Genomic DNA, 144,179 nt, shown 5'->3' on the forward strand with positions numbered 1-144,179 from the left:
CAACTGTCCTTGCCTGGAGCCAGTGTGCCCACGCCCTAGGAAGATCTGGCTGGACCCAGCCTGGGTCTGCAATATTATGATCAAGGGAATCCAGCTTCAAATCATTGCTTCTTGACTTTCCATCCGTTGTCTGCTATCTCTGTTTTCCTGAGGGCTAAGCTTTAGTTTTGCTTATAGGTGGCATTAGCAATATAAGGCACAGCAAGGCAGGGAAAAAGGATGGAAAAGAGTGGTTAAAGAGGGACTTCCCTGGTGGCACAGTGGTTAAGAATCTGCCTGCCAATGCAGGGGACATGGTTTGGAGCCCTGGTCCAGGAATATCCCACATGTCGCGGAGCAACTAAGCCCGTGCGCCACAACTACTGGGCCTGCGCTCTACAGCCCTCAGGCCACAACGACTGAGCCCACGTGCTGCAACTACTGAAGCCCGCGTGCCTAGAGCCTGTGCTCCGCAACAAGAGAAGCCACCATAATGAGAAGCCCGCACACCGGGACAAAGAGCAACCCCCGTTTGACGCAATTAGAGAAAGCCCGCATGTACCAACGAAGACCCAATGCAGCCAAAAATAAATTTTTTTAAAAAAGAGTGGTTAAAGAGAGGACTGTTTAGAAGCTGACTGGAGGATGAGAGAGACGTGCGTATGGCTATGAGGGTGGCCAAGCTGCTCACGTTGCCTCTGGGGAATATCGAGAGCTCTGCCTTGGGAAGAGGGTATCAGAGAGAATGGGACTGGCCCTCAGCACATCAGGAAATGCTCCCTCTAAGGTGGTATTATCTTTCTGACCCAAACTCTAGTGTTCTGCCATACCAGGCTGCCTGTGTCTCCTGTCAAGCCTCCAGAATGATGCTTAAGCGATCACCTTGGAGACACTGCGCTCCAGGAGAGAGGTTTCCATTTTGAATCTCTGCTGACAGCCCAGGCAGCCTCCGCTTCCCTACAACACGTGTTCTTCAAGATGCTGGGACAACTGTATGCATGAAGTTGAACACTGGACCCACAAAGTTATAAAAGGCTGTTCCATTCTCAGAAAGCTAAAAATACCATAAAATCCTCAATCACAATTGTCCTTTTTAACACTCCTTGATGATATTCTGTTGCCTTTTGAATTTCATTTTATTCTTTTATTTTGCAATTAAACACGTAACTGGCTGAGGTCCAGTGACTGACCAGCAGAGATTAGACTTCCTGCAGTACTCCTGATCGTTTCCATCTATGTCTAAACAGGATTAACTTTACAGCTTTCTAAAAATCACTAGTATCAGTTCATCCAGTTTTCTATTTTTCACTCATTTTTACAAAACAATACAGCAAAAACATGCAATTCTCATAAATATATCTGTTGATAACATAAACATTATCTGTTGACCAGATAATGAAAGGGAGCTGCCCAAACTGACCAGTTGGCTGACAGGAGGCACAACTGTGCCAAACCTGGAAATGTTTGGGTTTAGAATATGAAAGGCAATTGGGGGTATAATGTATGAAAGTGCCAATTGTGTGCAAAACAGATGGAGTTGAGGCCCACTTATGTCTGTCCCTTCTTAAACATGACAAATGGATGTCAGCTGCTACCACATGATCAGTATGGCCTTTAAAAGGCTCTGGGCCCTGCCCAGGGCTAATCCATTGAGTACTGGCCCCAAGATCATGACGCATCTTGGTCCAACCACCTGGAATGCTGATGAGAATTGCTTGGATTGATTGGCCATGAAGAACCAGGTGTTTTGTGCTCCCCACTGCCAACCATGTTTATGCCCATGGCACCTGCTGGTGCTGGCTGATGGCGGAGGGCCAGTCCTGAATTTCAATCCCAGGAAGGCCCTTACTTCCAGGCCACAGCTGAACTATGTTAGGACCAGATGTTCCCTTCCCCTAAGGCTCCATCGGGATTGGATGCACTGGACCTTTCAATGCCATTTTATCACTCTATGTGCGAGCGATAACTTTTAATAAACTTCTAATTCTCATCTCCAAACTTCTCTGTAATCTTCTCCCCTGACACAATCCTTCACCCCTTTCCTCCTTCATAATCCCTTTCACTGTGCCTTCTAGAATACTTGTTCCATATCAGCATATTCTTTCATGTATTTTTCCTTCAAATATTCCCTCCACGTCATTGCCTTAACCCAGACTTAGCTCTCCCCTGAGCTCAGCTTCCCTGTGACCTCCCAAAGGGACACATTTCTTGTTGCCTGTGTTCCTCTGATGGGGACGTGGCGTTGGTGTCCTCCTTTTTCCATTCCATTCCTTCCCTTGCCCCTCGTGAGCTCCACTGAGGCTCACACCATTGGAGTTTTCTACCCCACCCCCTCATAGTGACCACCTCCTGGTCATTAGCACTCCCATCACTTTCGGTTCCAGATTTCCGTTATCTCCACATCAGCCTCTGCCATCAGTCCCATGAGGGAAACACCAGCACCTGTGCGAATGGCCCTTCCAGCCCTGTAGCTTTGTATGTCGCTGGCCTCCTCACCAGGCCCATTTCTAATATTTGCTGCAAGAGTACAGATGAAGGCTCATCTCTGTGTCCAAATATTGACATGTTATCCATCCAGCTAACAGAATGTTAAATAACACATATACTATCCCCTTTCCTTGACAAATATACCTTTATATGATGACAAGATTAAAAAATGTATAAAGTGATGGTAAAATTTCAAAGATGACCGAATTGAACTATTTGTGTATGCTGAGTGTTCTTTCTATGAGCTTGTTATTTGGATAAGTAATAAAATGAACTCATACAAAATTCATAAATTATATTTACTCCATGAAAGTTAATCTTCTTGCTTTCATTTAAGTAAATTATTAATTATGCTGTTATAATCAAGACTTCCACATAATTTGTGTTCTATTGACAGTAATGATGACTTAGACAAACTTCTGGGGGCATTGTGGTTCTTAGGGTGTTTTTCATTAATTTCAAAATGAAGAAACTATGTTTGGCTGAGGTTGGAACAACTGGAATTGTCAATTAAATTCTTAAAGCAATACTTAGATTGGAAATGAACTGTGAGTCTAACATATCATGTTCATATGATCATGATTTATCATGAGTTTAATTCATCATGTTTAATTTATAACATTTTGATAGGGTTACGTTGTATATCATTAATTATTTTACAGTAAATAGCACAAAATATTTGAATTTCATTATGAAAGTTTCTTTCACCAATATCATGAGCTTCACTCTCTCTTAAAAGCAAGATCAAGATTCATACATTATCTTTTTTTTTTTACCAGAACATCATGTAAGTTTATTTCAGATATAACAGCCATGTTAAAATCAACAAGTTTAAATCTTAACTGCACCAAGTAAACTCAGCTATTTAAGTATTTTTAAAGTTATTGCCTCCAAAAAACTGAGGGAGCTTTTTCTTTTCCACCCCATATGTCATGGTTTCCCAATAGTTCTTTCTTTGGAGGACTTTCAGTTGATGAGTAAACTACTTTGGGGATATTTCAGAATTCTTTCTGCAAATGAAAACTAATCTGGACAACTTATATATTGCATAGATTTCTCTGCAGATTCTTTTCTTTAGAACCTAAATGCAATTACCATACAATATAATTTTTACCTATTTGCCCCACAGAAAAAACCATCTGCCCTGAAAAATATGGTGGATATATCCTGTGATCTTACAGTTAATAGAATTGTTTTACCTCAATGATAATTTTTATCATATTTCAAAATAACCGACTCAACATGGGACATTATTTCAATCTTTACTGACTCACAGGCACATGAACTAGTGCCCAGCTTGTACGTCTTCTACATCCTCCTCCTCCATAAGTGGATGGAATTATTTCATGTAAGTTTGATATAGGACAATTCACCCTTTACAAACACTTACACGTTAGGTTAAAGTCAGTGACTAATGTGGAAAAAGAAACACTAAAATGACAGGGAGCCTACACACTCAATTCAAAATTTAATATTTTTTCCTCCATAAATAATATGTACTTAATTGTCATGAGGCAGCTATTCGGTTTTCATTTACCACATTTAGGGATATATTCATAGGACTGATTAGATAGTCCAGGTGAAATGGTTATAGAAATAGAGGCAGTACCATCTCACAAAAGTCATTTATATATCAAAATCTATTTTGATATGTGAAGTTTACAAAAAGGCTGAATTTTCAAACGAATTATGCCTTCTGTAACTCAAGCACTCTTCTCTTGGCAGGAGCAAGCTGAAGCTTACGCATGAAGGTAAAGGTGCTTAATGCTAAACTTTTCTTCTAAGCTTAGATTTGGACTGCTTAAGAAACTGATACCCAAGAAACCAGCATGGTCTTTCTACATTTTTACTATCTTAAGATTACAACCCTATAAACTCATTTATCAGCTATCTTCCTTTTCTATATTATTCTTGGCACTCAATTAAGACTGTTGAAGTCTATCGTACCTTGTATTTTTACATTCTCAAATAAGAACTTAAGATTATAAAATGAGCATAAACATTGTGTAAAGTAATTTTGCCATTCCACATATTTGAAGAGATGAAACTTTTATGCCAGAATTTACATAAGAGGATAAATATTATGAAGCAACCTTCCTTTTAAAGTCAAATGACAGAAAATTCAAACCCTGTGCATTGTTTTAAAGTCTAATAAAAACATTTCTTGGGGGCTTCCCTGGTGGCGCAGTGGTTGAGAGTCCGCCTGCTGATGCAGGGGACACAGATTCATGCCCCGGTCCGGAAGGATCCCACATGCCGTGGAGCAGCTGGGCCCGTGAGCCATGGCCGCTGAGCCTGCGCGTCTGGAGCCTGTGCTCCGCGACGGGAGAGGCCACAACAGTGAGAGGCCCGCGTACCGCAAAAAAACAAAAAAACAAACAAACAAAAAAACATTTCTCGGTCCACCAGTATTGGCAATGTAGAAAAATTTAAATATTGGAGATGGGATTATGGAGGAAAATATGAAAATTTCAGATGTCTTCTATCTTACAAAAAGTTATCGACCCGTCAAAGCCACTCCCTATGTGCCAGAAAACAATCTGGCATAAACCAGTCCTGTCACTAGAGGAGGTCACAGTGCCATTTGCATTATTAACACTCTAGACTTTTACTTTTTCCAAGAATAGAAGAAATATGTTTAATAATTCCCCCACCCCCAAATCCTTAAACTCAATATCACAAGCACAGAGTGTAAGCAAATCTGGGGTGTTCTTCAACAGATAAGCGATAGCACAGCTATGTTATTCTCAAAAATACTGTCTAGATATTCTTTCCTCTAACATCAAATGCTCAGTGGCCACACTTCTAACAGTCTGCATTAGCTGACATTAAATGCATTTGTTGTGCCACAAGTCCGTCTAAGCTTCCTTTTAGGTATTTTTTAATATATCCAAGAGACAGCACCTGCTTCAGGTTTATTTAGGGGCATTGACCTATTAGGACATCAACTCCATTTTTAAGGTTTGACTAACTGTTGTGGGTTTACTGAAGAAAAACGACAGGAGAAAAAATAGCAAATCACAACAAACCTCTTTAGGTCAGTTAAAGGCCTTATCTCTAGGTAGGATATTAAAAAAAATGAATCTCACCAGCCCACACTCTAAAAGTTAATGCCACTTCTAACAATCAACAGCAGGAAAAATAAGCCTGCTAACAACCACACCACTCATTAGCAAAAAGCAGCTCCACTCAAGTGCTGAGACCAAAGTATAATACTACCTACTCAAACTGTCCCACCTACCGTCAGCCACCAGCGAGGAGGGAAGAAATAACTGCTTAACAGAACAAAATAAGCTTAGTATTTCTTACGAGGATAACAATGGTCCAACTCCTGAGCTAAGACTCAGAGGACAATAGGTGGCATGAAGGCAATGTATAGGGATTAGTATCCCACAAAATCTTGAAAAACCCAAAGTACCGCAAACACACTAAACTTGTCTATGAGTTAGAGAACAGGATATTGCTGCTGCTTCTTCTTGTCCTTTGAAATATACAATATCTTGTAGGCTCTGCCCTTCAATGTGAAAGCAGGACATTAAAAAAAAATTGAAATTGATTCTCAAGTTTTGGGGACCATATATCTTAACTGTGAAACTAAACAGATCTATACCTTCTGCTTCCTACAATCAAACCACCTCACAAAAATAAGAAAACTAAAACAATCCAAACCCGATTAATAAGTCCTTAAAAGTTTAAAACTTTTAGAGGAAAGGGAAGGAAGTTTTGAAAGGAAGAAACACAAGACCAAGGAAGGGGGAAAGCTTTAAAAGAAAAAAAGCGGATGGGGGGGGAATCAGTGGGCCTCTCTTTTATTTGGTGACCAGCAAGTGCAAGCAAGTTCCTCTGTAATTTGTTCAGTTGTCTGTCTGTTGCACGTCTGCATTCTGGCCAGAAGGGACTTTGAGGTTTTCCTGCAGTACATGAGCATCAGCGAGCTCTATCGTCTTATAGTAGTTCTTCTTTGTCTCAATAATCTCAAAGCCAAGCTTTCTGTAGAAGTCAGCTGCAGACTCACCGCTGATCTGGACATGCAGATAGTTGTTGTCAAAAGTGCCACCTTGGGCTTCCCTGGTGGAGCAGTGGTTGAGAGTCCGCCTGCCGATGCAGAGGACACGGGTTCGTGCCCCGGTCCGGGAGGATCCCACGTGGCGCGGAGCGGCTGGGCCCATGAGCCATGGCCACTGAGTCTGCGCGTCCTGAGCCTGTGCTCCGTAATGGGAGAGGCCACAACAGTGAGAGGCCCGCGTACCGCAAAAGCAACAAAAAGAAGTGCCAGATGTTTAAGACATGATTTAACATTTTAGTTGCTACTCCTAGCCTTCCGTATGGTGCCAGACATCCTAGTGTCATGATGTAAAGTCTCTTCTGATTCTGTGAACGATCCACCCTACAGCACACTGCGCCTGCTGCAATATCATTGAAATAGGCAAGTTTTGCTAGCTCGCCAACCTCCAGCACATCCTTATAGAACTTGTCATTGTAGCTGGCTGCAAAGATGACCTGGTTTAATCTCTTCAGCTGTTGAATATTGTGTGGTGTCACATCTCCCAGCTCGATCCGGCCTTTCATCTTCCCCGCCAGCTGAGGCCGTTGTTACGCCCGATATCAACGCCGTTGTCGTCGCCGCTCTGAGCTCTCCGCGTCCTCAGCTCGGGCCACTCAACCCGGCAAGCCGGCCTCCTCGCCTAGGGCAGGGAGCTGAGCGGGTGACCGAGGCCGCGACAGTGGAGCGCGGCTCTGCGTCTCCGGAGGGGGCGGGGGTACCTCCCGCCGCCGCGCTGGTGCAGCCTCTGCGCCACACGTGCACACGGGGCACTCGCCTCCCTCCGGCCACGCCGCCGCGCTGTCCATACATTATCTCAAAGTATCTTCCTTTCAAATTCCCCAATGCTGAGATAGAATGAGAAAACTGACGATGGCAGCGTGTTATTTAATTTGTTAAAATCTTTCTTCAGATTGCATTTTGATCTATAATGGCCAAAAATAGTCTCCAAAAAACTAGTTTGGGGAAATTTCGTCCAAGGCTTTCTGCAGTCGTGCAAACATTTTTGTTTCCCTTAAATTTTTCTTTAAAAATAAAAATATTAATGCTTTAAAAAGTGAAATACACAAACAACTGTGTACGGTTTTCTTTCGTTAAGCAGCAGTTCACACCAAACACCTGCAGACAGTGCAAATGCAAATACACAAAAAAGTAATTTTATTTTCCACTAAAAACTACAGTTCACTCATACTTGAGGACCTTCTGTTGTTTCACTTAACTTTTCAAGTGTATGTCATCTATCTTGTCTCAACTAAATCAAATTGCTTTAACATAGGGAGTAGCTCCAAGACTATGAATTAGAACACGAAAATGGTCACTTGGCACAGCTGGGAGATGATACTTTGTTATGCAAGAATCTATCACATTAATGCCAAGCAGAAAGGATTTCAGGAGTTATAATTTGTCTTCTCTTTCAGTTAAGTGCTTCTGTTGCTCAGATCCTCCTTGCACTCTGATATGTCACTGTCTTGTGTGTAGGTGGTAGACACCACTCAGAAAACTTCATGGCGTCCAGAAGCTGTTGCTTGTTGTTTTGAGGATGTGGGATGGGGAGAAGCAATACTGACTTGCTAATTCAAACATTCTACCTTTTGGTTATCATCTATCCTGCTGGTTTCTTAAGGACAGACATCCTTGCAGTAGCTCTTCAACATCATGGAGACCTCTCATCCATAAACAACTCTCCCTTCTCTCTCTAGCCATCTGCCCCATCTGTCTTTATTTTCTTATCCAGCTTGAAGCCCATGGCTGATTCATCTTTTTCATAACTAATCCAACTCCCCTTCCATTGCACGCATCTGACAAAACCCCAGCTTTAGAGAAACATGATCATCTATATCAGAGCAGCTGCGTCATCCTTGAAACCTTTCTTTCTCTCACCTTCAAACTTTAACGCATCAAGTCCTGTCCATTCAAATGCCTAAAGAAGGACTTCCCTGGTGGTCCAGTGGTTAAGAATCTGCCTTCCAATGCAGGGGACATGGGTTTGATCCCTTCTCGGGGAACTGAGATCCCACATGTCACGGGGCAGGTAAGCCTGCTTACCACAACAAGAGAGAAGCCTGCGCACCGCAACGAAAGGTCCTGCCGCAACGAAAGGTCCCACATGCCTCAACTAAGACCCGATGCAGCCGAAAACAAATAAATAAATATTTTTTTAAATGCCCAAAGAAACCTGCAGTCCACCACATCTTTCTATGACCATTACCGTCCCCATAGTCCAAGCCACCATCATCTCTTTCCTGAAGTATTGCTTTAACTCCCTAATTGGTCTCTCTTTCCACTTTTTCCTTCCCTATAGGCCACTCCCCTCAGGGCAGTGAGATGCTCCTATAAAATGTAAGTTACATCTTACAGCACTTCCTTACCTCTTTTCCATTCAAACAGAAACACAGAATCCTCAACAGGACTTACAAGAGTACCCATAACGTGGCTATTTCCTACCTTTCCTCCATATGCCTTATCCTTTTCTCTCTCCTTCACGCCACGAGTCTCATTACCTTTCTTTCAGTTCCTAGATGATGTCAAACGCTTTCTGCCTGGAAAGTTCTCTCCCTAACTTGTTGACTAACTTCTACCCATCCTTTTATCTTGGCAGAAGTACACTTTTTTCAGGACGATTCTCCTTGATCACCCAAAGTAAAATAACTTTCTCTGTTATGCCATCTCATAGCACCTGGTATCAATATTTTCCTTTATTGTGCTTGTCAGGCTTTGGTTCCTGTGGTTAACTGTTAAATCTGGACACTTCAGAGCACTGGAAACTCCATGAGGGGCAGAAACCCTTTTTGTCTGTTTACTCTTGTAGCCCCAGCACAATGCCTGGACACAGAAATATCTGTGAATGACTGAGTGAAAGGAATAGGCCAGCAACAGGGTGCTGGTAGGGAAAGCTTTTATCCTACAGCCTCCTTCAGCCTGACATCCTTTCCTTCAGCTCCTAGATTCATCAGGTTTACAGAAAGAATCTGCATCATTATTTTTGTTCCCCTGCTAGGATGGAATTTGGATTCAGATGCTAAGATATAAAAGGAAGGAACAAAATCCAACATGGAAAGAAATATTGAATAAAGAATACTCCCCCGAGTGGCTACACATCTTCACTGTAAGCAGTAATCTCAGTGTGCAGCTATTGAGGCTTGAGTTATTTACATATCTCTAATCCTCTTACTTTCTAACTGAGATCATTCCAATAGCTTTGCCTTTAGACTTCCAATTGCCTTATGCATTCACAAGTCATTTCTTTGTCAAATGCTGTATTGTAATCTCCTAGGGAGATTATAAAAAAAGTATTCATTCTTCTTTATCCTAATATAGTTTATCTGTCTCCATCGAAGTTGTGTTTTAAATTTTTCTGTGCTAATGCCTTCATGAAATTAATAGTAAATTTAAAATGAAATAGAAATTAAAATAATTAAAATTAAAACATCATCTATAGGTCTGTATGTTGTCTACCACAGCTTGTCTGATTCAATGAGTTCAGACTTGACCACTTAGAGGAAGCATGTACGGTCTGTGGATTTTTTCATATAATTTCTCATCTCTTCTTTCCTCTTCCTGCTCACCTCTGAGCAATTTCATTTCTTTCTAACAATGCAAGAATTAGGATGAAAAGATGTTAAAATGGCAATAATAAGTTTGCTTTCTCTTAGGAAAAATGTATCTCTCATCATACAGATGATGTTTTAAGAGTTGACTAAAGAAAAAAGGACTATTGATATAAAATAAGATTTCAAGTAGATTTAAGGTACTCATGAATTTATTCATTCAAAAATGTTGAACAACTGTAATGAAATATTCTGTGGGAAAGGCGACATAAAGGTATTTAAAGCCATAATAAACAAAGACTAATTCTTAGTGACAAAATCTCTGTGCCACGACCTCCACCCCCATTTTAACTATTTTAGATAATTAGCTACATATTTATTTTGTAATTGTCTTTCTTGATTCTGATCAGAACATACACAATTTTGCATACATATATTTATTAGGGAGATATTTATGAGGGGGAGGGAGTCGAGTGGTTGGGATGAGGTAATGTAATGTATAGGCTTTGGGGCTTAGGTACTTGGGCCTATAATGGGCATTGCACCCATTTCAACCTCCCTACTTGACCCCAGATTTTATTCTTGCATCCCACTCTGAGTGGGCCTCATTTTCCAGGAATAAATCCATATCCTTTCCAGTAAATGGCTCTGGAATTCAGGCATAAATGCCATGTAGATTGGTTCAGGAATGAGTCAATGAGACATTGGAAAAGAAGTATGCTGAGGACTTCTGTGAAAGAACTTGCTTGCTCACAATAGATGTCTACCAGAAGTCATGGGTCCTCTTCTTCTGGACATTGTTGTCCAAATATGTTGGCAGCCTAAGGATGAAGCTGGCAAAAGAGGAGATCAGGTCAAATAACAAAGCAGAGAACAGAGCTGGAGACCTGACTGAACCACGCCTCACCGTTGCCCTTCTTAGACCTTATCAGTATGTTAGCCAAGGAACAGCCTTGACTTTTAAGCAATTTTTTACTTGAGACTTCTGTTTCTGGAAGCCAAAATAAATATTTTAATGTACAGAATCCCAATTTATACATTCTTAATATTGTTTTTATTTTTTAAACTTTAAGGTTAAGAATGTTCTTCTGATTATAAAAATAACACGGGCTCACTGTAGAGAACACAGAAAAGATCGAAAGATACAAAGAGGATAAAAACCATCTATAAGCCTATTAGCCCTAGATAATTGCTATTGATGTTTTGAATTAGTCTTCTCTTTACATAAACAAACTTACATATGTATTTTACATATATATGTATTCTGCTAAATATAGATTTTTTTACAATGGTGTGTTTAACCAATTACAGTTTAAATAAATGTCTTATATTGATTATTTCAGCAGTGCACATGTAGAGGGCTCCGTGTTCACCAGTATGCTGGGTAAAACCCCCTGGAGTAGGGCCTTACTAGATGGAAGTTATATTGCTGTGTTAGTACCAATCCCTTCAATTCTAAATGTCTTCTAGTTTCCATCATGATTTTCTGACCCATATGTTGACTGGAAGACTAGAAATATGGCGGCTTACTAGCTGTCTGTTGGTTATTGATTTCTAACTGAACTACACAGTGGGCAGAGAATGTGGTTGCTATGATACCAGTCCTTAGACATGTTGAGAAACTTGCTTTATGACCCAGTATGTTCAATTTTTGTAATGTTTCACATATTCTTGAAAGGAAAGTATATTCTGCAGTTGTTGAGTGGGATATTCTATATGTATTCATTAAATCAAGCTTGGTAATTGTGTTGCTCGAATCCTCTAGTCCCTTAAGGATTTTCTGGTCCCTTTGATCTGTGTGTTAGTTTCCTGTGGCTGCTGTTAACAAATTAGCACAAATGGGTGGCTTTAAACAACAGAAAGGTATTCTCTCCCAGTTCCAGAAACTAGAAGTCTGAAATCAAGGCACTGGCAGGGCTGCCTTCCCTCTGAAGGCTCCAGGGGAGAATTCATTCTTTGCCTCCTCTGGCTTCGGGTGGCTGTAGGCATGTGGTGTGGGAGTGTGGCTCCATCACTCCAACCTCTGCCTCCGTGGTCACACTGCCTTCTCCTCTTCTGTTTCTGTCTCAGATCTCCTCCTCCTTTCTCTAAAGAGGACACTTGCCACTGGTTTTATGTTCCACCTGGATAATCCAGGAAGCTCTCCTCATTGCAAGATCTTTAATTACATCTACAAAGACCTTATTTTCAAATAAAGTAACACATAGGTTCCAGGGATTAAGACACTGGAGATATCTTTTTGGCGAGCTACTATTCAACCCACTGCAACCCACTGTATCTCTGATACAGAGATATGTAAAAATCACCTACTCTGATGACAGAGTTCTCTTTCTTCATCTACTTCTGTCAACTTTTGCTTCATATATTTTGTGACCATATTATTAGAGACACATTTATGACTCTCATATCTTGTGTATTGAGTGTTATCTAGTCACACCCATGCACCCACCTCAGAAGTCTATTGATCACAAACTATCAGCGGTTGTTTGTCTGAAAAAGACTATAATTTGTCTTTCCTCTTACATTCTTTACTTGCAGGGCATAGACTTCTAAGGTTACCTTTTTTCCTCCTCAGCATTTCACTCAGGTGTCTTTTACTTGAAAAAAATTTATTTTCATATTCCCAAAATGTCCCAGGGCCAGAAAATTAATACGGTTTCAGGCCCAGAGAATCAAAACCGTGTGCTGATTCAAAAAATATATGCCATTAATTAATACGAGGGAGCATTGTCTGAAATTAAATCATTCTAAGTGATTGGTCAAAACATTTCAGGGGGCTTCCCTGGTGGCGCAGTGGTTGAGAATCCGCCTGCTGATGCAGGAAACACGGGTTCATGCCCCGGTCCAGGAAAATCCCACATGCCGCGGAGCGGCTGGGCCCGTGAGCCATGGCCGCTGAGCCTGTGCATCCGGAGCCTGTGCTCCGCAACGGGAGAGGCCACAGCAGTGAGAGGCCCACGTATCGCAAAACAAAAACAAAAACAAACAAAAAAAACATTTCATTTAGTGCAGAATATATTGGGAAAATATGTGTAGAGAAGATGAAAGAAATGTGGACACTGAAGTATATTAGAGACAATTTCTCAGTGACTGAAGTGATTCTTCACTTCACACTAATTGCGTATCTGTAGAAATAAAGATTCATTATTCTCGTATAATATACTGCTATTGCAGGGCTCCCCTGGTGGCGCAGTGGTTGAGAGTCCGCCTGCCGATGCAGGAGACACGGGTTCGTGCCCCGGTCCGGGAAGATCCCACATGCCGCGGAGTGGCTAGGCCCGTGAGCCATGGCCGCTGAGCCTGCGCGTCCTGAGCCTGTGCTCCGCAGCGGGAGAGGCCACAACAGTGAGAGGCCCGCGTACCGCCAAAAAAAAAAAAAAAAAAAAAAATATATATATATATATATATATATATATATATGTGTGTGTGTATATATATATATATATATATATACTGCTATTGCAGAGGAATCAAATAAATTATAATAGAGTTACATAATCTTTCTTCCTTGTCCCTCAAGACTCTCATACATAATCCCAAATTTGTGGTTAGACTTGTGAAACAGCATACGGAGAGTGGCATTTTTAAGTTTAAAATTTCTGGCCTGTGTACGGAGGAGTTAAGGAACTTTTAAAAAGTTATTGAATAGCTCAAACACATTTATTTTTTAAGCCACTCTGCTGTCTCGGTTGTCTTCCTCGATTTTGAGGGTTTGGGTCGTGTGGGCTGAGGCTCACGAGCAATCCTGCCAAGGGCCGCCCTGGGCACTCCCACCCGTTTATAATGGCGAAGCGGAGCTTCTACTGGCCCCCTAGCTCCGTGGTCAAGCAAAAGCTGGGGCTGCAAGGCCCGCTGCAGTGCGAAACCCTGTAAATCGGGCGAGCGGAAGAAAAACACCGGTGAGACGGGGAGCCTGGGGCACACCAACCCAGGACCAGGCTTTAAGCGCGTCTTAGTCTCCCGCTCATCTCCCCGTAGTCCTGGTAACCAAACTCTGAACGCGCGTGCGCAGCCAAACTCCTTTATCATGTGAGGCCGGGCCGGGGGCGGAGCCGACGAATGCTCCTCCGGACTGGTCGCCCAGTTCCTCTCCGCATGGGACCAGTCGAGGCGGGGCGAACCTCTGCTGTACTGCGTTGGGGTGGCTCACAGCTCCCGCCCCCTTTCGCTTAGCTTTCTCGCGGCTGGTTCCTCGCACCACGTGCCCTCCTGGACGCTCCCGCAGCTGCCCTTTCCAACTGCCTGTTGGAGGCTGCTGTAAAATGTCGTGAGGGGCGCTGCTGCTTTACGGCTGCCTCTCCCTGACTGGAGCCCGGGAGCGCCCACCGCCGTCAGCCCTGTCTCTACGAGTCGGCCGGGGGAGATTGAGAGGCCCGGTGCGCCGCTGCCCTCCCCGCCGCGCCCGTTCCGGCCCTCGGCGATGTGAGCTCGAGGAGGCTGCGGTGCCCCCCGGCCCGGGGTTGAGACGGGCGGCAGGTGCCTGTGAGGCGGGCGGGTGCTGGGGGCCTGCAGGATGGAGGAAAGCATGGAAGAGGAGGAGGGGGGCAGCTACGAGGCGATGATGGACGACCAGAACCACAACAACTGGGAGGCCGCCGTGGACGGCTTCCGGCAGCCCCCCCCACCCCCTCCGCCCCCCTCTTCGATCCCAGCCCCTGCCCGAGAGCCTCCGGGGGGTCAGCTGCTGGCGATGCCTGCGGTCTCCGTGGACAGGAAAGGCCCCAAGGAGGGGCTCCCGTTGGGGCCACCGCCGGAGCCGAATGGGGTGATCATGATGTTGAAGAGCTGCGACGCGGCTGCCGCCGTGGCCAAGGCGGCCCCCGCCGCCACCCCCAGCTCCAGCATCAACATCAACACCTCCACCTCCAAGTTCTGTGAGTCCAGCCTTTCGTCTGCAGCCTTGGCTTTTCTCCTCCCCACCCGGACGCCGAATCCTTCCCTCTCGGCCATCCCGCTTCCTTTGTTTCAGGCCTGGGTCTCTCCTCCCCTCCCCGCCTCCCCCCCCCCCCCCCCCGCCGCATCGTTTGGTGTCCGCGGCCGGCGCCGGAGCGGCCCTGGCTTCTTGTATTACCTGGCCTAAAAGAGCAGCCTGGTTACGCACACAGCCCCAAGTTCTCCTACAAACGCGAGCCGTATCACGACTGGCTATCTCTCAGCCATCAGGAAGCTCTTTTCTTCTCCGTTCCCCCTTAAGTTTCACCCTCAAACGTGAAGGGAAAATAAGGCTGTCCGAGTTTCGTTAGGGAGAGGCCTTCAGTTTTTTTTTTTTTTTTTTGCAACCAGGGGAAAGAGAAATCTGGCTCCTTGTGTTTCTGTGCTTTTAGCCAGTCTGCGTTAAACAAGTCAGGAATTAGAAAGTTGACCTATATCTACGCTTCGTTCTTTCCCTTCTCCAGTGCACGCCTTCTGCATCCCGATAGGGAAATGTATGAGTTTCTTCTTGAGTAACAGCGCAGTGGGAGCTGCGACATCCGTTTTGAAGCTAATAATGTACAAAATTACTTTTTCAAAGTCTGCACTCATAAGAATAAGCCATTCGGTATGTGTCCAAATCTAAGATTCTGTTCAATGTTGAACTTTTATGTTAGTGATCTGCCCTAACGCTCAACTGCAGGCAGAAAGATTTAAGACCCAAATCTGTTTTGTAACCGAAACTATCTCTAACCAGGGATGTATGCTTCCACAGCTAGGAAGAAAAGTGCGTTTGCTTTAAGTGGTGTTTTTGGGGGCTGTTGATGGTGGAAATTGACCATCACAGCGAGATTTTTCTCTCCTATTAATAACTGCAAGTTTTGAATGGCATCTGGTAAAGCAACTGGAGATTTCATTTCTAGTTGCTAATTTTATCAAGCTGTACCAGTAATTGTCCAATTAGCTGTGCAGAGAAAATATCTGCCTTGGTTCAGATGTATAGTCATAGCTTTACACATTTTTTTTTTTTTTTTTTGGAACAAGCACATAACCTTATTTATTTGCCTTCAAGATACTGCTTTAGTCAGAGACGTTCATATGTAGGTATGGTTGGTAAGATATGTCTACGATTTTTTCCGTATTATGTGTACATGAAAATAATGTTTATATTGTATAATTTGTGTGTTGAAGTCTATGCAGTGAAACCAGAGCTGGGACACAGTGGCAGGGTGACTTATCTAAATGCTGAAGGAAGCTTGCTTTAGTGTTTCAACCAAGTTCATTTTAAGAGTTCAGAAAAACAGCATACAGCTAAGAGCAAAAATTAGTGAAATTAGGAACAAAAGAAAGATTTGCCAATCCAAAAGATTGTTTTTTGAAATTAATAAGCTAAACGGACCTCCGATTTTTTAAACGCAAATACAATAAGTGATAAATGGGAAATAGGCACAAACATGAGGTGTTTAGAAGAAGAGTTTTATGAATTGCTATGGGTTTATAAATTTGAAAGCCTAGAGGAAATGTGTAAATTCTTAGAAAACTACAAACTATGAAAGTTGGTAACAGAAGAAGTAGATAGCTTGAGCTAATAAATATTTTTTTAAAATTTATTTTATTTATTTTTAGTTTTGGCTGCGTTGGGTCTTTGTTGCTGTGTGTGGGCTTTTCTCTATTTGCGGCGAGCGGGGGCTACTCTTCGTCGCGGTGTGCGGGCTTCTCATTGCGGTGGGTTCTCTTGTTAAAGAGCACAGGCTCTTGGCGCGCGGGCTTCAGTACTTGTGGCACACGGGCTCAGTAGTTGTGGCTTGCGGGCTCTAGAGCTCAGGCTCAGTTGTTGTGGCGCATGGGCTTAGTTGCTCCATGGCATGTGGGATCTTCCTGGACCAGGGTTCGAACCCGTGCCCCCTGCATTGGCAGGCGGATTCTTAGCCACTGCGCCACCAGGGAAGCCCGAGCTGACTAATAAATATCTAAAAACTGAAATAGTAAAACGTCCCCTTTCAAAAACTCTGGATGAAGATAATCTTATAATTGAGGTGCAGTGAGCTTTTAAATAACAATTCCTTTTTCAAAGTTGTTCTGGGAAGTAGGGAAAAGAGAGAGAGAGAGAGATGCCAAGCTCATTTTATGAAGTTAGTGAAATCTTGATTCTAAAACTAGGTAAAGTTAATATGAGAAAGTTATACATCTGTTTTCAGTTATTAGCATAAATGTAAAAATCTACACAAAATACTAGTTCTTCAAACCCAACAATGTGTTAAAAGAATCTTGATCCGTAGAGTTTGTTTTAGTAATGTAAGTGTGGTTCAACATCTATTTATCTGTTAATGTAATTTATCTTATTAATAGACTAAAGGAGAGTATGTGGGTTCATCATTCTCTCTACTTTTGTATATGTACTTGAAAATTCCCATATTAAAAAGTTTAAAAAAAAATAGACCAAAGGAGAGAAGTCATCATTATTTCGATACCATAAAATTATTTGATAAGATCCAGCACCCATATATGATAAAAACTCTTGGCAAGCTTGGAACGCAGGATAACTAAATGATGGTCATTACCAAAAACCTACAGCAAATAATAATACTTAACAGAGAAATTTCAGATACATTTACTTTAAGGTCAGTAACAAGGGACTTCCATGGTGGTCCAGTGGTTAAGACTAAGCGCTTCCACTGCAGTGGGCACGGGTTCAAACCCTGGTTGGGGAACTAATCCTGCATGTGGCATGGCAAAAAAAAAATAAAAAGATCAGTAACAAGATAAGGATGCTCTCTGTCATTGTTACTGTTTAACATGATAAGAAAGGTCCTGACGAACACTACAGGGGGAAAAAATTAAAAGTATAAGGATAAGAAGGGAAGCAATAAAACTCATTATTTGCAGTTAATATCACTTATCTAGAAGAACCATTAGAATCAAGAGAAGATATTAGAACTAGTAAGAGTTTAGCAGGGTTACTGGACTTAAGATCACCCTACAAAAGTTAGTAGCATTTACTACACTAGCAATAACCAATTAGTAAAGGTAATCAAAAGTAAATATTTATTGTAGGGCTTCCCTGATGGCACAGTGGTTAAGAATCCGCCTGCCAGTGCAGGGGACACGGGTCCGAGCCCTGGTCTGGGAAGATCCCACATGCTGTGGAGCAACTAAGCCCGTGCACCACAACTACTGAGCCTGCGCTCTAGAGCCCACAAGCCACAACTACTGAGCCCACGTGCTGCAACTACGAAGCCCGCACGCCTAGAGCCCGTGCTCCACAACAAAAGAACCCACCGCAATGAGAAGCCCGTGCACCGCAAGGAAGAGTAGCCCCCGCTCGCCACAGCTAGAGAAAGCCCCCGCACAACAACAAAGACCCAACACAGCCAAAAATAAATAAATAAAATAAATAAAAATTTTTAAAAGTAAATATTGTATACAATAATAGCAAGAAAACTATAGTCTCTAGGAATTACCCTAAGTACATAAGATCTTTAAGGAGAGAACTTTAATAAAGAGCTAGAAGAGGACCTAAATAAATGGGAAAACTTTCCATGCTCTTGGGATTAGATTACTTATTGTTGTAAGGAAGTCAGTTTTCTCCATTTTAATCTATAAATTTATAGATTTAATCTACTTATAAATTTAATCTATAATCTATTTATAATCTATATTTGTTATATTCTATTATATTCTATATTATAATCTATAATCTATTTATAAATTTAATCTATAATCTATAAATTTAATCAAAAATCTATAAATTTAATCTGTAATCTATAAATTTGATTAAATTGCCATCAAAATTCCAGTTGGTTTGTCTGACAAACTCAATAACCTGATCTAAAATTTATATGGCAGGTGGGATAAAGTCTGTGAATAGCTAAATCAGTCTTAAAGATTTGCTTTCGTGGGGGCTTGCCTTACCAGAGGTTAAGATACTGTTTCAAAACTATAGTAATAAAAACTAGTGTAAGTGCAAGAACCTAAAAAGTACACTGGGGGAACAAATTGGAGAGCAGAGACTTACCTATATGTTCAGGAACTTAAGATAAAGGTGGTATCATAAATCATCAGAGAAGGGAGTCATGTTGCTAGAAGAGTGGCTCACTTTATGGAGAAAAACCTAACACCACAGATGGGATGAATTAATTAAAGGGATGGATAATTAAAGGTCTAAATGTGAAAGGAAAAGTTATAAAATTAATGGAAGACAATGTTGAAGAAGCTCTTTCCCTAGGGAAAGCTTTATCTCCTAAAACTTATAAAGGTGAAAAAGTAATGATTTTGGGCTCCCCTGGTGGCGCAGTGGTTGAGAGTCCGCCTGCCGATGCAGGGGACACGGGTTCGTGCCCTGGTCCGGGAGGATCCCACGTGCCGCGGAGCGGCTGGGCCCATGAGCCATGGCCGCTGAGCCTGCGTGTCCGGAGCCTGTGCTCCGCAACGGGAGAGGCCACAACAGTGAGAGGCCCGCGTACCGCAAAAAAAAAAAAAAAAAGTAATGACTTTGATTATATAAAAATTAAAGGTTTTCATTCAGTGACAGACAGATGAAAGAATTAGGGAAGATATTTGCAGTGCCCAAAATTGCCAAGGGATTTAGCCTTGAATTTATTCAGCTTTTGTTTGTCCCCAAAAGCATTTTACCTTCATTTTCTAAGGATATTTTTGCTGGATATAGAATTCTAGATTGATAATCTTGTTTTGTTTTTGTTTTTCCTTTCAATACTTTAAAGATGTCTTTCCACTGTCTTCTGGCCTGCATTATTTCTTTTAATGAATGTCTGAATATTCTTATCTTTGTTCCTCTCTAGTAATGTGTCCTTTTTTTCTGGCTGCTTTTAAGATTTTCACTTTATCTTTCACTAAATCAAATTTAATTTGATTGTGATATTCCTTGTGGTAGAGTTTTCTTTAGGTTTATTCTTGTTAGTGTTCTTTGAGCTTCTTGGATTTGTGGGGTTCTAGAATTTGTCAAATCTGGAACATTATCATTCATTTTATATTTTTTCAGAATTACTGCCCCATGCCCCTCAGTTGCATATATGTTACGCCACTTGTTATTGTACACTAAATCACTGAGGCTCTGTTCATTATCTTTTTCAGCTTTTTCACCCCCCTCTGCTTCAGTTCAGATAGTTTCTATTGCTGTGTTGTCTCTGGTGTCTAATCTGTTGTTAATTCACTCTTTTTTTTTTTTTTTTTTTTTTCTTTTTGCGGTATGCGGGCCTCTCACTGTTGTGGCCTCTCCCGTTGCGGAGCACAGGCTCCGGACGCGCAGGCCCAGCAGCCATGGCTCACGGGCCCAGCCGCTCCGCGGCATATGGGATCCTCCCACACCGGGGCACGAACCCGTATCCCCTGCATCGGCAGGCGGACTCTCAACCACTGCGCCACCAGGGAGGCCCTGTTAATTCACTCTTAATCAACAAGAGTTCCAACTGTTTTTAACATAGACTGTCACTGAGTCCAGGTTTCAGTCAGTTAACTGAGCAAATTGTTATAACCATATCTAGTTTCTTGAGATACTGCAGTGAATAAAGAATCTTCAGTAAGTGTATTCCTTTAGATAACTTAAGTCTTACCTAAAGTTATGTTTCAGTCTTTAGAATTCTTAAAGTCTTCCAAAAGTCCACAGTGGTGTACCTCAGAGATATTATGGGTTCTGTTCTAGACCACCACAGTAAAGTGAATATCACAATAAAGTGAATCACACAAATTTTTTCATTTCCCAGTGCGTATAAAAGTTATGTTTACAGTATAGTGTAGTCTGTTAAGTGTGCAATAGAATTATGCCTAAAAAAAATTGAACATATCTTAATTGAAAAATACTTTATTGCTAAAAAATGCTAAATATCATCTGAGCCTTTAGCAAATCATAATCTTTTCGCTGGTAGAGGGTTTGAAATATTGCGAGAATTACCAAAATGTGACAGAGATGCAAAGTGAGCAAATGCTGTTGGAAAAATGGCACCGATAGACTTGCTAGACTCAGAGTTGCCACAAAACTTCAATTTGTAAAAAGCGCAGTATCTGCAAAGTACAACAAAATGAGGTATGCCTGTAGTTCTTTTGGAATGAAGGCTAGCTCCTGTTTGTTTAGATCTGGTGCTTCTTCCCCTGGGAAATTTGATTTATAATAGTTGGAGGGTTAGAGGCGGTGAGAGCTGCTTGGAGGTAAGGCATGAGGAGAATCTGCATTCCCTTGCAAGGCTCCAGGTAGTATTACAGCAGGGGAGCGGGGGCTTCAGTCAAGTAAAGATTAGCCTCATATTGGGTGGGAGGGATGCTTCTCAGGTAGGGAAGGCTCAGTGAGTTTTGTGAGGTCAGGGTTCTCAGATTGATCAAACTCCACCAAACTGACCCCATTTCAGGCCTCAGGGTCTTATCATTTCACAATCAGTGCCCTAACTTTTACTTAAGAGATCTGTCTAGGCTTTGAATTATTTTTATTTGGTAATTCTGTAACTTGCAGAATCACTCTGTTTGATTTTTGGCTATATCAACCCTGTGCCTGTAAGAATTAAGAGGTTCTTTTATGCATTCATGGATGTTCTTTGGTCCTCTGTTTATTGAGTTAATCATTTTCTTAAAGCTTTCACCTGTCCTCAGAATCAGCCCACTCCACAGTCCTTGTCTTTCTTATTTCCATCATAATGCACTTAGCAGTCTGCCGTGCTGTTTTCTTCAAGAAGAACTTTATTCCAGGTATCTACGGGTGATAAGTAATTCTTTGCTGCTACATGCCATGTACTATTAGTATTATGTTATCTAATGGTGGCAATGTCATCATTGCCTTTACATCCAACTAGATTGGAAAACCAAAGCCAGGTTCCTAGCTTTTAAGAGTCTGTGTCCTGTAACTACTCTGGTACCAAATAATTTATCAGTCAGTTCAGTGCAAGAAAGCACTCTAGGTATGTAAAGCAACAGGAGATTTAACAGCAGAAATTGGGTCCGTTGTAAATTGTTGGAAAGGTCAGAGGTAGGAAGTCAGTGAGGCTGCTCGCCTAAAGCTGCTTTCCAGAGGACAGGCTGCTGCTTCTGCTGCCACGACCGCCATTCTTACATCGTCACACTTGCCTCCCTCATCCTTGAAGCTGGTGACCAGACACTGGAACTTGGAGTTCGGCGGCCACAAATTCTGGCGTCTCCAACCTTACTTGCCAGAACCACCAGCAGCAATAATCTGCCCTTTGCCTCCCTTTGGCCTTCCAAATCTCATTCAGATGTGTCTCACGGATGGAATATAATTTGGGAAGTGTAATTATTTAGTTCAGTTTTTCATTGCACATTAGTCAGCTTGATAATTACCCCCAAATTTCAGGAGCTTATGGACCAACAAAGGCTTATTTCTTGCTCATGTTATGTTAGTGGCTGACAGTTGGTCGTGGCTTTTCACATGTCATCTCATTCTGAAGCGCAGCTCTTTTCTGGGTCCTGTCACTCTTGGCAGAGACAAAGAGAAGAGAGTGGACAAGCACACAATGGCTTTAAAAGCCTCTGCTCCGGTGTAGCATATGTCACTAAACAGGCTAGAATGGTTGCCTGTCGGAACGTGTTGGGGCAGGTGGGACTGGAGCGTGAGGATAAAAGGCACTGAACGGCTAGATGGAAGGAGGGAGGGGGTGGGTGGGGTCTTGCCTTGACTGATGGTACTGTGCCACGATCTCAGGGTAATTATGAATCCACTGCACCAAAAGCTTCTCCAGATGAATGAAAGCTTCACAGTATTTTTTAATTGAACTCAATGAAATTATTCTTTTCTTTAAATTCACGACTCAGAAGTATGTTAAAATTGACTTTTGAATTTAGTGAAAGTGTTAACTGATTTTAGTAAATCCAGAATAAAGTTGCTCTACTTGATCAGGTCCTATCTGCCAGTTTCCAGATTGGTTGATTCTTTTACAAGTGGATCAGTTAATGTATTCAGGCCTTAAAATATGCACTGTTTGCAGCATCCGTGGTGGTTATTTGGTATCTTCTTGCCTTCCAGCTTAGTGGAGTTGTGCCGCAGCAAGCATCACTATGGTATTGATCAATTGTCCAAATTTCAGGATCTCATTGGGGATCTTGTCTTGCCATTTTTTGACATGAATTGCACAAAGTGACGGTGATGAAACTGTAAGAGAAGGCCATTGTAATGCTTATGTAAGGCCCAGTCCCAAATCCCTAAAGAAAATGAATGCTGTTTACTTTCTCTTTTTTTTTTTTTTTTTGCGGTACACGGGCCTCTCACTGCTGTGGCCTCTCCCGTAGCGGAGCACAGGCTCTGGACATGCAGGTTCAGCAGCCATGGCTCACGGGCCCAGCCGCTCCGCGGCACATGGGATCCTCCCGGACCGGGGCACGAACCCGCGTCCTCTGCATCAGCAGACGGACTCCCAACCACTGCGCCACCAGGGAAGCCCTACTTTCTCTTTAAACTGTAAGTCTGTAAGCCGCAGACCATATATAATCACGTTGTGAACTGTTAAATGCTATATAAAAAATGATTGTGGATATTCTCTTATAATATGCCTTGGCAGGGAAAACTGGCCTTCCATTTTTCTTCCTACTTTTGTAGTTGTTTGGCTATTAACCTCTGTAGTTAAGAGTATAGATAGGTCATTTGTAGTTGCAGGTGTGCTGACTAGACTGGCATTTTATCCAAACAGATATTTATTTATCGTCTTCTGTATGCCAAGGTAATATTTTAGCCCCTGGTGATGAATGAGACAGAGTTTAGTGTGGTGGGTGATGGACCGATGATTGTGATACATTATAATTAAATGCTGTGGTAAAGTTATGTATGGACATGGTAGCATAGAGGGAAAAAGAATCTTTGAAAATGAATAAAGGTTTGTTAGGAGGACTGAGGTGCCAGGGTTGGCCTTGAAGAGACTTCCTTTGCAGAGGGAGAAGCCTGCGTGGAAGACCCAGAGTTGAAATTATTGTAGGAACATAGGGTGTGAGGAGGGAGTGGCACAAATTAAACCTAGATCGATAGAAAGGTCTAGATGCGAAGGGCATGCCAGGTTAGAGGTGGGATTCTCTTCTGCAGAAATAGGGGCCACTGAAGTATAGTAAGGGAGTCAACTTGGTAAAATTTGTCTTAGCATGTTAATATAGATGAGAAAGGAGAGAGAATGGAGGCAGAGAGACTGGTTAGGGGGTTTAATTATTGTAGTCTAGGCAAGAGATGACAGCCTGAACAAATAAAGCATTGGAAGAGAGGTGGTGTCCGACTTTGGAAACATCTGGGGACTACAGTCTGTAAAATTTGGGTGGGAAGAAGGGAGGCTAAGGATATGGTAGGCGTATAGGTAGGGGTGTGTGTGTGTCTTTTTTAAGTTGTCTGTGGAACCTTTGGGTGGAGAGATCCAGTAGGCAGTGGGTAAGCTGAGCTTTCTCATTTCATGCACCTTAGAATATTGGAAGTGCTGAAACAAAAATTTAGTTTCACCGGATTTCTTTTTCCCTTTCAGAGGATTTGAGTTTCACCAAACTCTTTGGTCTTAGAACAAAACAACACAGAACTTTGCTTTTATATAGGCTTATACTTTAAAAACTTAAACTGTATGAAAAGATATATAATGAAAATCAGTGATTCCTTCCTTTGTTCCTTCCCATTCCTGGACCTGTGACCCAGAGTCAATTATTTTTAATTCATTTAGTTGTCTCTTCTGGTATTTATCCACACATTTCAATGTGTTAATATTGTTATTGATTACTTAGTCAGTTTTATATTACCTGTTGGCCTGTTATTTCCACGACGTTTTAGTTCTCTTATACCTCGACACACCTTACCTCTTTAATTCTTTAAATACCACAATTTTTGGTTCAAAATAAACCATATTTACAACTAAATATTCACTAAAGAGCCAGGAGTGTACTCAGATTACATTTTCTTTCACATAGAACTCTGCTAGTAAGTTGCCTTGTTTATACTTGCATAGTTTTTGAAAAACTGATTCTTAAAGTTTTTCAACATCTTTATCACATCCACCATATACCTGTCACTGGTGTTTTTGAAATGCTCAGTTAATCAGTATTTTCTTTTTGCCTGCTTGTGGAGCTGTTAATCTTCTTGTTCCTGTTTTTTTCTTAGGGCCCACAGTTGCCACTCATGGACTTCCCAACAGGTGGAATGATTGTTACTTGATATCTTCCTTTTATTTATTTATTAAAAGTTTTGTTAAAAGTTGAAATATAGTTGATGTACAATATTATGTTAGCTTCAGGTGTACTGCATAGTGATTTGATATTTGCATATATCATGAAATGTTCACCACAATAAATCTAGTAACCGTCTCTCCCCATACAAAATTATTACAATATTATTGGCCACGTATCTTAAGCTGTATATATGGTACAACATATATACATATGTGATTGTTTTCAGTTGATGATCTCTTAAGTTTGAATGCCTTCTAACAACGATACATTTTTATTCCCCCCATCATGTTGAATGTTTTTGATGTTGTATTTTCCATCTTTTTGTTTTGTGTATCCCTTAACTATTTATTGTGGTTTTAGATGACTTTACTACTTTTGTCTTTTAACCTTCCTACTGACTTTATAAGTGGCTGATCTACTACCTTTACTATATGTTCGTCTTTACTAGTGAAATTTTTCCTTTCATAATTTTCATATTTTGAGTTGTGGCCTTTTCTGCTTAGAGAACCCCTTTATCATTTCTTGTAAAGCTGATTAGTGGTGCTGAACTCTTAGCTTTTGCTTGTCTGTAAAACTCTTTTTATCTCGCCTTCAAATCTGAATGATAACCTTGTCAGGTAGAGTATTTTTGGTTGTAAGTTTTTTCTTTCATCACTTTGCAAATATCATGCCATTCGCTTTTGGCCTGCAAAGTTTCTGCTGAGAAGTCAGCTGTGAGTCTTTATGGGAGTTCCCTTGTATGTAACTAGTTGCTTTTCTCTTCTGCTTTTAAGATTCTCTCTTTATCTTTAATTTTGCAATTTTAATTATTATGTGTCTTAGCATGGACTTCTTTCAGTTCAACTTGTTTGGGAGTCTCTGTGCTTCTTGGAATTGGATGTCTGTTTCCTTCCCCAGGATAGGGAAGTTTTTAGCTATTGTTTCTTCAAATAAGTTCTTTGCTCCTTTCTTCTCCTTCGGAGACCCCTGTCAAGTTAGTATGCTTGATGTTGTACCAGAGGTCTCTTAAACTATCCTCATTTTAAAAAATTATTTTTTCTCTTTTTCTGTTCAACTTGGGTGATTTCTACTACTGTCTTCCAGATCACAGTCTGTTACTCTGTGTCATCTAACCTACTGTTGATTCCTTCTAGTGTAACTTTAATTTTAGTTAATTGTATTCTTCAGCTCTGTTTGGTTCTCAGTATTTTCCAACTGTTTGTCGAAATTCTCACCATTTTCATCCATTCTTCTGAGCTAGGGAGCATCTTTATGATCATTACCTTGAACTCTTTGTTGAGTAGATTGCCTGTCTCCACTTGTTTAGCTCTTTTTCTGAGGTTTTGTCTTGTTTCTTTGTCGGCTCATTTTGCCCAGTTTCCTGTGTTAGGTTGGTTACATTTCCCAATTTTAGAGAAGTGGCCTTATGTAGGGGACATCCAATGGGTCCCAGTAGCACACTCCCTTCTGGTCACCAGAGCTATATATGCTCAAGGGGTGCCCCCGTGGGGCTGCCTGTGCCCTTCTTTTATGGCAGGACTGCTATGGTGGGTGTGCTGGTAGGCGGGGCTGGCCCCCAGCCTGGCTGTGAGGCCCTGCCTCATGCAGTGGCTGCCGGGCTGCTGGAGGGCAGGGTAGGCTTCCCAGCTGTCTGCCTGGCCCTGGGGCTGGGGCTGGCCTGCTGGTGGGCGGGTAAGCCCCCAGTGCTAATAAGCTAGGGGGAGGATTCCAAAATGTCACTTGCCAGTGCTGTGTTATCTTGGTAGAATGAGCTCCCCAAAATGGCTACTGCCAGCATCTCCATCCCCAGGGGGAGTTCCAGTTGCCTCCTGCCTGCCCAGGAGGCTCTCCAAGATCAGCAAATGGGTCTCACCCAGGCTCCTTTCAATTTACTGCCTCTGTGCTGAGATTTGAAGTGTGTGAGATTTAACGTATGCCCTTTAAGAGCAGAGTCTGTTTCCTACAGCTCTCTGGCTCTCCTGGACATAAGCCTTGCTGGTTTTCAAAGTCAGATGTTCTGGGGGCTCATCTTTCTGATGCAGGAACCCTGGGCAGGGGAGCCTGATGTGGGGCTCAGAAAGAATCCTCACTCCTTGGGGAGAACCTCTTTGATTGTGATATTCCTCCCATTTGTGGATCGCTGACCTGGAATTGTGAATCCTGACAATACCGCGTCTCAGCCTCTCTTACTCAGCTCATTGTGGTTCCTTGTTTAGGTATGCAGTTGTGGAATAGCTTTTCTGCTAGTTTTTAGGCCGTTGTCATAGATAGTTGCTCTGTAAGTAGCTGTAATTTTGGTGTATCCATGGGAGGAGGAGTGAGTTCAGGGTTTTCCTACTCTGCCGTCTTGGCCACCTCACTTCATGTCTTTCTTTTTACTGGTGTGTTCCCATGTATGTGTGTGTATGTACAGAACATATCTGCTGGCTGTCTGTTGGGAAAATGTGTATGGATAATAATATCAGGTCTTGAATATATAAAAATGCTCACTTGATTGACTGTTTGGGTACAGAATTCTTACCTAAATAATTTTTTTTTTTTTTGGCTGCGTTGGGTCTTCGTTGCTGCGCATTGCAGCGAGTGGGGACCACTCTTCACTGCGGTGTGCGGGCCTCTCACTGCATTGGCTTCTCTTGTTGTGGAGCACTGGCTCTAGGCACCCAGGCTTCAGTAGTTGTGGGACATGGGCTCAGTAGTTTTGGCTCCCGGGCTCCAGAGCGCAGGCTCACTAGTTGCAGTGCACGGGCTTAGTTGCTCTGCAGCATGTGGAATCCTCCTGGACCAGGGCTCGAACCCGTGTCCCCTGCATTGGCAGGTGGATTCTCAATTGCTGCGCCACCAGGGAAGCCCCCTAAATAAATTTTAAAGTGTTGCTTCATTGATTTTAAGCTTGCAGTGTTACAGTGGAGAATTCGGGTGCCATTTTAATTCTTGTTATTTTGCATGTGATCTTTTTTTCCCTTTGGAAAATTATTGGGATGTTTTCTTAGGTTAATGAGTCAGTGTTTTTCTCCCTTTACATTTTCTCTCTTCTCCCTTTTCTCTGGAATTATTGGTAGTCAAATGTTGAATTTCCTGTTTTGATCTTCTAAGTCTGTTAACTATTTTTTAGTATATTCTATTTCTCTTAATGTTCTAGGAGAGTTTCTAGGTGTTTACTTTTTTCTTTTGGATTTTTTTATGATAAAGGCATTTATGATGAGATAAATGCTTTTATTTATTTATTCATTCATTCATTCATTCATGGCTGTGTTGGGTCTTCATTGCTGCATACGGGCTTTCTCTAGTTGCAGCGAGCAGGGGCTACTCGTTGTGGTGTGCAGGCTTCTTATTGCGCTGGCTTCTCCCGCTTCAGAGCATGGGCTCTCTGATGCGTGGACTTCAGTTGTAGCGCGCGGGTTTGGCTGCTCTGTGGCATGTGGGATCTTCCTGGACCAGGGCTCGAACCCGTGTCTCCTGCATTGGCAGACGGATTCCCAACCACTGCGCCACCAGGGAAGCCCTTCTTTTGGATTTTTAACAATGGCTATATTTTTAATTTTAAGAGCATTTGGAATTCTCCTTTTTCATTACTGTTACTAATTTTTATCTTCTCAGCATAGTAATTATAGGATTTTTTAAAAAGTTTTCTTTTGTTCTTTTAGTTCTTTGCTTTTATCTTTGCAATTTTTGTTTGTTTTGATCTCTGATGTCTGAGACTTTGCAAATTTTCGTGATCCTTAGCTGTCTATTCGTATTTAAAAGTGAAAAAGGCTAATTGGTAGTTCTGTGTTTACAAGGGACCTTGCCAAGTGTAAGTGTTGGGCTTCACTTCGGGTTAATTGGATGCAAAGCTGCTATTTCTTGGGGAACTGCCAAATAGTATGTGAATGTCTTTTCTCTGGGACTGTTCCGTTTCTCTAGGGAAGGATCTTCTTCCTTTCTGGGAGAATGGTAGGGTTGGGTAGGTGGGGCAGGAAGTAAAGACACTTCTCCTGGCCGATGGCATTCTAGAATTAAAGAAAAGGAGCAGGGTTAGGTGTTTGAACGTTTCTTATTTTGACTTTTGACTTAACTTAAATCTGCCAGCCCTGTGCTTCCCACCCACCCACCCACCAACCCACCAACCATGTATCTGTCCTGGAGTCCCAAGCTTTTACCTTTCAGTTTCTGTGCAGAATAACTCTTCTCTTTTTTACTGTTTAGTCTACAGACTTGCAACCAATCTTCACCCTTCCCACTCCAGCCACCGACTCTCTGCCTCTAAACCTCGCTCATTGTATCCTGTCCTTAGGTCCTGAACTGCTCAGGGTCCTGCAGGGCAAGATTAGCTCACCTATTGGTGTTTCCACCTCAGCACACACTGCCTTATGCTACTACTTCACAGTTACTTTCCTGGTCTTAATGCCATGGAGAGTTTGACTTGTTTAAATCTTGCAGGTAAAACAGAATTTTAAAACTATGGCAGATGTGCAGTTAGCATGGTTTGCACATATGTAATCACAGTTGAGCAGATACTTTCTATTTGAATATTGTGAGATTTTGGATTAGTTGGAGTTGGAGCCATAATGGATGTTTTGATAGCACTTGACCTTTTCATATATGTACTTTCATAACATGTTCATAGTGAGAACTGTGTCACAGGCTCAAATGTGATGTTGTAATTGTAGAATAAGGTTATGCAGTAACTATTCTAAAGTAATGTATTGATAGATTTCCATCTTGCTGGTAGGCCGCTGCAGCTACTTTCTGTTTTTAAGATAGTAGTGATGAAGGAAGTTTCTACTGTTCTGTTTTTTCCTCAATCTGAGAAATGTGTCTATTTCTACGCAGGAAAACAACAATGGAGTGTGTTTTCTCTAGAAGTTTTACAGTGTTTGGGGGAAAGAAACATGTCATTTGAAACAAGGCAAAGCAGGTTATATGGTTTCATATAGTTAGTATGTTGTAAGCCTTATCTGGACCAAAATGTTATCTAGTTATTTGTTTATATAAATGTAACTTACCCTAAACCCCAAACCCTATAACTTAGAAACTTCCCAAACACATGCAATTTAGAACTTAAAACTTAGAAACTCCCCATAGAGCATACAACTTTTAAAAGTTTTTAGCTTACTTCAGAAACAATTGCTTCATTAAGGACTTAACATTAGCTATCATCTTTTACTGGTGAATCAAAATATACCCGAGTAGCTGGCACAGCCTTTGTTTTTTTCCTCCTAATATGGAAAAGGATCTTTAAAGGATTTGGTCACTTCTATTACTATTTTTTTCCCAACTTGGCAGTTCTCTTAGGAGCAGCTAAGTATTAGTCTTTCCTTTGCCAGGATTAAATTATTTTCCTTTTGAGAGAAATAAGTAACTGGGATTTTGTTTTTTTAAAAAATAAAGAGTAAAACTCCATTTATTTGTTAGACTACACAGCCTTGTTCTGATTCTGATTCTCTTCCACTCTGACTGATCTTTTTCTTTATTCCCAAAGGCTTCTCCCCATTCTGCAGGCTTTGTTCTTGGCCTTCAGCTTCTCTCTGTCCATTACTTGAAAGATTTCAGACATCCCCTTGTGCTGGAGGAAGAATAATATTCTACCAGGTGGTAATGTTTTGGACCACACAGATTTACAGGATGGTTATTGATAGATGGGCTTGCTGTGACAACAAGAAGTCGTAATTTTTCTCTGAGATCACATACCCTAGCCAGAGTTAAAAGGAAAGCCCAGAGCTTTTTTCTCCTAGTCCATTTGTCAGATTATCTAATTGTAATTAGTTACAATTAATCTAAAAGGTCACTATGTTTGAGACACAATTTAGCCTGTTTAATTGGGCTTAATCATTTATTTCATAATTGCCAATGCTGTATTCTTCTTAAGGAGCCAGTTCTTAATGAGAGTGGCCTTTTTGGTGGGGAGAAGGGACATGGAAGAGTAGAACTTTAATGCTTTTTTGACATAAAACAGTTCCTAGCTGCCCTTTAAATTTTTTTCTGTGCTACATTTACACCTTTACTTGACTCTCCAGTTCGAGTTGTTTGGAGCCAACAACCATGTGCTAGCAATTGAGAACAGAGGTGCACCTGTGACCCTTGGCTGTCCTGAGCTTGAATAGGAGCATTAGGCAGTGGTTCTCAAAGGAGCAGGCATAAGAATCACCTGGAGGGCTCAAACGGATTTCTGTATCACGTGTTACACGCTCTCCACTTTTCTGACTCTCTAAGTCTGGGTTGGGGCCTGGCAGGTTGCATTTACATTAAGTTAACAAGTTTCCAGGTGATGCTGATGCTGCTCTGGTATCAGATTTTGAGAGCCACTGATAGTAGGTAGTGGCCAGTCTTCGCAGTAGACCAAGAATGAATTAATAATACCTGCTATAGTTTCTGAATATATCCTCCCCTTACAAACAAATAACAAGAAAAAAACTCAAAAGGAATATCTGGTAGGGCTTACCTGGTTTGCTTTAGCCTGTGTGAAACCAAATGCACTTCAATTTTTAATTCCAGAGCTACTAATAAGTAGTATGCCTTGGACTGTTTTTATATTAAACATTTATTTTGACTTCCATTAAATTAATTTACTTCGCATACATTATTGAATACGTATCATATGATAGTTTGGAGTTGGGGCTCTAGCGCTGAATTCCTTCTCCAAGGGGCTTATGTCTAGTTTGAGGAAGATTGATAGTAAACACATAACGTGTCAAGTGTCGATAAGTTACTTGGATAACAAAGTATGAGAGTTGAACATATTTATTCCTGCCTGGTATGAATTACATATCCCTAATACTTTCTCATTTATTAGCAATCTGATAGTATTTCCTGAACCTTAGATTCCAGCTATTCCATGTGTTTTAGATTTTATTTCACTTTATTTTAGTAAAGGTCAGTTGTAGTACTTTCTCAATAGAACTGAGGCTATGTGAGCTTGTTATCTTATGAGTTTCAAGGTTTAAGCCTTGTGGCGAGATGTTATGAGGGCAACCTGAGGGTTTTTACATTTTGTGAACTTGAATGTCTCTAGAGGGCATATGCATTCTCCAGCTCATTGAAATGCTCACTGCTCTTTTTTATTCTTATACCAGGCCTGTTTTACCCATTTATGTTAATGGCCTGGGCCTTGTAGGCATTTGAGTTTAGAATACCTTCTTTAAACAGTTTGAAAAATAGTGCATTTTTTTCAAGCTGGAAAATCTAACCTAGATAAAATTTAGTTATTTAATGGTAATTTCATTTTTGTTTAGGTTCCATGTTTCTTTTTTTTTTTTTTTTTGGTTAGTCTGAACTTTTTTGTGGGCAAAGTTGAAAGTGATTGATTACATTTCTCTAGCTAGAGGCTCTAGTTTTAGAATTCAGGACTGCACGCATGCACACACACACACACATACACACTTTTAGGCTGTGCGTGTCAAATGTTAGATAAACCAAACAGCTAATATATTTTGTTTGTTTTAAGTCAGAGATTGGGTTGAGATTAGCAAGGAATTCGATGTCTTAGCATTTTCTGGATTGTCATTTTAAGTGTTGACCACAGATTGCTATGAAAAACCTTCCTAATCTTTGGCTAAGCGTATGAATACCAACTAGTGCTCATTCTTCAAATTCCCTGTAGCTCTGCAGATGCTTCTCTGTGTTCTGCTTTCCTTTGCTACCGTGGTGAAGATTGGGTGGCTCCTGAGAAGAAAGTCATGTTAGCCAGTGTCTTAGTCTGTTCATGCTGCTGTACCCGACTGTCATAGACTGGGTGGCTTATTTATGTCTTACACTTTTGGAGGATGAGAAGTCTAAGATCAAGGCGCTGGCAGATTCAGAGTCTGGTGAGAGAGGCTGCTTCCTGGTTCATAGAAGGCCATCTTCTCACTGGGTCCTCACATGGCAGAAGCGGTGAGGGAGTTCTCTAGAGACTCTAAATCCATTCATGTGAGGGTTCCGCCCACATGCCTAAAAACCTCCCAAAGGCTCCATCCACCTCCTAATGCCATCACACTGGGGGTTAGGGCTTCAACACATGAGTCTTGGGGGGACGCAAACATTCACTCCGTAATAGCTAGCATGTAAGTGAATTGGTTTTCTGTTGTTTTTCAAGCAAAATATATGTGGAAATATAGCTTCTTTTTAGATGTGGAAATAGGATTTAAGATTTTCTACTGTGACTTGTGCCTTTTTCGTTTTGGTTTGAAAGTCTGTTTTCAAAGGTATTTAAAACCAGAGCAGTTTTTGTTTTTCTTTTTCAATGCCACATGAAAGATACCTGAGAGGCATCAGAGATCATTGCTTCTGTGGAGCTTCGTTCTGTCCTGACAGCTGCGGGACTTCACATCTTAGGTTCTTTTTCCTCTGTCATATCTTTGACTTGGAGATTTGCCAAAGTGTGAACCGTGTGCTTGGGAAGCAGGTGTCTCCCCAGCCGCAGCGCAGGGTGGAGTTAATTGAACCGGGTGGTCCAGGAACCCATGGGGTTGGTGTGTTCATTCTTGGCTTTCAGTACTTGAAGTTTTCTTTCCGAGCTTGTCAGTTACCTTCCTTAATTCCCAGCGTTTGGCGTAGAGCAGGTGTATGATGTGGTTTAGGTGATAAACACTTGATAGGAGGTTCAGTAACCTAGAATCACATAGTGAGAAAGTTCTTTGTTTTTCAGTTACTTAAAAAAAATTTTTTTAATCCTTCTGAAAGCAGAAAGGTGGTATTTTGGAGCTAGCGTGTAACACTTCTCAGCATCTGCCGATCTCCTTTATTCACAGGGAAGGCAAGCTTCACTCAGAACCTTTAAAGGCAGTAGGACCTAGCTAGAATTTAATAACACTGTGTTTATTTCTACATTGCAAATGACACTGCTTTTCTGTTTTTGATCAATTCTTACTTTGTTTTAAGTGCGAGCAGTTTTATGCACAAGGGGGTGATTCTAGGAAGCACCTGCAGGAGTGTGGAGACAGAGACAGGGATGGTAAGGAGGCCGTGAAGAAGGCAGCACTGCGGCGACTGGAGTGGAATCCCAGCGGGGACTTGGGAGTCAGTGCGTACTCACCCAGAGTAAAGGGAGACGCTGGGTATTTACACTGAGTTCTCATTAGTCATTACTTGATCATGGCTTCTGGGGGTGTTAATTCTCTAGAACTTCCAACCGGCCTCTCCTTCAGGCAGAGCGACCCCGGCAGCCAGAGAGAACACTGGCAAATAATGGTAGGTGCTGACAGTGACCTTTGTGGATCACTGTAAATGGGTGGGGTACCAACAGTTTCAGCTTCACTCCCAGACATGCTAAGCTTCTCCTACATCCTCCTCATCTTAGTCAACGGCAGCCCCATCCTTCGGTGCTGAAGGCTAAAAACTTCAGTCATCCTTGACCCTTCTCTCACATCTCACATCCAAACCATCAGCAAATCTTGTTGGCTCTACCTTAAAATATATTGAAAATCTGACCTCTCCTCTTGCCCTCACTGCTACCACCTGCTCCAATCCCCCATCATCTCACAGCCTTCTAACTTAGTTTATTGCTAGTACAGAAGCTGGAATGATCCACAGAAAATCAAAGTCAGATGACATCACTGCTCAAAACCTTCCACGTGTCCTCATCTTAGAGTGAAAGGCAAAGTCTTTGCATTGCCCATAAGGCCCTCCAGCACATCTGGCCTCCTGCTCCCGTTTGTGTGTGTGCCTGTGTGTGCACACGCATGTACAGTTCTTTTTGGTTTTAGCCTTATATGTAGTCAAAACATTCCTTTCCTCTCCATTTTCTTCCCTATTTTTTTTTTTAGTGTGGGTTATGTGATTCATTTGTAAATTAGATTCATTTGCCACAGTTTGCCATTCCATCTTTACCACTACATCCTGGGTGAAATTTTTTTTTTTTTATACAGTGAATGTACTTTTTATAGTGTGTAGTTCTGTTGGTTTTGACAAACACGTGGAATGGTGTATCCACTACCGCGGTTGCATACAAAAGAGTCCATTGTCTTAAAAATTCCTTCCTGCTTCCCCTTTGCAGACAGTCCTTCTTTCCACCTTCCAGTCCCACTGGCAACCACTGATCTGTTTTCCTCCCTATAGTTATGCCTTTATAAATAAGTGAGAGTCTTACCATATGTAGCCTTTTTGGTCTGATTCTTTGATTTAGCAGAATACATTTAAGATTTTTCTGTGTTGTGTAAATCAATAGTTCACTCCTCAAGTGTCCTTTAAGTATATTTAAGCAAAAAAAAAAAAGTGAACTGATTTAAAGAAAATATTGAACAAACATGATACAGGTGGCACGTAGATATGAGAAACGTCTTGAACCTGAATGACTAAAATTTGGAACTCAGTAGTGTGATAGAAAGATGCTAAGTCAAGGCTTTGCTTTACCTGGTACCTCTGCCAGTGATTAGTTGTGTGCACTTGGGGAAGTCAACCTTCTGCTCTTGAGTTTCTGATAAAAATAAACAGTAAAATGGCTGATCTAGTAGTTGTTAGCTCCTACCATGGTTCATAAAGACACAGGGTATCTTAGGTGCTTTGGGTGGCTCTTTTTTACATTAGCATTTCATTGTTGTGAAGCACCCATCACCCCTGGATTTCACCGTTGTTAGGACAACCTGTTACAAATGCTTTGTTAAACCTATCATGGAGGAATAAGAGCCAGCCATTAAGAATGAGGTACGCCTTCAATGTAAGGCTCCCGTTCATCCACGTTTTTTTTTTTTCTGTTGGGCTTTTCTAAAGGGTAGGCTAGGGAGAGCCTGAGTCAGAGCTGTAGTCATGTCCAGGAGGTACTGGTGGTGCAATAAATCTCTGTGAGTTTTTAGCACCGTAACATTTGGAAATTAATTTCCATAGTCCTTTCCCTAGGTAGATTTCCCAGAGCTGTCTGTAAAGATTGGTTGGAGGTCATAGTTTCCCAGAACTTTATCATGGTTCATGATAGGCCATCTTGTCACATCATTGGCAACGTGTATTTGAGGGTCAGTGCATGTTAAGAACTCCACTGATAACGGAAACCGGGAGAGGGAACCAGAGATAATTGCTGTTTTGTTTTTATTTTTAAAGATGAACAGATTCATAGTAATTTTTTTAAAAATCATAATTAATGGCTGCTTCAAACCCCTGTCCAGGTTGGGATTTTTGAAATTGGAAATGGGATAATAATTGAGTTGTATTTAGGTGACAGTGTCAATGTAAAATCAGAAAGTAAGTGGGAGGAATTGGAGAATACAGAATTGATCTGTTTATTTTACATGTGGCACATAGTAATATTAATTTTACTTTTTACTTTTAGTAATGAATGTTATAACTATTGAAGATTATAAGAGCACATACTGGCCAAAATTGGATGGTGCCATAGATCAGCTTTTAACTCAGAGTCCTGGTGACTATATCCCCATATCCTATGAACAGATATACAGGTAAGTCAAGATTTAATTTGCTTGGGTTTTAGAGGGTATAGTGAAGTTCACAGCAACTTGAATTACGACAGTTTGTATGCATATAATATATGATACCTACGTTAAGGCTCTGTAAGTTATTTATATGTTCCATACTTGTGGATTGGGGGTTTGATTTATACTTTTTGCTTCAGAATTGTTTTTCAAATGAAGATAGTGTTAATCCTAACTCAGCCTGCCACGCCCACCATACATAATGCAGAAATTATAGAGGTCAGTGAAAAAGGCAAAAAATATGTAGTTTTAGTATCACAGGGAGATGTTAGCTTAATCTGTTGATGTTTGTGGCACACAGGTTTAACTATCTTTGGTTATTTTGTTTCCCAGCTCCTGGTAAATGGAAGTAGCAAATTAGTGAGGACCGGGGTGCGTTGTGAGATCAGCCCAGTCACAAGAGGGGGAAGTGACAACTGTGCTGTTCTGCACAAGTGATGCACAAAGAGGTTATTTAGCAAACGTTTTTGTTAGTTAGAAACCTTCTGCTGATTGTCACTCTCTCTTCCTTATTTTGACATTCATTAAAACGAGAGAGAAACTGGCTTATTAGTAGTTATCATAGTCAGACTCTCAGATAATCACCCAATATTAGATTATCTAATACGGATAAAAAATTAAATAGAATACTCAAAAAGATTATTTGTAGCTGGTGATAATGTCTCTTCCACATGAACACTGATTGGGGCAGGATAAATTTTTGTTTTAAGAGTTGCAATTGGTCACTTTTTGAGGCCTGAATTAATTATTTGACCAGTGGTTACATATTGAGGGTATGCCTTAACCTTAGGTTGAATTAAGTGCTTCAACCTTAAAATCATTAACTTGGTTTTTGTCTCCCCTCCTCCCCACAGTTGTGTGTATAAATGTGTATGCCAGCAGCACTCGGAACAGATGTATAGTGATCTGATTAAAAAGATAACTAATCACTTAGAAAGAGTCTCAAAGGAGCTGCAGGTAAAGAACTTATGGTATTGATTTTAGCTTCTTTGGGATTTTCTGACTGGTTGGAATTAGCTTTATAGTATACCTTTGGAGGCTTGTTCATTTGATTATGATATAAATTTATAAATATTTTATAGATGAATATGGATCAAATGGTCTTATCTTTGGAACAGATTAATTTGAAAATTTGACATAAACTGTGGACATTTTTGGATTAAATGTATTTCCAACTTTAATTCTGTTTATTACCATGCAATATTTCTTTTATGTAAAACCTTATTTGTTCTGTTAACCTCAGTATTTGGTGACTTTTATATTATAAACGTGTACATTCTAATTTTTTTCTGGAACTTTTTTGAAAATTATTATCTTTGAAGTGTCATTTGCCTACCAGTTTCTAATATTTGCTAATATAAACAACTGAAGTCAGCATTTTGTTGATAAACCCTCTACAGATGAACATCATCCCAGCTGTAAAATCTGGGGCAAGTTGCAGGAAATATTTTATTTAAGGAAGCACTTGGCTTCTCGATCCTACTCTGCCCCTCCCTGCCTCAGTAAAGTTTCCATTGCTTGAAGGTCAGGTAGTATCTTTATTCCAGGACCAGATCACATTTGAGTTGTGGTGTAGAAGTTACAAGATGTGCAGAGAAGTCACTCAGCAGTAGATCACCAGGGTCCACACCACAATTAGGAAGTGCTCCAGCAATCCTGAAATATCCACAGTTTCTAGCAAGTTCTGGGTTGCTATTTGGATATTCTCCTCACTTACCTTGTGTTTTTTTTTTTTTTTTTTTTTTTTTAAGTATAGCCAGACCTGTGTTTATCATAGCCAAATATATCTTTTTCCTGTTGCTAGTGTAAATTGTTTTCGTCATCTTTTTGCCATTAAATACAAAACCTTTATTCATCTAACAGATATATTTAGTGTTAGGCATTGTATGTAAACCATAGATGAAGCCTAAGGTCTGCGCATTGTAGCTTTGAATGATCTGCTTATTAATTCTCGACTCTGCCCTCTCTCTGAATCCCCACGTTCAATTTACTGCTGAATCCTATTTCTGTTCTGTTTCTCTCTTGGCTCCTGTCCGCTTGGCCACCACCCAGTCCAGGCCACATCATCTCAAGTGTTTTACTAAAATGCTCATCTTAGTTGGTGCTCTCTGCCTCTAGTCTTAACACATCTAACTAGAATCTTGCGTTTCAGAGCGACTGTTTCTAAGGTACAGCTCTGATTATCATATTCCTATTAGAATAAAGTCTAAATTTCTTAATATGATTTAGGAAGGCTTTCACTTTTTGACTCCTGCTTATTTCTGCAGCCTGATGTCTTACCTTTCTGCTCCTGCATACTGAACTTACTTCAGTTCCTTGAACATTTTAGGTACTATCTCACATCTTGGCTTTTGCCACGTTAACTTAACTGTCTGAAACATTCTTCCTTTTCTTCTGCCCTCTTATTTTTTTGGTCAGTGTGAACTTAACATTTAGGCTGCCACTTAGACATCATTTGTTTTGGGAAACATTCTCTGATACCTTGTTCCCCAAGTCAGGTTTGGGAGCCCCTCATCTGTGCTTCTGTAACACCCAATACTTCATGGTAGTTCATTGTGTAATTTATGGTTTAGCTGTTCCCCTTCCCCACGTTCCCCACCCCAGTATTGTGTCCTGAGAGGGCGGAGGAGCATGTCTGTTTTCATTATTGTGCTGTTAGTACCTTGCCCAGTATCTCATACATACTAAGCATCACTTGCTGAATGAAATGTATAGCAAATGAATGTTTATAAATATTTACTCTCTGTTGGTTAGTGAAAGCTTTTCTAGTAGAAATCCGAGTTTGATCTCGTTTTTTAACATGAAGTCTTGGTGGTCTTTGGGGTGCAGGGTGTACCAGAGATTTCATTAGATCAACAAAGAACTCATCTCAAAAAGGATTGTTTTATGAATACTGTTTTGCTATTTTTTTTTTTTAAATTTATTTATTTATTTTTGGCTGTGTTGGGTCTTCGTTTCTGTGTGAGGGCTTTCTCTAGTTATGGCGAGCAGGGGCCACTCTTCATCGCAGTGCGCGGGCCTCTCACTGTCGCGGCCTCTCTTGTTGCAGAGCACAGGCTCCAGACGCGCAGGCTCAGTAGCTGTGGCGCACGGGCTTAGTTGCTCCGTGGCATGTGGGATCTTCCCAGACCAGGGCTCGAACCCATGTCCCCTGCATTGGCAGGCAGATTCTCAACCACTGCACCACCAGGGAAGCCCTGTTTTGCTATTTTTGAAATAATATTAAATATTCTAAAACAGAAAGCGAACCATTTCAATTCAAATTATAAGGATAAAATAATTACTTGTCTTGCTTATAAAAGTTATCTATGAAATATGAATTGGAAATTTTATAATATGTTTTACACGTATGCTTTGCCATCCCGTGAGTCATTAATTTGACTGATAGAATTGTGACTTGCTAGTTATTTGTCATATTGCAGTTTCTGCTTGAGTAGAATTTTTCTTGTACTTAATTTTGTAAGCACTATACGACTACATTTCATTCTTACAGTTAGAATATTACTGAAAAATATTTTTTAAAGTTAGAGGGCACTATAGTACTGCGTTATCAAGCTCAGTCTAACTGGCAGTTTTGGAAGGCCACTTGGCTACATTCCCTGGCATAAATTTGCTTGATCAATTATCAGTAATACAAAGGTAACCTGTTACTTGCCCAGGATGGGCTGCACAGGGTACTAATACTTGAGAGTCACTGAGGTTCAGAGAGTAAGTTTCTGAGGTTTTGGAGAGTGATCCCTGTCAGTGTGTGTAGAGCTCCTTTATTCTTTATCAGGAATGCATAATAGTTCATTGTACCTTGCTTTATTGACGTACTTCAATTTGTTTAACCACTTTTTAATCCATGAATATTTAGGTTGCTTCCAGCCTTTTGCTGTTACTAACAGTGCTACAGGGAATAATCAGTCTTGTAAGTTTTATTGTGCTTCGCTTTATTGTACTTCACAGATATTGCATTTTTTACAAATTGAAGGTTTGTGGCAACCATGTGCTGAGCAAGTCTTTCAGCATCATTTTTCCAATGGCATTTGCTTGCTTCTTGTCTCTGTGTCACATTTTGGTAATTCTCGCAATATTTCAAACTTTTTCATTATTTCTATATTTGTTATTGTGATTTGTGATCAGTGATCTTTGATATTACTGCTGTGACTTGCTGAAGGTTCAGATGACGGTTAGCATTTTTTAGCAATAAAGTATTTTAAAATTAAGGTATGTACGTTGTTTTTTTTTAGACATAACGCTATTGCACACTTAATAGACTACGATATAGTGTAAATATAACATCTATATGCACTGGGAAACAAAAAATTCATGTGACTCGATTTATTGATGTTTGCTTTATTGTGGTGGTCTGCAGTTGAACCTGCAGTATCTCCGAGATCTGCCTGTCATGTCATTTACCATGTCCATATTTTGTGGTTCACAAAAGTTGTACCAAGTTGTATGCTCCCACTGGTTCTGTATGTTTCAGAGTGCCTGTTTTCTCTACCATTACTAATATGGCATGTTAGGTAACTAAAGAATTTTTGCTTTATACTAATAATAGGAATAATTCTTATAAAAATAACATAGACAAGGGTGATAGCTCTTTTGATGCTAGTATTTAAAAAACCATATTGATAAATGTGAAGGTAATATATGATGTAAAACCAGGGAATTTAGCTTGTTTTTGGAATCCATACGTGTCCTACTTTGAGTTCAGCAATATGGGACTATAAAAAAATCTTACTTTGAAATGATCTTTTTTGTAAGAGTGTAAACTCGAACCATTATTAAATAGCAGGGTAAAGTGGATAAAAACATGGGGACCTGGGCTCTGGTCTCAACTTTGCCACTCAGCAACTGTGTGCCTCTTGATTAAACATGCTAATATCATCTTGTGAATTTTCTCAACGTTAAAATGAAGTGGCTTTACTGAAACATCTGGTTGCTTTAAGCTCAGTTCTAAGATAGTTTTTCTTTGCTTCCTGCTTGGCAAATGCTTCTTCATTCTTTTCTCAGGCTTAAACTCATTTGTGTCCACCTGTGTAAAATCTTCCTAGAACCCTCACCCTCCCCTCAAACCAACAAACAAAAAGGCCACTGGAACTTCCTCTTCTATGCATGCGTAACGTCTTGGCAGTAACAGCTCTGCACTGTTTCTGCGTCCATGTCTGGCCACCTCACAGCCGTGTCCTCCTTTGAGGGCTTGCATTTTTATCCTTAGTGCCTGGCACAGTTACAGCTCAGCAAATGCTGAGTGAATGCTCAGCATCAAATTTGACCAGTGGGAAGAGTAGCATAATTAGCCTTGTATGACCACTAATCTTTGTGTCTCTAGATGCTTAGGCAGTGAATTCATTCACTGTTCAGTTAATCCAGTACATTAATTTATTCAGTGTTGCAAGTATGTGGCGTAATCTTGGTGTAATCTCTACTTTATAGAGACCTTAAGGGCAGTTTTCACTGGGGACGGAACAAGAGTGTATGCCAGGCCCCATGAGCCAGAAGAGTTTTATTTGGGTGGAGTGTTTTGTTTGCAGTTGCAGCTCTGATTTTAGTAATGATATATTGTTATTATGAGCTAAAACAGGAGTGTGGGATGAGTTGAATTTGACAGATAATCAGAAATTTAGTGTTGGAGTTGATAAAATCAATGAGTTGAACCTTTAGGGCATCAGCCTCTTATCTCTCAAGGGCATCTTAAAATAGCTACTGGTGTGTATAGTTTACATGGCCCAGAGTGACTTACTTATCTCTATCAAAAGCCATATCAGTGTTGGAGGGACTGAAGAGTGTATGAAATAATGTTTCCTATTCCCCAGTTACTGATTTAAAAGCTAGAGAGAATACTGGTTTTTAGAGATTGTAAAAGATTATTTTAATTTGTTGAACCTAAATGCTTTAACATAACAACATAATCTAACTTGCTTCCTCTTTAAAAAAAATATATATTGTTTTCATTTTGGAAACAGTGACTTTTTGACCACTTTGGTAACTTAAAAATTTTTTTTGTTAAATTTATTAAACTACTTATATAGCTAAACCTACTTAGTATTCTGCTTACTCTTGTATTTTATTACGTGTATATCTATACTTTTTACTTACTACTAAATTGTTTGAACTGTGACATACATTTTGCATTAGTTTTTTTTTTTTAAACCGTTCTCTCTGCTTGTGCTTCACTCCTCTGTTCTTTAAATGTGGTAATGAACATCTCTATTTTATTTTCCTTTTTCCGTGCCTCCAGAACCTCAAAATGTGAATTTCCAGTTCTGATTTGTTGATATACCAAAATTGGTTTATTAGTTCAGTAAACAATATTCTGGTTAGTTTTGGCAAATTCTGTTGAAACTTTTAGCAATCACTGTACTTTTGGTGAGGGCTCAAACCAGCTTTTCCAAATGCCTATTTGACATTTCAACTTGGATTTCTTCTTACAGATACTTCATGTCTGAATCTAAATTCCTCTTCTCTCAAGTCAGTTTTACTCTCAGACTTGAGATTTTATATTCACCTTGGACTCCTTTTTTCTCCCTTACCTGTTATTTCCAGGTGATAGTCAAGGTTGATAGAGTACGGTAATTTCATTTGCTTCTGTCGCCTTTCATTCCCATTGCTGTCATCTTTTTCCTTATTATTGGTTCATGCCTGCACTAGAGCAGTACTCCTAACTGGTCTGCCTTTCTGCAGTCTGTTCTTTTGACTGACTAATCCTCTAAAAATGCTAATTTTTGATGGGCATACTTTCTTGTTCCCAAACCTTAAACACTCCCTGTTGCTTTTCTCAATCACAGTTGATTTCTTGGACAGTATAAAAACAACTGAGCTGGTTGACTGGTTACAGGGCTTCCTAGTGGGGAACCTAGTATAGCTAGCTCTTTCCTATATAACTATGCAAGATACTCTGTTAGGTACAGCCGTAGACATATGATTGATAAGGCTAGATAATTTTAGACCAAACCTCCTGCTGAGAACAATTTTTAAAATGGGCCAGGGAGCTAATAAAAAAATGAAGAGGGCCTCCCTGGTGGCGCAGTGGTTGAGAGTCCGCCTGCCGATGCAGGGGATACGGGTTCGTGCCCTGGTCTGGGAGGATCCCACATGCCGCGGAGCGGCTGGGCCCGTGAGCCATGGCCGCTGGGCCTGCGCGTCCAGAGCCTGTGCTCCGCAACGGGAGAGGCCACAGCAGTGAGAGGCCCACATACCGCAAAAAGAAAAAAAAAAAAAAAAAAAAAAAAAAAAAAAAAAAAAAAAAATGAAGAATTGTAGGACCAAGACCTGGGAAGAGAAGGAAATCCAGAGACGGGAGACTAGCACTTGAGCCATTTCTCTACTAGAGGCACCTATTTATTCTGGAAGAGGAGGCTACTAGGCTGAGAAATTTAATAGAGCTTTGATGGGTTTATGGGGATAGAGTAATAAAAATTGGAGGTCAGGTCCCACCAAACCTAAAGGATCACATCCCAGGTGTAGTAAGAATAATAAGTTACAGACTAGCTTGTTGTAGCTGGCACTTGATTCCTGATTGGATTAAGATGGTCTGGATTTGCTAGCTCCTCTAGTTGCTTACCAGAAGCGAAAGTAAATTCTTCCCGGAGAAAGAACATTATCCTAGACATCAAATTGTTTCCATAATTTTTCATAAACAGTGTCTGACATTCACTCAGAAATATGTAGTTATATTAGGAGGTGAGGTGATCATAAAACCAAGAGAAATGGAGAAATACATTTTTTAGACAAGAATTGGGAGAGGGCTTCCCTGGTGGCGCAGTGGTTGAGAGTCCGCCTGCCGATGCAGGGGACGCGGGTTCGTGCCCCGGTCCGGGAGGATCCCAGATGCCGCGTAGCGGCTGGGCCCGTGAGCCATGGCCGCTGAGCCTGCGCGTCCAGGGCCTGTGCTCCGCAACGGGAGAGGCCACAACAGTGAGAGGCCCGTGTACCGCAAAAAAAAAAAAAAAGAATTGGGAGAATTCATCACCAGTAGTCTCTAACTTTAAAGAAATACTGGAATGTTCTTCAGATAGAAAGAAAATGTCCCTAGATGAAAATTTGGAGAATCAGTAGGAATGAAGGAAAACAAAGATAAATATGCAAGTATAGAATAATAATAGTGGTAATGTCTTATGGGGTATAATATAAATAACCCAAACACATGACAGTTGCATGGAAGATGGAAGAAGGTAAAAGGATTTAAAATGTTCTAAGGCCCTTTCATTGTTGAGGAAGAGGTAAAACTACTCATTTATTTCAGACTATGGTAAGACAAGGATGCAGACTGTAACCTTAGGGTAATCACTAGAAAAAATAGTAAAAAGTATAATTAACAAGATAATGGAGAAAATGGAATAATTTGAAAATAAAGGAGTCAAGAAGGATAGAGAAAGGTACAGAGAACAGATGGGACAAATAGAAAAATAGTAAGATAATAAACTTCAGTGTATCAATTACATGAAATGTTAAAGATAAAATGCTGCATTAAAAAAGTAAATAATTATTGGACTGAATGACATTCTGCAGCCTTACTAAATGCTGCTAACATGAGACACATCTAAAATATAAGGAGACAGAAAGATTGCAAGCAAATGATGAAAAAAGATACACCATACAAACATTAGCCGAAAAGAAAAACAATATAGCTACATTGATATCATAAAAAGTAGACTCAGAGCAAGAAGTATTATTGGATACAAAGAGAACCTTTTATTATGACAGAACGTTCAGTTACTAGGAAGGTAATAATTCTAAATTTGTATCGACCCAAAATACCCAGAAAAATCAACAGATCCAAAAGGAGAAACAGACAACTCCACAATCATAGTGAGAAATTAACACATCAGTGGCTTTAGCGTTTATCTCAAGAAATTAGAAAAAGAACAACAAATGAAACCCCAAAAAAAGAATTAAGTCACAATCTCTGCTAGTGTACCTTTGGAACAATAAAAAATATTCAGGGAACTGTGGTGCAAAGCAGAATAAAGAAAGTGCTGTATCAGACTAAAGGTGATATGATCACAGACAGATGGAGGGATGAAGAGGAAGGTGGCGTTAAAAATATGTCATGAAAACTGATATTTGGGGAGGGGGTGTTTTGAGCTGAGAGAACTTCCATAAGTAAAGGCTTATGGGTAAGAGAGGTTTGGGTAACAAGGAGTGGTCCTATGCGGATAGAATGTGAGGTATTTGAGGGAGATTGGGAGGTGATAAGGATGAAAAAGGCAGATTGGGGCCAAATTGTAGAAGCCTTTAAAGGCCAGGAGTTACATTTTAGGAAGGTCGATACAAGATGGATTGGAGTAGGAAAGAATGAGATGTGATTCCAGTAGACCAGGTGAATTACAGGTCCACGGCCCCTTCTCTGTGATTCCAAAATAGAAAAAAAGCTTTGAAAATGGATTTGTTTCCCTCTAAGTTTGGTGCCAAAACTCATTTGGAGTAAACTTTGATTTGAACTCATGTGAGGAAGGAACTTAGTTGGGAACATTCATGTATTTTCTCCCAGAAATATCAATGGGTTGATATTCCCAATCTCTACTGGGTATTTTACATAGTATATGGTATATGTACCATAATACCTTCTAAATCTGAAATCCTCTGAATTATGGCACATCTGGCCCTAGGAATCTTGGATAAGAAATTGTGAACCTGTTGGCAATGAAAAGGGAGATGGAGATGTCTGGGGCACATTGCAGAGACCAAAGAAACAAAATAGATAAGACAATAATTAAGTTGGAAGAGAGGTGGGATGAGAGGATTTAAAGATCATTTTGGTTTCAGTGGAATCGTCGGAAGTTGGTAGTGGGGACTTGAGAGAGGGAAGGAGAATGATAGTGGTTTTAGAATGTTTAGTTCAGCTAACATTTAGTGTCCACGTGCCAGGCATTGTGCTAGATGCAAAGGGTACAGTGATAAATTTGATGGATTTTTCTTTGTACTGTTCAGGGGAAATGTGCAATGGTCATTTTAATATACTGAAATGTGATGAGTAGTAGGATAGAGATATGAAATGAGTCACAAGTCTTGCTGATTTTCTCCCTTGTAAAATGTCTCAAATTTATCCCCTGCTACTTCCCTAGTTTAGGTCCTTATTCGTACTTTCTGGAACAATAGAAAAAGATTTCTAGTTTGTATCTTGACCCTGCACCTTCCCCCAGTCCATTTTGTTTATTTTTTAGACGTGTCATGTCATTCATTTTCCCAACCTTCTGCTTCTCCTTTTACCTAAAGAGCAAAGACCATACTCCTTAACAAGAATTTCAAGGCTCTTTACACCTGAACTCAGCAAGACAGTGTAACAGTATTTTGCTTTTAAAATTTAAATGTGGGAGAGGATGTCTTTTTATCTTTGTGTACTTTCTTAGTTTCTTTTGCCACTATTTCTTTCCTCCCTTCCCTTTTTGCAGAGGAGGTGTTCTAGTTGTCTGTTAGGGTTTTCCCAGTTTTTAACTTCTCTATTCCCGGTAGGCTTAACTAATCACTTTCTCTTCTTTGCTGCTGTAGCACTTTATTTGTGTTGCTGCTAGAGTACTTAGTTTAGCACTTGGCATATATTTAGTTACCAGCAGGATGTCACCTTTGCAACACTGGGAGCTGCTGCTTCTTCTTTTAATAAATGTATGTATTTATTTATTTATTTTTGGCAGCGTTGGGTCTTTGTTGCTGTGCACGGGCTTTCTCTAGTTGCAGTGAGCGGGGGCTACTCATCGTTGCGGTGCGCGGGTCTCACTGCGGTGGCTTCTCTTGTTGCGGAGCAGGGGCTCTAGGCACGTGTTCTTCAGTAGTTGTAGCATGCAGACTCGGTAGTTGTGGCTTTTGGGCTCTAGAGCACAGGCTCAGTAGTTGTGGCTCACGGGCTTAGTTGCTCCATGGCCTGTGGGATCTTCCTTGACCAGGGCTCGAACCCGTGTCCCATGCATTGGCAGGCGGATTCTTAACCACTGCGCCACCAGGGAAGCCCATGGGAGCTTTTTAAGGGCATGAATCCTGACTTACTTGTTTCTCTTGGCCTGTGTGGTATTGAACTAAGTGCTCATTAGGTAAATATGCTGGTCTTAATGCTATTAATCAAATGTTTCCAGTCAGGAGTGTACTTCTCTGTCCCATTGAAGTTAGACCTGGTCAAGTGCTTTGGCCTGTGAATTGTAAGAGAAAGAGAAGTGTGTTTGGTGAGGTGTATACCCAAAGATCTGAAGGCTTTAAGATCGGCAGTGCAATTTTCCATGTTTCCTTTTCTCTGCCAAGTGTTCTAGGTGGTAGAGGCTCCCTTAACCTGCGTCCCTGGGTGATTATAACATGAAGCAGACCCTCAAGATGGGCATGTAACACGGGAGAAAGAAAACTTTGCTATATTTTTTTTTCTTTTTAAACACATTAAAAAACTTAATTTTTTTATTGAGATACAATTCACATATCCTAACATTCACCTTTTTAAAGTGTACAACTCAGTGGTTTTCAGTATAGTCATGAAGTTGTGCAGCCATCATCACTAATTTCAGAACATTTTAGTCACCACAGAAAGAAGCCAGCATTTATTAGCAGCCACTCACTTATCTCCTCTCCTCTCAGCCACTGGCAGTAACTAATCTACTTTGTGGATTTGCCTATTCTGGACACTTCATAGAAATGGAATTAGTCAATATGTGACCTTTTGTATCTGGCTTAATTAACTTATTAGCATGTTTTCAAGGTTCATTCATGTTTATAGCATGATACTTCATCTTTTTGGCTGAAAAACATTCCATTGTTTGGTTATACCACATTTTGTTTATCTAAGCTCTGTTTTGTTAAGTCACTGAGATTTTCGGGGGGCGTTGACTGGTAAAATCAGTATTTGAATTGATAATACTTAGAAGATTCTGTTTTATCCCACTACCATTTGGATAATTGAACTTCATGGATATAACATCCTTTACTCTTAAAACTGTTTTAAATGACACTTAGACAATTTGATTAGTTTTGTGTACATCTGAATCTGGAATCTACTAGAGCAGTTGGGAGGCATTTTCTCCCCACGTAATGTTGATAAATTTATTGTATATGTTAATATACTTTATCAAATTGAGAGTATATTTTCACTTTGGCCAAATAAAAATATTCTGATATCTTGATCTAGTAGCTTTATAGTCAGGAACCCACTAGCAAGTGTGTTTCTTCCAACAGTTTCTTTGTCAGTGGTTTGGAACTTACACTGTACATTACCACCAAGAAACCGTGTTTAAACAGAGATTTTGGCTCCCAGGCCAGGACAATAACATTGAATTGTTAGGAACAGCACTGATAATACTAACCTGAGTGCAGGGTCCTGAGGAGGAGAGACCACAAAGACAGAAGCAGAAAAGGAAAATGGTACAATTTTTATTCTCAAATAAGGCAGAATTTAGAATAGTTTAAATGAGTATTTGTCAACTATTTTAAAGGAAGTTAACTAATTGCATTTAAACCATTCATTTAAATGAATTTAGAGTAATTTTAATGTCTTTTAAGCTAAATATATCAAATATATCTTGGTTGAGTTAAATATAATTTGACTCTCAAACCAATTAATAATGGAAATTAATAGAAACTAAATCATAATCAGTCAACATGACTTAACTTTGATTCAGTCTTCATAGACCCCAGATTACCTGTAAAAGCTTTATTGCCAAACTGCCAACAAATGAAACCAGGTTATCTTCGTGTTTAAAATGAGCCAAGGATTGCCTTGCTATTTGTGTTTTGTCCAGTGGGTGGCAGCATAATTCAACTAGTTGTATGCAGTCATTTGAAAGCTTGTATACCTTCTCAAGGCTATAATTTCTATATCTGTTGAGCTACAAAGTGTGTTTAAAAAAATCTTTCATTCTCCCAAAATAATGCTGTTTACTCCTTGCTATAGTGAGGAAGATTTTTAGATAGTGAGAACATTGTTATCCTTTCTGCATAGATTTCAAGTAAGGTAAATATCACTGGTAACTATTTCTTCACAGAAAGTCTTTTTTTTTTTTAAATAAATTTATTTATTTATTTTTGGCTGCGTTGGGTCTTTGTTGCTGTGTGCGGGCTTTCTCTAGATGTGGCGAGCGGGGGCTACTCTTCATTATGGTGCTCGGGCTTCTCATTGCGGTGGCTTCGCTTGTTGCAGAGCACGGGCTCTAGATGCGCGGGCTTCAGTAGTTGTGGCTCACGGGCTCTAGAGCGCAGGCTCAGTAGTTGTGGCGCATGGGCTTAGTCGCTCTGCGGCATGTGGGATCTTCCCGGACCAGGGCTCGAACCAGTGTCCCCTGCATTGGCAGGCGGATTCTTAACCACTGTACCACCAGTGAAGTCCCCAGAAAGTCCTTCTGAATAAGTTATTTGGAGATCTATTTTTAAGTCCAAACTAGAACTTAAAATAGTTGTTATAGCAAAGTTGTTCTTAGAGAATTTGCCAGTGAGACGCCTTAACCCTCTATCAGTCTACAGGCTTCCATTCAGACCATAATTCTAATAAGTTTACTAACATCCTTTGAAGGCAGGGTCTGTATTTTCTTTTCATGTGTCCTTATAGAACTTAACATAATGCCAGGCCCCAAAGAGATCCAGTAAAAGTACTTCTTAGTTGACAAAAATAAAAACCATATGCTTGCCTTACAGCTGAGATGATTAAAACCGTCTACTTATTCCAGTTAAAACAGCATCCTTAACTCAGGAAATGGAATTTATGATGAGCAGGAGCGTCAAATCACTTAAATAATTACTTGTAGTTGTTTATAATTATTTGTAGTTGTTTATTATCAGAGTGTAAAGAGTCCATTTAGGAGTTGTACTCTTTTTAAAGCAAACTTTTTGTTTTGAGACAGAGTTACGTACTTATATTGGAAGTTTTGCTCAGTGGTAAAAGAGATGAGGCATATAGGAAATTGAGAAGTCATCCTATTTCATCTGACTTTGGATATTTTCTCTTATGAAGTAATCTTGAACCTTTTGTAACTGTTCTTTGTTACCTAGCTAGTCAGTTAAAAAGCTGAGATTAGAACCTAGGTTTATCTCATTGTTATGTGGATAAGCTAAAGGAATCCAGGATCACAGAGGCTTGGCTTTAATTATGTTTAGTGTTCAAGTCCAAATAGTATTTGGAAAAGGAGGAAAGTCTTATCTTAGAAATAAGCAGGGAGGAAATTTCCATATAATTGTAATAGTAATGATAGTAGCAGTAACTTTGAAAGTTAAGAGACCTAAGAGAGAAATGTCTTCTACTGTTTTTTAGACTCACTTTGACTTTTTTATTGTTGCTTTTAATTAGAAAGTCATCCTTACAACTTATATTAGGAGCATCAAATATGTGCATTATAGTTCTTACTAGCTCCCGAGATTCACTTACCTTCTACATAACCTACCGTTTTTTGGATACTTTACTATGGAAACAATATCTACACAGCAGGAATGGGAATGGATGAGAATATAATGCCAGATGTATGTATTTGTCTATTTGGAAAGAAATTCCAGTTTTATGTAGCGTCTCTGTCAGCCTTAGGTGTAATTAGTGTTGCTTCTGGAGCCTTGATAAGTCTGTCTGTTGGCAGAGTGGTATTGCTCTGGAAAGTCATGGAATAAGTTGGTTAGACTAAAAGTATATTACACGCTATTCATTTTTGCTAAAGTTAGTCATGTAGAGGCAAATTTTTTTTTAAAAGTAATTTCCAGTTTGATTCAGAAAATAATATTAAGAGAGCATGCAGGTCCATTTGTATCGTATCCAAAATGCCAAGGTCATACTTGGTAATATAGGAATAAATGTTAAAATGTTAAAAGATTATGAAGGAACTATTTGAAAACTTTTAGCATTTCTGCTTGACTTAAAAAAAAACCTTTTCATTTGTCTGCTGTAATTCCCCATCTTTTTATGCACGTTGCCCACCTCTTCTACTGGGTCATAACATACGTTAATCATAGTTATTTTAAAGCACTTCCCTCAGCAGCAGGATGCTTCTGTTTTGTAGTATGATAGTTCCAACTTGTGGGCATTTCTGTGTCTGGGCTTGTTGACTGTTTAACTCTTGACAGTGGGTGTGTTTTCTTACTTTTTTGGTGTTTCTAATTGAATGCTGGACATTGTATAAAAACATCCGTAGAGACTGACATAAATAATATTTATGCTTAGTAATGGGCCTGCCACTCTTCTTTCAGGCTGTTGGTGCGAGGAGTTGAATCAGTCGTATTAGTAGTTGACTTGGGTTTGCGTTTTATCATGTCAATAAACAGTAAGGCCTCAGATTCTCTAGCGGTGGACAGTGACTGCTCTGTTCTTAGTGTGAATCAGGAGGGGGTTTTTTCAGTGCTCCTGCTCTATCCTCAGCCCTTAGCAGGCCCTGCTTTGTGGCGGGGGCCTTTCTTTGCACTGTTGCCCTCTCCCAGCAGTGAGTGGATGGCTGTTGCTTGTTACTTGGTGCAAGTCTTCGGGGGTGGGGAGCAGGGTTTTTGGTTTGGGTTTTTCCCCTGGTTCTCTTGCTCCTGCCTCAGTCACAGGTAGTTCCCGTGCACCTGAACCCTCGGAAGTGGGGCTTTCTCAGTGTTCTCATCTCCCTCTTCCTCACCCCATTTGCAGATAGCCTTTTCCTTCTCAGTTCAAGGTCTAGAACTGGGGTTGGTGAACTTTTGCTGCCAAGGGCCAGATAGTAGTTATCCTCACGGGCCTTGTGGTCTCTATCGCAGCATCTTTAACTCTGCTGTTGCAGCATGAAAGCAGCTGTGGACAATTCATACGTGAATGGACATGACTCTGTTCCAGTCAAACTTTATTTATAAAAACAGGTGGTGGGCCACATTTGGCCTGCAGGCTCTGGTTTGTTGACCCCTGGTCTAGAGCTCCGGAGGGTTTCTTGCTTTCTCCCTACCCCTGCACCTCTTGTCCCCTACACCCTGTGGCAACCAAATTTCGCCTTGCATCCATGGGGGGCTTTAGGAATGAGCAAGTTTCCTGCACTTCCCTCAGCAGCAGGATGCTTCTGTTTTGTAGTAGTGCAGAAACCTGGGCATGAATGGATTTTCTGCCCCCTCCCCGGTGATTGGTGACCTTTGCCTGTGACAGGAGGGCTAGAGGATTCCCTGTCCATCTCCCCACAGTAGACAGTTTTTGCCTCAGGTAAAAGAAGGGTCACCAGGGTTCAGGTGGATCTCTTAGCCCTTCCCTTCAACAAATGGCTTTTGCTTTTTAGGTGAGTAGGGTTCGGCGCATAGGCAGTTTTCATTCATGTCTTCCATTGGCAGCTAATCAGCAGCTGTTTACTAGTGATGGCCCGCAGTGTGCGTGGGTTTCCTTAGGGACTCCTGCCCCACCCTCAAACCTTGACAGGCCTAGCACATCTGTGCCATAGAAGGTGGCTCTCTGATCTCTTTCACTGCCCTCACTTATTCGTCTCAAAGGCCCAGTGGAAACCCATGGAAAAGAGCTGGGGAGTAGGTATGGACTGCCCTTGTGTTGAGGCTCCCAGGGATTCTATACTGCTAGTTCACACTTGGCCTTTAATGGTTTATTTCAGCTTCTGTTGTTCTTGTACCAGCTTTTATGGCTGCCATCACTAGAGAGAAACAGTTCACGTGTCCTTTCTTTCCTTAGAAGAGCTTGTAACTCTTTGGAATTCAGTTCACCTGGTTGGACATGGCAGTTGTAAAATGTAGTGACCTCAGGTCTCTGATGAGCTCAGAAAATTGATTATGTAGGTTAACTAGCTTTTTCTTATCATCAGGGCAGGACTGATGTTCTCTGGTGGCTTTCTGCATTCTAAGTGGAGTTAGAACTTCACTGTTGCACTTTAATAACTTCATAATCACTGAAGTTGATAATAATCAAGAAGCTGTTAAATTAAAAAGAACAATTCACCTATAGTCTTAACACTAATATTAAAATGTTAGTGTATCATATTTTTATTGATTTCAGTATAGTTTGCAGCTGCAGTGTCACTACTGTCATGCAATAAATGCCTTGTGTAGGGTGGGTGATTACTGCTCTGCCCTCTCTTGGATCCTCTAGACTTCCTTCCCATAGAGCACCTCTCTTTCCTTTGAAGTGGTCTAAGGTACAGGCTTCTAAATGCTTAACAGCTGCTGGGCCAGCTGTTTAAAGAATCCCCTGAAGTTCTCTTTAAAAATATACACTTCTGGAAAGTTTCTGAGTCTGGACTTTGTGGCAAAGGAATCTGCATCATTAACAAGCCCTTCAGGTGACTTGGAGAGCAGCATTCTTTGAAATTCACTGGCCTAGGCAAATGTACCATAGTTCCCGAACCTGGTCTCTCTCAAGCAACTAGTGATGTAATTTTTTGTTTACATGTAAGATTGTATTGTTGCTGAAGACACACAACACATTTGCACCACTGAAGTGCTAATCTGGAGTTGAAGTACCATGCAAACCTGGATGATGCAGACAGCAGAGCTTGGTTTTGAGTATCTAATGAAGAGGGACTGATGAAGTAGACAATGGTGGGGCCAGACAGTCATTATAATCACGTTGTTGAAATACATTTGGTCTGTGAGGTGTCAATGATATATAGCGCTGAGTGATAATAGCAGATTACAAAATAATTCCATATTTGTTATAAAACATACACACAGAAGAACAGAAGAAAATGTTGATGGTAGTTATCTACCGTTCTTGGTAGTGGTCGTTTTCCTATAATTGCATTTTTTTTTTTTTTTTTAGTCTCAAGTTCACTTCTTTTTTTTTTTTTTTTTTTTAGTCTCTGCTTTATAACAAAGTGAATCAGTCATACATACACATCTGTTCCCACATCCCTTCCCTCTTGCGTCTCCCTCCCTCCCACCCTCCCTATCCCACCCCTCCAGGCGGTCACAAAGCACCGATCTGATCTCCCTGTGCTATGCGGCTGCTTCCCACTATCTATCTACCTTACGTTTGGTGCTGTATATATGTCCATGCCCCTCTCTCGCTTTTTCACAGCTTACCCTTCCCCCTCCCCATATCCTCAAGTCCATTCTCAAGTAGGTCTGTGTCTTTATTCCTGTTTTACCCCTAGGTTCTTCATGACATTTTTTTCCCTTAAATTCCATATATATGTGTTAGCATACGGTATTTGTCTTTCTCTTTCTGACTTACTTCACTCTGTATGACCGACTCTAGGTCTATCCACCTCATTACAAATAGCTCAGTTTCATTTCTTTTTATGGCTGAGTAATATTCCATTGTATATATGTGCCACGTCTTCTTAATTGCATTTTTAATTTTAAAAATTTCAGTGAACATGTATTACTTCCACAAAGATATATGTTAGTGGCCTTGTTATGTTTATTAGATCCCTCCTTCCCATCTTTTCTTCCTCCTTATTTCATTATAACATATGAAAGTCATTTCTTTATTTAAAGGCAACTACAACGTTTTTGTGAACATAAAAGCAAATATTCTTAAACTTTTTTCATGTTTCATTTTGGTGGGATAGGGATAGGGCGTAGATAGAAGAGGAGGGATATAATTATGAAACTGTGGAACTTATTTCTATTTTACATCTGCAGTGTCCAGTTTGGTTACCACTAGTCACATGTAACTTTAAAATTAAAATGACATAAAAATTCACTTTCTTAGTTTTATTAAATACATTTCAAGTGCTCAGTAGTCACACATGACTAGCGGCTGCCATATTGGACAGTGCAGATATAGGACATTTCCATCATCACAGGAAGTTCTGTTGGGCAGTACTGACCTAGACCATAGTATATTCGTCTGTTGGCTAGTAAAATTATGTAAACAAGTCATGCTGTTCTAAAAATTAATATATGTCTAATTAGAGTAACTGACCAAGCTTCCTTATCTAGCTTGCAAAATGAAAGATAATTAAGGAATATACTTAGTAAGCAAATATATATATGTGTGAATATGTATATATATATTTTAAGGGATATTTAGCAGATTGGTTCTATAAAACTCTTAAGTACCAAAATTATTTTGTTTTTAAATGATGATACATGATTATCATCTAATTCTACTTTTTTTTTTATTTTTTATTTTTTTTATTTTTTTATTTTTTTGCTGTACGCGGGCCTCTCACTGCTGTGGCCTCTCCCGTTGCGGAGCACAGGCTCCGGACACACAGGCTCCGCGGCCATGGCTCGCGGGCCCAGCCGCTCCGCGGCATGTGGGATCTTCCGGGATAGGGGCACGAACCCGTGTCCCCTGCATCGGCAGGCGGACTCTCAACCACTGCGCCACCAGGGAAGCCCTAATTCTACTTTTTTTAAACTTAATTTTTCTTTAAAATTACTGTCTACAAAATAGCACCTGTATGAAGTAATTCATTACAACATCTTGTGGTAATAAAAGATTAGCAACAAGCTATCAAATGGGGGACCGGTTAAATAAATAGTACATTCAAACATTGTACTTAAAAGAATAGATTTCTTTTAAAAGTGGTTTGAGGACCTCTAAGCGTCCCTGAAATCTTTTCAGGGGGTCTGTAAAATCAAAACTGTTTTTCTAATACTACTGAGATCTTATTTTCCCTTTTCACTATGTGAATATTTGGTCTGATGGAACAAAAGCAATGGTGGGTAAAACTGCTTGGTGCCTTAGCATCTTAACTTCTACAAACTCACAGCAGAAAACAAAAGCATTTCACTTAAGAATGTCCTAGATGAAGCAGTGAAAAATATTAATTTTATTGAATTGTGATTTTGCGTATACTTAGAAAAATATTCTTTGTGAAGAAATGGGAAGCTGTATACTAAAGTAACAATGATTGTTTTGAGAAATAGCACTTCTGTGGTTATATGAGTTTTGAGCTAAACTAGCTATTAAGCTAGTGTTTTCCCCTATAAAACACTCCTTTTATTTGAAAGAATGACTGACAAACTATGGTTATTTAGACTGGTGTTTAATAGACATTTTCTGAAAAATGAAAGAAGTGTGTTACTTCGAGGAAAACAACTGATGGTATTTGTTGCCAATGATAAAATTTGAGCTTTGAAGTGAAAATTAGAATTTTGGAAAACCTGTATCTACAATGATGATCTTGATAACATCCCAATACTTAAAAAGACTTTTCTGATGAGATAGATGGTGATAATTTTTTTTGATGTTGTATAGTGAAATGTGTCAACATTTAGATCTACATAACTCAGTGAGTCAGTATTTTTCAAATGACAGGTTTGTAATGCTATAAAATATATCTGTAAAAGACCCATTCAAAGTAGAAGATAGAACAATGAGTTTTAATGTAATAGAGTATCAAGAATTCATTGTTTCAGATTTCATATCCCAACTAACCTTTAAGAAACTACCACTTGTCAAGTTTCAGAGAAAAATATCTACAATTATTTGAAAAGGCTATTAAAATATGCCTTCCTTTTCTGACTACATATCTGAGTGAAGGTAGATTTTCTTCATTTACTTTAACCAAAACATCACATCACAACTGACTCAGTACAGAAGCAGATATGAGAATGCAGCTGTCTTCTATTAAGCCACTCTCAAGAGACTTACAAAACTGTAAAAACAATACCACTCTTCTTACTAATTTTTTGTGGGGAAAATATAGTTATTTACATATAACTTAGTTTATAGTATAAAATATTCAACTGTATTTTAACGTTAAAATATGACGAGCTTATTGTCATTTTAGAATATATTAATACATAGTTTTAAAACCCAGTTTTAGTTTCTAATATGGTAAATACTAATAGATACAACCTACATTATAAATAAAAGCTTTTTGGAATTTCCAGTTATTTTTAAGAGTATAAAGGGTTCCTGATACCAAAATGTTTGAGAAACACTAGAATAAAACAGTCTCCAAGATACATTGTTAGGAAAAATGCAGATCAGTATGATTGTAAGTTAGCATTTGTGTGAAAAAGGATATGAATGGGATTCTTATTTTTTTGTATATATGTAAAATTCTTCTGGAAGGTTATAAAGGAATTAAGTGTTGGTTTGTTCAATGCAGAAGGAATAAAAGGTAAATTCTTTACTCTAAACCCTTTTAAACTAATTTGAATTTTAAACCAGATGAATGAATTACTGATTTAAAAAAGAAGAAGAAGAAGAAGAAATTAAAACATTCCTACCAGCTATATTACAAATTTCAGGGAATCTAAGTCTGTTATGAGAAGTTGGAGCATGTTTGGAGTAATGGTTATTTTTCTGGCCAATTGCTTTTTCTTATTTTATTTGAGAAGAAAATGAAGCTTGCTTATTTTAGGGGTAAAAAATTTCATTTAATGTCCAATCCAAATACATTCATGGTGAAATTATGTAAATCAAGTAGGTAGCAATTTCCCCAATGGGACCCAAAGTATACTGAACTTAAGTTTTAAGGAGGAACAATTCGATTAGTTTTTTTACTAACAGGTATTTCTAGGTTTCTAGTAAAGAGCATGGATTTATTTTAGAAGACTATTATAATTTGTAGTCTGTCATTTAAGAGGTTTTGAATAAGTGCTGCATGTAATGTGGAAGTAAAAAAGCTAAGTAAATGTTCTGACATTTGATTCAGTACAAAAAGTACTTTTTAATACTCATAACCTTTGCGGCTTTGGGAAGTCTTGAAAAGAATAACTAAGGAATTCAATTTTATTTATTCTGTCTGCTATTAAGTGTGGCTTTTGATCAATGTTCATACTTTTAACTTTTGGATAGGTAAAGTATCCTTTTATGAAAAAGGAAAATTATTTTAATGCAAAAACTCTTCAGATTTTCTTTTTTCATATCATACTTCTAAAATTTATTTCTTTGAATATTTAAATATCATTTCCAGAGTTCTTCGAAGCAGTTTAGAGAAAGATATTACATGTGATTCTGTTCATTAGTTATAGTGAAAAGTTTGCCCATAATGTGGAACTATTTTCCCCAATTTTTTTAGTTAACAAAGAATGCCTTTAATAATGTTAATAGGTTTTTCTGAAGTATTAAACAAATAGGTAGTTAATCCATAAAGGAGTTTACTCTTGCTACTTGCATGTGCATGTGTAATAGTTGACATTTTTCTAAGCACATGTTATTTTCTTTGATTCTCAGCACATCTTGGAAATAGCACAATTAGTGTTTTTCTTATTTTTTATATGTATGGAAATTGAAATTCAGAGGGCTAAATGAATTGTCGTATAACCTTGTTAAGTGATAAAATAGCAATTTAGATTTAAGCAAGGCTAGATTAGATTTAGATTTAAACAACTTTAGATTTAAGCAAGACTGTTCTAAGTACAAAAAAAAAAAAAGCACTTATCTATACCTACTATGCTAGGGTTCTGTGGTCTGCACTAGAGATACAAAGATAAGACACAGATCTTACCCTCTAGGGGCTGAAAGTTTAGTGACAGAGACTACCCAGTGGAGAAGTGAGTAAGTGTGGTGGTGCCCTGTTGAAGGGCCGTATATCTCAGTTTCGAGGAAGTGACACAGATCTTGAAGGATGAGTAGGAGAAGTTAGCCAGGGTGAGTCTGGTTGAGGGTGGTGATAAAAGGCGTCAGGTGGAAGATACAGTGAAGGAGGCCTAAGCAGCACACGGGCATTGTTTGGGAACTGTTAGTAGTTCCATGTGATGACTGTGCTGGGCTACATGGGAGAATGAGCAGGTTGTGAAAGCAGAGAGGTAGATAGTGGCCTGAATTGGAAGTCTGAATTTTTTTCTAAGAGTTTCAGGGTGCTAAAAATTGATTATAAATAGTTGGAAGGACTGAGTTTGAACAAGGTTAGAGTCTTAATTCTTGGGCTTATTAGCTGTAGGACTGTAATCAGTTGACCAAATATTTCTGAGCCCCAGTTGCCTCAGATGTTAAATGGAAATAACATTCAATTTATTGAAGTAGGAGGACTAAGAAAAATAAATGTTAAAAAAAAAGCACCAAGTGTACACCAAACCTGTATGTAAGAACTCAGTAATGAAAGATGAATTAAAAGGACAGCTCACTGCACATATCTAAGCTTCTAAGTAGAACTGAAAAAAATGAATTAAATTTTATTTTAAAATATTATTGGACTATTTGGACATTTCTAAAACAGCTTAGCTGAAATGGTTTTATAATTTCAGTGTTTAAATTTAATATTTAGGAGTCTTTCAACGTGGTGTTTCTTTATATACTTGTTTGAAAGCCAGACTTTGTGTATATGATGTGGTTGTCAGATGATGAGACTGTCATGAGTTAGCCCTTGTGTGGAATCAGTTTTGTTTGTGCGATGTTTTGTGCCATGCCCATTCCCCCCAACTCCCTGGCCCACGAATGAATTCATAGCTGGAAAACCTAGATCTGTCATTCTAATTTTAGGCAAATCCTTGCCCATTAGTGTGTTTCTTCAACATTAAAATGGTACTTAATTAATTTAGCTTTAGGGAATAAAATGAAATAGTACATGGATACGTTTTTGTAAAACACAGTATCTTGGTCTGCTTGGGCTGCCATAACAAAATACTACAGACTGAGTTGTTTAAACAACGGAAATTTATTTCTCACCATTCTGGAGGCTGGGAAGTCCAAGATTAAGGTGCCAGCTGATTTGGTTCCTGATGAGAGCTCTCTTCCTGGCTTGTAGACAGCCATCCTCTTGCAGTGTGCTCGCATGGCCTTTCTTCTGAGTGTGCTTTGGGGGAGGGGAGGGAGAGGAAGGGGAAAAGAATGAGCCCCTTGGTGTCTTTTCTCATAAGGACACTAATCCTGTAGGATAAGGGCTCTACTCTTATGACCTCATTTAGCCTTAATTACTTCCTTACTCTAAATAGAGCTGCACTGGTTAGGGTTTTAACATAGGGGTTCTTGTGTGGGGACACACACATTCACATTCATTCCACAATGTGCAGTTAAATTGGAAGTGTTCTCTTTTGATGGCTTTATGACATGGTATTTGGTAACAATGAGTTAAATGCCAGTCATGTATTATTATATTTATTTTAACTGCTCTCCAGAGCTGCAGATGTATATGGACCAAAATTTGAGTCCTGCTTTTTAATTTCTAGCCAATAGGTTTATAATTGGTTAGCTACAGGAGTGGTACAACCAAGTTAGTATCAACTTAGAATATTACCGTGCCTAAGGTAATTCTAACATATCAACAGCCATTCTCATAGTATATTAAGCCTATATCACTTCCTTGAATTTTCCCCCCTATTGCAAGCCCAAATATAGTTTGATTCCCATAGTCAATGTCTATAGTTTAGTGGTGATTTAAAAAATCATATCGTTTATCTTAAGTGTAAATTCACCTTTTTACTTGTTAACAGAGCAAGCCTTTTAACTGACATGGGAAGGTTACACACATTTTAAAGGCAGCTAAATCAAACCTCAGTTTTGCATAGCAGATATTGGAATAGAGATAGAAATCTTAACTTCAGGGTATAAGCCTCCTCTTTTTCTTTATTGTGAATTTCAGTGTGAACTTTGATTGAGTTCTAAGTCCGTTTGCATTTTAGATTGTGCCGGAAGATCTTTATACCTGGTTTCCTGGAATGATCACATTTATGTTCTTTTTCACAGGCCAGCCCTCCAGATCTCTATATTGAAAGATTTAATATAGCCCTTGGACAGTATATGGGAGCATTGCAGAGCATTGTGCCTCTTTTCATATATATGGTAAGTTAGAGCTGTTTCCCCTTTCCAAATACCTCTGTTTATTGGTCTAAGTGCAGATAGATGCAGAAAGTTAAGCATATTCTATTTTTCTTTTACTATGTATTATGTTAGAAATGGAAATTAATCTATTTCAGCAATGTTGATAGTGTTGGCATAGAAGACTTACTTAGCCTTTCTCTGTTTTAAAATTTCATAAATACCATTGCTGAAACAGACAGGCATTAAGAATCAGCAGTCACCCAATTAACATTTATTTTGTTTCTGCCATATGGAAGATACTGTGCTTGGAAAATAAAGATATATCAGAAAGATTTCTTACCTTCAGAAAATAGAGAGTTAAGACATGTATCTAAAAACATGATGTATAATAAATGCCAAGGAGGTAACTCCATAAAAAGTAGAACAGTAAAGTTTGCTTTCATTCTGATAATCTCTTTCACTTGGAGAATTACGCCATGAGTACGTCTTGTAGTCTGTTGACTTTGTTGAAGTGTCCCTGCCCTGTCCCCCACCCCACCCCCCACCCCCGCCTTTTAAACATATAAAGCTAAAAGGTCTTAATTTTAGTGTTCCTGTTGAACAGAACAGCCCTTAGAAACCATTGTCCCACTTTCTCGTTGTTGATTAGATTAGGGAATGGGTTGTAGCCTAGAGATAAACTGTGTGTAAGACCAATCTTCAAAATGATTTATTCTCCATAAGATATGCTTTACTGAAAAAAACAGAACATTGGGAGGAATCTGTGTTATCAGTGGGAGACTACTATTTAAATAATCTATGGAGGCTATTTACTGTAGAAAAATACGCAGTTAAAAATAATGACATGTCTCTGTGTTATTTTGGAGAGAATCTTTTCAACATACAATGTTAGGTGAAAAAGCAAGATGTAAAGCAGTGTGTGTTATATTTCATTAGCAAGTGTTTTCTTCTTCATTTTAGAGAAAAAGCATATCCAAAAAAATGTAAGAACATTTTAGAAAGAATATACAAAAGTTTTCGCAGTGCAGAATGGGACCTTTGGGAATGGGACAGATGGTCTGCGCTGGGAGACTCCTTTTTATCGCAAACCCTTTTGCATGGTTTTATTTTGTAATTATGTGCATGTTCGTTTTATTTATTTATTTATTTATTTTGGCTGCATTGGGTCTTCATTGCTGCACATGGGCTTTCTCTAGTTGCAGCGAGAGGGGGCTACTCTTCATTATGGTGCGTGGGCTTCTCATTGCAGTGTCTTCTCTTGTTGTGGAGCACGTGCTCTAGGCGCGTGGGCTTCAGTATTTGCAGCATGTGGGCTCAGTAGTTGCAGCATATGGGCTCTAGGGCTCTAGGGCGCGGGCTCAGTAGTTGTGATTCACAGGCTTAGTTGCTCTACGGCATGTGGGATCTTCCCAGACCAGGAAATGAACCTGTGTCCCCTGCATTGGCAGGCGGATTCTTAACCACTGCACCACCAGGGAAGTCCCTTATGATTTTTTTTTAGAGAGAAAAAAACATGTTAAGAATTGAGAGAATCAGTGAGCCAACTTACTGACATTCATTCCTCTTTGTATTTTCCACTCCTGTGCATTGAGTTAACATTTAAACATGAACAAATTCAATCTTTTTTGCTTGCCAACCATTCTAATTAGGATGCTTTTGGCTGCAAGAAACAGAAAACCTGATTCAAAGTGATTTGTAAATGAGAAAGGTATTAGCTCTTGTAATAAAACTCCAGAAATATGGCAGTTTCTGGGTTGGTTGAATCCGTGGTTCAACAATGTTACCAAAGTCTCAGGTTGTTTTTTGTCTCTTTGCTTTACACATCTGTTTCATCTTGTTCTCCTCATGGTTGTAAGATGATTTTTACTCAAGCCTAGGTTTCCCTTAGTCTGATTGGGTTACCTTGGATCATTTGTCTACCTTTGAACCAAAGACCATCCATCCCTAAGGAATGCCATAAGCTGAATGACTTAGACTAATCATTAAAGTGAAATGTAGGGGAGTCAACCAGTGCATGCCCGCTGCATGCTTTCAGCCTAGATCATTGATAAATAGGGTACCTTTCCTGGTGTTGCCTTTAGATGATGATGTAGTCATTTAAAAGGGCATATTAAGTGCCTGTCATACAATATGGTCCATTGAATCCCTGTCTAGTTAACGTTGAGTATCTTCCCATGTTCCTTTGTATGATTTATGGCATTTTATCTTTATGTGCTTTTAACCCCATGCTAGGAAGACTATAACTAATAGTGGCAGGGCTTTTGTTTTCTGATGTTGGGTTTTATGTTTTAATTGATGCCTTTATGAATTGTTTCCTAAAATAATTTATTTTTTAGTGCTTCAGTTCATTAGACTAATCATTTCTCTGTAATTGATGCACTGAAAAATAACTTATTTTCTTTTTCAGAATAAGTTTTACATCGAAACCAAGCTTAACAGAGACTTAAAAGATGACCTTATAAAGCTGTTTACGGAACATGTTGCAGAAAAGCACATTTACAGCCTAATGCGTAAGTAATTAAACTTACGGGGATGACATAACACTAGCAGCGTTTTGGGTTTTTTTTTTTTTAATCAAAGAGCATTGGCATCTAAACCCCAATGTTGATGTCTTCTGAATCTTGTAGCGATCATAAAGACCAATTCTATACAGAGAGACACTGAGGAATTGAAAATGTGACTTGAAGATGACCCAGTGAGCTGGGAGCAGCCAGGTCATTGGACAGTGCCTTCATATCTGGCATGATACTTGCTGCCTTTTTTTTTTTCTCTGACATTGGGGGAAATATTAAGGAGTTCACCTGTAACTTGGTTACTGGTAATTCTAGAAGGAGTGTAATGTTAATATCTTTGAAATGGTAGCATAGTATCCTCTCAGTTTCCTTATTTGTACTAAAAAAAAAGGTAGATGACAATTAAGCTTGTGAGAAAGTAAATCCTAAATTAAATAAAGCGTATTAGAATTAAACATATGTAAAGTACCTAGCACCTGTTAAATGCTCAATAAGTATTTTCTTCCCTCTCTCAAGCTACTTCTCCCTCAAATTCCCATTTTCTTTTCCTTAAAAGGGGAGTTCAACTAGAAAATTTTACTTTTAAAGACTTTTCCTACAATGAATTTTAAGTGGAGAGGATTTTAGTGAAATGTTATACCTTCTTAACCTTACCTTTTGTTACTGAATGTGATTATTTTTCAGTTAATTCATCCCAAATTTATGTACATTTTACGTATAACAACCTGTGAATTTATCATTTCCTTATAGCTATCAAATTCGACAGGTGGTTATAGTTATGTAGAAGTTGTTTGCAAATGTATATATTTGACCACATAATGAATGTGTGACTGAACATGAAGAGTTAGTGGAAACAACACTTACTGAAAACCAAACGATCGGTCAAAAAGTAAGAGCAAGATGAATTAATAGAGATAGACCCTGGGTTTGGGGTACATGTTGAAATTAAAGAGAACCTTGAGTAGAAGAGCCTCTAAGAACCTAAAATTTAGAATTTCAATTTTTAAACATGACATTTTAAAATACGATTTTTCTGCAATGCCTGGCATTGCAAATGTAACTCATATTGCATGTTTGAAACTACAGAAATCATTGTTGGCCAAGTGAGATGGTGTTTCCTTTTTTTTTTTTTTTTTTTTTTTGGCGGTACACGGGCCTCTCACTGTTGTGGCCTCTCCCATTGCGGAGCACAGGCTCCAGACGCGCAGGCTCAGTGGCCATGGCTCACGGGTCGGCAGGCGGACTCTTAACCACTGCACCACCAGGGAAGCCTGGTGTTTCCATTTTTAAAAAGTGGGGATAGAAGAAAACAACTTACATAATTTTACAAGCTGGCTTAGATGAAAAGTATGCCAAGTTTCATGGGTATTTGGTTAGTAAATTACAGGTCTTTTAGAGATGAATTAAAAATGAGCCGTTTTGAGTCAGTAGTATCTGTCATATTCATTAAATGATGGAGTTGGTTTGTATATGTTTTGTCTAGAGGAAGTATTTGTATCCATTTAACATATTTTAATAAGATTTTTGTGTGACCATAGATAACCTAAAAGAAAACTGACTCTGTGTTGTCATGTTTAGTCAGGGTCACATGGTTGGACAGTGTGATCTCTTGCCTTTACCTTTAGTAAGAAAAAGTACCTGCAGTTGTAGCATTTGGGAAAGTGAGTTTCTGACTGTGATCTCAGTTACTAGAATTACTAATAACATGTCTTTCAGAAAAATTCCAAGAGCCTCATATATGGGTGATTTGGGGGAAAGGGAAATGATTGAGGGAGTTAGAGAATATTTCATTCCCCAAATGTAAATCTTTTGAATTGTGAACTTAATGGGAAGTATTTATAGCTCACTCACTAAGTACCATGAATACTGTTGCTTTTAGAAAGCTTTACTTATTTTCAGAACCTCCATCAATTGAATCATTTCCGTTCGTGTTTCAACAGATATGCACACATCTACTTGTTAGATTGAGCTCTACTGCACTGGATTAAAAAAAAAAATCTTTAGTGTACAAATATTTGGTTTGCCCTCTTGGGCTGTTCTTTTCTTGCCCTTGTTTACCCTTCAGTCTTTGGGAGAAATAGTGATAGAAAGTGAAACCTTGACAATCAATAAAGTGTTGTATCATTTTTATAACCCATTTTCTCTCTATTTCAGCTTTACTTTTAGAAGCCCAGTCAACACCATTTCAGGTCACACCTTCAACTATGGCAAATATTGTGAAAGGCCTGTACACCCTCAGACCAGGTAAACATTCATCATTTCTTTAGGGGTTGGACTTGTTTGTTTGTTTATGGCACTTCCAGCCCTATCTGCGAGAGGATAGGGTTTCTTTGTGTTTTCTGAGGTCTAATGGTATTTGGATTTGTTATAGCAAAAAAATTGAGTAGATACTCATCATTGTGAAATGTAAACTCAGGACCTCACTTGGAAATCTTTCTGTTCTAGTGAAAACCAACTAGTTTGGGGAATACAAGAAATAGTTTGTAGGAGACACTTTAGATAAAGTCGAATCTTATGTCTGGCATTAATCTCTTTTTTTGTTGTGAGGTTCTTCTTCACTTCTACCCCATATTACAAATATGCACGGGCATACACATTCACAGCTCCATCTTGTTAAGCCTATTATATAACTTACAAGGAATCTAGAAGTGTTGGTAAAGTTACAGTCATTTCATAAGGATAGTTTGAGGAGAAAGATAGAATAGCAGAACCAAAAATCAAAGATCACTGTATTCAAAGGCATGGTTTGTAAATTATCTTAATGTATCTGTCTTATAATAAAAACATTGTGGGACTTCCCTGGTGGCGCAATGGTTGGGAATCCGCCTGCCAATGCAGGGGACACGGGGTTCGAGCCCTGGTCCGGGAAGATTCCACATGCCACAGAGCAACTGGGCCCTTGTGCCACAACTACTGAGCCTGCGTTCTAGAGCCTGCGAGCCACAACTACTGAGCCCTCATGCCACAACTACTGAAGCCCACGCACCTAGAGCCTGTGCTCCGCAACAAGAGAAGCCACTGCAATGAGAAGCCCGCGCACTGCAATGAAGAGTAGCCCCGCTCGACACAACTAGAGAAAAGCCTGCACACAGCAGTGAAGGCCCAACGCAGCCAAAAATAAATTAAAAAAAAAAAAAAAAAAAAAAAACATTGTGAATTTAAAGGACTCTCAAGATGCTTTTGTATGTATCTTTCTGTTTTTAACCCAGAGCCTCAAACTTATCATAGTTGTCTAGCCAATTAAAAAATGTCCATAGGAGGGGCTTCCCTGGTGGCGCAGTGGTTGAGAGTCCGCCTGCCGATGCAGGGGACACGGGTTCGTGCCCCGGTCCGGGAGGATCCCACATGCCACGGAGCGGCTGGGCCCGTGAGACATGGCCGCTGAGCCTGTGCGTCCGGAGCCTGTGCTCCGCAACGGGAGAGGCCACGGAAGTAAGAGGCCCGCGTACCGCAAAAAAAAAAAAAAAAAAAAAAAGTCCATAGGAGAGAGATTGCAGAAGTTCAGGGTAGAAAATCGTTTTTCAGTGTAGAAACTTAAGGTTTGCTTCTTTGACAGCAGTTATCTTTTTATGAAATTCTTTTGTCATTTGAGGATTGAATGAAATAAAACGGATCTAAAGAGCTTAACATAGTACCTGATAATGTAATGAGCATGCTAATATTAACTGTTGTTACTACTATTCAGTTGGGTCCAGTGGTTATTTCATTTTAATTAATTGATGTCTGAATAGTTTACTTACTTAATTTAAAAGATATATCAGAATTTAGCTTGCTAAAATGGAAACCAATTTAAAACTGATACTAGAGGTAGACTGTGATACCGGAAGTACCGTCTTTCTCAGGCTACTTTCAGCAGTTAGTGACTTCTAGAGTAGTCAAATGTAATGTTACTTAAATTTGGATCAGTTCTTGCTCTATTCTTCATAATTTTTAGACAATTTATTCCTATAAAGTAATTATTTATATAAAGTAGCAAAAATACTGCATGTGTCCAATAAACTGATATATTTCTTTTTCCAGTTTCTTAGAATTTTGAATTTCATTTTACTAAATGTGATGAAAATAGCTCGAGTTTTTCTTTTAGTACTGGGTTATGAATGATTTTTTTCTTTTTCTTTTGGAAGACATCCAAATACAGTGTGACAGATTTCTAAATTCTCCCTCCCGAGTGGGCAGCTTTATCAGCTCTGGCTTTTATCATAAGTAACAAAATTGCAGAATAAAACTAGTCATTAAGGGTAGAAAAACTTATAGATACTTCTTTATCTAAATGCTATTTTTATCCAGGTTTGAGCTCTTGTAATAGGTTTCATACTACTTGTGAGGAGAATTCTGTATTTGAGAACTGTCCTTTTGAAAAGGTGAATTTTATCACAGGCTAACCTTTTGCTGTCCTAGCTATTTTCTGAGATACTATTAAACATATTTTGACACTTACTTGTCTTGTCCGTACCCATTGTGTTCCTAGTTTGTTAAAGCAGATTTATTCATCTGACAGATTAAGGTTAAAATATTTTAAAAGTTGAATTTTAAATGTAAAATTTCTTTCATTGCAGTAGTTCTTAAGTGCTGATTTTTATATAATGAATGCATCTGAATCACCCAAAAAAGTTTGTTAAACTGTAGATTCCTGGGCCGTAATCCTTGGAGATTCTGATAACATCTATTATTTAGATGTGTTTCTACCTAGTCTTTAGAAGCTCAGTCTAGGAATAGTTCCCATCATCCCATTCTGCACGTCTTCATTTAATACATACACTTTTCATTGTTTCTTTATCTTTATTTTAATGATTGCCTGGTGTTCCATAAAATGTCAGACTGGTTTGACTCCTTGCCAGCTCTGACTGATGGGTTAGTGGTTCCCCAGGGCACTGAGTTGAGACTCTTTCTAAAGCCATATTTGAACTGAGCTTGAAGGAGGGACACTATTGAGAACATTTTGACATGAGTTTGTACAAAGGGTGAGTGGATTGGCCTTGGTGGTGTTTGTGGTGGTGGTTTGTTTTTTGTTTTTTCCCCATCTCTAATTTAGCTATACTTTTGGGCATTTTTTTTTAACTTGCTAATGACCCAGCATTACATAGCATTAAATGTGTTTTTTTCAGATTTAGAATTATTTACTTAGATTACAGTTTTTAAAATGAGCATGCTGGATTAAATAGAGCATTGACATTTTATGGGTTTACACACACACACACACACACACTCACTCACACACACACACACACACACTGTTTTCTAAAAGATAAAATTTGAAAGGGCTCGATTAAAAGAATCCAAAAGGGCATAGAGATGGGCAGTATTTATATTTAGTGTTCATTGAGTAGGGGAAGAGTATCTGATCTGTTAAAACGCTTTATAATAAAGATACTAATTTATCTTTGTCATGTCTGATGCAGATATTTTCCTTAGACTTCTCTTTGTCTTTTTATTTTGATGAATAAATGTTTATTTTTCTGTAGATTATTCTGTTGATCTTTTATCTTTTCCTTAATAATTTGATAACCATTTAATTCTGTTTTCTTTCACTGTTATATATGTTTAATTTGCTGTAATTTAATGTGAGTCAAAGTAGGTTTATATTTTAAAAGTACTTACCAGTTATCTCTCCCATCTTCCTCCGCATTTTTGTGGTACTTTTTTTATATGTCTGCTTATTACCACATGGTACTATTCTATTCTTAGGCCAGTGTATTGTTTTAATTAATGCTTTATAGGGCTAAGTATTTCCACCAAATCCCTTCCCTCCAAGTCCCCTCCTTCTCAGAATTCTTTGGTTATTTCATTCATGTTTTCTTCCATATTTAGAATTTTTGATAAGGTTCCTTCAAAAATTCTCTAGGGATTTTTGTTAATGTTGTTAAATCATGAAAAATATAAAAATATCCACTTTCTGTAAATTCTATTTAGAAAGGAAACTTAACCTCTTTATCAGAAGGGGTTGCACTAGTTTTTTTCCCCATTTTAAGTTTGGTTTAATACATAATTTTGTTCTTTGGGAAGAAAACTTTCCCTTTTCTACTTAATTTAATTTGTCTATACGATCTCCTTAATGAATCTTTTCCTTCCCTCACAGAGTGGGTTCAGATGGCTCCGACTCTATTTTCTAAATTTATTCCAAACATTCTCCCTCGTGCAGTGGAGTCTGAACTTTCTGAATATGCTGCTCAAGATCAGAAACTTCAAAGAGAACTTATACAGAATGGTTTTACAAGGCAAGTTTTCTTTTCCTTTTGTGACAAAGTATGTCCATTTCCTTTGGCTTGGCGGGGGAGGGATGCCAGCATTCTTAGAATGGGAGACGGCTGTGGGAGAGTCAAGGTGGTGTTGCTGGGAGAGGTGGTAAGCTCCCTTCTGTGGAAGTGCTGAAGCTGGGTTTTGATCTTATGGGAGCTGCTCTTCACTTAAGTGGAGTTTGAAGAAGGGATTTCTCATTGGGTGGGCAGTTAGGCTGGACAGCCTCTTCCAACTTTGATCCGCTTATACTAGTTTTGAATATTTGGAAAAACCTTGTAGAAATTTTATGATCAGTTATAATGTACATTTATGATTAAACTAGCAAATGATTTTATGACTAACAAATGATACTGTAACTAAACTGGTAAAGAGCCTTCAGATTCTGTTTTTCATATTTCCATTGTTCCCCTAAATTCTAGTTGTTTCTTCTTAAAAAGTAGGTTATCACTTATATGTGTCCACAATATTTGCCTCCCTCGATTTTTTTTTTTTTAATTTTCTCCTGTTTACTTTTTATTTTTGGCTGCGTTGGGTCTTCGTTGCCGCGTGCAGGCTTTCTCTAGTTGTAGCAAGCAGGGGCTACTCTTTGTTGCAGAGTGCAGGCTGCTCATTGCAGTGGCTTCTCTTGTTGCAGAGCACGGGCTCTAGGCTCGCAGGCTTCAGTAGTTGCAGCACGTGGGCTCAGTAGTTGTGGCGCATGGGCTTAGTTGCTCCACGGTATATGGGATCTTCCCGGACCAAGGATCGAACCCATGTCCCCTTCATTGGCAGGCAGATTCTTAACCACTGTGCCACCAGGGAAGTCCAGCCTACCTTGATTTTGCTATAAACACTTTGCTAATTTTTCTAAAATTTGCAATTCAGTATAATGGCTTTATCCCAGAAAATCTTTCAAAGTGCGTATTTTCAACCAAAATTATGTAAAAATTTTGTGATTCCCTATGGGAAAGCACCCTGTTCTGTCACCAAATCATTAAAGGGTACAGTAGTACTTTTTTTTGTTTATTTTTGTTTTTTTAATATCTTTATTGGAATAAGTAGTACTTTATATTTTCATAATCCTGGCCCTCTACTTAGCACTTTTACGTATCTTCTCTTATTTGAATCCCTCGCATTAAAGGAAGAAAGTTGTAGAAAGGAAAACACCCGGGTTCCTCACTGAGGCATAGTTGTGACCCCAAGGAGTAGGTTGGGTATTGACTCGCTTATCTGGCTGGGGCAGAGAATGGACACTGTCTTTCATAGACTCTGAGGCCATGCTCATTCTCAGAATACCAGCCTTGATCAAGATCACTGTTCCTGAGTTTCTAATTTCAGCACAGGTTAGGAAAGAAAGCAGATAATTTGTTCTCTGTTGGCCCATGGATTGGCACTTATTCCCTTTTTGTCCTGGTGGCATCTTTATTCATGTGGTAGAGGGGGCACTGAGCAATCCATGGGTCATTACCCCCGTCACTGGCAGCTCACACTGGAAAGGCTCAGTCAGCCGTCACAGGGAAGCTGTGTAGACAGGCCTGCTAACCCTGCCTTTCCTATGGCAAGGAAAGGCCAGTGGGAGATTCTGCATGTAAACAGCTGACTTCTCTCCCCGATGTCCGGTGGTCAGGGGTCTCCTGACATCAATTGTAATATTTCTAACAATTACTTTCATACACCGAATGAGGCCATTTAATGCTGTAGTAATTTTACTCGTTCATTTTTGAAGAGCTGATATATTTATTTATAGGGTTTTTTTAAAAAGGTATAAAAAGTACATACTGAGAAGTTTTATTCCCACCTGTCTCCTTGTCTGCTCTCAGCCTTTAGGCAACTGTTTTTATCAGTGTCTTATGATTCCCTCCAGTGCTTATTTTATATACAGATATAATCGAACACAGTATATATTCTTATTTTTATTCCTTTCTTACACATTCCATTGTGTAGATGTACTATACCTTATTTAACCTGTCCCCCGTAGATGGCAACCTGAATTATTTCCAGTCTTCTGCTGTTACAGAGAGCGCTGCGTGTATAACTTTGTACCTGTTGTCAGTATGTTTGGAGAATAACTCCCTTGAGTTAGATTGCAGGGTCAAGAGTAAATGCAGCGGTAATTTTGATTAAATTGCCAAATTGCCCCCCATAGGGGATTGTGCTATTTTGCATATCCACTAGCAAAGCTTAAAAGTGCCTGTTCTTCATGGCCTTGCCTATAGAGTATGTTGTTACACTTTGAATTTTTGCCAATCTGGCAGGTGAAAAATAATTAGAGTTGGTTTCGTTTGCATTTCTCTTATTATATGAGTGAGACTGAGCATATTTTCATATGTTTGTATTTTCCTGTAAACTGTTTCTGGTTTTCTCATTTTTCTATTTGATTGTTAGTCTTCTTTTCCTGGTTTCTAGGAGCTCTTTCTATAGTGAGGAGATTGATGGTTTGCCCAAGATAAGAGTTATTTTTCTCAGTTTCTTTTGACTTTGCTTATGGTGGTTTTTTGTTTTATTTGAAATCATGCAGAAGTTTTTTTACTTTATGTAGCTAACTTTATCCGTTTTTTTTTTCTGTATGGCTTATGTATTTTGAATTATGATTAAAAGTTTTTCCTTAAATGTTTTTAAATAAATGCAGAATAAACTGAGTATACCTCCTATGTTTTTTCCTAGGCTCACCATAATTTTGAAGTCTTTTATGCTTTTTTTCATGTTTTATTTGAATGTTTGCTTTTAATTTTAGAGATGAGCTTACTGATACCTTTAACAAATAAACAGCCTTCTGAAAACTTCTATTTCTGTGAAGCAGTGTAGGAAGATAGCTCTTGTAGATTTCTCTGAACACCTTGAATTCACCTTCCAGAAGAGTGTGTGGAGCTATTTAAACATATCCAGAGATATTTTTGTAATCCTAATTTTGAAACTGGAATAAGAGAACAGGGTGCAGGCCTGTTTGGTGTGTAGTTGCTTGGGATGACTGACTCCATAAATAGTCTCATTTAACATTGCCTTTGAAGGATTAGCCTAACGCTGTTCTGACAAGGCCAAGTTGGTCATATTCAGGGAAATGCCTTGGATTTCTGGTGTAAATATGAATTTTTGTTTCTCTTAATGGAATTCTTTCATATGAAATTTAAATGCTAGTATTCCAAAACTTGATAAAAGTAAAATGTTTTATTTTACAAACTGAACTGAGCCATTTCTAGAATTAAGCTAACAAATTATTATACACTTCCTATGAGGATTAAAGGCTGCCTCGTGACTTATTCTGATGGGTGCTTTGCACAGAGTAGGCCCCGCTTTACCTGACATTCTGGACTCATGCTGGACTGGCTCAGACTGGTCAGAAAGGGTGTGCCCGCACCATATACTTAGCAGCTGAAGACAGTTTGCCTGTGCTTCCAGCGCTTGCGTATGGACCTTCCGTATTCTGCCCTGCCCAACTTGATGCTGCCTTTGACCGTTATTTGGCTAGGATTGTTTTGGAAGAAATGATGTCCACTGATGCAAAATTATAGTCTAAGCTATCTAACAAAAATCCTGTTACTGGCTGTCCTGATAGGAGCAGTCATTTTGTGGTTTGTGTCTAGCCAATCACATGATTCCTGTTCAGCTTTGCAAACGCTTCTTTTATTTAAGGCCGTGTTCCATTTCTGTGAGGTAGGGAGTGGGCAGCACACAGCTTTACTGTGGATGGCACAGAGACCGTCTTTGAAATGTTTTGAAATAATATGTGAATATTGTCAAATATATCCTCTTTTGCAGTTAATGGACAGATTCTCGTTTGGGCTGGAGTTTAGGTGAAGCATCTTTAGGTTCATGGAAATATAGCGTGGAGTTATTTCAAAGCTAGAAGTAACATAAAAGCTAAGAGCAATATTTTCTTTCTATGTATTACCTGCATAATTGAATTGCTTATTGGGGGAAGGGCAGGTTGGTGGTGGTTGTCAACGATTACATTATGGAATAGAAGCTCATTTGGGAACTTCTAGCATGCAGGCCCTCAGATGGAGCATCCTCATTCCAACCAGCCTATGGGCCTCTTCAGAGGGCATACCAAATAGCTTTTAAAGGCAAGTAAAATGTTCTTGCTGAGTGATTGTTACCTGGATTTCTGGAACAAAATAGAACCTTGTTAGGAGTATTATTGGTCTCTTAGCTGAGAGGGTCACTCCAGGATTGGGGCTTTTTCATTTAGTGGCAGGGGTCTGGTTTTGAGGGCAGCTTATAGCTTTCTAGACTTGTGGCATTATTAGGTAGTATCTCTGGCAGCCTCTCGCATGCATACACCACATTTACATGCTTTGTGCCTCCTGTTTTCACATCTGCATCTTTCTCCTGTTATGTTTGCATGTTCCAGTTTTTAAAAAAATTTTGGGGGGTGGGAATGAAGGCTGTCTGTCGAAGTTGAGGTTCCAGATACAAGATCCATCCTGTATCTTCCTTTTTGCTCAGCATTAACTTACTTGTTTCAGAATACTTGGTGAATGCCACTGTGATGATACTAGTGTACGACTCTGAGCGGGCTTTGGCCAGATACTGTGTTAACAATAGAGGTGTTTAAAAGCGGTATTAATAAGGCGGATCTGTTTAGGGCTCTTCAGGCTGTCTGAAGCTAGTTTGTGCTAAGTTTTTCTCCAGATGCTCAGCCTAGAGAAGAACCCTGCAGAGACCCTTTGGTGTGTTCTCTTCCTGCCGGTCCTTAAGACTCCTCACCCAGCTCAGCAAGAGGTTTCTGTCCCGGTCTTGAGTGTCACCAGAGAAAGAAAGTGGGAAACTTTGGTAATCTGGAGGATTACACAAAAGCATGAAATAATTACTTGGGCTGCATTTTAATCCATCTATAGAGGCTATTTATGAATTATTCACTTATTCATTCAGCAAATATTTTGTATTTTCTACTATGTGCTAGACGCTGCTCTAGGTATTGGGTGAACAAGACAGGCAGAGTTCCTGTTTTTATGGAGCTTATGCTCTGCTGTTGGGAGATAAGTAACAAACATGTAAACAGATCATTTCAAGTAATAATAAGTGCTAGGCAGAAAATGAAACAGATTATGGGATAGAGAGTGAGTGACCAAGGCATGCATGAGGGGCTGTTCCAGCTAGCTTGGTGATGTAATGCCCCTGAGGAGGAGAATTCCAGCTAAACGGTAAGGAGATAGCCATGTGGCTAACTCAGGGGAAGAGTGTTGCAGGCAGAGAAAGTAGTAAGTGCAGAAGTGCTAACATGTCCAAGGGACAGAAAGAGAGCCAGAGTGGCTGAAGTACAATGAACAGGGGTAGAAAATGAGCTTGGAGAGGTAGGCAGGAGCCATATCTCACAGGACTGGGAAAATGATTTTTTTTATATATAAATTTATTTATTTTATTTATTTATTTTTGGCTGCATTGGGTCTTCGTTGCTGCGCATGGGCTTTCTCTAGTTGCGGCGAGCGGGGGCTGCTCTTCGTTGAGGTGCGCGGGCTTCTCATTGCAGTGGCTTCTCTTGTTGCGGAACACGGGCTCTAGGTACGCGGGCTTCAGTAGTTGTGGCTCACAGGCTTAGCTGCTCCGCGGCATGGGGGATCTTCCCGAACCAGGGCTCGAACCCGTGTCCCCTGCATTGGCAGGTGGATTCTTAACCACTGCGCCACCAGGGAAGCCCTGGGAAAATGAATTTGCATTGATTTTTTTTAACTGTGATGGAAAGCCACTGAAGGGCTTTAATCAGAGGCATGAAATAATCTTATGTATGCTTTTACATAAGATTGCTCTGGCTCTTGTCTGGACTAATACTAAGACGCTTGCAGTGGTGTAGGGGAGAGATGATAGTGGTTTGGATTGGGATTGTAGCCATGGGGCTGAGGAGTGGTTGGTTTTGGATTATGTGCTGGGACAGAATGCTCCAGAGTGAGGGACAGAGAGGAATCAAGGTTGAGCAAGGATTTTGGCCTGAGTCATTGGACGGGTGGCGGTGTGATTTATTGAAGAAGTCTGAGGACAGAGTGGGGATGGAGTGCATTCTGGCCATGGTAAATTTGCAGTAGATGGAAGTCATTCAAGTGACAGTGGCTGTGAGGCAGTTGGACCAAAGTTAGTCCAAAGTGTCAGGAGGAAATCAGAGCTGGAGATAGGAATCTGGGAGCCATTGGCATATGGATCGTATTTCAAGTCACAGGACTGGTGTGACTGCTGTCCTAGATGAAGGAGAATTTTACGTGGTGAAGAAAAAGTGGCCAAGGACAGAGTGTTGGGCAGAGCTCGGAGTGTTTCAGGAAGGAAGAGGTCAACTGTGTAGATGTTGCTAAGAGACCGGGAAAGAAAAAGATAGTGGATTGGTTATTATGACTCATTACTTAAGCATTTTAGTCATTTGTCTGAGAAACAAAAATAGGATTTACAGATAGCATAGGACTTAATCAGACCTCTATTTTATTATCTCTAAAGTGGAACTAGAAATTCTGTGGGTGTTTAAGATGAGCTGGTTATTCTATGTAAAGGTTCACGTTCTTCTATCTGCGAGAAGGGTATTCATGTCCATTAAGATTCTGAGATTTTTCAAAAGCTTTAAGCAGTTTCTGGTCCCATAATATGGCTTTTAGCAGAAGATTTTGAATTTTTCCATTCCACATTTGAAATTTGCCCTGTTATATGCGGGTCACCAGGGATGTCGATAGTAGAGCCCAGATTTGTCTTCAGAGAGGTTTTAGTCAATCGATTTCTAGGACCCAGGGTAAACCATCTTTATAGACAGTCCTTCCTTTATTCAATCGCTTTCTGTATTTAAAAGATAGCACCTTTTAGCTAAGAATATTCAGGTTATGAATGACACAGCTACTGTTTAAGTTTTATGTCTGTTTTAAAATAGGTTTTGTTAGAATTGAAATAGCTGCTCTACGTCCATTGTCAAGTTTGCCAATTCATTTCTCCTACTTTGTTGTGTGAAGCTGTCAGTCAGTTCTGTTGACTCCCTCTTCTTTTTTTTAATCCCCAGAGGTGACCAGTCCCGGAAGAGAGCTGGGGATGAGTTGGCTTATAGTAAGTAATGATGTTCCTTACCATCCTTGATGGTTTTGTGATGTAAGGCAGCCACTGGCTATAAAGATATCCAGTGTTCTTGATGGTGGTCTCCAAGGGCACTGTGTGCAGTCAGGGTCAGACTGTTCTGTAAGCTGTGGCAGCTCTGAAGCCCAGTTGCTGGTGGCAGTTTTCAGGCAGTTGTCAAGAGGCTGCCAGTTCTTTAGTCTCCACTAGAATGAGATAAGGGCCCAGACTCAGCTCCTGATGACTTGGTCCCCTTTCACTTCATTCAAAACCACATGGCTTTGAGGTTTTCTCTGATCTCCTTTTGGGGGATTGGGAGAGGGGTGAGAAATATGTGTCAAATAAACAGATTCCTACCATTATCAAATGCTGTCTGCTGTTGATACTTTAACTCTTCCGATGTTTTTTTCAGACAGCTCATCAGCATGTGCAAGTTCCAGAGGGTACAGATAGTGAATGTATTGAATGTACTTTCCTTCCTGAAAAGAGGACACACTGGAGCTGCAGAGACTGTATCCAGAGCGCAGCGGGGTCCTGCAGACACTCAGGATCTCTGTCACCAAGCTGTTCTTGGAAAAGGATGTTGGAGTTCTTACTTTGGTTTGTAATTTTAAAAAAACAAAAAACTAACAAACAAAAACAAAACAGTTGCTGCTAGACTTGGGGATGATTTTGAAATGGGACAATCTTCTAATGACTTTATCTACAGATTCCGTGAGGAACAAGCGTCATGAAGAGTGACCATTGCTAAGTGAGATCCAGCAGCCAAAGTCAGCAGCTTCCTCCAAAAATATAAGAGCAGAAGAATCTTTTTTTATTTTTTTTTAAAGCACTTGTTTTGTTCATTTGCGGACTTGGCACTTTGGCATATTGGTTTCATACAGCAAGATATCTTTTGCTTTAAAATCAAGCAGATCATTACAATACAGTATTTTTCACCCCTAACCAAAACAAACCCCTTTAAAAGAGTTGGTCTTTGTTTAGCATTAGTAAGTCTTCTTACAGGAAGATGCTAACTCTGCTTCCAATATAACTTCTCCCCCCCCACCCCCGCCCGCACCATCAGTTCATAACTCTTTTCTACTCTGTGCCTTGAGCTTTGTGCACTTTGCAGCTCTGTGACCATGTTGTCAAACTCACAAATGCTTCCTGAAAAAGTTGATGGTATCACAGACTAACTTGCCAAGATGTCAGGTGTAACTTCATGGCAGGATGCTAAATAAGTGGGAAAATAGAAACATGTTGCACGTTGGTCAGATTTCCTCCTGCCTCACCGTGGCTTGTTTGTGTTAATGTTGGGGACCAATTCTCGTCAGCCATTTCCATTCCCTCCGTCACTTAACGTGCTCTCACCGACTGCTGGAGTGTTGGTATTACGCGAGTTTAGGGCTGGCCTGTACTTTAGCACTAAAGCTCCCTTTTTAGTATTGTTGAGAATTACCCAGTGGTAAAAGCTGATTCCTGTGATGCTCTAGGAAGCAGATACGGTAATTAAATTAAAACATAGTCAATGGTGTGGGATTCCTGATCGATTTCATTTTTATGGGTGAGATAAGTACTTAAAAAAAGTTTGCAGTCTGCACCTTTTAAAACATCATATTCGAGTATAATAGAGAAAAAGTAGCACTGCTGTTTTAAGGCCCCCTTCTGGCTGTGGCCACGCTATATTTTCTGTTCCCATACACCCACAGTGCTACTTGGTTCCTTGTAAAAGACTCTGAAACTCATTCTAAGTTGTTTTTGAAAGGCAAAGTAAAATAGAAAGATGCGACAAGGGAAAAACGTTTTTCTTCTCAGTTTTGCTTAAATCTAAATTGAGCATGTGCTTGACTCTCTTTGGCTGTGTCAGCTATGTTAGACTAATATTTACCTCTTCAGAGGACTAGGGGCAAAAAAAGAAGACACATCAAGGGTACCGACCATCACGCTTCTGATTTGCAGGTTGTTCGTAGAGTTGTCTCTGCCAATTCACATGGTCCTTTTTCGGGGGAGCAGGCTGGGGGGCGAGTTTGAAGTGTTAGGAGCAATTCAGTCATCTAATAGAAGAAGTCCTCTGTAACATGAGTATTCAGAGAAGTAAAAGTAAGGTCATCAGATTTATTTTTTTAAGTACTTATCAACCAGGGTTGGTGGATTTTGAGGAGGACTTTGAATTGGGCTCATTTCACTCTGTGAGCATCTTGGGTTATATTGAGAAACACTGAATTACTGTAAGAATATATACAGGCTCTCACTGTGCCCTGTACAGTTTGACTTGCTACACCAGTAACATTCTGATATCAAGGAAGAATTCAGTTTTATCAAGAAGTTCAAATTTTACTTTACTGAATGGAATGCTTGCTGCAGGCTTATAAATAACACCTGCAACTGAACTCTTGAGCGGTTTTAATAATATTTCTGAAAGGAGTGAAATTGGAATGTTTCTTTAAATGTGGGTGAATTCTCCAGTATCCTAGTAATATACCCAAATGCTTTTTCTGGGAAGGGAGTATCCTTTGGCCAACAACGGAACTTTCCCTCTAAAAGCATTGTATTAGGATGTGGATAGGCATTAAAATCTTTGGATGCTTTTTGCATTAGTAAGTTAATGGAGAAATATTTTATATTGTCTTCTTTTTATTATTACGTATGTGTTAACAAAGTGGGCAGAGTAAAGTTTGCACAGTGGCTGCAGCTCGCTGTGGGTGAGGGCTTAGTGGCACAAAGCTGTGATTGGAAGGCACTGTAGAAAGAATATACACATTCTCCCAGTGCATTCGATCTGCTTCTTACTCATTTTGGCCCCTTGAGGTACACTGCAGTATGAAGAAACTATTCCTTTAAGTCATTGTTGACCTTGCTTATTTAATTGGGATTCTTAACAAAAGTCTTAGTTTGCAACATGAGGGGAATAAGATTTGCCTTCATTTTGTATTGACTAAGCACTGTTTGCCTAAAAGTATTTTCTTCTTGTGTTTACTTGTATTCTTCTTGCCAGTACAGTATATAGTTTCTGCACTCCAGTTAAACACTGGCTTTTTATGGGGTCCAAATCATCAAAGGCAGAAAATTGTAAAGCAGGTTGATTGTCTCATGAGTCAACACATGCAGTTGGTTTGGCCATACTGACTAGTGTGTGTGTGCAGCCTGAAACCAGATCCTCCAAAGAAAGCCAATTCACTCACCTTGGAATGATGACACGTAACATCAGTAGATGATCGTCGTTTTGAGAGACGATGCTTATTTTAAAGGTTGGCGTTAAGCTTCAGTAACAGTGTCATCTCATATCCTCTGTTGTCACAGCTGCACCCTAACCCAACTGCTTTGTTTTCTGTGGGGCAGAGAGCAAGACCTGGTGTTGTGATTCTTAATCTACTAGTTCTTAGGTAGAGTTAGTGAGAAGAAACAAAAACCTGGGTGCATGAGTTGTACATTATTAAGTTTGGGGGGAAAGTTACTTTTTTTTCCTGTCCCTTTTGCAAGTTTGAGGAGGTTCCCCTCCCTTTCTTTGGGGCATGGGATGAAAGCCAATTTGTGAGTAAGTGAGATTGCGGAAGACGGGATGCCCTGTGGTTGTTAACACCGCACGTGCATCTCCAGCACTACAGCCCCATAAAGCTGTCACTCCCCGTGCTACATGCCATGCTTTCTGTCAGGTTGCAAATTTGCACACATAAAGAATTCCTCAGGAAGAGTTTGCACATGCATCACCTCGCAATATTCTGTACTGCCCGAACAAGGGATTTGAAAGTTTTTCAGCACAAAAGGAGAATTTCATAGTGGTGGTCTGTGCACATGTACTAGCAAAGGTAATGGTGATCTGACAAACACGATTGGTTTCTGGAGTTAAAAAGTGAACAGGAGCACTTGTATCATAGTATTTAAATAAGCCTGTTTAATCTCCCAGGGTAACCCTTCCAGATTTTGTCATCTTCTCATTGAGACTAGCTCTGTTTTCTTCTATGTTTCTTCTGTTTTATTGCAGTTTATTAATTCCATGATTATTATGCAAGCGGCATTGCCCTTGAGCTAAAATTCAATTGTCTAATAAAGCAGCTATTATTATTGCTTTATGAATATACACTAATCTGAGATATTTAAAAAAACTTTACAATTAAAAAGCAAAACAGAACCTCTACATGAGCTATCTAATCATTGTTTTGATGTTTTGGGTTTCTTTTTCTTTTTTTTCTTTTTTTCTTTTTTTGTGGTGTCTCTTTGAGCTTCGGAGTATTATGTTTACTTTAACCCAGGTTTAGGCCTCTTAAGGAGACTTGAAAATTTAAGATTGGAGTATGAATCCTTTGACTGACACCTAGAAGAGGTTTATAAGGACCTTTTTGGTTACTGTTTTCAATAAGATTGCATAAGTTGAAGTTCATGTTTATCAGAAGTTAAAATAGAGGTCATAGGAGTTTGTGGAGAAATGGCTTTCCTGTTATTTTCATTACCTTGTTGAAATTTGCCCGTTTCTGGCCACCAGGATATATGAAAGGACCCTTGTTCTTTCCAAAGGAAATGATTCCTCTTCTGTCCCCACTGTTTATTAACTAAGTCATTGACACTTTGCCACCTCCACTGGCCAAGACCCTATTTTGAACCTCTTTCCAGAGCCAAGTGGCACAAGTACATATACTGTTACTACTTACGTTGGTGGAGTGGCTGTGGGAGAATTAAAGAACATGCTAGTCAGAGGTACATTCTTCTAGGACCCTAGTATATATTGTACCCCTGCTGATTGGAAATTATCTTCATTTCTGGTTGGAGTGCATTGTTTAGAAATGCAATGTTAATGGCTTACAATGCTGGGGAATTTATGGTGTGGCTCTGGGGTGAATTCTGTGGTTTGAAAAATAAATAAATATTTTGTATTGATTCTCACATGTCATTTCAATGTTGTGACTATGTACTAAATGCAGTAAGACTGGATATTCTCTTAGAAGGTATGTTTTGTTAAACAGATGGCAATCGAATTGCTCTCATGAGTCCTGTTTGTCAATATTACAGCCGTGCAATTCAGACGTGATGTGGGGAGCTGTGGCTGGAGACAGGAATGCTTAAGAATAAACGGGAGGCCAAATGCAGACAAGAGGCTTTTGCCACCCACCAGCATAGCCAGAGCAAGGATGAAGCAATGAAGTCTAGTCCCTGGTGGTCCTCGTTTGTCGGAAAGCATAGTGGAGCTTAGAACAGGGTGTTCTGTACGTCAACACTTTTATTAATCCAAGAAAAACAAAATGGTGGATGAAACTCTTATTGACCGGGGATTCAAAGCCACTGACTTTGGCTCTGACCTTTAACTCTTGATGGATTTTGAATCACTCCTTCTGTATTAGGGTGCGTACCATCACTCTAAAACATCATGGTTAATGAAATAAATCTTGTACAGACGTCCTTGGCCTTGTTATGTTGATACCTGGTTTATTAGAACTTTGTTTTAATATAGAATATATGGTTTTGCTTACAGTACATTCATGATGCCTCATAAATGATAATGACACTCAGTATTCTACCACAGTCAATTAGCCCTCAGGATGAGTGTCCATCTTCACTTCTGTACCAGTGATTAAAAAACACTCTGTGTGTGTTTGTGTGTGTGTGTGCGATGATGATGATCAATGATGACCAAATTGGATTTATCTCAGGAATGCAGATTTGTTAATGTTAGGAAATCAATTAATATGACTCATCTATTAACAGATTAATGTTGTATGATCAGATTATCTATGAAAATCCAAAATATCTACAAGGCAAATTAGAAGACTTATGAGTTTATCAAGGTTGCTGGAACAAAATCAATATCCAAATGTTAATTACATTTTCATGCAGCAGCCACAAGCAGTAATGGCTTTAAACTTTTTTAATGTTATTAAATAGAATTTACAGTAGGAATGAAAAAGTCATAAAGTACCTAAAAATCTTAATAAAATGTATATAAGCCTTTTAATGCGAAAATGATAATTTTTAAAAAGCACCTTTGTTGACCTAAATAAAGGGAGAGACTGTGATGGGTAAGAAGATCATCTAGGTCTCAACTCTTTCTCCAAATTTTTTAATAGATTAAAGTAATTCCAGCAAAAAAATCCCAATGGTACTTGACAGGCTGATCCTAACATATAAATGGAAGAGCAAAGGACCAAGGATATCCAAGATATTCCTAAAGAAGGTGGAGTGTGAGGGGAGCTAGCACTACCAGAGTATAAAACTTACTGTAAAATACTGTGAGTGATTAAAACACTGTGGAGTTGGCAGAGAGGTTATAAGTAGATGAATGGACAGGAATAAAGAGCTTGGGAACTGACCCACTCACGTGCAAGAACCTAATTTTTTTAAAGGTAGTCATTGCAGAGCAGTGGGGAGGAGGATGGATTATTTAATAAATGGGGCTTCAGTAGTTCTTCGCAAAGGAAAAAAATGAATTGGACTTGCACCAGGCACAAAAGCCAGTCCCCAAGTGGATTAAAGATTTACTGGATTAAAATTAAAACTATAAAACTTAGAAGGGGCCTCCCTGGTGGCGCAGTGGTTGAGAGTCCGCCTGCCGATGCAGGGGATACGGGTTCGTGCCCCGGTCTGGGAGGATCCCATATGCCGCGGAGCGGCTGGGCCTGTGAGCCATGGCCGCTGGGCCTGCGCGTCCGGAGCCTGTGCTCCGCAACGGGAGAGGCCACAGCAGTGAGAGGCCCACATACCGCAAAAAGAAAAAAAAAAAAAAAAAAAAAAAAAACCTTAGAAGATGATACAGAAGAATATTTTTATGGCTTTGGGGAAGGGAGGATAGAAAGTGCAAACCATGAGTTAAAAGGTAAATAATTTAGCTGCATTGATAGTAAGTACTTTTGTTTACCAAACATGCCACAGAGTGAAAAAATAAGCCCAAACTGGAATAAGATACAGATAATCACGATGTATACATAACTGTTAAAAAGCACCAGCATGCAAATCAGTAACAAAGCAAGAACTCAGGAGAGAAATAGGCAAAAAAAAACCCACAAGTAGGCATATCACAGAAGAAGAAACAGAAATGACCCATAAACATGAAAAGATGTCCAATCTTATTAGTAAACAGGAAACACACATTGAAACCATAAATATAATACCATTTCCTAGTCACCAAATTGGCAACAGTTAAAAAGTCAGAAAAGTGGGGAGGGACAAACTAGGAGTTGGGGATTAGCAGATACAAACTACTACATATAAAATAGATAAACAACAAGGTCCTACTGTGTGGCACAGGAAACTATATTCATTATCCTATAATAAACCATAATGGAAAAGAACATGAACAAGTATATATATATCTATATCTATATCTGAATCACTTTGCTGTACATCAGAAGTAATGCAACATTGAAAATCAAGTACAATAAAAAATAAATGGGGGAAAAGTCAGAAAATACCAAAAATTGGAGAGATTATGACAACAGGAACTTTCTTCTGCTACTCTTGGTGTGAGTCAGTACTACCACTTTGGAAAACAGCATTATCTAATGAAGTTGAACAGGTGTATCTTATAGCTCAGGATTTCTGCTCTTAGAGAAACTCATGTCAGGTGTATATACCCAGGAAACATGCCCAGGAATGGTCACAACAGCATTATTTGCAATAACCAAAAAGGAGGGAAAGAGAGAGCCAGCTGTCCATCTACGGTAAAATGAATAGATGAAGTATATGTGTGCAGTGGGATTCTGTGGAACCCTAAGTGCAGCGTAGAGCTTTGTGCATCAACAGCGGGTGAGTCTCAGAAATCATGTTGAGTTAAAAAGAAGTCGGAAGAGTCCAGTCAGCCTATATTGTTTAGGGATTCATAAGTAGTAAAACTGTAGAGAAAAGAGAATTATTAACATTCAAGATCATGGTTTCCTTGGGGGTGGGATAGAGGGGAGTGAGAATGGAGAGGAACATGGGCTTATAAGCATTTGAGAATAGGAACATTTTGACCATTGTAAACATGTCAGTTCTTGAGTTAATATCTAAATTCAGCACGAAGCCAATCCAGATGCCAAAAGTATTTTAAATATAAATTAAAAATTCATATGGAAGTATAAGCTGATGAGAAAATAAAGTCTTCATCGAAGGGGGGTGGGGAAGAAGAGGAACTTGCTGTACCAAGAAAACATTTTTTTAATTACAATTAAATTTTTACACTGGTATAAAAATAGACAATAGAAGATGGTTTAAAATAAAAAGACTCAAATGCTTTTAAGAATTTTTAGTAGTTAAAGGTGGCTCTTTGAAATGATTCTGATCATGATGGATTATTCCGTAAAAGGTGCTGATATAACTGGAGAAAATTCAGTCACACCATTTGCCAAAAAGAAATTCCAGGTGGACTAAAAATGGAAAAAATAAGTTATAAAAACTAGAAGATGATGCAGTTTATATTTTCTTGAGGTGGGAGAAGTTTGTTCTAAGAATGTAAGCAATGGTCTGAAAACAGAACCCTGTGTAAACCAGTCACCTGACTGCACTATGTAGAGCGCCACCCCCAGTATTTGTATATACATATATATTTTTAAATTAATGTCTGTGCACTATACTAATACATGTAAGACAAAAAATAGAAAAGAAAAACGATGAGGTGAAAATGTTTTAAAATATTTTTTGTGTGTATTGTGGTAAAAAAAAAAGCTTTTACTTTTTTTGAAAAGTTTAGTGAGAGCCATATGATTAAAAATGCTTAATTATTTTTGAAACTCCTAGTTTTAGCCCTTAATGATAAAAACAACTTAATGTCTGATTCTAAGGTAAGTTTATTTTAATGCTAGTTTTTAATGGCTATTGTAGCTGAAAAAGCCACCTCATTCAGATCTGTGGATCCAGATGACTCTGCTTTCTGGAAAGCAGTACTCAGTTTTCAGTTCCATCTACTAGTCTTAAAAAAAGTGTTTGTTGAAATCTTTATAATAAATTTCCATCTTTCTCACTGTCACTAACTTGTTCTGGCTCAATAATTGCAAGAGTGGTATTTTTATTGTTAACAAAAGGGTTCAAAACCTGCTGAAACTCACTTTTGAATTTTAGTTCCCAAGTTCATGTGTGCACTTATGAGAGTTTTTATAGGTGACAGTTTTTGGTAACATTTTCATAAAGCTGGAGACATGTCTAGCCATTTTCAACATGCTCTTAACATGAATTTCTTTAGGAAAAATAGCTGCTTTCTTACTCATAGTTAGTATATCATCTTTACCTTGAAGGGTCGGATAAAGTCTGTTTTTTTGTTTGTTTTTTAAAGTCTGGGGTTTTTTTTCATAAATTTATTTTATTTATTTATTTTTGGCCGTGTTGGGTCTTCGTTGTTGCACACAGGCTTTCTCTAGTTGCGGAGCAGTGGCTTCTCTTGTTGCAGAGCACGGGCTCTAGGCGCACGGGTTCTGTAGTTGTGGCTCGCGGGCTCTAGAGCGCAGGCTCAGTAGTTGTGGTGCACATGGGCTTAGTTGCTCCACGGCATGTGGGATCTTCCCGGACCAGGGATGGAACCCGTGTCCCCTGCGTTGGCAGGCAGATTCTTAACCACTGTGCCACCAGGGAAGCCCTTTTGTTTGTTTTTTAAATACCTTCTTGATTGCATATTACTGACAGGGACTTGTCACCTCAAGAAAGGTTGGCAAATTGCAGACATTTGTGTTTTTATCAACAAAAAAAATAACAATATTGACAATACTTTTAAAAATGTTGCTATAACCAACAAACCTCTTTTGGGATTTAAATTTCTCCATCATAAGATGTTGTAAAGACACTCTTATGTGAGATAATAAAATCTAAGTCCGGTTGCCTTGTGGGAGCACACAGACTACAATTTTCTGGAAGAGATTGATGTCATTGTCAGTCCTCTGCATTGTGGAGTCCCACCGCTCTTTTCACCTCTGTGGTATTTTCTCCCAAATTCGTAACCTCAGTCTACATATGAGAAAAGTCAGACAAATCCAAGTGGGGGACTTTCTCCAGGACACCTGACTGCTCCTCTTCTAAGGTGTCAAGGTCATGAAAAACCAGGGAAGACCAAAAAGCTGTCACAGGTGAAGGTAACTACAGAGTCATAGTGACTAAACACCATGTGGGATCCTGGGATCAAAAAAGGATGTGAGTGGAGAAACTGGAGAAATTCAGATAAAATCTGTGGCTTGGTTAATGGCGTTGCACTGATGATGATTTCACAGTTTTGATAAGTGTACCTTGGTTATGTGAGGTTTTGACCCTAGGGGAAGCTGGGGGAAGGATTTATAGAAACGGTGTACTGTCTTTGCAACTCTTGCATATGTAAATCTAAAACTTTCCCCAAGAGAGTTGTTGTTGTTTTGGGGTTGTTTTTTTTTAATCCCATGGGTTTCTCAGAGAATTATAAGGGGGCATGAAATAATAGTTCTTGCAGGAATCTGAGCTTCTAATTTCTCTTTTAGAAGCCATACAGGGAGCCACAGTAATTCCAATGGGCACGTGGCTTTTGGGGCTGGTGGCTCATTTCTAAGCTCTGTCATCAAAAGTCTGTTACGAGATGAGTTAAAGTGTTCATCTTCACATTGAAAGATCTGAGCTTCACAAGCTGTCGTGTGAATCACTTGTGTTTTGTTCATAGCATCCTCTTTCTGTCGTTGATGGTACATGTTGGCTTCCAATCAGGGTTAGAGAATTGGGTTGACATTGGTATCACTGGCTCGCCTTTGGAGAAAATGTCATTGCAACCCATCAGAGGAAGTTTTGATGGAGGGGCAGTTGTCATCCTGGGCGCCCGGTCTCTGAGCTGGAGGTCGTCCCCGGGCACTGAAGGGGCCCCCTCTCTTCTGGGCTCCTCACACTGTCCACTCTCAGGCTTTCCAAGGATAACCTGGTTAGAGTCAGACCCTCCCAAGTTCCCACAGACCTGGAGTTCTGAGTCTACCAAAAGCCATGCTAAATCAAGTGTGAAGTGGGCAATTCAGAACTACAAGTACAGCAAGAAGATTAAAGGCACCAGACCCATCTGCTAATATAGGAAAGGAGATCAAAGAGAAGAAAGCAGGCGTTGAAAGGGCTTTCCACTATGGGGTGCCATCTTATCGGAGGTGCGAGGGGGCCTTGGAAAGAGAAATGGGAAAATTCAGGTGCAAGGCAGGTGCTCTGGGGAGGGTTGATGTAAAAGCATTTTTAGGGCCCAAGACTGCCAGTTGCATTAGGCCATCTCGGGCCCGGGACCAGGGTGAGCTCTCATGGGCAAGAGACATGGGGGACCTGGAGACACAGACTGACTAGAGGGCAAGTGCAGACATGGACCAGGACTTCTGAGAGGCCGTGTGGTGCAGTAGAGACGACGTAAGCTCTGGACTCGGGTGCGTTTGGGGTCAGTAGCTCCCCGTCCTTCGTGTTGTGTGTCCCCATGCAGGTCACTTCAGCTCTCTGAGCCTCAGTTTCCTCTACTGTAAAACCAAAGTGCTCTCACCTTCACTTTTTCCATGGCTTCGATGTTTCTCATCCTCAGGTCTCAGAATAACAACTTCCACTACTGTTACTGCTTCCACTGTTGCATTGACCCAGTCTTCACTGCATGCATGGCACTGTGGGGAGCACTCTATTCCTCTGTCTCAATTGACACTCGTGACAGCTCCGTTTTCCAGTGAGAAAGCTGGACCTCACAGGCGTGAAGTGACCTGTCCAAGGCCAGCCAGCTGTCACAAAGCAGCTGGTCCTTAATGATCACACTGGCAGGAGTTGATGTAAGGGCTTCAAGACGTAACCCTAACACAGGGCCCGGTACAGAGTGGGCACCCAGCAGGTGCTCCTTTCCTCCTGTGGGAGCTGCCTAGATGGCAGGGGTGTCCAAGGGGTGTGAACTCAGCCACCTCGAGACCAGACAGCATCGTCGTCATGGGTGCTGAGCCCTCAGCCTGCAGGCCGTCTCTGTCTCAGCACCTTTCTCTGCCCCTAAGCTCCAAGTGGCCTCTGGGCTTGCAGACAGAGCCCCGGCCTAGTGCCCCAGCATTCGGGAAGAGGGTACATATGGGGCACACGGAGAGAAAGGTGCCCAACAGGTCTGTCAAGAGTGGGCGCTCTCAGCAGGGCTAGAGACACTCCCCAAGCTAAAACGACTGTCCTGCCAGCACAACCAGAAAACACGATTGAGTGACTAACCATTGCTGTTTGGAGGGAGGGAGATGTAGGCCAAGGTCAAAGTTACTTGGGGAGGCTGAACCCTGTTGTAGGGAAACCTCTTCCCAGAATCTGGATCCAGCTGGGAATTTTGGCTCCACCATTCATTCACACCAGGCAAGTCACTGAACCACTCTGACCTCCAGGCTCCTCTGTAAAACAAAGAAATTGGCTCACGGGGGGTGGGGTGGGGGACCGTTGTTTGGGTTTGCTCGGCCTCCATTCCCCTTCTGCTGTGTGTCCTGAGCAGGACGCTGAATTGAAGGCCTCGGTGTCTGTTCTCGAAATGAGGCCAATTGAGGGATAAAGCCCCCTTTAGCGAGCCCTTGCTTCATGCCAAGCACTGTGCCAGGCACTTTGCGCACTTTGTGTCCTCACTCTGCTACCATTACTACCCCTGTTGTCCACATGAGGCTCAGACCTGGGTCCCGACCGGGGCTGTCTGGCTCCGCAGTGGCTTCCATCATGTGGTGGCCCTGGGGAGCCAGCTGGCGATAAATCCAAGTGCCCCCACTTTCCCACAGGGCCATCACCTTCGGACACTGCCGCATCCACACACCTGGACACTGCCAGCGCCTGCTGTGGCGGTATCCTTGTGTCCGCTCACTTAGCAAGGGATGTTGGAGGGCTGCTTTGGGCTGCATCCCTCCGTCCCCTTCCCCAGGGGACACAGAGGTGTGAGAACTGGTGCTGTGCCAGCTGCCGTTGGGGTTTCCTCCTGACATTCAGTGCACAGTGCTTGTTAGGAAGGAGCATGGTTCCAGGAAGGCAGATACACTTCAGCTCTGCCACTAGAGCTGTGACTTCGCTCCGCGTTTCCCCACCTGTAGATACACTGGGCTTGTACTACAAGTGGGGCTAGTAATTGTCCTGGGGAAAATGAAAGTAGCTACAATGATAGTGAATGTAAGCGACTTTTTTCTTTAAGGGAAAGCAGTTATTACATAGTAAGTGCTGGAAACGGCTGCAGTTACTAGCATGCTGTCTGGCCAGAGCCCATTACTCAAGTTGCCATTTAACTTTCTCTTCTTTGGGCTAAAATTAGATTCCTGTTTTCTTTTACCTCAATAAACAGCTGCTGAGCAGCCTCTGCAGATTAGATTAGACGATCTCCATGGTAATCTGAAGCGGCTCCAGCTTAGTACCTCCATACCTAGGCATCCAAGGCTTCGGGAGCGGGAAGGAAAGCCTTGGGTAGAAACAGTAACTTTCAATTATTGGGCTTGATTGTCGTCAGGCCGCGGGTGAAGCACGTTACATACACTGTGGCATTTAATCCCCAAGGCAGTCCAGGAGGGAGCTATGAACATTTTCAGCCCCATTCTACAGATGGGGTAAATGGGGTTCAGAGAAATTCAGTAACTTATTCAAAGTCCCTCAGCTACTAGGGGACAGAGCTATGGTCCAACCTGGGTCTGTCCCCAAAGGCTGAGCTCTCAGTCCTGGGCCACACTGCAGACCCCAGTTTGGGAAGGAGGCTCTGAGCCTCCTCAGCATTTTAGGACCCTCACTAGAAACCAATCATTTACCCCCAAAATGCTGCCCAGATTGTCTCATTTGTCAGCTGGGACGCTATTAACTGCAGTGGCCATCTTGGCAGCCTCACTGTGGTCTAACTGATCCTGATGGGCAGTTAAAGATGTGATTAATAAAACAGCGCATGAGTGAGCACTTAACTGCAGGGTGGGCAGCCTCTTCCCAAGCAAGGAGTCTGGTGGGGGCCACGAACCGGGAAGGAAGTGATGGGGCTCGGCCCGCAGGCGGGAGGTTTGGGAGGCTTAGGGCTGGGAGCAGAGTTGGAGCTCCCGTCCGCCCCTCCTCCCCTTTGTCTGCTCAGACACAGGGAGAGATGAGGGTGGGCATCGGGGAACCAGCTAGGACCTGAGAGCAAACGCAACCGAACAGCTGCATCAACTCTCGCCCCTCCCCGCCCCCCGCCCTCACCTGCCCCAGGGAGCAGGAACCCCGGCTAGTCCCAATTTTTGGATGAGGAGCTGATACGCAGAGAAGTACCCAGGGTCACCCAGCTGTTGAGTGGCAGAGCCCCGCCTGAGCCATCCCCTGCACGTCAACTCTGCAGCTCGGTGGCCGCCCCATGGCAGCGGAGCCCAGCCCAGTGGGTGTGCTCCTTCCCGAAGACCCCCTGGGCTGAGACTCCACCTGCCAGGCTGAAAGAGCTGCCAGAGCCCGAGTCCCCTTAGGTCCAGAACCTTCCATCTACCTGCCTCCCGAAGAATCAAGGCCTGGCCACCGCCCCCGTCCCCGCTCAGCAGTGGCAGCGTCTCTCAGAGCTGTTCCCCAGGCCTCCTCCTGACATTACTTTACTGGGGGCCCCTCTTCTCGCTGGTGAGAAGAGGGCGCTCCTGAACTTCGGCGAGCAGAGCCATCGCCCAGGGGGATGGTTACCCGCTACCCGCCACCCCGGAGATTCTGATTCTGTAGGTCTGGAGCAGGGCCCAGAAACCTGCATTTCAGCCTCACGCTCCAGGTGACTCGGATGCACGTGGGGCCCAGCCCACGCGGGGACACAGGCTAGACCAAGTCTAAGGTTCTGACTTCTATGAAGTCTTCTAATTGAAGACTAATTCTTAAGTCATCTTTCAACTTTTCTCATCTAGGCCTAAAGTTAGAATCCCAGATTTAGTTGATCTTTTTATTCAGTTCTGTCACTGTACCCTGGGCACCCACGCTGGTGCCAGGACCTGGGGTGGGGGGCTGATGGGGCACCTTGTGTTGTAGGTTTACACACAGAGCCCTTGGGGGCAGCTGGGAGGAGCTGAGCATTCAGTGAGGGCCCAGCATGCAGGGTACATTTTCTGGAACTCGTGATGGTTTTCTCCCTGAGCGTTCTCAGCCTCCCCGGATTGGGGTCCCCCTCTCCAGCAAGCCCTGTGAGCTCTGCTGCTGCTTAGCCCCGGGGGGCCTGTTGTCAGCTGGCCCAGTTAGGGTGGAGTGATTCCCCCAGCTAGCTGGCGATGGATGGGACAGGACGGGAGGAAGCTTTGGTTTGGACTCCCTCCTCCAGAGCCCTCTGCCATCAAAGGCTTTATTAATATAGATTAATGGGCATAAACAGGATTCCTGATTTCCTCAAATAAATGGATTTTGAACGGTTGCTCTGGCAACCAGGCCTGGCTGCATTCATTATCTAGGGGAAGGAGTGAGCTTGGTAGGATCTCTGTTCTTGCCCTTGTATCTTGCAATCTGTGAGTCTGGGCTGGGCAGAGCATTCAGTCCAGCCTGGATGAGGTAACACAGAATCTTGCAACCACTAAACTTGTTAAGGTCAATGCGTTCTCTACGCAGTGCCTGCAACAGCAAGGAGACTGCTTCCTTCCCCGCTGGAGGCAAAGAACTTACCTCTTGGATATGGCAGACCCAAAGCCATTAACCAAGAGATGTGTAAACTCTCATCCCTGGATGTTACTCACGCGGCCTTGGTGAATAAATTCTGGGATGGCGAGAGGAGGGTTGTTATTCAAGGGGGTCCATTGGCCTCTTGGGTATGAGGGGAAATAAGGCAGGTGTGGTGCAGACTCTATGACCTCCGAGTTCTGGGCTAGTGGGCTAAGGCCCTTGAATACCAGCAGCAGTTGTCTGACATTTGAAGACAACAGGGGGATTGTCTCTGGAGCACTGACCCTGAGAGGATTTGAGGCCACCTGGCAGAGGGGAGGGCCCAGGCCACTCAGGATGCCTGAGCAGAGTCTCCCTCTGTGCTGCCCCACCCTTGGGGCCCCTTGTGGTGAGGCTCTTGAGAGGCGCGTAGAGCAGGAGCTGAGGAGTGTAGACGGCATCTACAGACAAGCCAGGCAGGACCTGGGAGCCCTGGAAAGGGGACCTTTGGCAAGCAGAGCCCAGGTAGGTGTCAAGCCACCATACCAGCTGCTAGAATTCTCTCTGTAGACACACTGCTGACCCAGCATGGATGATAAGACCAGGCCGAAGTCAAAGGCCCGTCAGGTGGAAACCAATCTTTCAGGGGCAGGTGGACTTTCACCCTTATCACAGCTGCCACCATTTTTTTTTTTCCGGTACCCGGGCCTCTCACTGTTGTGGCCTCTCCCGTTGCGGGCTCCGGATGCGCAGGCTCAGCGGCCATGGCTCACGGCCCAGCCGGTCCACGGCATGTGGGATCTTCCCGGACCGGGGCTCGAACCCGTGTCCCCTGCATCGGCAGGCGGACTCTCAACCACTGCGCCACCAGGGAAGCCCTGCCGCCGTTTCTCGAGCACCGTGTTACATACGCTCTCTCTTTGCCTGCGTGTTCTTGGCTCATCCTTGCTGTAGCTCTACGAGGCTCAGAGAGGTTAGGCCCTGGTCCAAGGTGGCACAGCCAGCAAGCATGGTACGATCTCAGGTGGTCTGGCTGCAGAATCTGCACCCATCAAGGTAGTTGTTCATTCGGCAATTCTTTGTTGAGTGTCATTTTTGGCCAGGTACTGTCCTCGAAACCCATGGGAGTCCCAGAGCCTCTGAGCATATGTCTGGGACTTTAGCGTCAGTCCCATCCCACCCTTTTCATCGCATTCCCTGGAGAGGTTGGCAGTGTCCCTCTGCCGGCATCACTCATGCGCCACACAGAGAGGTAAATGGCCCTACCGCGGTTTAGGGAACACAGCAGATGAATGGTCTTCAAAGGCCTCCTGTCAGGCTCAGACGGGGAAATTGCTAGGGAAGACCTCATTGCCACCCCCAGCTGCCCTCTGAGCCAGGCTGCCAGACAGGCGGAAAACCAGCAGAGGCAGGTCTGGTCCCTGCAGAGGCCGGTGGATGGGCTTCTCATCCGTACTGGTGGAGATTCTAGGTCTCCCCCAGGCAGTGTTTGGGCTCTTGCTTGTGGGGCTGTTAAGGACTCTCTTGTCTTAGCCTGCCTCTTGCTTAACCCTCCCCAGAACAGCCTCCCACTCGCCTAGCTCAGGAAGACACACAGCAATGCCTGATCTGTGTCAGGAGACAGACGACCCCCGGAGCAGACTGCACAACTCGTGCCCCCCCCCGTCCCTTCCTCCCCTCCACCCCTCCTTTTTTCCTTTTTATTTAGAAAAAAAAATACAGGAAAGAACAGAGAATAATTAGATCAAGATTCTAGAGCAGTGCTGCCCAATAGAACTTTATGTGAAGGTGGGAAGATTCTAGATTTGCACCATCCAGTATGGTAGCCACTGGTCATGTGTAGCTATTGAGCCTTTGAAATGCGGTTAGTGCAAATGAAGAACTGAATTTTTAATTTTAGTGAATTGAAAGTCAAATGTCAGTCGCCAAATGTGGCTGGTGGCTACTGTATTGTGCAGCACGGCTCTAGAAGCAAGGACAGTACTGATAACTGAAGGGCCCCATGTTCTAGGAGATTCTGAGCCATTCTCAGTATTTTAAGACCCTGTTGGACACAACTTGTTTGTACCCAGTAAGGCTTCACAGGCTGAGGTCACATCAGTTCAGTGCCTTTGAACAGATGGTAGGAGGGCAAGGGAGTCGGTAGCCAGGGTTCAAGCACAGGCCCCACTACTTCTTAGCTGTGTGAACTTGGACTTATTACTTGGCCTCTCTGAGCAGATTTCCTCATCTGTAAATTGAGGATGGGGGTGGGGCGGGTATTACTAGCATCTGTTCCTAAGTGTTGTTTTGAAGATTAAAAGAAATAATTTGGAGAAGTACACTTGAACACTGGAAGGGGCCAGGCTCACAGGAGGTATAGACGTTCTTCTCCAGAGTCGTCCTGGCCATAGCTCAGGCAAGGAGTGCCAAGAGGACACTCAGTGCTCCAGGTACCTTGCAGGCATTCCTTCTCTTACTCCTCCCCACAGCCCTAAGGCATAGCTACTGTCTTTGGCTCCACTTGGCAGATAGGCACAAAGAAAAATAGGCACAGAGAGTTTAAGTAACCTGTCCTGGGTCACACAGCTGGGAAGTGGTGGAGCTGGGCTTCCAGCCCAGGTTTGGTTGACCCCTGAGACTGCTCCACTAACCACCGTTATGCCAAGCAGTCTGTGATTGAGGGGCTGCTTCAAAGTATCTTCTCAGGGGTGGTGGTTCTCAAAGCATGCTCCCTGGACTGGCAGCATCAGCATCCGTTCAGAGTGTTTCAAATGCAAACGGATGAATGGATAAAGAAGACGTGGCACATATATACAATGGAATATTACTCAGCCATAAAAAGAAACGAAACTGAGCTATTTGTAATGAGGTGGATAGACCTAGAGTCGGTCATACAGAGTGAAGTAAGTCAGAAAGAGAAAGACAAATACCGTATGCTAACACATATATATGGAATTTAAGGGAAAAAAATGTCATGAAGAACCTAGGGGTAAAACAGGAATAAAGACACAGACCTACTTGAGAATGGACTTGAGGATATGGGGAGGGGGAAGGGTAAGCTGTGACAAAGCGAAAGAGAGGCATGGACATATATACACTACCAAACGTAAGGTAGATAGCTAGTGGGAAGCAGCCGCAGAGCACAGGGAGATCAGCTCGGTGCTTTGTGACCGCCTGGAGGGGTGGGATGGGGAGGGCGGGAGGGAGGGAGATGCATGAGGGAAGGGATGTGGGAACAGATGTATATGTATGACTGATTCACTTTGTTATAAAGCAGAAACTAATAAAATATATATATATATATATAAAAACAAAACAAAACAAAACAAAAAAACAAATGCAAACTCTTGGGCTTTACCCTAGAACAACAGAATCAGAAACTCTGGGTGTGTGGCCAGCAATTGGCATTTTAAGAAGCCCTCCAGGTGAGGCTGGGGTACTAGAGCTTGAAAAAAGTAGATGCTCTCGAGGGCCCTTTAAAATCCTGGCTTTGAACTCGGCCGGAGCTCACAGCTCTGGCTCTCTCCCCTGACCCCACATGACTCTATCTCCCAGCCCAGCAGCCTCCCTCTGGCCCTGGCTGCTCCCTGATCTATGTCTTTTCCAGACCTACTCATGGGCCTGGGAGCAGACCAGGAAGTAAGTGGTCAGTGAGTGCTGGCCCTGCCTCTGTCCCCACTGCTGCTGGCGCAGCTCCTGGTCAGGTCCCATTGATCTGCAATCTGCAGGGGTTGCTTCTGGGACTGTTATCCTGTCAGTAATTAGTCTCATGGAAAGTGGTGTGGACAGGGAAGCAACTCGTGGGTTGTTTTGAAAGGGGCGCATCTCCCTGGCTGATGGCTTATTGTGACTGACTGTCAGCTTCAGATGATAGAAATCAGGTCCCCGTGAGAGCATCTACCACGGCTTGGAGCTCCCAGGTCCCCAGGAGGACAAGAGGGGAGGGAGAAGATGGAGAAATAGAGGCCCCAGACAGCTGTGGAGCTGGAAAACAGGGAACTCAGACTTCACTCCCCAGCCAATGAAACCACACCCTCTGGGGCTGGCACCTGGGCACTGACAGTTTTTAAAAGCTCCTCAGATGATTTTTTTTTCCCCTTAGCTTTATCTAGATATAATTGACATACAACATTGTGTAAGTTTAAGGTGTACAGTGTGATGGTCTGATGCATGTACATATTACAAAGTGAGTACCACAATAAGGGTAATTCACAAGTCCATCACTTCACATACTAGTTTTTGTTGAGGTGGCGAGAACATTTAAGACCTACTCTCTCAGCAACTTTCAAGTGTACAATACAGTATTGTTAACTATAGTCACCATGCTGTACACTAGATTCCCAGAACGTATCCACCTTATAACTGGAAGTTTGTACCCTTTGACGGACATCTCCTTTTCCCCATCTCTCGGCCCCTGGCATCCACCAATCTATACTCTGTTTCTACGAGTTCAGCTTTTTTAGATTCCACATATAAGTATCATACAGTATTTTTCATTCTCTGTCTGACTTATCTGACTTGCTTCACTTAGCATAATGCCCTCAAGGCCCATCAGTGTTGTCGCAAATGGCAGAATGTCCTGCTTTTTTTATGGCTGAATATATTATATATATTATATATTATAGTATAGTATAGTATATAGATATACATATATATCTCACATTTTCTTTATCCATTCATCTCTCAGTGATGGATACTTAGGTTGTTTCCATGTCTTAACTATTGTGATTAATGCTGCAGTGAACATGGGGGTGCAGATATCTCTTCAAGATCATGATTTCATGATTCTAATGTGTAACCAAGGCTGAAAATCATTGCTCTAAATTAGCATTTCTCAAACATGAAGACAAGTCGGACTATCCCGGAGACCTTGTTTAAAAATGCAGACCCTGATTCAGTGAGTCTGGAGTGGGGCCCAAGACTCTGAATTCTAAGAAAACTCACCAATCAATTTACCAAATGACCGATTTGTCTACATCATCAGATTTCCTGTTTGATTTGGTAAAGGCAATATTTAGTAGCTTATTACAGGAGAGTTTGCTTTTGCTTAAGATATTTCATCAGCAGAGAGACTATCACCAGCATTGCATTTGAGATTTTTAGCATTCATGCTAATTTTTCATGTAAGATATTTTCAATTCCTTCGGATGATTTGGTATTTGGCAAAATGATTCTTGGTGAATGGGCTGCTTTTAGTGTCCATGGGAGAGTCTCTCAGCCAGCCTTGGGGAGAGGAACCACAAAAATAGGTCTTTGGCTGAGCCCCCGATTGTTCTAAAACCCCCCAGATTTATCAGCCTCTGCCTTCACTTCTTATACGTTGGAGGGCTCTGCTGCTAAAAGTGTTTGAAAACAGAATCTTTTTAATCTAAATGCTGCATTTGACAGTTGAGAGGCATGAGGCTCAGAGAAGTTAAGCAACTTGCCCAAGGTTGCACAGCCAGGCCATCAGACCAGAGAGGTGCTGCAGGCCCTACATTATCAACTCGGGCAAAGCCTGGCCCGTGGCTAAGCAGGCAGACTGCCCAGACCGAGGGTGGGGCCTGGGAGGAGTTTGGACGCAGCACCCTCACTCCCCCTACTCCCCTAGTGGCATTGACTGTCTGCCTCTGAGGGTTTCCTTCTCCATCTCTCTCCGCGGCAGTGGCAAGAAAGGGGATCAAAGGCTTTTTCTTAAACTTGAACCCATCGTGGCCTTTGGAGGTCAGAGAACAGAGGCCTGCGTCTGCTGCTCCTCTGCTGCCTGTTCCCTAAAGGAGAAGGTCCTCCTGCAGTGATGAAGGACCATGTGCTGGACTGAGGGCGGCAAGGACACGTCAAAGCAGCGGTGAAGGCAGCGCTCAGGAGCCCAAGGGTGAGCCTCTTACCGGGAGGAGAAGCACTCCCTCCAGTGGGGCTGGGCTGCCCCACCTCATCATAGGGGAGCCTCCTTAGCTGGGGAGGGGCTGCTGAAGCTCCACCCTAGGGCCAGCGTCACAGACTGGCCAGACAAGCCCCGCCCTGGAAATCAGAAGGATTAGATCCTGCAGCCTTCTCTGTGCACCTGAAGATCCCCAGTGCTACTTGTGACCTGGGAGGGAGGGTACCAGGCCCCAGGATCAGCCCATCAGACAGCTGGGGAGCAGGACATACCCTCGGGAGTTCCTGTGGTCCAGGCCTCTGCCTCCGGGTGGGTCAATAACTTTCATGTCCATCGCATAGATGAGGCAGCTGAAGCCCAGAGCTGATCAGGATTGGAGGGAGACAGACCCAGACCGGGTCTCCTGCCCTCTGATTCGGGGATGGAGGGCTGGGGCTGGACTAGTGTCTCCTGGTGTCTTTCACATCTTGTCATCCCTTCCCCCTCCCTGGTTGCCAGTGGATAGCAGAGAGAGGAACAGGCTGGACGAGCAGGTGTCAAGGACACGAAAGGAAGCCAGGAAATTGGAGCGGAAATGAGCAGGAACCTTCTGCCGGGCTTTTGGGGATGGAGCAGCCTCTGGCGTGTGGGGCTGGGCCTGTACCTCCCGAGGCTGAGCTCAGACCGATGGGGTGGAGAGGCTCCCGGGATGGGCTTCAGCTGAGGGCCCCCGGCCTCCTGGGGAGGCGGCAAGGCCAGGCATGTTCCCAGCCCAGCCGTGGGAGGCTGGGGGTCTCTCCAGCGGATGCTCCATCTGGGCACGAGAACCCAAAGGGGTGTATAAAGACCCACACCAGGCAAGTCTGCCCGATGACAAGGAGCGTGGGGACCCCCCTCAGGCCACCGCAGCCTGATCAAAGGGTCAGACATGGGTTACGCAGAGCAGGGCAGCGTCGGGGTGTGGCGACAGTTGCTGCTCATTCCCACCCCGGGGAGATGCCCTCGCCACCCCCAGACCTCCTCCACTGCACCCAGCCGGCCAGGCTCTACTGCACCATGCTTTAGAGTGGGCACGCTGGGCTCAAAGCCCACTGCCACCACCTCCTCACTGGGCAATCTCCCCAAGCTCTCTGCGTCTCCTTTCCCTCATTGTGGAGGAGGACAGCATTAGGACCTGCCACACAGAGATAAGCTGAGCATTAAGTGAGGAAGGCTCAGGATGATGCCCGGGCACAGCAGCTGGGAGTGGCTCTTTGTCCTCGCGCTGTCTTTGGGAAGCAGAAATCTTAGAGGCAGCCCCGGGAGAGGGAAGGGAGGAGGGCTGCCGGCTCAGCTACATCGCAAGGACTGAGGGACTCAGCTAGAGGAGGGAGGCCTGCATCCCTTGTTTCCTGGCCTGCTCTTCCACCTTCCCCCCACCGGGCATATCCTCCGGAGGCCGCAGGGTCCCTGTTCCCAGCAGGGCCAGGCATGGGCACCAGGGCTTTGAGAGCAGGTGGCCTGGGAGCTCAGCAGACCTGCCTCAGCATCGGGCAGATTCTCGTCAAGAGCACTAGTGGTTGGAGCTGGGCCTATCCTGCCCTCTAACTGGAAGGGGGACTTGTGCCTGGAGGAGGAGGGGAGGGGTGGGTACTGCAAGCAGCCAGCCGGGGTGGTGGTGAGAACGGTCTCCCAGCCCTAATTTGAAAAATTGAGCTGAAAAAGAGTCAGACTTCTTGTGTGACTCAGCACCATTATCCCCATGAGGCTGAGAAGGCACCAACCTCTGCCTGGCAAGTTCCCAAGGCAGCAGCTTGAGAGTGATGGGCGTGCTGAGGGAGGGGAGAAGGGAGCCCCCAGAGCAACTGGACAGGGAGCCCCTCCCTGGCCGCCGGAAGGAGGCGCTGTGACGGGGGTCTCATCCGGGTGGTGCCTTCACTTCTCTGCCCGAGGCTGGTCCTGGCCCTTCCTGGGTCTCCCTTCAGCCAGGCTCAGGATCCTGACCTCAGGGAGCCCCTGCCCCAAGACAGAAAGAAGGCGCTGCTTTGACACATCGATAGCCTCGATTTCAGAAACGCTTAGTAGAAGCTGAACGTAGGCATTAAAAGTGACAAGGTAGCCCTTATGGGGAAGAACCCCACCAGATGTCCACTCTACACTATTCAGTGAAAAAAGCAGTTGATAAAATGGTGTGTGGTATATCTTAGTCTGCTCAGGAACCACAGGCTGGGTGGCTTATACAACAGATAGTTATGTTCTCACAGTTCTGGAGGCTGGCAGTCCAAGATCAAGGTGCTGGCAGATTTGGTTGCTTTGAGGACTCTCTTCCTGGCTTGCGGATGGCTGTCTTGTCACATGATCCTCACACGGTCATGCACGTTTGGGGCTGGGGGGAGAGGGAGAGAGAGAGGGACGGTCCTCTCTGGTGTCTCTTCCTGTAAGGACACTAATCCTATCAGAGCAGACTCCCCTCCATGACCTCATTTAACCTTAAGTAGGGCTTTAGAGGCTTCACCTCCAAACACAGCCACACTGGGCGCTAGGGTTGCAGCATGTGAAGTTGGCGGGTGGGGGGACCCAAACATCCAGCTCATAACAAGGAGCAAACCCTGGGCTCCAACCAGCTCCTCTGTTTGCATGTGGGGTCACTTGGGTGTAGTGACGTGAGCTCTTTTTGTGTGTGTGTGGTACGCGGGCCTCTCACTGTTGTGGCCTCTCCCGCTGCGGAGCACAGGCTCCGGACGCGCAGGCTCAGCGGCCATGGCTCACGGGCCCAGCCGCTCCGCGGCATGTGGGATCTTCCCAGACCGGGGCACGAACCCGTGTCCCCTGCATCGGCAGGCGGACTCTCAACCACTGCGGCACCAGGGAAGCCCGACGTGAACTCTTTGAGGTCCTCAGTTTCCCCTCCCATACTCTGAGGGAGATTGTACCTTTGCCTCTCACTTTCTGGGACGGTTACAAAGATGAAGAAGATGACCTCGAGACTGTGAGAGAGCCTTGGGAATGGTGAGGTGCCTTGGAACGAGAGCTGGGAGTGGTATTAGGGAGCCCCTAACGCTCAGGACCACCTCAGGTCCGGAGGAGGTGTTTTCCAGAGATGCCCAAAGCTCCAGGTCTCAGCTGCAGCACCTGCACCGACCAGGAGCACGTCCGCATATGCGTGTAGGCTGACCTGGTGCCGTCACTCAGGGGAGTGGAAGTGAGTGTGGGCAGGAGGGAGGGTTGCCATGGTGACAAGGCACCTGGAGCCCCTACTCCCCACCCTGCTCCAGCCCGGAAAGTCGGCTTTTTTCTCGCTTTTTGAATTCTCAGGATGAGATGGAAATTTGACTTGTTCCGCCAGTAGGTAGCTGATTAAAAGCATTAAACACTAGCAAACTGAACAAAACAGGCCCAGTTTGGCCCACAATTCAGCAATTTCTGACCTAGGTTATCCGAGTTGCTGGTGGGACTGGACTTGGGAAGGAGAAAGGAGCTGGAGCGAGGCAGGGGTGGGGAGCTCCTTGTATCCAGTGGGTAGAGACCCAAGATGTAGCCAGACATCCTCCAACGCACAGAACAGCCCCTGGCCACGCACAGCAAAGAATTAACCAGTCCCAAATGTCCTAGTGCCAAGGTGGAGAAACCCTGTTGTGTATTGGGCTGGATGATTCTTGTTCGGGGCTGTCCTGTGCGTTGTAGGACATACACACACACACACACAGGCACACACGCACGCCGGCATGCACGCACGAGTTAGGGAGCCAGGCAGAAGAGGACTGTCCCTTAACATTTAGACTGATGCCATCTCTTCATCTGAAACACATTCAGGCCAGTTCCAAGCTGCCCGCTCCGTGTTCAGAAGGCAGTTCTCTGACGGAAGATGTTTGTATAAGTGTAGCCGTCCCTGCTTTTTCCCAGTGTCTCTGGGAGAAGAGCGCAGCCTAAATACTGGTTATTATCATATTGACAAGATTGTATCTGAGATGTTTTACCCCGGGTGTGATCAACTGGGCTCTTCAAGAGAGAAACAAGCTCATTTCATTTATGCCTAAAGCTTCCCACTCGGAACCCAGTTTCCTTCCCCCTCCCCGCTCCCCACCGGGAGGGCGGTGCCTCCTCATTGAGAGAGGGCCCGGCAGAAGCGCAGGCGCACCCGCCCGGCTGGCTCAGCTGTCCTGGGCGCTGAGCCCCTAACAGCTCCCAGGGCTACTTCTCCATGAACCTGAGCTCTTGGAGCGTGTCTGCCATTTATTATTTGATTAGTCTCTCCAAGGGCATCTTAATTTGTCCTTCCCCGACACGTACTCCAGCCAGATGGTTTGAGAAATGACATCCCTGGGCCTGCTATAATAAGGCAATTATTCCAGCAGCGTGCTGCATCACAGCAATACGTCCTGAGCTTGGTCATGGCCTTAATTCCCTTCTGGGGTGAGAATGCACGGACATTCTGAGAAGCTGTAGCTTTCGGACGACCGGTGTATGGCGGTGAAATTCAGGCAGGGCCTTGACTTTGGGGGCGATGCTTGTTCCCTTCGACTTGCTGTGGTCTCTGGAGTCATGGGAACAGTGTGGGGAGCCATGGCCTTTGGAGCCCACAGAATGGAGCTGGAATCATAGTTCCGCACTAAGTGCGTGCCCCTGGGAAAATGATTTAAACGCTCTGGGTCTCAGTCTACTCATCTGTAAAATGCGTGTTGTTATAACAGTCCTAAAAATGAGCTGTTTATTGGCAGCTCAACATCTCTTTTCCCTTCTTTGGTAACAGCTCCTTGATTTACTTTTGGGGAATTACCTCCCCACCGTGTGAAATCTCCGAGGGACATAAGTCAAGGTGTCCTGCACTACCCTGGCCATGGTGATCACATGACCAAACCGGGCCGAAGTGACTCCAGGTGGGGACACCCTCAGGATGACTGGTGCTCCTCATCCTGGCAGCCAAGCCCTGACAAGACCACTGTGAGGGCTGCTTCCTAGACCCCTGGATCTGCCTGGGTTCCAGGTCCTCTTTTGATCCCATGTCTCCAGCCTTCTTGTCACTTCCATGAGCTAACCAATCTTCCGATAGACTCCTTTGTGCTTTCATTCTTCAGGGTTAATTTCTCTTGCTTGTAACCAGAGAACCTTGTCACCCACAGGCTTTCTGGAAGATGAGAGAGCCGGCCTCAGAGCCTGGCATTGGTGGGTACTCAGCCAGGGGACCCTCAGTCTCTGCCCAGGAGAGCAGAGTTTCTGGAAGTGGAGGAGACAGCCTGAGACGTTAGGTGGGGAGCACCCCACGGGTGAGGCTCCATCTGCTGCGAGGCTGCTTCCCTGCCTTGATTCTCCTGCTTTCCTTAGATCTTTTTCTGACTCCCTCTGACTCCTTAGGGTGAGGGGAAAGCTCAGGGGAGGGTTTGAAGAGGGACCACGGATTCTGAGGTGTCCCTCCCTCCTGCTCTGGAGGGGGCAGTGGGCTCCAGGGGCTGAGGTTCCCGTCCGCCTCCCTGCAGGCTGCTAAGCCTGCTCATCTGAGCAGGGCTTGGGGAGCTGAGCCTTCGTGGGGTGGGGAAAGAGGCACCGCCAGGAACAGAAGCTATGATGATTTTAAGTAGCATCTTCATATGAGGAAATGAGTTGCCTGAAGCCCCATCAATTTGCCTAAACCTCGGAGAAGCAGGATTTGCTGGGCCCCACTGGACAGCAATCACCGGATCCAGACATGTCAGCGAGAAACAAATGTTCACTGAGTTGCATTAAATGTGCAAAACCACTTCAGCATCACCCACCTCCTTTTCTTAAAAAAAAAAAATCTATTTTGTGAGAAATTTAAATTGCACAGAAAAGTAAGTACAAAAAGAATATGCCAACGACCATATTGTCACCACTTTAATAGCTGTCAACAGCTTATCCTATTTTCTTCCATGCTTTTTTAAAAAATAGTGAATGTTAGCAATGATGCCATCTTGTCGGGTCCCATCTCTCTCATGTTTCACTCTTCCACGCCCCGGTTATGTCGAGCGAGATTGCTGTGGACCCTTCTGCACTGTAGTGAGCATACACTTGTGTGTCCATAAGCAGGGTCAGTGCTTTTTGTGTGTGCATTTTAAAAAATGAAATAAGTGATATTGTTCTGTACACGTCGTTTGTCTTCCTGCTTCTCTCATCCAACATTTTGTTTTTGAAATCTGTACTGGTGTGTGTGACAGGTAACACACATGCTTCCTTTTCATTTCTGTAAAGTATTCACTGTATAGATAGAGTGCTTTGTGCAGCCCTCACGCTGTAATTTCCCCTAATTCTGTGTCCCCGTGCCTGTACTTGTCTCTCTGAGCCTGTGTGTGAGTTTCCCCCAGAAGGGTTCAGGCTGTGCTTCTCCAGCTTTATGAGATCCTGCCAAATGGCCACCGTTGTCTTATTCCCTCCCTCCCAGCTCTCCCCTGCTGCTCCCTCCTCCAGTCTCACAGGAGCTTCTTGGGGTCAAATCCAAGGGCCACTGACCAGCCTCCCCTTTTCTGATGATCACAGACCACACCCACCTTCCTGGCTTCTCTCCCCCTCACGCCCACTCTTGCTTTTCCTGCTTCCTTTGCTGGCTTCTCTTGCCCCTTCTCCCTGTCCCAGGCTCTGCCCAGCCTCTCCAATCTTGGTTTCTGCCAGGACTCTCATGCTTGCAGAGAGAGGCAGGTGTGGCTGAGATGTGTCTTGTTTGGCCAGCATGATTTTCTTGAAAAGTTTAGAATCGGAACTCCCAGACTTCTGTTCCAACCTCCATCTAGGATAACTTCCTCCATGGCAGAGACTTGGGAGCTAAGATCTGAATTTCCCAAACTCCCTGCAGGTGTGGCTCCAGAAGTGATTCCGACTGACTATCAGATGCACTTGCCGACACTTGGATTCAGAAGTGCATTAAGCATCTGTTTGCTGCAGTGGATTCCAGCAGGCACGGTGTAGCTCTGCAGCCAGCAGTTGCGGGGGGCCGCCTCTGGCCCCTGCCCCCTGGTGGTGTAGACCTCCAGTCAGCAACTGCTTCTTGGCAGCTGCAGCTTCCTGACTGTAGTAGAAGTAGCAGTTCCCTTCCCTTGGTGGACCAGTTCTGTGCATTCTGGGGAATCTCTTCTCAGACTAGAGATCATTTATTCTTTCATCCGTTCCGATGACTCTGTAAGCACTCGATTCCTGGCATTAAATTCATTGCTGCTTCAACTAGCTATCATGCTTACTGTTATCTGCAACTGAACCCTGACTAATAGAACCCTAAAGAAGTGGGGGTTTGACCCCTGACTTATCCTTTACTTGAGAGCACATTCTGACTTCAGTTTCATTCATTTATTTATGGAATCACCCAAAAAGATGTATTAAGCGTCTACTAGGTACTTATCACTGTGCTGAACATGGAAGACACAAAACTGAAATAGTACAGGACCAACCAGCACCTGTTCCAGTCCTTGGGAACACCATTCCCCTGTCTTTTAAACTAGAAACTATGCATATAGCGGTGGCTTCTCTTTTTTACTCCCCTCATATCCCTGTAGTCCCTCTGTAAGACCTGGCTTTGTGGTGCCCTTCCTTAAACTGTTGATTTTATTCCACATGACCCGAGGCCCTACCCCATCCAGGCATATCCCTGTGCAGATGAAATGATAGACAAGCCACCGAGAAGGAGGTTGTTAGCTGAGTAGGTCACCTATGTTCTTGAGGTTTTCAAGGAGCAGAATTAGCATCGGCCGCCCCCCCCCCACCAAAGCCCAGGGATTTAAGTCCAAGAGAGATGATAAATTGCTGCTTTTTCCACAAGACAAAGGGCCTTATCAGCCCATCTGACATAAACAGCTGCTTCCCCTGCAACTGAATTGGAATTACATCTGGGAAGGTTTAAATCAAACAGACCATTTCTTTTTGTATAAATGGGTGCTCTAAATGTTGAGATCTGTCAGGCTCCAAGAGAGGGAGTGGAAAAAACACAGACTATCTTTGACTTCAAATAAGTCGGGGCTGCTGCAGGGTCATACACGCTTTCTTGTCTTTTTCCTTTTCTGAGTGGGAAGGGAGCTTATGAATTATTTAACCTAGACTTCAAGATAAAGAATATTGCCAGAGATAAAGAGGGGCCCTTCATAATGATGCAAAGATCAATTCTGAGAAGACATAGTCCTAAATGTACCCAATAATAAAGCTTCAAAATATAAGAAGCAAATCTGACAGAACTAAAAGGAGAAATAAATGAATCTACTATTCTAGTTGGAAATTTTTATTACCCCCTTCTCAGTAACTGATAGAGCAAATAGACAAAGGATATAGAAGATCTGAACAAACCTATCAACCAATGTGACCTCATCGATATTTGTAGCACTCCCTACCCAACGAGCAGAACATACATTCTTTTCTCCTGCAAATGGAACATTCACCAAGTTAGACCATATACTGGACTACAAAACATGTCTCAATAAATTTTAAAAGGTTAAAACTATATAAAGGATGCTACCTAACCAAAATGAAATGACACTTGAAATAAAAAAACAAGGTATCTAGAAAATCTCCAAATATTGGGAAATGAAGCAACACATCTTTTAAAAATCCATTGATCAAAGAAGAAATCCTAAGGAAAGCCAGAAAGTATCACAAATTGAATGAATGGTCACGTTCCTTTTCATTTTCAAAAGTAGAATGACCAACTTTCCTGTGTCCTGAGAAACTCCTAGTCCCAGGCAAACCAAGACAGTTGGTCATCCACTGAAATGTTTGGGTTCAGACTATAGGTTATGTGTCACCTTAGATATAGGGCTTTTCTCTCTCTGTCTTTTTTTCTCAGCATTATTGAGGTATAATTGACAAAAATTCTATATATTTAAGGTGTATGAATTGATGCTTTGATAATGTATACAGTGTGAACTAATTACCACGATCAAGCTAATTAACATACCTATCACCTTACATAGTTACCTCTTTTGGTGGGGTGGTGAGAACTCAAGATTTCTCTCTCAGCAAATTTTAGGTATACAATACAGCATTGTTACCTATAGTCACATTGCTGTACATTAGATAGCCAGACTTATTCATCTTATAACTGAAAGCTGGTATTCTTTGACCAACATCTCCCCGTTTCTTCTACTCCCACCCCCAACCCTTGGCAACCATCATTCTACTCTCAGCTTCTACAGCTCTGACTCTTTTATATTCTGCATATAAGTGAAAGCACGCAGCGTTTGCATTTCTGCATCTGGCTTATTTCAATCAGCACAATGTCTTCCAGGTTTATCCATGTTGTCACAAATGGCAAGATTTCCTTATTTTTTTTAGGCTAAATAATAGTCCATATAATATATAATATTCCATACTCCTCTATCTCTTATCTCTATATCTCTCTCCCATTTTCTTCATCCATTCATCTGCTGGTGAACATTGAGGTTATTTCCATATCTTGGCTATCATGAATAATGCTGCAATGAATATGGGAATGCAGAATCTCTTTGAGATCCTGATTTCATTTCCTTTGGCTATTTACCCAGAAGTGGGATTGCTAGATCATAAGGTAGTTCTATTTTCAATTTTTCGAGGAACCTCTGTACTGTTTTTCATAATGGCTGCACCAATTTAATTCCTGCCAACCTGCCAACAGTGCACAAGGGTTCCCTTTCCTCCTCATCCTCACCAACACTTATCTTTTGCCTTTTTGAGAACAGGCATTCTGACAGGTATAGAGTGATATCTCACTGTGATATTTTTTTAAGATTTATTTATTATTTATTTATTTTTAAATTTTATTTTTGGCTGCATCAGGTCTTAGTTGCGGCACGCAGGATCTTCATTGAAGCGTGCGGGACCTTTCGTTGCGGCGTGCAGGCTCTTCCTTGCAGCACGGGCTTCTCTCTAGTTGTGGCATGCAGGCTCCAGAGTGCATGGGCTCTGTCGTTTTCCGCGTGCAGGCTCTCTAGTTGAGGCGCGAGAGCTCAGTCGTCGTGGTGTGTGGGCTTAGCTGACCTGTGGCATGTGGGATCTTAGTTCCCAGACCCGGGATCGAACCAGCCTGCCCTGCATTGTAAGGCGGATTCTTTACCACTGGACCACCAGGGAAGCCCCTATCTCACTGTGATTTTGATTTGCATTTCCTTGATGATTAGTTATGCTGAGCACCTTTTCATATACCTGTTGGCCGTTTGTATGACTTCTTTTGAGAAATGTCTATTCAAACCTTTTGCCTATTTTTTATTTGGATTATTTTTTAAAATGTTTTGCTGTGGAATTGTATGGATGCCGTATGTATTTTGGATATTAACCTCTTATTAGATATATGCTTTGCAAGTATCTCCTCCCATTCCACAGGATGCCTGTTACTCTACTGAATATTTTCTTTGCTGTGCAGAAACTTTTTGGCTTGACACAATCCCATTGGTCTATTTTTGCTTTTGTTACCTCTTCTTTTGGTGTCATATCCAAAAAAATCATTGCCCAGACCAGTATCAAGAAGCTTTTCCTCTATGCTTTCTTTTAGTAATTTTATAATTTCAGGTCTTATGTTTAAGGCTTTAATCCATTTTGAGTTGATTTTTGTATACGGTGTGAGATAAGGGTCCAATTTCATTCTTTTGCATGTGGACATCCAGTTTTCCCAACACCATTTATTGAAGAGATAATCTTTTCCCCATTGTGTATTCTTGGCACCCTTGTTGAAGATCTGTTGACTACTGATGCCTGGATTTATTTCTGAGCTTTCTATTCTGTTCCTTTAGTCTATGTGTCTTTTGCCAATACCACACCGTTTTGATAAGTCTTCTCTCTTTTTACAGAGGTGGCTTCACTGGTATAATGAAAAGATTTGGTTTCCAATCCAAGCTCTCCCATTTATTAACTGTGTAACATTGGGCAAATTACTTCACCTCACTGGCCCTCAATTTTGTCATCTTCCAAATAGTGGCTAATATTACCTACTTTGCAAGGTGTTTTTGAGAAGTAAATGAAATAATGTGACTCCAGTGCCCAGCACACAGGAGTTTAGTAAACAGTGTCTATGATTACTATTATATCAGCTTCCTAAATACAGATGTTTTGCTTGTTCGGCTGTAAGGCAGGAAGGGGCCTTAGAGGTGGGTCATTCGTCCAAATGTCCCATTTGACATTATCATTACCATCATCATCACCAGAATAGCTAATATTCATGGAGCATTCGCTACGAGCCTCTCACTGTGCTAATTGCCTTGTATGTGTCTTGTGGGGAAAGTAAGTCCCAGAGAAGGGCAGTGATTTCCCACGGTCACACAGCAAGTCAGAAGTAGATGTGGTGTCAGCTCCCCAGTTTCTTTAGTGCAGGGAATCTTTCTACACTACCTTGGAGGGTCTCCTAGCTTTGGGGAGCATCAGAAAGCAGAGGGCTGAGGGGGCCGTGCAGGTTCCCGAAGCCCCTGTGTGGGCCCCATCCCTTTCTGATCTTCTCCTGCTGCATGTTCAGAAATGACTGTCTCTTTGGGCCGCCATTTCTACCACACCCAGCCAAAGCCTGGGGATGCTCAGGAGTGAGAGGGAGTGCCTTGGTCCTGGGAGTTGCTGTCACCACAGGAGATTCTTTTCTGCTCCCCGATTCGGTGCAGCTGATTTGTAAGCCAGCTCTGAGCCCCCTGCTCCGCTCTGAGCAATGGCCCTATTGCTCAGAGCTTCCTTCTCGCTATAGGGAGGGCAGAAGGCACAGACCCCACTGACCTGCAGCTGGCTCTGTTGTGACCTCCCTGTTTCCTCCCATCGGAGGCTTGTCACAGAGTTTCCATGCTGGCCGTGTGAAGGCAGTTACGTTTCCATCCTTACCGTGGAGGGGAAAAAAGAGCCTGAGTGAGGCCACTCTGACTCGGCCACGGGGAGCTGGGGCCTGCGATTTTCTGCTTGTATTTCCTCCCTGAAAGAGTAGCAGGGTGAGATGCAGAGCTTGTTTCCCTGGTAAAAACATGCTGACTGCCCTCATGCTTTGCTGGATGGCAAAACGCTTCTTCATTTCCTTTTTTGCCCAGAATTGGCTGATACCCACGACTCAGATGCTCCAATTGCTTCCAGGGTACAGAAGCCCCTATAACAGCATGGCTGGCAGAGGGTCCACACCCATGCCTTTATCTTCCATCTGCACAGGAGAGTGCCCAGCAAACCTGTTCATAAACCCATGTGAATCTTCACCTGGTTGGGTGACACCACCTCGAACACAGCACGTCCCAAAGTGAAACAGTCATCTTCCCCTAAGTGTGCTTCTCTCCCCATCACGCAAGCCAGATCCCCTGGAATCTGCCTGCTATCCTTCCCCTCCCCTCGGCCATCATCTATTTTTGCAATAGGATTGAGTACATGTCATGTATGTGATGTGTATTGGGTACATATCTAGTACACGATTGTGATATTGTGACATAACTGTTGATCAGGAAGATATCCGTTATATAGCATGATCGAAAGGCATCAACATTACCTAGTAGAAATAGGAGCTCAATTGATAAATTCAGGAGAAACTCCGTGGTCCAGCCAGATCTTGAGGAGAGTAGGATTCGGAGGATAAAGAAAAGAGAAAGGGTGTGTGTGTTGGGTGGTGGGGTGGGGAGGGGGAGTCGGCAAGAAAAAAGCAGGAAAAAAGCCCCAACATGCATTCGAATCCAACGCATTTGAGTTTCTGGGACTGTATGGGTGGGAGCTGAGACAAAGGCAGTTAAGAACAAACTGTTCAGCTGCCAGGTGTCAACATGGCCAATTAGGAAAATGAACCAAATTGACAGTACCAATCAACGTTCATTCACTAACTGTGATGACAGCAAAAGCCAGAAAGGTGCTGGGTGAGTGCAGACTGGGGGGCGAGGGAGACGTCTTACCACTGAGCAGCCTTGAACAAAAGGACCAGGGGAGCTGGATGGAGAGAATGCGCCAGCTGAAAGCCCTCCCCTCCCAATAAGGAGGCCTCTGAATGGAGGTACATTATGAGTATGCGCATAACGTGTACTAATTCATGCTAAAATTTAGGTATTTGCACCAAAACTTCCTGTGGTTGTGACTTGTTGAATTTTGTTTTTATTTTTTAGTATGGCTCCCCAGACTCCTGGGGATGGGAGAAAAAATACGGTAATTATTTGTAAAGATACTGGGAAATACCTAAATGTAAGGTCACTATGACCTTGAAACTGAAACATAATAATCAAATTGTTTCTTTGCTTTTTACGGGTTGATTCTTTTGCGGTACGCGGGCCTCTCACTGTTGTGGCCCCTCCCGTTGCGGAGCACAGGCTCCGAGCGCGCAGGCTCAGCGGCCATGGCTCACGGGCCCAGCCGCTCCACGGCACGTGGGATCTTCCCGGACCCGGGCACGAACCGGTGTCCCCTGCATCGGCAGGCGGACTCTCAACCACTGCACCACCAGGGAAGCCCCGACGGGTTGATTCTTGATTTGCACAGCATAAGTCAATATGGCGGAAGGCATATCAGATATGGAGGTTGTTTTGTAAACTTTCTGGGTGGAAGTTTTAAAATTATTTTACTAGGCAAATGGGGTAGAGTGATACCAAACCCCCTCCCTCAATCTCAATGGCTTAATACAGTAAAATTTCACTTCTTGCTCACGTCACAGTCCAATGAGGTCTCGTACTGGTTATTGGGAAGTGGGCAGCTGGGCTGAGTCTGTTCTGTTCTGTTATTTAGGGACCCAGGTTTCTTCCATGATGTGGGTCTTAAATCTTCTAAGGTCTTGTCTTCTTTACATTCAGCTGGCAGAAAGGAAATGAAACCTCATGAAGGAGGAATTTTAGAGCTCAGACCTGGAAGTGGTGTTCAACAATTCTTCCCGCATTCCATTGGCCAGCACATTGTATATTTATTTTGGTCTTCCTCCAGGGTTCCTGGTACATAACCCCTAAAACCCTTGTAATTTCCTAACTGATAAGAGCTATAGGGGCATCTTTTGTTACAATGTTTCACTTTTGTTCCCAGTTCCTGAAATAGTTCCAGAGCAATGAAGGTAAAATGGGTGTCTTTTATTATTCATAACAATTCTCTTTCAATCACACTTGAGTTCATATTAATGAGATGACTTTTGGAAAAGCCCTAAAGATGAGGGCTGGTTGCCAGGGGAATCAACTATGTGATTAGAGGGCTGAAACTTTCAGCCCCACCTCCTGGGAGGGGAAAGGGGCTGGAGATCAACTTAATCACCAGTAGTCAATGATTTAATCAACCACCACGTGTTCATAATGAAGTCTCCGTAAAAATCCCGGGTTGGTGGATATGTGGAGGTGCTGGGGGTGGGCTGGCGGTGTGCCTGGAGAGGGCATGGAAGCTCGAAGCCTTTCCCCCCATGCCTTGCCATATTCATGTCTCCCGTCTGGCTGTTCCTGAGTTATAATAGACCTGTATAATGGTCCTTTCATAACAGACCTGTAATCTAGTAAGTAAACTGTTTCCCTGAGTTCTGTGAGCTGCTCTAGCAAATTATCAAACCCAAGGTGGGGATGGTGGGAACCTCTGACTTAACAGCCAGTCAGTCCGAAGCACAGGTGATAACACGGACTTATGATTGGCGTCTGAAGCGTGGGGACGGTCTTGTGGGGCTGAGCCTTTAACCTGGGGGATCTGAGGCTAACTTCAGGTAGGCAGTGTCAGAATGGAGTTAAATTGTAGGATGAGTAGCTGGCTTCACAGAATTGCTTGGAGTGGGAAAATACCCACATGTCTGGTCACGGAAGTGTGAGCATGGCAGAAGCAGCATGTGAGAGTAAAGGAGAAACAATTTCTTTCCTATTCAAAAACAAATTCATATATGAAACTCCAGGGGAGAAAATTAGAGGAAGGTTTAAAAACAACCCTCAGGAGCTAATATTTTCGATTGTTCTCTCCCTTTCATGTTTATCATTTTTTAAAGTGTATAAAAACATTTTAAAAAATGACACTGGATGCTCTGTACCTTAGGGCTGTTTGGTATTTCCCTGGGGAGAGGCTTGAGTTTCTCTACTCAGATCCTCAGTTGGATCTCAAGTGATGCCCTAGGGCAGGGCAGGCCCACACCTACACACTTTGCAGTCAATTCCAGGAAGCTGAGCCAAGAGTCAAAAACAGAAATTTGCAAACCCTGCAGGAAACACAGTTATTTAAGCACAAATTCTGTTTGTTTCGCTAGATTAACAGTATTGATGGGGGGCTTCCCTGGTGGTGCAGTGGTTAAGAATCCTCCTGCCAGTGCAGGGGACACGGGTGCGAGCCCTGGTCCGCGGAGATCCCACATGCCGCAGAGCAACTAAGCCCATGCGCCACAACTGCTGAGCCTGCGCTCTAGAGCTCATGAGCCACAACTACTGGAGCCCAAGCGCCTAGTTGGTGGCCAGCCCTGAGGCTGACGGTGCTGCAGGGTCCCCACTAATCGTCTGGGACTGTTCTTAGGGAGCTGGGCCAGAAGCATCTGTGGGGCTGAGTCCTGCCCAGCTCTGAGCGTGCTGTAAGGAAAGCTGTGTCCCAAGTCCCTGTTGGAGAACTGGAAGCCCATCTTGCTTTTCGACGGGGAGCTGAAACAGCGTCCTCTGGAGACAGCTCAGATCCCTTCGGGAGGGCAGACAGTCACATCTCCTCGATGCTGCACAGAAGCCCCTTGTTTGGAAGGTCAGTTTGCATGGTTCTTTTGCGCCACACCCACCGACACTCCGCCTGCGGGGATCCTGAAGGGGCCCCAGTGGAAGGACTTCAGGGATGGAGAAGAGTTCTTTGCAGAGGAGCTGACACCGAGTCAGTGTCCCTACGATCGGCTGTGTCTCTTCCTGTCCTGAGCGACAGGTGCTTTTAAGGATATACCTCTTGGGCTTCCCTGGTGGTGCAGTGGTTGAGAGTCCGCCTGCCGATGCAAGGGACACGGGTTCGTGCCCCGGTCCGGGAAGATCCCACATGCCACGGAGCGGCTGGGCCCATGAGCCATGGCCGCTGAGCCTGCACATCCGGAGCCTGTGCTCCGCAGCGGGAGAGGCCACAACAGTGAGAGGCCCGCGTACTGCAAAAAAAAAAAAAAAAAAAAAAAAAAAAAACCATTGCAAATGTGGCAGGGGTTACCAGCTACAGAGAACTAAGGGACAAAGAAGCAAGTCAAAGCCCTCCATCTGCAGTGGGGGAGAAGGGGCTCCTGGATGTGGATCGGGCTGGATAGGGGACTGTCCCTTTGCAGAAGAAGGGGCCTAGGAATTGGTTATGTAGCATAATAAGGGGATTACGGTAATGGGGATGGCATTATTTTATCTGTGTTACGTTTTCACGCAGAGCAACATGAGGGAAAAATGAAACAGGAAGGGCAGATGGGAGAAATAATTACCTCTGAGCTCCCTTTTTTGACAGGTAAGTTTAGAATGCCTTGCGTCAAAAGGGAGGGCGTGCTGTGTACAACGTATGGGTGAGAGGGGGCAGCTCTGGTTTGTGAGAAGTCAAGTTTGCCGGTAGATACAGGAGATGAATTAGCAAACTCAGGAGGAATGCACTGGTCCCTCAGATCTTGAGGGGAAGGAGAGGGGGAAGCTGGAGGAAGAGGAGGTGAAATGAGAGGAGACGGTCCTGGTGGGATGGCGGCAGTGGTTTGCATCCTGCCAGTGGCCAAGGACGTGGAACAAATCAGAGCAGGTCCCAGAGTTAATGGATCCCGACGCCATGCTCCATCGTCCCGGCAACAGGTCCCCATGTTATCACCTGGCATCAAGTGAGGATAAACAAAGTCAGGGAAGTGAGATGTATTTAGGGGCAGGGCCCCACGTGGGTAGGTGTCTCCACTTTGGGAGGACTGCCTGGGCACAGGAATTTGGAATGGTTTGTGGAGTAGACAAAAGAGGGAATCATGAAGGCGATTAATAGGCTAGGAGCCCGTGTGTCCTGGAGAGAGAGGGAACACCCTCCTGGGAGCTGCTGTTTCCCCTGTGGACCCCGATAGAGGCCATGGAATAAATATCAGGTCATGGAGCCCCACCTGCTACCTTGTGTGTATTTGGAGGAAACCTAGCATTTAAGGAACCCAAGATGGGCAAAGGGTGGGCATGTGTGCTCTAGGTGCCCCAGGGTAACATGTGGAATGATCCAGAAGGCTGCTACATAGTCCCCGTCCCTTTGGTTCCCCTCTCCCCTCAGCCCCAGCCACACTCGGTTGTGGGAAGGGCTGAAGGGCTGGTACTGGGAGTTAGTGGCCCTCCCGCCCTGCTTGGGTTCTCTTCCCCTCTCACCTGTACCTCTGCAGCAGCCTCCCAATGGGCACCCCCGGTCCTACCTATCCCCCTTCAGTTTTCCCTCCGTACTCGCACTAGAACGAGCTTCATGCCCCTACTTAAGACCTGTCATTGGGTCCCAGTGGCTAGAGAATAAAGCTCCAACTCCTTAGCCTGGCTTACAGGCTCCTTCCAGATCTGGCCCTGCCTCCCCAGCCTGCCTTTTCTGTACATCTGACCCTCTTCGCCCAAACTCTGCTCAGCCACCTGCACCACTGGCACTTCTGGGTTGGGTGACTCTGATCTTCCAGGTCTTTGTGTTTCTTTCTCTCTCAGTCTTTCTCATCTTCCAAGTCTCATTCCAAGCATGTCCTGAGCCATGCCCTCAGGTTGGAACTAGCCACTTCCTCCTGTGGGCAGGGCCAGGGTGCATCTGGGCTTCAGGAAGGGTGGGATCCAGGTGCTTGGAGACTGTCAAGACTCTCTCTTGCTCCAAGTTCTTAGCTACTCTCTGCCACTCAGCTCCATTCAGTTGGGGTCTTATTTCACTTAGTGGGAAACAGGCTTGCCCAGGATTCCCTGGGATGGAGTTCATTCAGGACACACTACCCCAAGATATGCCTCCTTGGCATATTGAATATCTTAAGCTGAAGGAATTAAAAAAAAAAAAAAAAAACAGTGACAGAAGCAGGAAGGTCACCCTGACCCCTTCCACCTTCATTCTTCTTCCCTGAAACAAATAAATCTCCCAAGTGGAAGGTACCCTCCCTGCACCAGGAGTAAGAGGACATTCTTATCACCAGACACAGGAATTTGGGGCTGAGAAATCTGTACAAACAAACCTTGTTAAACCAACTGTTACCTTCCTAGCTACTTTGTCATGGTTTATCAGCCCTAACCCAAGCCTTTTTTCTTGTCAATTGTTCACAAATTTATTGTTTCTTTGTCTAAAAGGTATAAAAGCTTCTTGCTCTGGACACTTCTTTGGGTCTTCATTCTCTTGTGAAGGCTCCCATGTACATGTAAAAATTCAGTAAAATGTGTACGTTTTTGTCCTGTTGATCTTTGTCAGTTTAATTTTTAGACCCAGCCAGGGACCCTAAGAGGGTTGAGGAAAATTTTTTCTTCCGCTACACCTGTCTTACTTCTTAAGGGCTCAATCTTAAGAGGGCTCATTCCCTTTCTTAATTTCAATTTGAAAAGTCTTAGGAAAGAATTCCGATTGGCCTTGCTTGGGTCAGCTGGCCACCTCCGACTCAGTCAACCATGGTCAGTGGGAAGGGTTATTATTATTCTTCATAATGTCATCTAAATATATGTAGCTTTTTAATTAGTCGACTACTAACTTATTTCTAATGACCTTGATACCAACTAACACAGTGAGTTCATTGTGACTTGACTGAAACTTCTCGCATCTTTGTATCTTTTCCACATGACCTGCCATCAGGTTAATTCACAGACAACCGATTTGCTGAATGGCCACTGTCAATCCACCACATTGACTGAAAAATTAAAAGATAAAACATGGTAGTTTTAATTTACTGATTTTCTTTCTGGCTTCATGGAAGTATTTTAAGGAATATTCAGTTTGTTTTTGCCTTCACTCCCTGTTAGCAAAGCCAGAGCCTGAAGAACAGAGACTAATGATGATGGAAGAAAGCTGGGGACCCCAGAGGAAAAGACAAAAACATGAGGAATCATGAATATATTTATAAGAACATATTCCTAAGACTATAGCCTTAAGATGATCTATTCATTGAATAAAATTAACTCATTCAAAAATATATTCAAGGAAAATACATGCAAAAGGAATAGTCTTGAATAAAAGAATTCTGCTTGCTATATTCTTATGAATAAATATATGTCAATGACAAGTGTATTTGTAGGGAACTTCATATCCAAGATAATCTTATTAATGTATTTTCTTGGACCCCTTGTAACAGGGAAGAGCCAAATCGGACGTGTTGGATCTGTTTCTTTTACTTTAACCTTTGCCTTCCGCTGCTTTTGTTCACTAAAAGGATACTGTCTGTACACAATGGCCTGCCTCAGGGACCCCTGCCCCTCTGCCTGAAAGTGAAACCAAAGTGCCTTTGTTCAGGGAAACATCCGGACCCTGTTCCACCTGGGGATGGCTATAAGAAAAAAGAAATAAACACATCCCCTCTCCAAGGCTGGCCATTCCAGGGGATATTTGCAAAACATGGCCTTTTTACTTTACTTCCTCATCTCCTCCCCCTCTCTGTGCTGTAAAAGAAACTGGCATCCAAACCCCAGAAGATGGTTATTCTGAGACATTAGTCCGCCATCTTCTGGGTCTGCAGGTTTTCCAGATAAAGTCATATTCCTTGTCTCAACACCTCGTCTCTGATTTATTGGCACATTGGCCTGCCGTGTGGCAAGCAGAGTGAGCGTGGACTCCGGAACACCCTCAGTCTCTCCCCTTCTCTGCCCCAAGCCTTGTTGATTGCTACTTTGTTTCTCTAACCTAAAGGACCTCAGTGCCATGAACTTTTCCTCCTAGATGTGCCTTCTTTTTATCATATAAGCACTACTTTTCCCACTGTGTTTCTTCCTGGCTCCAGGTCAGACTGCGTGTTAAGTAAATAAGTGAGATCATGGGACAACCATCTCCTTAAACTCACACCTTATTCTTTTTTTTGGTTGGTTTTGGTGGTACGCGGGCCTCTCACTGTTGTGGCCTCTCCCATTGCTGAGCACAGGCTCCGGACGCGCAGGCTCAGCGGCCATGGCTCACGGGCCCAGCCGCTCCGCGGCATGTGGGATCTTCCCAGACTGGGGCACGAACATGTGTCCCCTGCACTGGCAGGCAGATTCCTCACCACTGCGCCACCAGAGAAGTCCCAGAAGCATTGGTCTTTTTACACAGTTTGGCAATAGTCTTAAAATGTGTAGAGTGTGCTCGATACCAGTTTTATGTTAATCCCAGCAACGCCATGTCTTGATGGCTTGAATCTGTGTGTGCCCATCGTACTTACACATTTTCCTCGTTATTAAATCACATCATGGCATCGTTGGAGCTCTCCAGGGCACATTCTATGACTTAATTAGATTTTTATTTAAACACAGAAAACAAAAGCATATTATGTTTCCAGGCAGTGTTTTCACCTGAACTTGAGAGTATTTCCCACTGTGGTCTAGAATCAGAGTGTGCTTTCATCCACACTCTCAACCTGCTTATATTATTCTGATTTTGGTTGCTCAAGGTACACGTCAAAATTAGCCTTTAAATACTGGTTTAGGGGCTTCCCTGGTGGCACAGTGGTTGAGAGTCCCCTGCCGATGCAGGGGACACGGGTTCGTGTCCCGGTCCGGGAAGATCCTATATGCCGTGGAGCGGCTGGGCCTGTGAGCCATGGCCGCTGAGCCTGCGCGTCCGGAACCTGTGCTCCACAACAGGAGAGGCCACAACAGTGAGAGGCCCGTGTACCGCAAAAAAAAAAAAAAAAAAAAAAAAAACTGGTTTAATCTTTGTCATAATTACATTGCTCTTCACCCCTGAGGCTTTATTTCTTGATTGTGTGCTAAAAATCAACAAGGCTTCAGGAAATAAAAATACATCTAGTTAATATTTTTAAAAGAATCCCATGATAGTAGAAGGAGTTATACGTGGACTGAGTTAGACGGAGGTGGCTGACTGGGCAGGTGGCTGACACTGGCACTGAGATGCTCCAGCTGGGTGGATCTGGCCTTGAACAGATGGGCTGGGCTCTTAAGGGAAGATGGGGAGAATTCTAGGAACGAAGCTTTGAGTTTCTGCCCCTCTCACACTCTTCATCTGTAAACTGTGGATAGTCGGAGCTAATATTTACTGAGTGCTTACTCTGTGCCAGGTGCTATTATAAGCACTTTAGTCGTTCAATCTTCTGAGATGGGTACAAAAATTACTATGTCCATTTTAGAGACAGGAAAACTGAGGCCACCTAGAGATTAAGTAACAGCCCATAGTCACGTATCTGGTCTGTAGTAGAGCTTCTATTTGACCTCAGCAGTCCGGCTCCATAATCTACACTCTTAACCCCAAACTGTACAGCATGAGAGCAGTTATCCTTTCAATTTATGAAGGAATTAAATGAGGGATTTTTTAAAAAGAATTAATTAATTAATTTAATGTATTTATTCTTGGCTGCGTTAGGTCTTCATTGCTGCACGCAAGCTTTCTCTAGTTTCTTTTTAAATGTCTCAGGGAAAGCAAAGCCCACCTGCTCTCTGCTCCAGGTTGGACTCCTACCCAGTAGAGTCTGTTTCAGCTCAAAGGCCATTTTCAGTGAAAATAAAAAAGGAAGGTGAACAGACATTGTACAAATCAATTCTTTCTCCTGTAGAATCAATGCTCTGCCTTCGAGGAATCGAAGGAAAAAGGCAAAGGTTGAATTTATAAAGCAGACAAGATCCTGTCTCACTCTATCTCCGGGGAAAACTTTTTTTCTTGTCTCATCCCCACTGGCTGGAACCAACATCATGTCTTAACGTTAGGTCTGCTCCTGCTTCGACTGATTTGGGAAGTTGTCAGTCTCCTTCATCTGGATGTAACTTAACCAGAACCTACCAAATGCCGTGGGGAGCAGAAGGATGAATCATCATCCCTGGCTGGTCTCACGGGGGCAATCAGCCCAACAAATGAAACCCAGGGGAAGGAGAAAGCAGTGCGTTCAAGTGAGAGCAGGACCCAGAACTGGAGGGGCAGCCAGAGCTGGAGGAGTTGGGAAGAGGAAGAGGTCAGTGTGGGCTTGAAATGGGGAGAAGTGGTTCATTTTTTCTTGGTTTTATAAAATAAACAGGATTTTAAAAGATAAACATGGTTGAGGATGGCCTTACTTATGGGGGTGGGTAGGGGGAGAGCAGGGCACAGCCCAGGCAAAGGCGATGAGTTGGGAGTGAACAAATTTGGCCTCTGAGCACAGTTCATTTTCTCTATTTTTATTATTGTGTCTGCACAGCCAGCGTGGTTTTCAATTTTGAATGAATAGAAGAGACAGGTCAGAAAGTTCTGGAAAACCAGATGAATTGGTTCCTCTTTCAGGTGGTCATTAGTGTCACAAGAACACCCTGCACCCAGAGGAAAAAGCACTGAGTGTGAGTTCCAGAGAGCTGGGGCATGGCCTCGCTGTGCTACTGAGTGGCTGGGCGACCTTGGCCTGTCCTTCAGCCTGGCCTCAGTCTCCTCACCTGTAAAAACCCCTTTTACCCTGAGTTCCATGTTTGTCTTTTTTCCTGGGCTCCTTGGGAAGCACCTGGGTGCCCTGGATGGATTTTGCAGTACCAGAGCTTGGTTGAGTGGAACCGGTGACCCAGGGACATGGTGCTCTCAGCAGTGAGACACAAAATGCTGTGTGGGATCTGCAGCGGGGTGAGACATTTCCATTCAAAAGACCAGGACAAAGTCAGGGGAAACTCTAAACCGTTAGGTCTTTTCAGGGCCTGATTATTGGCCTGAGCTACATAGAGGGGTTTTCCTAAATGGTACTGGTGTATCTGCGCAGATGCAGAATGAGGGATATGATTCTGAGAACCCAACTGAAGGCAAGATGGAGAAGCTTCTAGCACAGTGCTTCTCAAACTGAAACGTGCCCACCGATCACCTGGGATCTTGTTAAAATGCAATTCTGATTCGGAAGGTCTGGGGTGAGGCCTGAGATTCTAATTCTGACAAATCCCAAGTGATGCTGCTACTGCTGGTCCATGGACCATACTTTGAGTAGCGAGCCTCTAAAATATTTAAACCCATGTCTGACAGATCCGTAAATAGAACTGAAAAAAATAAAACAAAGAAATGAAAGCAAGAAGTTCTCAAGTCCTAATATTTTCCCAGGATTGTCAACTGCTTGAGCATTTGATTTATGACAGGGCAATTTCTAGGAAAACACCTATTGCCTTGTGTCCTGTGTGTTTTGTGTTTTTTGGTAATGAGGAGACTTGCATAAGAAATATCTCAGGAACCTCTCCAACTATGTTTAATTTTGTGGGTTTGATTTAAAGGAAAAAAGCCCAAGATATCCCTTAAGTGTGTTTTTGAAACTTGTGATATGAAAGGGAAGTAGCTGGGAAAACAGTAGAGACTATTAGGACTGTTAAAAAATCTTGCATGCAAAAACATCATCGTAACCAGCAGAGACTTCACACGGCCGGAAAACGTTTGAAGAGAGAATGAATACGTAACTCTTTTTCTTTTTTTTCCCCAATAATTTTATTTATTTATTTATTTATTTATTTTTGGCTGCATTGGGTTCTTGTTGCTGTGCTCGGGCTTTCTCTAGTCGTGGCGAGCAGGGGCTAGTCTTCATTTTGGCGTGCGGGCCTCTCACCGCGGTGGCCTCTCCTGTTGTGGAGCACGGGCTCCAGGCCCATGGGCTTCAGTAGTTGCGGCTCGTGGGCTCAGTAGTTGTGGCTCACGGGCTCCAGAGTGCAGGCTCAGCAGCTGTGTTGCACGGGCTTAGCTGCTCCGTGGCATGTGGGATCCTCCTGGACCAGGGCTCGAACCTGTGTCCCCTGCATTGGCAGGTGGATTCTTAACCTCTGAGCCACCAGGGAAGGCCCTGAATACATAATTCTTTTGATTGGATCTGGTGAATCATGAGAATCAAACAAAACACAACTTAACTAAACTCTGAAGCCTGCAGCAATTACACGGGCTGACTTTCCTCATGCTGCTCATGTCTTGAGAGCTGAAATGTTGTGAGGGGTACACGTGGACTAAATTATTTCCTTCAGAGAATCTTCCCTCAGGGAAGTTCAACTCCAAGGGCCTAAGGTTATTTCCTAGATTTGTAAGAAGGCCAGTGTGTGGAGAGGAAAACAGAAGTGAAGCTGTAAAAGGATGTCCAGGTGCATCGGCTAGAAGGTAGACCATCTTCCATTAAGGAGGAACCAGGGACAAGTGGTGTCATCCAGATGTGTGGACAGATAATGGCATCCAGGTGTGTAGATGGTTGACCGACTCTCTCGGGACCACGGACTTGGGCTCCTAGACTATTAGAGCTCGTGGAGCCCTTTGGGATTGTCTAGTTCTCCTTCCCCAACCTGCTTTACCGATGAGGACACGGAGATCCCGAGTTGGGTAGGGCTTGCTCTGGGTGACTCTGGTAGTTATTTTCCGTGCAGGAATTTGCACCCAGTGTCCTGAGTCATGGGTCTAGGAGCATAAGGCTTGCCTTCCTCTTATATCTCTTCAAGCTGTCTGCTTCTCCTCATCCCAGCTCGCTCCTACAAAATCCTGGCTGGAGATGGTCCCAGCCTGTCCTGTGGACTCCACCTGGTCCAGGGCTCCACTGGCTTAGATTTTGGCCTCAGACATTATTCGTCATGGGGTTATGAGCTTCAGTGATGTACCCCACGGGTGCCTCATTTCAACAACATATTAAAATAGAGGTCCCTCTGCTGAGCCCAGAACCAAGTAGAAAGCAGTACCTTACTTAGGCCAGTGCGTGCACTTTACGCAGCTCCTGCCGGCTGAGCCAGTGTTCCCCCAACCACGCCCCCGCCCCCGGAGAATTTGTCCTTCCCAGCAGCCATCGTGAGGCACTGGTTGGCAATGGGCTGTAGGAAGGGGAACATGCAGGAAAAACCAGGTTGGGGTCTTTGGGGGTTTTCCCAACATCCATGCAAAATGCTGCATTTCCTTTCCACCCTCACCTGGCCATTATAAGAACTCATGCTGTAGTTAATAAGCTGTTATAATTCATGAAGCAAAAGAGAGTCCCCTGCAGTGCTGATAAGTTTGAATTGGGTCATATCTTGTGACTTATAAATTTTCCTTTGCTGAATGGCCCCTTGGAGAATCTCTCTAAGAAGGCATATGGGATCATGTTTATTTTATTTTATTTTAATTTCTCTGAATTTGAATCTTGAGTTTTTGCAAAATACCTAATGAATATAGAGCAACATAAGAATATGTTGGTCAGCTAGAAAACATCATCACTCACAATATGCTTTATTCTCAACCCAAATATAAGTATATGGAATCTTTTTTCCAGCATCATTGAGATATAATTGACATATAGCCTTCTGTAAGTTTAAGGTGCACAACTAGTTGATTTGATATACTTATATATCGCAAAATGATTACCACTATAGTGTTGGCTAACACCTCCATCACGTCACATAGTTACCCTTTCTTTTTTGTGGTGAGAACAAATTTAAGATCTAGCCTCTTATCAACTGTCAAGTATATAATACAGTATTATTATTATTATTATTATTATTTATTTATTTATTTATTTATTTATTTTGCAGTACGTGGGCCTCTCACTGTTGTGGCCTCTCCTGTTGCAGAGCACAGGCTCCAGATGAGCAGGCTCAGCGGCCATGGCTCACGAGCCCAGCCGCTCTGTGGCAGGTGGGATCCTCCCGGACCGGGGCACGAACCCGTAGTCCCCTGCATCGGCAGGCGGACTCTCAACCACTGCGCCACCAGGGAAGCCCTATAATACAGCATTATTAACTATAATCACCATGCTGTACATCAGACAGCCAGAAGTTATTCATCTTAGAGCTGGAAGTTTGTACTCTTTGACCAATGTCTGGAACATCTTTATTATCTTTATTAAAGTGAGGTTTGTAATAACAAAAAGTGGCAAACAACCTAAATGTCCATCAGTACTTTTCTCCAGGTTCAGATATATGCATGTACATGCACAGAGAAAGGACACGTATAACCTCTGAGGGAGAGAGTGGGATTTTAGGCTTCTCTGTTTTATGTCTATTAAACAGGAGAATGTGTTCAGATGCTACTTATGTCATTAAAAGTAACTTGAAAAAGATGTGACATAGAGAAACCACCGAGCTAGAACAATACAGTTGGCTTCCAGTGTCTATCATATAAGGAGACTGTGAAGGCTGAAATCCACTGTTGGGCTTCTGTGGCAGAAAACCAGGCTGCATTTGGCAGCTGCTTCATGCCCCCTGGCTGGCATCCCAGTCAAGTTTGGGGAAGTAGGGAGCCAGGATTACTAATGGCAGATTGTAGGACAGGGGTTCTCACACCTGAGTGTGCATCAGAAGAACCCGCAGTACTTGTAATAGCTTCTTTTTCCCAGGTCTCATCATCAACAATTCTGATTTAATGGGTCTGTCTTTTGGTCCATCGATCTGCATTTTTTGTTTGTTTTTGTTTTTCGGCCCTGCCTCCGGGCTTGTGGGATCTTAGTTCCCCGCCCAGGGATCAAACCCCGGCCCACGGCAGTGAAAGTGCTGAGTCCTAACCACTGGACAACCAGGGAATTCCCTCAATCTGCATTTTTAATAAGGGCTAGAGTTGTTTCTGATGATGGTAGTCTTTGGGAGGAGAATAATACATTTCTGTTCTTCCCCCTTTGCTGAGACACTGCTCATGATGTCCTCACAGATGAAAGCCAGGGCTGTTTCCCTGGTGACAGGGACCCACTTGCTAAGATAAAACACAGGGTAGACACACCCATCCTAGACATTCTAACTGCCAGACTGCCATCCCTAAAAGCTGTGTGTGTGTGTGTGCCCACACATGAACAATGCACTTGAAAAACACTGCGAGGACCATAGCAGCTCTGTGCTTTGTCTAAAAAAATACAGGAAGGGGCCATCACGTTAGATAGCAACACCAGAATGAACTTAAATATGTGTACATAATAATTCGGAGGTGGACGTTATGAGGTGCAGTTTGGCTCATCACTGTGTTTTGTCAGGAGACATGTATTAATGGAAACCCAAATGAGGGGCTTCTATAAGGTCATTGTTTCCATGTAAATGTGACCACAAAGAGCCCTTCACCACTAAATGGCACAATGCAGGTGCAAGGTGATTTTCACCATCCATAAAAGCCATTTCTAGTCAATAATGAAACGGGATAGGAATCAAAATGGGAAAGCAAATTGTCTTGTCCCTGCCTTAGGAAAAGAATGTAATAGAAATGGCTTTCAAGTGTTTTGTTTCGGTCTCCATGTTTATCTATCTATCTATCATCTATCTATCATTTATCTACCTATCTATCTATGCACTTGTATATATTTTGTACTTCTAATAGACTAAGGTTAGGTATGCCATCCATGCTGCTAATATCTGGCTATTGGTAAGAGTCCAATCAAAAGTTGAAAAATAGGGGCTTCCCTGGTGGCGCAGTGATTGAGGGTCCGCCTGCCGATGCAGGGGACACGGGTTTGTGCCCCGGTCCGGGAAGATCCCACATGCCGCGGAGCGGCTGGGCCCGTGAGCCATGGCCGCTGAGCCTGTGCGTCCGGAGCCTGTGCTCTGCAACGGGAGAGGCCACAACAGTGAGAGGCCCGAGTACCAAAAAAACAAACAAACAAAAAACAAAAAAAATGTTGAAAAATAAAATGGGCTGAGATCCTGACTTGAGCCGGTTGGCCAAGCCTTATGTCTTTTAAGGGGGTTTTTGTACAGAGTGTCACTAAAGAAGGTGGCCTGACTGTGTCCTGGATCTTCAGGAATTCAGTGAAGTCCAGGGATGGTTGCAGTGAGACTGCCTGTGGCAAGAGACCCTAAAGTCAAGGGCAGGTACTACAGCTGCCCTAGAATGTCTCAGAGAGTTCAGGTCCAGCAACTCAGCCAGCCTGGACCTCCCCCCAGCCCTGGATAATCACATCAAAAATAGGCAGCCATGGCAGCATCAGTCCTGGACCTTTTGGGATATTGTTAAAGGCATACATTTCAAGACATACACGATCAAAGGGAGGAGGAAGGAGCTGTGCCATGCAGCACCCTCACCCAGGTGCTCCACACCAGGGCCTGCTAGGGATGCAGGGGTTACTGGGAGCACCTCCCCTGGGAAGAAATGATGCTGAGCCGTGGCTGGGGAAAGGAGGGGGATGAATTCCTGATACAAAGCCTCAGCCTGAAGAACATCTTGATAATTAGAAAGACACAGTGAACACTCACTTCTTGTTCATTTCCTGCCACCTGAACACTTAACATTCATCATGGGCCCTAAGTTGTTGTGTATGTTTGACATAAATGTAAGAAAGGGGACAGGTTTAAGCAACCTGTGCAATGTTGATATGGTTGAATAACAAATGTTGTGAACACTTTGAAGACTCTTGTGCGTTAAAATAAATATGATCTATAAGGGTAAACACAGTTCTAATTTACTAAAGCAATTAGTAAATTTCCCAGTGAGCATTCATGTCCCCCTTTCACAGCAGGTTGTGGTAGTAGCATTTATCATGATCATACAGCATAGTGATTTTTGTAGACTTCTCTCTTACTAGACTGCACAATTCTAGACAATGTTGTCCCTTTCTTGGGGTCTCTGATTCTTCTTGCAATATCTCAGCCTGGGCTTTGTATGCCTGGTAAACAAGGATGAAATGAAGGAAAGCCTTTAGCCTAAAAACTAGCTAATTCTTCTCATTACAAAGACTATCTTCCAGAGTAACATGCAAGTGAAAGAGTTGGAATTGCACGCCAGAAACCTCTTGACAAGAGGTGGTGACATAAGGCAGGACAGAGGGTTCCCCCAAAGGAGCCCCCATTACTGTGAGCCAGCTGTGTGCCAGTTTGTTCACACGTATTGGATCTTCTCAACGTTCTTCAGAGATGGGCATTATTATGAATTTCTTATATTTTCCAAAACTGGGATTCTTCTGGAAATAGGACAACTCGTGCTTTGTAGTGGCAGCGCCGTTACACAAGCCCGCGAGCTGTATGCTCTTCCTTATTTGGACTTTGTGACCATTTCTGTCCTCCTGTTGGCAATCAACGTGTGCTTATCATACAGATTTCTTTTTGTCTTAAACATCATCTTTCTCCATTTGCCCTGTTGCTGTTTTAAGAAGCAGTGAGAGGACAATCTGAGAAAATTCAATGTTTTTGAAACACAACTCGGGGGTCTTGCTGTCTGAAGAGAGCCAACTGTGAAGGCTGGTAGCACTCCCAAGCAGACTACTTTGGGAATTTTAAAAGTGCTGTATTGGGGTAGGGCACTGCTTCGCAACCAGGGGTGATTTTGTCTCCTATCCCCACCACAGGGGATATTTGGTAATGCTAGAAACAGTTTTGGTTGTTGCAACTAGGTGTGTGTACAACTGGCATCTAGAGGGAAGAGGCCTGGGATGCTGCTAAGCATCTCATAATGTAAAGGACAACCTCCCACGACACAGGATTTATCCTGTCCAAAATGTCACTAGTGCCGAGGGTGAGAAACCCTGGTATAAGGTGTTGCTCTATTTCTTATATCTTTGGAAGCTGTTTTTGGGGGGAGTTTTTCTCATAAAGTGGGGCACAGTTATTACATATATTAGGGTAAACTAAATTAATATGCTCTAAAATATACATAATACTTTTACATCCTTAATTCTCTCATGTCTTTATCTGACATTTTCATTCAAAATGATGGAGAAGCAGGGTAGCAAATTAAGAGAGCGTATGGGTCTCCTCGTAGCTTTTGGTCTTTTTTTTTTTTTGCGGTACGCAGGCCTCTCACTGGTGTGGCCTCTCCCGTTGCGGAGCACAGGCTCTGGACGCGCAGGCTCAGCGGCCATGGCTCACGGGCCCAGCCGCTCCGCGGTATGTGGAATCTTCCCGGACCGGGGCACGAACCCGCGTCCCCTGCATCGGCAGGCGGACTCTCAACCACTGTGCCACCAGGGAAGCCCCAGGTTTTGGTCTTTAAAATTGATGTTGAAGACTGATAATAGGGTAGAGTGAACATTTGTTATAACTCATGGCTGGTTGTCATCTGCTCTTGTTTGGGGAAATTCCTCATCATCTTCCATCAAAGTGGAAGTCAGAACCCAAACTCCCAGCATATTTTGCAATTAGAACTCAGGTATGGGATCCAGGCTCTGCCCCTCAGATACACCTGAGTGAAACTTTCATTTAGAAATGAGGGACCTGGACCTCCCTCATGGGCCAGTGGCTAAGACTCTGTGCTCGCAATGCAGGGGAAGCAATGCCTGGTCGGGGAACTGGAGCCCGCATGCCTCAACTAAAAGATCCCGCATCCTGAAACGAGGATCCCACATGCTGCAACTAAGACCCGGAGCAGCCAAATAAATAACTAAATATTAAAAAAAGAAAACAGCAATGCGGGACCTGAGGACACCTAAGGAAATGGGGGCCCCATTTTGTTGGACACAGTGGCTGCAGAGGTGCCTGGCTTTGGGGAACAGTGATGGCTGCAAGATTGAGTTCCTGATGCAAAATGGCATTGGTGGGGGTGACAGCACTGGTAGCAACTTTGCTTGTGGGGTGGAGGGTCTTCATCAAGGATGGTGTTGGAAGCTGGGTCTCGAGGCTGATGCCCAGTCCTCTCGGCAGTTACAGGGCTGAGCTGCCATTCTCTTCTACTTAAACCAGCCAGAGTGGGTTCTGTTGTTTGCAAGGAAGAGCTCTAACTGATGCACGAGGTTTATCAGTGGTGACGTTCTTTAAGACCTAGAGTCCTGGGCTTCCCTGGTGGCGCAGTGGTTGAGAGTCCGCCTGCCGATGCAGGGGACGCGGGTTCGTGCCCCGGTCCGGGAAGATCCCACATACCGTGGAGCGGCTGGGCCCGTGAGCCGTGGCCGCTGAGCCTGCGCGTCTGGAGCCTGTGCCCCGCAACGGGAGAGGCCACAACAGTGAGAGGCCTGCGTACCGCAAAAAAAACCCAACAAAACTTAGAGTCCTTTAAAAAGTCTCCTTTTATCTAGTAATGTTGTGCATATTCAGTTTAGAACCAAAGACTGAAGGTCCTCCTTTCTTTCCAGGCTCTAGGTGCGGGGCTTTAGTAGAACTTCTGGGAGCAGGTAAAAGACCGGGCAGAGGGAGACCACATCAGGCAGCTCTTTGAGGGAACTGGAAGGCTTCACATTCTGGGCCTGGAAGAGGTTAAAAGAGAACAGGAAGGGTTGAGGGCACCTGCCGCACTCCAGCCAAGAGCAAGCAGGTTAACATTTTGTTTGCTATGACAGAAGATTGGCTTAGAGAATACTTTTATGTTTTATTTTAACATTATTTTATTTTAACATATTGATCACCTTTTCAATGTGTGTTGGAGGTGGGGAGCTTTGTGTTTGAAAACATCTTTTGTGTTTATTTCATTAAGTGTTTGGATACTGAAGAAACTTGTCCAGAGATGGGTGTAGGAATAGACCAGCCAGGATTGATGCAAATGCGCCCATCAATATGGAGTGCTTGTGTGCACCTCTTTATTCTTTTTTTTTTTTTTTTTTTTTTCCGGTACGTGGGCCTCTCACTGCTGTGGCCTCTCCCGTTGCGGAGCACAGGCTCCGGATGCGCAGGCTCAGCGGCCATGGCTCACGGGCCCAGCCGCTCCACGGCATGTGGGATCTTCCCGGACCGGGGCACGAACCCGTGTCCCCTGCACCGGCAGGCAGACTCTCAACCACTGCGCCACCAGGGAAGCCCCACCTCTTTATTCTTAATACCCTGCTAACTCAGTGTAGTATTTCCTTATTTCTAGCTGAGTGGGTAATTCATGTATAAACCATTATGGAAAAAAAAAAGGAAAAAGAAATGAGAGAAACAGCTCTAATGAAATATGTAAGTCTGAAAAGAATTGGAAATCAAGACTCCCAGAGATTGCCACAGGGCTTTTCAGTTTTAACATTGGGTTTTTTAGGGTAGCAGCATCCTGAGATTATTTTCATAGTTCCTTCTGCTAGCTGACTCTGTTTCTAGAAAATTCTGCCCCAGACTATGAGCTCTTTGAGGGCAGGGAGTGTGTCATACTCATCTTTCACTCAATGCACCTTGTCCAGGACTTGTGGCATATAGATGAATCACAAATAGCTGTTGAATTAGCAGGTTTTATCATTCCCTTTTCTCATGTGGCAGGGAAGTTTCCTACCACACCCCAACTCCTCATGTTACTCTGGGGGGTTACCCACTCCTTTCCTGGGGAGATAGCCTAACTTCTGGATTGGTGAAGGTAGAGAAAAGACAAGACTTTGTTAGTCTGGTTACAAAATTATGTTAATTAGCAGGAATCTACATTGTAAAAGGAGAGTGTATTTCACCTGTGGATGTTCTACTCTTGAGACCTTGCCAGCAAGGATCACTACTGGCCTCTAGTGATTCCCTGAGACCTGTCCAAAGTCTGCGCAAAATAAGTATGGCCTGATAGGTGACAAGTGAGAAAAATAAAGGGCTGCCTTACCCCATCCTCTGAACTGCACGTGTGTGTGAGAGCTCATCTAACAGTATGTTTTCTGTCTAGCAAGTTTCTGTGCCTTCTCACCCTTCCAGAGCTAAGAGCATGGCCAAGAGCTTTCACACAAGGTTGACTAGAGAAAGCCCAGAGGTTGCCTAGGTATCCAGGCCCAAGAGTGGGGACCCACAACGGGGCCCAGATTAAAATGAGACAGATGCAAGATGTATGCCCTGCATGCTACTTCAGAGGTGACTCTGGGTTAGAGAACACAAGGCCATTTGGGGCTTCCTTCTGAGTTTTTTTTTTTTTTTTTTGGCAGCAGAGCGTGGCATGCGGGATCTTAGTTCCCCAACCAGGGATTGAACCTGCCCCCCCACTGCAGTGGAAGGGTGGAGTCTTAAACACTGGACCACCAGGGAATTCCCTCCCTTTTGATTTTTGATGGGGTGAGAGGAAAAGTCCAACCAAAGAAAGATGATTTCAGGTCAGAATAATAGCATTGAAGCCTCCACTCTGTGTTTGGGCAAAGCTGAACTGAAGAGTTAAAAAGCGAGTCGTGTGTGTGTGACAGAGCTGGAAGCAATAATTAGTATGTCTGGAGTATGAGATGAAAAAAAGCATTTTCCCAAAGTCGTCTAATGGAAGCATATCTGGTTTTCTTTGTGTTCGTATGTGATGCCGTGTCTGTTCTCACACTGCCTGTCACGGGCTCTCCTCTCCCGTAGGTGGCCAGCCTGCCACACTGAGTTGGCTTAGTCTGAGAAGCCAGGGGGTGCCTGGCTCTTGCAACACACACAGGGCAGGCTTAGAAGACAAAACTCATGTCTCGGGGAGCATCTATTCTGTTAGTGTCTGGACTTAAGTTTCAGAAACTGCTCTCTCCTCCCTAGTATTAAAAATATGACCTCTAGTGGTTTCTCATGAGTTTGGGCTAATTGCCATGTGTCAGCACGCACTTAGCTGTCATAAAATCTTCAGAGCGCTTAAGCAGTTTTCTCCGACTCCTAACTGCAGTCTTCACCTCTGTTGTCTCCGTCTTCTGTTCTCTACGTCCTGTGGCCTATTGTCATCATAAAGCATAATACCATCTCCTGAAGTTCATACAGCCCAAGGTTTTGTCTCCTACATGGGATATAAGCAAGGGACATTTTGGGCGAGGCATAAAGATCTGTCTATTTATTTATTTTTAAATTTTTATTTATTTATTTTTATTTTTGGCTGCGTTGGGTCTTTGTTGCTGCGTGCAGGCTTTCTCTAGTTACAGCAAGCGGGGGCTGCTCTACGTTGCAGTGCACGGACTTCTCTTTGCAGTGGCTTCTCTTGTTGCGGAGCAGGGGCTCTAGGCATGTAGGCTTCAGTAGTTGTGGCTCGCGGGCTCAGTAGTTGTGGCTCACGGGCTCTAGAGTGCAGGCTCAGTAGTTGTGTGCATGGGCTTAGTTGCTCTGCCGGCATGTGGGATCTTCCTGGACCAGGGCTCGAACCCATCCATGTCCCCTGCATGTGGGATCTTCCCAGACCAGGGCTCGAACCCATGTCCCTTGCATTGGCAGGCGGATTCTTAATCATTGCACCAGCAGGGAAGTTCCTAAAGATCTGTTTAGCTTAAACATAATAAAGGTAGAGTTGTAACCAAATTTGTTAGAGCTTCCTGTAATAAACCACAGTGGGGGAGGGGTTCCCTTTATTTATTCAACCCCATCAGAACCTACTTGTATTTTTCACTGCATCTGTCACGGATTCAGAGGCAGTAAAGTACAGTAGTGGTGTGTTTGCTTCTAGAATCAGGCAAATCTAAGTTGAGATTCCAGCCCCACTTCTTATTAGTTGTGCCATTATGGTTAGTTACTTAGCCTTGAAGTACCACTTTCCTCATTTGTAAAATAAACATAATAATAGTTTAGAGGGGAATTTCCTGGCAGTCCGGTGGTTAGGATTCCACGCTTTCACTGCCGAGGGCATGGGTTCGATCCCTGGTTGGGGAGCTAAGATCCCACAAGCCCCGTGGCACAGCCAAAAACAACACAATAGTTTTGAGGGGATCAAATGGGATGATGTGTGTGAAATACTTAGCACAGTGCCTGGCCTGTAAAATGCCCTCAATAAATGGGGGCTATTTTTATCCATTCAATCAAAAGGGACATTTATTTGGTATCTGCTGGGTTCAGGCATGTTGTAGGTACAAAAATGCTTCAAGACGTTGGCCCTTGCCTGTAAAGAGTTTACATCATGGTTGGTGGAGGCTCCGGAGGAAACACTTTCAGAATTTCAAAGGTAGAATGTAATAAAGGACAGAAATATCATGAAAAGGAAAAGGCTTTTAAGACAGGGTAATCTTTGAGTTGGGCCCCGTAGGATGTGAAGAATGTAAGTTGCGTGGGGATGAAGCAACCAGTATTCTAGAGAAAGGGGATAAACCCCAAGAGAGATGTTGGATGGTGAAGACGTGTCTGTGTCCAAGAGTCTAGTGTGGCCTGAATATAGGGATTGAGACAGAGGTGGGAAGACAGACCAAAAAAAAGAGGGAGGATCAGAATAGGGGGGCATGTGATTGGAAATGCCCTGCTAAAGGCTCTGGTCTTTGATGGGCTATTGAAGACTTTGGGGGTAGAGGAGGTAAGACAATCCCATAGTTTGCTATTTACCATGTGAAGTACTATCTTTCCTTCAGTTGTCCTAAAAGTTTTTTGTTTATTCATGATCTCTCAGGTTTCTGGAGCACTATTAGTAAAGGAAAGTCTGAACATTGGTATGGTTTAATTGTGATGTCCTAGCTGAGAGGGACATTAGCCTTAACTCCAGTGAGGACCAGAGAGAACAGAGATCTAAAATGGGCTATTCTATTCTGAGATGTTCACTTTCTTTCCATCTTGCAAAAGCTCACAACACTGAAACCCTTACCGGGTTTTATCAGGAGCTTGGCAAAGGATCAACTTTCTTCTCTGGAGGGTACCCCAATATTGAGCTTTCAAATACTGACGTTTACATGGCCTCTAGTTGTTGATAAGTTTGTCATGTTACTATTTTTAGTATTATATAATCAATGATATTGACTAGAGTGATGGGTCTAGTTATAGGCCTAACTGCATCCTGAATCCTTTTCAACTATGTTACCACAATTTCCTCTGTTAAAGGTATTTTTTAAAAAGAATCCTTTTTTTAAAAAAATTTATTTATTTTATTTTTGGCTACATTGGGTCTTCGTTGCTGCATGTGGTCTTTCTCTAGTTGCGGCAAGTGGGGGCTATTCTTCATTGTGGTGCGCGGGCTTCTCATTGCAGTGGCTTCTCTTGTTGCAGAGCACGGGCTCTAGGCGCGTGGGCTTCAGTAGTTGCAGCTCGCTGGCTCGGTAGTTGTCTCAGTAGTTGTGGCTCAGGGGCTCGAGAGCGCAGGCTCAGTAGTTGTGGCGCATCGGCTTAGTTGCTCCGCGGCATGTGGGATCTTCCCGGCCCAGGGCAAGAACCCGTGTCCCCTGCATTGGAAGGCGGATTCTTAACCACTGCGCCACTGTTAAAGATATTTTGAAGCAAAAGAGTGCCTGTCCTCTTGGGTATATATAACCCTGTTGGTGAACATGATGAGAAAAATCACTGGGTAAGGGATTAGGCAGGCACAGATTGTATTTTATTTTGAGGTTTTTTTTTTTAATATCATACTTGCTTTAGCTAAAGTGATTATAACCCAGAACACGTGGGTTTAGAATAAATACAGTTGCATAAAATTGGATTGCTTTTGTTCCAATGTTGACTTTTCTCCCTGTATGAGTGAATCACTTAAATTTGGAGAGTAGAATCATTTTACTTCTTTCCAGCCTAACTGGAATATCCGCAGCCAGAAGACAAAGTACAAGGGCTTATGAGAGAGGGGACAGTGAAGCTCCATCCTCTGGGAAAAGGAAAGAAAATGTGAAGGGAGGAGAGAGCTTCAAAGGAGGGAGGCTACGAAGTCTCCTTCCTGCCTTCCCCAACTTGGTTCGGGTTAAATTTACATTTCAATGATGACTTAATACTACTAAAGATTGTATGTAACTTTTAAGTTTCTCAAATGTTTGTTATCCTGGTAGAAATCCTGCATATATATGTGTGTATGTGCGTGCGTGCGTGCGCGCGCGTGTGTGTATATGTGTGTGTGTATGTGTGTGTGTGTGTGTGTATGTGTGGTGAGGCGGCCTAAGAGTGTTTATTTAAGGAAGGAGAGGGTAGGGTCTCAGAACTGACATTCCTTACTGGTATTGTCAGGCAGATACGGATTAGAGTTTGGTAGCCGAGAAAGAAGGAGAGAAAAAGGGAGTAGCGGAGGAGTGGCGAGCAGGTACTGCAGTGAGCCTGTCTAAGGTCAATGGCACGAAGGCTGCAGTTTCTGACCCAGGGAGATAAAAGACAGCGCCGTCCTTGGCACTATTGTGCGGTGACCCGTAGCAGGAGCACAAGTCACCACCCTCCGACCCCCAGAGACCCCGGCCCATCTTCCTCCACTCCGCCCTCCAGCTCTTGAAGTCTGCAGCTCCGGCCCAGGATGCAGGCGGCGAGGCAGCTCTTTGAACCCGGCCAGGGACCAGGTTCCTTCTCCCAATGCACGGGACACAGAGAGGGGCTGCACTCCCTCATCGTCCGCTGGCAGGCACTCGCGCGCGGCGCAGCCCGGGCCGTGGGAGCTGTCCGTGGTGCTGAACGCTTTCTTGGGCTTGGTCGGCCCCGCGACTCTCGAATCGCGTCGCCAGCCTCGGCGGAGGGAGGGCTCAGTGGGTCCCGCGGAGCGCGAGCGCCCGAAGGCCTGAGGCGAGCTCCAAGCTCGAAGATTTAGATCCCTGACAGAACCCCCTATGCGACTCCGTTAGCGCAAGCCAGGACTCCACGCAGGATCCAGCGCTTGAGGGCGAGTCCCTCATCTTTCCCCTACATCCCGTCGTGGATCTCAACTCCCACCCGCTTCCTCCCCTGCGCCTTCCTTGTTCAAAGAGCACCAGGTCCTGCCGAGAGCCCGGGGCTTCACGCCCCTCCTATGCCTAGTCCACTGCGCTCTCCTCCAGAGCGGGACTCTCCCAGGGCGCAGCAAGCTCCCGCAGCAGAGGTTCTCCCTCGCCCCTCCGGCCCAGGTTTCCGGCCGCTCCTGCCTCTTCTGTTTCTATTCTCCCCCCACTATCCACCTCTCTAGTTCTCTAAGCACCGAGTCGGGAGGTGCGTGCTCCGCCCCTTTTTTCCGTACAAGGGCACGATGGAGTTGGGGGCGGGGCGGAGGGGAGTTGCCGCGAGCCCACTGGGAACGCTTGAATCTCTTCAGCTCCGCGGAGAAGCGGAGAAGCGGAGAAGGGTGCACGGCCGTCTTGGGTGGAGGACCTCTAAGGACCGCCAGAATTCTCCCCCTCGTTCCCCGGAGCGCTTTTCCATCCGCCAAGCCCCAGTCACCAGGTAGGACTGTGCTCCTGGATCTGGCCTGTGGGGACGGTGAGGGCTCTAAATAGAGTAGAAGGCATTTAAATAACCTGTGCACATCTAACTCATAGATTTAATTTTACAGAGGTAGGGGTGACGGCACTTTAAATTTTGTTGTTATTTATTGTGGCCAGTCATTCCCGAGGAATATTTGGGTCCCTGAAGTGTGTGTGTGTATGTTGAGGGGCGCAGTTGGTGTAGGAGGGGGCGGAGAGAGAATGGGAAGTGACGGGCTTTGATTCTCTTTGGACAGGTGGCCATGGCCTCACTGCCGACTCAGGGTCCCGGGGCCCCTGACTTCTTTTCCGGGCTGCTGCCGGCGGCTTCAACTGCGGCCAACCAGAGCTCAGAAGCCTTGGTGGGCAATGGGTCGGCGGCTGGTCCGGGTGCTCAGGCCATCACGCCATTCCAAAGCCTGCAGCTGGTGCATCAGCTGAAGGGGCTGATTGTGCTGCTCTACAGCATCGTGGTGGTCGTGGGGCTGGTGGGCAACTGCCTGCTGGTGCTGGTGATCGCACGGGTGCGTCGGCTGCACAACGTGACCAACTTCCTCATCGGTAACCTGGCCTTGTCGGACGTGCTCATGTGCACCGCCTGCGTGCCGCTCACGCTGGCCTACGCTTTCGAGCCACGCGGCTGGGTGTTCGGCGGCGGCCTGTGCCACCTGGTCTTCTTCCTGCAGCCCGTCACCGTCTATGTGTCTGTGTTCACGCTCGCCACCATCGCGGTGGACCGCTACGTCGTGCTGGTGCACCCGCTGCGCCGGCGCATCTCGCTGCGCCTCAGCGCCTACGCGGTGCTGGCCATCTGGGCGCTGTCCGCGGTGCTGGCGCTGCCGGCCGCCGTGCACACCTACCACGTCGAGCTCAAGCCACACGGCGTGCGCCTCTGCGAGGAGTTCTGGGGGTCCCAGGAGCGCCAACGCCAGCTCTACGCCTGGGGGCTGCTGCTGGTCACCTACCTGCTCCCCCTGCTGGTCATCCTCTTGTCTTATGTCCGGGTGTCGGTGAAGCTCCGCAACCGCGTGGTGCCGGGCTGCGTGACCCCGAGCCAAGCGGACTGGGATCGCGCGCGCCGCCGCCGCACCTTCTGCCTGCTGCTGGTGGTGGTGGTGGTGTTCGCCGTCTGCTGGCTGCCCCTGCACGTCTTCAATCTGCTGCGGGATCTCGACCCGCGCGCCATAGACCCCTATGCCTTCGGGTTAGTGCAGCTGCTCTGCCACTGGCTCGCCATGAGCTCGGCCTGCTACAACCCCTTCATCTACGCCTGGCTGCACGACAGCTTCCGTGACGAGCTCCGCAAGCTGTTGCTCACGTGGCCCCGCAAGATCGCGCCGCACGGCCAGAGCGTGACAGTCAGCGTGGTCATCTGATGCCGCTGCGCCAGGCCTTGGGGAACTCCATGTCCGCTTGTCTCCGAGGATGCCCACCCGAGGCCGGACTGGAGAGCTTATTCCAGAGCTAAGCTAATACTAAGCCAATAAGGGGCAAAGCTTCCAGCCCAGCCTTCTTGTCCAGCTGTCTTTCCTTGTCCTGTGTCTTTGTAAAATGCTAAGTGGGCTTTGTTGAGAGTCTTGTGCTTTGCTTGGAGGAGGCCGGGGAGAGGAAAAGAGGATTTATTATTTCCTCCGTTTGCCCTTGAAGGCCAAACAAAGCGCTTTCTCCTGGTTCAGAACAGTACTTCAGAACCGTAGCTGTCTTCCTTTGCTTCCTCTTCTGCTTGCTCAATGGGGAGATGAAGGAACAATGAGCAGAGGTTTAAAATGGCTTTGTTGGGGTTGGTAAAGCTTTTCAGGTTGCCTTTTAAAAGGGGCTCAGCCGAGATACAATTGCTTAGTCAATTTGAACCCATTGATTTCTGGGATTCCAGGGAAATATGTACTACAAATCTACACCTAGGATTTCTGCATTTCCTGAGTAAGACCTTTATATGCCAAAGGGGTTTTCATTTTAAATCCACTTGAATTTATATACAAAAACACTTACAAACCACCTTTCAAGAGGTTTTGCTCCTGTTTTCCCTCCTCCTTATCCCCCAATTTCTATTTGAAAATGATGAGCTGAATTAGTCGATGAAGATATAGATAAATAGGGATAAAGAGGAAAAGGTTCAAATCGTTTAAGGGGATATATAACTGCATAGGACAGACATCCTATCCGCGTGTATGTTTGTATATACACACCCAGTGTTGGCCACAAGGCAGGCACTCAAATATTTGGTTTTCTGGATACTCAGTGTAAGCTGTTGCCACAGCATGCTCTTTCGTGGTCTCGCAACAGATCAACAGCTGTCACCTGACTGCTCAGCACCTGCTCTGTGGTGACACACTTGGAACACGATCAACTCACAGTATAAGGACTGGGAGAAGCTTATTTAAATCCAGAACAGAAAAATAAACTGCCACCTACAGGATGCACAGGTCAAACACTTAATTCCTTTCAGGGTGAAGGGAAGAGGTGAAGACTGTTGGGCCATGACACCAGGCTGCTCATCCTTACCTTAACATCCCAAGAGCTCTTTAAATGAGAAGAGCCCTGGGACAAGGGTTTCCACATTGATGTTGCAATAATGACAGTGGCAGTGAAGGCAGGAGTCTTGGGAAATGATACATGATGTGCAGCTGTCAGATTAGCCCTTGTGGCATATAGGCCATGGACTGGTGTCTGCAGCCATTCAGTTACCAACTGGAAGATTCCAGTACTACTGCAGCACTAAACAGCAGAACCAGTGTTTTCCCACCTCTCCCCTTCTCTTACTCTCAATGAGCTCATTCACGCATTAAAGTGTGCCCTGAAAGGAAGGGAAAGAGGGGGTGATTTGGGGATGACAAGGATTATACCCTATTACTCTGATGTCAGTAACCACAATGGAAGAGTGGCTCCATTCATCGTTGGGCTAGTTAGCAATGTGAGTCTTTAGTACTTATATGACTAGGTTTTTCACAGCATGGGGAAGGGCAGGAAAAGGCTGGAGAAAGGAAAAGGCAGGTGAACTTGGGAGAGGCCATTACCTCTGGCAATGGTGCTAAAACTAACTTTCAGCTTCATCTGTGGATTTAGAGAACAAAGAGCCTGTGCTCTAATAATGTGATCCACGCGCAGCATGATGTCACTCCCCCACCCCAAATGAGCTCATCTCCCAGCATCCCAGGGACTGGTTCCTGTGCTTCTAGCAGCTCTACTGTTTGGGAGACTCAAGGCTAGACATTTCCTGTTTCCTCAGATCATTCTCATGGGTGGGTATGTGTGGAGACGGGAGGGATTGGGGGAAAGGGTGGAAATAGTTGGGGGAGGAATCTGATTAATTGTGGTCTCTTCACTGGAGGGTTTAAGTCACTGGGTCTCAGCCCTGGCTGCTCCTAGAATTACCTGGGGAGCTTTCAAAAAACATCAGTGCCTAGGTCCTATCCCCAGAGAGTCCAATTGATTTGAGATGGGGACTGGGCATCAGCATTTTTCAAAGCACTTCAGGTGATTTTAACATGCATCCAAGGTTAAATGCCTTAAGAGTTATTCTCTTTCTAATGAACCTCAGAAACATCTGAATGAAGCTTTAGGAATACTCTCTTAGCCTTTAGACAATACCTGGTGGAGCACATAGAGGTAAATCCTATAATCAGAATATATAGATATCCATTCAACAGTTTCCTTACAGATCTATGTGTAAGGCTCTGTATGAGTCCAATCAGTTTTTTAAAAAATATTGTCATTCAATTTTAGGTCAATTGCGTTATAAAGTTATACACCATGAATTATTCTAAATCCTGGTTGCTGGCATGTTAAAAAAATTGAAATGTCCCCTGATAGTTTGAGTTAAGTCAACTGTGAGAGGAAAGCGTTCCCATTAATTACTAGAAAAGCTCCCACCAGTTTCTATCATGCCTACAACTTAAGTTAAAAAAAATTTTTTTTAAACATTTATGTGGACTTTATGGAGAGCCTAAAGAGGCTGGAGAATTGTGTTTATAAACATCTTTACAAATTATGCAAATTGGCAACTGAACAGCAATTAATTAATTCTTACCCTATCTGAAATCTATTTGGGACTTGTCTGACTACAAAGCAAACTGATCAAACAAATCTCTCAGAAGTGAGTCCTAGAGAAATCCAAGGAGGGTTGAGGTAGAACTTTTAATTTAATATAGTTCATTTTAGTTAATACCAAGTATCCAGCCCTTTTCCTGCAAGGAGTCGTAAAGCTGGGAATGGAGCCAGCCTGGTACTTGGCACTCGCCCTTTCTGAGGTTGATGAGAGGTTCTGTACTCCTCTTTGCAAGTGTTGTCACCAAGTCTTACTTTTGGCAGTCAACCAATAGATTTATTTCACTAAATCGGCAGGGGGCTGTTTCAATATGTGTTGGCCACAGTTACCTGGAAATAACAACTGTGAGAGATGCTAAGGTAACTATTCCAATTGATGTAACGTTTCTGAATTTTTGTTCTTGTGGATTTTCAGTCTGCTCTTCTACTGGGGGTGCTAAGTTCCAGGTTTATTTTCTCAGGTAGGCTAGTTCACCACCTCTGTCCTGTGGCTTGCATTCCTGAACACCTAGTAGTCTGGCAAATATAAGTAAGGCACGGAGCTGACATCAAGGGGACCCAGGCAAGAGTGTGGCTAGATCTGGGAGTGAACCAGGGTCCATCCCCCCCCAGATGAGAGGTTAGGAGCACCTTTATTCCCCAAGGTAAGTCCCTGATTGATTTCCCTTCAGGCACTGATGTCTTTGTTATGTGCATAAGATGTATCTGTGGCTGACTTCACTGTGTGAAGCTCTTCAGGCTGGGGCTTGTACTGTGTTTCACACATTGTGGGTTCTCAATAAACATTAAATCAGTAGAACAGTCTCCAGCCGTGGGATTAATAAACTAAGCCAGCTACACACACAGTGTAACCACACAACCTCAGGATGGCCAGGATCAAAGCAAGGATAAATCATGCCAAGGAAAATATGCTACTCAATCTAAATTTGTAAATTCCAGCTAATTCCAAGAATGAACTGTTCATTTGGGGCCTGTGACCCCCTGGCCCCAACCTAAGTAGTGATAGCATTTCTGTACATGGCACCAAGCTCTGTGTTCTCCAAGACTGCAGGTGTCTAAATCTGATGGTCCATCAGAGGGAGAGTAGAGAATTTCATGCTTAATTTCTATATCATCATAAATCTGAATCATTATTTAAATGTTAGCATTTAATCACCCACTTCCACCTATGACTTGAGAAATTTAAAAACATTCAACACGTGGGTCTATAAACAAAATTTAATCATCTACATTCCAAAACCCTCATGATAGCATCATAAACAGAATATTCTGGTACATCTAAACTAAGACTTAAAAATGGATTTATGCATACCTTTCCAGGGATTTTTTTTTGCAAAGTGAGAGAAGACAGTATACAGATGTTGAAAATGTAAAATACTTATTTGGATAGATGAAAGTTGCAATCTTGATTTGTTAAAAGACTACATTCCCAGTCAGTCTTTGGAAGTAGAAAGCCTTATTTTGAAAATTGAACGTGTACACTTCTAACAGGTTTTGAATTGTTCTTCTCTGTTTTCCAAGTCAATTCCTCTTCATTTCCCACTGTGTTTCTATTCTGCCTTTTTTTAGTTCTATTTTTCCTTATCATCTATAAATACCTCTGATCTGAAGCTCCCTCCACCCCAGTGAAGGGGAGGTGGTGGGATTCAAGCATCTATTTTCTGGTGAATCATGTTGGGGAGACACCCTGGCTAATCCCCTTGCGGAGGGCAGGCTGCAACAAATGTGGCAAGGGCAGCTGCTTGTTGAATTTCCTGCCCACTGTGGGGTCTTGGAGCTCATACAATTAATGTTTCACAGACAAGCGCCAGGCAGAGGTGGATAACAGGAGTTTGCACAGAATCTCTGCAGGGCCCCTGACATGATAAATCTCATGCCGAGCTTTCAAGAGGGCCCTAACAACGAAAGGTCAAATGTGTTTCATTTTTATGTTTGGGGCTATAGCGAGGAAACCTGAGCCAGAAAAAGCAAAGGACAGTCTCCTCTTTATATATATATATATATATATTTTTTTTTTTTTAATTTTTATTTATTTTTCGTTTTTAGCTGTCTTGGGTCTTCTTTGCTGTGCGCAGGCTTTCTCTAGTTGCGGCGAGCGGGGGCTACTCTTTGTTGTGGTGCACGGGCTTCTCATTGCAGTGGCTTCTCTTGTTGTGGAGCATGGGCTCTAGGCGTGCGGGCTTCAGTAGTTGTGGCATGTGGGCTCAGTAGTTGTGGCGCATGGATTTAGTTGCTCCGTGGCATGTGGGATCTTCCTGGACCAGGGCTCGAACTCATGTCCTCTGCACTGGCAGGAAGATTCTTAACCACTGTGCCACCAGGGAAGCCCGAGAATGATTTTATCTGACCTGCACCACAGCACCTGGAGGTGAGTAGGGCAGATGTTATCCTCATTTGTGAAGGCGAAAAGGGAAGTGACTTACCTGGTCCCAAGGCGAGCAGTGGGGACCTGGGATTCAGATCCAGATCCCCTGGTTCCAAGTTAAGCCCTCACCCGCCACGCCACGCTGCCCTTACAGTTTAGAAGGCCTGGTGGAGGATCACCCCTCCCTTTGCCTCTGCCTTCAGCCAGCCACAGCACTTCTCAATCACTGCACAGCTCTTAGAAAACGCAGGGGCCCGGTCCCTTCTTGAGACCTACTGTATTAGAGCCTCTTGGTGTGGAACCATATATTTAAAAAATGGTGTTTGGGAATCAATTAAAGAAAAGTGTTGCTCTAGAAGACATGTTAAAAAGAAAAAGTCTTGCTAGGAAACACATCCCTCTGTTGTTGAACTGAAATTCGTAGTCGATCGGCTGATATCAGGGAGGATGCTTCTCAGTCGCCTTGAATGTGTAAGGTACTGTCTCCTTTGATTATTTTCTCTGTCCAACTTCTAGCAAGAAATGAGGACTGTATCAGGGTGAAGGCAGCCCCGCAGGGGCCTCAGTGCACCCGTGTTCTCTCCAGGTCCCACGGAGCTCCAGGTGGGCCTGGGGAGGTGCCCACGGCGGGCGCTCAGGTCCTACCGCCCTGGGTATGCCAAGCAGCAGGCGTGGTGGCAGTCGTGTCCTTCCATGAGATTCCCACTCTGTGCCAAGCTCACCACAGCCCTGCAAGGCTGGCATTGCTTGTCCCAGTTTTACAGGTGAAGAAACTAAAGCTCAGAGAAGTCATTTACCCAAAGTCGGTGTGTGGCACTGGGATTGAATCCATGTCTGTCTGGTACCAAAGCCCCTTCCTGTCACATTGTCCTGCACCACACAAGTGACATGATAATGACAAATAGCAGTATGATGATAATAACTATTGCTACATTTTATGGAAAGTTTGCTTCGTGCCAGGTAGCCTAGAATTTTATAGCTGGATAGTAACACCATGAGACAGGAACCATGAAAATCCCCACCTCCTGATGGAAGGAGCTACAGAGTGTTCATGGCCATTTGCAATCTACCTACACCGCATTTTATAGGGCAGGAAAGTAAGTCACAGAGACGCTAGGTAGCTTGTCCAAGATCACACGGCTTGTCAGTCAGTCACAAAGCTGAGACTCAAACTCAGGCAGACTGCTCCAAAGCCCAGATTCCTTCCTCACTAAACTGTGCTCGCTCTCAAGAAGCAGGTGTTTCCCAACAGGGTGATAGGTTGTCCTGAACATGCTTTCTCTCTGCCCCCATTAGCGCTGTGTTTGCCATATTCTCTTTTTTTCAATTTCTATTGGAGTATAGTAGTTGGCTTACAATGTTGTGTTAGTTTCAGGTATACAGCAAAGTGAATCAGTTATGCATATATCCACTCTTTTTTAGATTCTTTTCCCATATAGGCCATTAGAGTATTGAGTAGAGTTTCCTGTGCTAAACAGTAGGTCCTTTTTAGTTATCTATTTTATGTATAATAGTGTGTATATATCAATCCCAATCTCCCAGTTTATCCCTCTCCCACTTGCCCCCAGTAACCATAAATTTGTTTTCTACATCTGTGACTCTGTTTCTGCTTTATAAATGAGTTCATTTGCACCATTTTTTAAGATTCCACATATAAGCGATATCATATGATATTTGTCTTTCTCTGTCTGACTTACTTCACTCAGTATGACAATCTCTAGGTCCATCCATGTTGCTCCAAGTTTGCAGTATTCTTTGGCACTCAGATAACTGTTCTCTTGTTGTGCAGAGGCTGGCTTTGAGACAAAGCCCAAACCCACAGTGGGTCTTCCAAGCAAGCTCATGCCCTCTTTGGATGCTGACCAAGTGAGGTCTGAAATTTTATCATGGGATGGAATTCCCTTCTTTCCTTCCTTCCTTCCTCCCTCCCTCACTCCCTTCCTTTCTTCCTTCCTCCCTCCTTCCCTCCCTCCCTTCTTCTCTCCCTCCCTCCCTCCCTTCTTCTCTCCCTCCCTCCCTTCTTCTCTCCCTCCCTCCCTTCCATCCTTCCCACCTGCCTGCAAACACTTATTGCCCATATTTTTGTTCTTTTGATACTGGTGATTTACCACTTGGATGCAAGGTTGGAGGATGCTTTGGCTTCTTGAATAAGTGCCCTACTAAATACAAAAGTAC

General features: G+C 43.1%; 3 protein-coding genes across 4 annotated transcripts; 2 read left to right on the top strand and 1 right to left on the bottom strand.

Annotated features, from left to right (window-relative positions):
- Nucleotides 1-6,320: 6,320 nt before the first annotated feature.
- LOC308615147 (N-alpha-acetyltransferase 50-like) lies at nucleotides 6,321-7,144 on the bottom strand (the record flags this gene model as incomplete). Its single annotated transcript, XM_081230273.1, has 2 exons — nucleotides 6,740-7,144; nucleotides 6,321-6,534 (listed from the first exon to the last, which is right to left on the bottom strand). Exons 1-2 carry the CDS (start codon nucleotides 7,033-7,035, stop codon nucleotides 6,321-6,323), a joined length of 510 nt encoding a protein of 169 aa, XP_081086399.1. The 5' UTR covers nucleotides 7,036-7,144.
- Nucleotides 7,145-14,274: 7,130 nt separating this feature from the next.
- On the top strand, nucleotides 14,275-81,557 carry CACUL1 (CDK2 associated cullin domain 1). Of its 2 annotated transcripts, XM_081224992.1 has the most exons (9): nucleotides 14,278-14,930; nucleotides 36,308-36,434; nucleotides 37,322-37,424; nucleotides 60,877-60,972; nucleotides 63,359-63,461; nucleotides 65,619-65,708; nucleotides 69,541-69,679; nucleotides 76,648-76,691; nucleotides 77,110-77,237. In XM_081224992.1, exons 1-9 carry the CDS (start codon nucleotides 14,570-14,572, stop codon nucleotides 77,148-77,150), a joined length of 1,104 nt encoding a protein of 367 aa, XP_081081118.1. In that variant the 5' UTR covers nucleotides 14,278-14,569; the 3' UTR covers nucleotides 77,151-77,237. The 2 variants fall into 2 exon arrangements, with proteins under 2 accessions (XP_081081117.1, XP_081081118.1); XM_081224991.1 differs by lacking the exon at nucleotides 69,541-69,679 and having other exon boundaries at nucleotides 14,275-14,930; nucleotides 77,110-81,557.
- Nucleotides 81,558-135,858: 54,301 nt separating this feature from the next.
- Nucleotides 135,859-136,971, top strand: PRLHR (prolactin releasing hormone receptor; the record flags this gene model as incomplete). Its single annotated transcript, XM_081235134.1, has 1 exon — nucleotides 135,859-136,971. The coding sequence occupies one exon, from the start codon at nucleotides 135,859-135,861 to the stop codon at nucleotides 136,969-136,971; it is 1,113 nt and encodes a 370-aa protein (XP_081091260.1).
- Between the last annotated feature and the right edge of the window lie 7,208 nt (nucleotides 136,972-144,179).

The sequence above is a fragment of the Mesoplodon bidens genome (assembly GCF_964165515.1).
Source record: "Mesoplodon bidens genome assembly, chromosome: 1".
NCBI classification, from domain to species: Eukaryota; Metazoa; Chordata; class Mammalia; order Artiodactyla; family Ziphiidae; genus Mesoplodon; species Mesoplodon bidens.

What these genes read in the sequence shown, in the direction of transcription:
- CACUL1 (XM_081224991.1), top strand. Translation starts at nt 14,570, where the DNA reads ATGGAGGAAAGCATGGAAGAGGAGGAGGGGGGCAGCTACGAGGCGATG. An exon ending in TGCCTCTTTTCATATATATG is followed by an intron (nt 60,973 to 63,358) that starts GTAAGTTAGAGC and finishes TTTCTTTTTCAG; the next exon opens with AATAAGTTTTACATCGAAAC. An exon ending in CCTGTACACCCTCAGACCAG is followed by an intron (nt 65,709 to 76,647) that starts GTAAACATTCAT and finishes TTTAATCCCCAG; the next exon opens with AGGTGACCAGTCCCGGAAGA.